This window comes from Cnephaeus nilssonii (assembly GCF_951640355.1).
Source record: "Cnephaeus nilssonii genome assembly, chromosome: 13".
NCBI classification, from domain to species: domain Eukaryota; kingdom Metazoa; phylum Chordata; class Mammalia; order Chiroptera; family Vespertilionidae; genus Cnephaeus; species Cnephaeus nilssonii.
The window spans coordinates 57,379,347-57,523,525 of record NC_137084.1 but is presented as its reverse complement, the minus strand read 5'-3'; the positions used below and the strand labels follow the sequence as shown (position 1 = coordinate 57,523,525).

General features: G+C 39.7%; 4 protein-coding genes across 8 annotated transcripts; 1 reads left to right on the top strand and 3 right to left on the bottom strand.

Annotated features, from left to right (window-relative positions):
* The first annotated feature begins 9,988 nt into the window (after positions 1–9,988).
* CHORDC1 (cysteine and histidine rich domain containing 1) lies at positions 9,989–34,509 on the top strand. The gene is made up of 11 exons (XM_079789242.1): positions 9,989–10,175; positions 14,651–14,700; positions 17,196–17,252; positions 18,373–18,530; positions 20,855–20,955; positions 21,607–21,665; positions 25,703–25,773; positions 27,080–27,185; positions 30,196–30,315; positions 30,766–30,828; positions 31,043–34,509. The coding sequence occupies exons 1-11, from the start codon at positions 10,112–10,114 to the stop codon at positions 31,187–31,189; spliced, it is 996 nt and encodes a 331-aa protein (XP_079645368.1). The 5' UTR covers positions 9,989–10,111; the 3' UTR covers positions 31,190–34,509.
* A 4,918-nt stretch (positions 34,510–39,427) lies between these two features.
* On the bottom strand, positions 39,428–95,550 carry NAALAD2 (N-acetylated alpha-linked acidic dipeptidase 2). Of its 5 annotated transcripts, none has more exons than XM_079789239.1 (20): positions 95,474–95,550; positions 92,671–92,992; positions 91,835–91,946; positions 79,737–79,923; positions 76,959–77,060; positions 76,156–76,281; positions 71,630–71,816; positions 66,874–66,967; positions 65,795–65,893; positions 58,268–58,353; positions 57,895–58,014; positions 57,712–57,794; positions 55,077–55,140; positions 53,913–53,980; positions 51,492–51,583; positions 50,245–50,335; positions 48,315–48,579; positions 45,970–46,051; positions 45,043–45,135; positions 39,428–40,021 (listed from the first exon to the last, which is right to left on the bottom strand). In XM_079789239.1, exons 1-20 carry the CDS (start codon positions 95,510–95,512, stop codon positions 39,832–39,834), a joined length of 2,502 nt encoding a protein of 833 aa, XP_079645365.1. In that variant the 5' UTR covers positions 95,513–95,550; the 3' UTR covers positions 39,428–39,831. The 5 variants fall into 5 exon arrangements, with proteins under 5 accessions (XP_079645365.1, XP_079645364.1, XP_079645366.1 ...); XM_079789238.1 differs by having other exon boundaries at positions 39,429–40,021; positions 58,268–58,359; XM_079789237.1 differs by having other exon boundaries at positions 39,449–40,021; positions 92,667–92,992; positions 95,474–95,524.
* Positions 95,551–111,461: 15,911 nt separating this feature from the next.
* LOC307109974 (NUT family member 2G-like) lies at positions 111,462–115,130 on the bottom strand. Its single transcript, XM_079788974.1, has 4 exons — positions 114,975–115,130; positions 113,212–113,495; positions 112,719–112,838; positions 111,462–112,224 (listed from the first exon to the last, which is right to left on the bottom strand). The coding sequence occupies exons 1-4, from the start codon at positions 114,988–114,990 to the stop codon at positions 111,547–111,549; spliced, it is 1,098 nt and encodes a 365-aa protein (XP_079645100.1). The 5' UTR covers positions 114,991–115,130; the 3' UTR covers positions 111,462–111,546.
* A 6,730-nt stretch (positions 115,131–121,860) lies between these two features.
* LOC307109855 (upstream-binding factor 1-like protein 1) lies at positions 121,861–127,801 on the bottom strand. Its single transcript, XM_079788817.1, has 2 exons — positions 127,693–127,801; positions 121,861–125,235 (listed from the first exon to the last, which is right to left on the bottom strand). The coding sequence occupies exon 2, from the start codon at positions 125,105–125,107 to the stop codon at positions 123,896–123,898; it is 1,212 nt and encodes a 403-aa protein (XP_079644943.1). The 5' UTR covers positions 125,108–125,235; positions 127,693–127,801; the 3' UTR covers positions 121,861–123,895.
* Positions 127,802–144,179: the final 16,378 nt, after the last annotated feature.

The window sequence follows — 144,179 nt, the reverse complement described above, 5'->3', positions numbered from 1 at the left end:
TATCATGTATATAAATTTTAAAATTAAAGAGTCATTAATATACAATTTATATGTATATGCTCTTCAAGTTTTACTTTTATGTTGATAATTCCCAAACTGTTCTCTCAAACCTAAATTTTATTCCTGAATCCCAGACTCGGAAGCTCACAGTTGAACTCCCTTCTCATCCCCATTCTTCTCTTTGCTCCTCCACAGTCCTCAAATCAGACTTTTTCTAAGTAAGTGCTTTGTGCAGCTATATCTTTACATTAACTCCCAAAATGAAAAACTTCATGTGCCTATTTGATTCTACTCCTAGTACATATCACAGTGCCTTATAAATAGAGCATAGTTACTAAATTGGTTGAGTGAATAATATAATTTTTTAAAATTCTGTATTTTATAGAAAATTATTTTAAATTTTTTTAGTGATGGGGTGACATGTTGTAATGTAAGATTAATCTGGAAGTGTACAAAATGCAATAGAAGTAGAGAATTTAAAAGAGAGGAGGCAAGTATAAAGAGTCATAGAAACTCTAGGCACCCATGATAAAACCTTTCTGATGAAGTGGTACGTACCTCCAAGGAATAGTGTATATATATATATACACACACACATATATATGTAATATGTATATGTATATTCCCTACATTCCTTATGCATTATACCTTTTAAAAATGCATTATTTTTGGTATTGACTGAGGGTGTCTAACGACTCAAAAATAAGTCTTTGCTGCCATCTTGTGGTGAAGAACATTTACTGATATATTGCATAACAATGCTTAAGCTTTGCAAGACCGAGTACATAATTATCCATAGTTAAATACTTTGTTTGTTAATCCTCACCCAAGGATATATTTTTCATTGCTTTTTTAGAGAGAGTGGAAGGAAGGGAGGGAAGGGGGGCAGGAGAGAGAGAGAGATGTGAGAGAGCCACAACAATTGGTTGCCTGCTGCACTTACCCCAATAGGGACTAGGATCAAATCTGCAACCAAGGAACATGCCCTTGACTAGGAATCGAACCCAAGACCCTTCCGTGACCAGGCCGATGCTCTAACCACTGGGAGCACTGGCCAGGACAAATACTTTGTTTTTTAAAAAGAAATACATTTCAACTTAACCTTAAACATTTAAAAGTATTCCTTCTTTCTGCCCTAGCCGGTTTGGCTCAGTGGATAGAGCATCGGCCTGCAGACTGAAAGGTCCCAGGTTCGATTCCGGTCAAGGGCACATGCCTAGGTTGCAGGCTCGATCCCCAGTGAGGGGGCATGCAGGAGGCAGCCAATCAATGATGCTCTCTCATCATTGATGTTTCCATCTCTCTCTCTCTCTCTCTCTCTCTCTCTCTCTCTCTCTCTCTCTCTCTCCCTTTCTCTCAGGTATCAATAAAAATGAAAAAAAAATGACAAAAAGTATTCCTTCTTTCTGCTGCTTTCATGCCAAGTTACTTTTCATTATACAGGGACTTTTGATATCTTTCAGGAGTTTAACATTGTTTTATTAATTATAATATATATCTAAATTAATTTCTATATTTAATTTTTTTATTCAGTTTTTCTCCAAATGCTACAGGCTGAAGAAAAACTTGTGATAATTTAACTGTAAATTTTCCACCTTTTAGCTCTTTCCCTATTGAGTACATATAAATTCAGTCATCTACTGTATTCAACAAATATCTATTGAGTGCCTATCTTATGTCAGTCATTATCCTAAGCATTCAGGATATAATATTGAGCCAAGAGACTAAAGCACCCACTTTTAAGGATCTTACATTTTAGTTGGACGTATAAAGTAAGTTTGTATGTCTTGATGGTCTTTAAAAACGTTCTTTGTTATCCACTATTAAAAAACAGCATAAGTTTCTTGTTTGGAAGAACGTATGATATAGAAAAAACTACCAGTAAAATGGGATTTCTTTTTAGAAAAAAAATGTGGTATAGAATAAACCAAAATTAGAACCATGCATATGAAATTTCACAGAAACTGGAAATTTTAGTGATTGTTTCTATATTTACAAAATTATAAAAATGGGCTACAAACAAATGAGTCAGCAGCACATTTCAAAAATTTGCTTTATTCAAATCTACAAACCACGTCACTTAGCCTTCAGATGTACGATGTAAAGATCCTAGCTTAATGAAAACGGAAATTGTTTAGAAAAGCTGGCCTTTTAGACAATAACAGAAATGTAATTTTAAGGAAGTACCAGCAATTATTGCCTAAGGAAATCGTTCTTCCTGATCCACAATAGCTTCAAACTTTCAAACTATAAAGTTGCCCTCCCTTTTTCTATTAATAGAGCATTTAGTCTATAAACTTCTGAAATATGATGAAGTTCATCTTTTGGAGCTTTCATTTTAAAAACAGATATTCAGTAAAAACGCACATATTTCAGTTTGTCTCAGTTTGGGTCCTCTCCAAAAGCAGAGCAGGAGACAAAAGCTGGTAAATAGTTTGCTTTAGGAAATTAATTCCAAAGAAGATTGGGAAACTGGGAAGAGAAAGGAAGAAAATTAAATCCCAGGATATATTATTGAGCAATATTATTACTGCAGTTAAGCTGGGACCCAATTTCCCTAAGAAGCTTTGTAGACTGCACCTCAGAATTGTCCACCTGAGAAAGAATCAGGAGCACATACCACCAGTCCCCACCTGGTCATTGGGCAAGAGTTGCACCAGTAAATGTTTCTTCCTCCTACTTCCAGGTTTGATAAGCACCTGAAAGGCTGACTGGATTCCACCAGGCATTTTACACAATCGCACCAGAGAAGCCTGGGACTGAAGAGGGAAAGGTAGGTGATGCAGATGGAATGAGATGCTTTCCGGTTCATCCACAATGATGGGGTAAAATGGTGGGTTGAGAGAATGTGAGGTGGGGAACAAAATATGTAGTATTCTCACCTCCCTTGTTGTGATGCTATTAAAACAAATATGGCCCTAACCGGTTTGGCTCAGTGGATAGAGCGTCGGCCTGAGGACTGACAGGACCCAGGTTCGATTCCGGTCAAGGGCATGTACCTTGGTTGTGGGCACATCCCCAGCTGGAGGTGTGCAGGAGGCAGCTGTTTGATGTTTCTAACTCTCTATCCCTCTCCCTTCCTCTCTGTAAAAATCAATAAAATATATTTAAAAAAAAAACAAATATATATACCATCTTAAATGGAATTTTTTTAAAGTAAAAACAAATGAGAATTTATTGTAAGAAAATGTCCTTTACAATTCTGATGTGAGAATTTAATAAATTAGTTCTGTAGGGATTGCTGCCAATAATGGATATTTGGTAACGTTATCAAAGTTGAACTCTTCAGATCACTGTGTGTGTGAGCGCTAAAGAGCATAAACATAAATGTATACTTTTTCAATGTACAAACTTATCATCTCTAGTCCTCCTTATTTATTTGTTTTGTTTTCTCCCTGGCGTTGTAGGGATACATTTCAATGTATTCTTGTTTGTAATCTGTTTTTAAAATTGCAATTCACTAAGGACTTCAAAAGCTGGAGAGTTTTAAGCAGTCCATATTTGTGAACTATTTTGGTTAAAGATGTTCAGCTTATTTCAAAAAACAGAGTAACCAAGTTTTGGGAGAATCGCTTAAAATATATGCAGTACTATATGCAAGACATTTATATTGATTTACAGAATAGCAAAATGAGTTCAGGACATTTCTAAAGGTTTGATGGACACAGGGAAGCAAAAAGTAAACATGTGCTTCCAAGAAGAGGTTTTATTTTCTTTTTTTCCACCTAATTTTGTTTTTCATTCAAAATAGGCTCTCCACACAAATTCAGTTCAGTTATTCTATGTAGGAAATATTTGCAAATTTTCACAATTAGGATTCTATTTTAACTAGTATGCCATCGCAGCTTAAGTAAATAAAATTATACGTGTACCACCACCACTAATCCCAAGCATATTTTTACTTAAGTTTCTTAATTTGCTAAGAAACTGTGCCATGATGTTGTGCTCCAACAAAACTAGTGTTCATATTGTTACAATAGAAACAAGTAATTTTATTTTCAATGTAGAACTTTTTAATTGAATTTACAATAGCATTCCACATGTCAGATGTCCAATATTTACAAAGAACAATGCAGAAATCAGGATAATGAAGCAATATTTGTAAAAATGCTTAGAAAACAAGTATGAACAAAGGATTTTATATCTACTTAAGTCCTTTTTTAAGTTTCAGGTCTATAGAAAAAACTATTTTTAACATGTAAGAACTCAGAGAATATTGTTTTCATAAGGTATTCCTGATGATTCTATTGGAAGACCAACTTCATCTGACCACAAGAATGAGGAAACTTCGGCCACAAGACTAATGGTAAGCAGTGAATATATTTTTAATATATTTCTTGTGAGTAAATAAATACATATATTTGATGAATATGCATTTATATGTTAACATATAATGTATATAATAAATATATTTATATAATAAGCTAAGCATCAGAGGGGAAGACTAACATGTAAATGTTACATTTTTTAACAAAGTAGAAAAAAAACATAAATAAAGTGAGAGAGGGAAGGAAAGAAGAAAAGAATACATAAACTATGGTAGCAGTATTCAACCTGTGTACTGAAAGAGGCACACTGGTGTGCCATAAGAATTTTTTTTTTAAATATATTTTATTGATCTTTTACAGAGAGGAAGGGAGAGGCATAGAGAGTTAGAAACATCAATCAGCTGTCTCCTGCACACTCCCTACTGGGGATGTGCCCGCAACCAAGGTACATGCCCTTGACCGGAATCGAACCTGGGACCTTTGAGTCCACAGGCTGACGCTCTATCCACTGAGCCAAACCGATCAGGGCATAAGAATTTTTTTTTTAAATACAATAACTGACTATTTAGACAGGGAAACTGACCTCTTTTCCTTTAGATTGTCAAATAAAAAAAAGATAATAGCCAACACAACAATAGCTGTCCAGTGTGAATGAATCAAATTATACCTATTTTTGTCAGATTGCCAAAAAAGTATATATTTTTTGGTGTGCCACAGAATTTTAGTGATTAGTTTATGTGCCACAAGATGAAAAAGGTTGAAAATCCCTGGTTTATAGGAAGCTAAAAGTCCAAGTCAGTTAAATATGAGTAGGAAAGCCTAAGTAAGAAAAAGAAAAAGGTAATTTTATAAAGGTATTAGTACATAGGAAACCACTAGAACAAAAATACAAACATTCCTAATACCACAATGAAGACAAAATTAAACAAAACAAAACTTGCTGATATAATTTGTCTATTGTAGTACCCTAGTCAAACCTCCTTATAGAAGATATATATATATATATATATATATATATATATATATATATATATATATATATCCTACCTAATAAAATGGTAATATGTAAATTATCATCACTCCGCTACGCCCACGATTGGGCCAGCGGGAGGCGCAGGGGGCGAAACTCGGGGTGGCCAGGGTAGCCGATTGGGCCAGCGGGACACTGAGCAAGCTCAGCCTCTGTGCGAGCTCAGCATCTGCGCGAGTTCAGTGTCTGCGCCATGGCTGTGCTGCGGAACAGAAGGGGCCCCTGGGGCAGCGAGCTCACGTCCCACCGCGGACCATCAAAAGCGGGGGAGCTGGGTGCCTGTCTGCTCCGGCACCAGGCACCCAGCTCCCCCGCGATCGAAAGCGAAAGCGTGTAGGGGACCCTACACGTGCATGATTCAATCATGCACTGGGCCTCTAGTATATATATATATATATATATATATATATATATATATATATATATATATATATATATATACCTTCAATTTTAGTGGGATCTGAGGAGAAAATGGAGGTTCAATATGTCACCTGTAATCAAAATACATAAGATTACTTTTTTTTTTATTGGTTACTCCTCAAGCTAGGATAGTTTTCGCATTGAATTTTTAGAGACAGTGGAAGGGAAGGAGGAGGAGGGGAAAGAGAGAGAGGAGAATAGTGGAGAGAGAGAGAGAGAGAGAGATTGCCTCACGCAAGAGCCCTGACTAGAGCAACCTGAATCCAGGTATGTGCCCTTTATTGGGAATCAAACCCAAGATCCTTCAGTTCTCTGGTGACACTCTATCCTCTGAGCTAAACAGGTTAGGGTAAGATTACTTTTTAAGCTCTGAGATTGGACTTCCTGTTGTAGACAGGGTTAATTAATTTTACATGGGACTTAAGACTTACAATTCATCAGGAAGAAAGGTGAAAGTTGACAAGTTAACTGCTCATGGCTGGCTATTCTATTCCTCTGGTTTGAGATAAAGGTAGATGATGTTATGTTTACTGGTTGTTTTTGTTTTTTCTTAGTTCCCTGGTTGTTTACCTACTTCCATCTAGTTTCCAAAGACCCTTCACTGTAAATAAGTTAGAGTTCAAAGTTATTTTTGTAGTCAACCAATCTGTATCTAATTTGATTACTCAAGCTAGTCTTTTATATGAAAAAATTATGCTATAACATTTAAAAGTTATTTTACCAGTGGAAATTTTATTTTATTTTTTTTAATATATTTTATTGATTTTTTACAGAGAGTGAAGGAGAGGGATAGAGAGCTAGAAACATTGATGAGAGAGAAACATCGATCAGCTGCCTCCTACACACCTCCCACTGGGGATGTGCCTGCAATCAATGTACGTGCCCTTGATCAGAATCAAACCTGGGACCTTTCAGTCCGCAGGCTGACACTCTATCCACTGAGCCAAACCGGTTTTGGCTCCACTGGAAATTTTAAATAAGCATCTAGAACTCAGATTCCTGTACTATGGGAAAAATAAGACAGAAAAGTACATAAAATAAATGCATTACTTTATGAATCATTATAAAGTGAACATGCACCACATAAAGAAATGAAATATGCCAGTACCTCATAGACATCCGCCTTTCCTCTAACCTTCCTAAAAGTAACCATCATCCAGCATTTATGACAATAACTTAGGGCTTTATCATGTTAGTATGCATTCTTAAACACAATGGCTTGTTTATGCCTGCTTTTGAAATTTATGTAAATGTTTACAAAGCACGGTTTTCTTTCTCCCTTTGGGTCTTTTCACTCAACATTATGTTTGCAAAATTCATCCATTTTGTTGAATTTGTAGTTCATTCATTCCCATTTTTGTGTAGTATCTAATTTGTGCATACCTTTTCATACTTCATTAATAGTTGGATTATTTCCAGTTTCTGTCTTTCATTAAATAATGCTACTCTGAACATTTTTGTACATACTTCTTGATGTCTTTGTGATACTATTATTTATAAAAGAAAATATTGGGAAATACTTCAATGGCAACAGAGAATCACCTATTTTTTAAGAAAATACTGGTATTTGCAGCAATAGGACTGAATACCATTAAGTCAGACAATTTCCATAGAAATTTTCAAAGAAAAAATCATTTTCATTTATTGAGCTCCTACCACGAGCAAGCTAATGTACTAAGTGTATTACAAGTTATTTATTTACATGCTTTTAATACTAGCAACAATTGCATAGTCTACACAAAATTATTATTTTTACAGAAGATAACATTGAAGCCCAGAGAGATGTTCTGAAATGATCAGATTTAAGTATTTTAACTCTATGTTATAGAGCTAGGATTTGAATACTGGTCTGACTCCAAAACTCCACTCTTAACTACTCTGTAGCACTGCTTTCAAAACGTGGGAATAATGTCAAGATATGTGTGTTGGGTGGGGGAAGGGATCAGGAATGGGACTCAAAGGCTATGTAAATTATGTATGTTACCACCACAGTTCCTGTATTCCTGGTACCTGGTAATCCAACAAGTGCCTAGGGTTGAAAAAGAAAAAAATAAAATAAAAAAACCAACGGCAACACTTGAAAATGAATTTATCAAAAAGTTATTTTAGTGATTTAGTACTTGTTGCTGGGTGGTGGAATCATTCTGCATTTTGTTCTTAACATATCTCTGCATTTTCAAATTATCTATTATAAGCATTTATAATTTTCTGATTTTTACAAATTATAGTTGAAAAAACTGACAAATATTAAAACCATTTGCTAATAATCCTAATAATGTTACAGGAATGCTAGGATACGCAGACAATGGATTTGGCCACAATCAAAACTTTCTAAGTTTCTCCATTTCTAATTGTGTAAGACCAATTCCTATGGTTTATTCCTTGCATCCATGGCTGGCAAAATTGCAAATTGGTATCATCTTTTGGAAATAATTGGCACTATATACCTTTAAAATGTCTAACTTATTCTAAAAGGCTTATGCCCTTTACTCCAGTACTGTACTCAACAATTATTTTGAGGAGTAATCTAAAATAAGAAAAACAACATACAGTAAGTTGATTATCGAAGCTTATCCTACCTAATAAGATGGTAATATGTAAATTACCATCACTCCGATACGCCCATGATTGGGCCAGAGGGAGGCGCAGGGGGCGGGACTCGGGGTGGCCGGGGTAGCCAATTGGGCCAGCGGGTCGCGAGCTCAGCATCTGCGCTATGGCTGTGCTGCGGAACACATGGGGCCTCTGGGGCAGCGAGCTCACGTCCCACTGCGGACCATCAAAAGCGGGGAGCTGGGTGCCTGTCTGCTCCGGCACCAGGCCTTTCAGAAGCCTCCACCGCGCTTCTGAAAGGCCTAGTGCACCAGCGGACAGGCACCCAGCTCCCCCGCGGTCGAAAGCGAAAGCGTGCACTGGGCCTCTAGTGTTCAATAAAGAAAGTTGGTGAAATTAAAGGAGGAATAGTTATCCAACGGAATATTACTTCATCATTCATAACGAAACAAAATAGAAAAATACTCATATTAGGTTAAGTGAAGAATACAACATTGTATATATCCAGGTTGGAATTACTACATTACTTTTTTTTTAAAGTTTATTTTTTTAAAAAATATATTTTTTTATTGATTTCAGAGAGGGAGAGATAGAAATATTAATGATGACAGAGAATCATTGATCGATCTGACTCCTGCATGCCCCACACTGGGAATGGAGCCCACAACCCGGGCATGTGCCCTTGACCGGAATGGAACCCAGGATCCTTCTACATTACATATAATATTTGTAAATATAAAGAGGGGAGGGGACCATGGAAAAAATGAGAAGTCTTTTTTTATTGTGGGGCGGGGGAGGGGAGGCGGAATTATGAGCTGATCTCTCATTAACACACTTGGGATCACTAAAAACATGGTATAGCTTTGTACTTCTGAAAAACTACTGGTATTCCTATTTTAATATTGTTATCTAAAGGCGTTTGGCAGGTATACAAGTCGGAGCTAGAGTCCCTTGCGCGTGCCTGCTAATGTAGTATTACTAGGCGATGCACCATGCCCTTGATGGAATCTTACTAGAGGTGCCAAGGTTGAAGAATTATGTATTGACCAACTAATTAAATGGAAACTAACACGAAAGAGCAACAGGTACCCGCGTCTCAGAGCAAGAGCGACCACTGCCTGCACTGCATTAGAGCCATTCTTTCCTTTGATACTCTGATCTCTGAGCGCTTTGCATTTTCCCAGCGACTTGACCCCAAGGACCCAGTTAGTAAAAATCGCTCCCACGGCCCACATTTCTTCAGAGCTTCAGACTGAAGGCGAAGGACTCGCACACACAGGCAGCGTCCCCGCCCCTCCTCTCACCCATCCCGCAGCAACCACGCCCTGCCTAGTCGGAGGACTCAGGAAACCCGCACGGTTCTGCAGAGACTCTCAAGCATCCGGTGGGGAGACCATGGACAACGGGGTGTAATTGCAGTCTTGAGCGTGAGAGGGCAGTATCTGCGCGAGTCACCCAGAGCCAACCAGGGGCTGCGAAACGCTGGTCCCTGCCTCGGCCGCCCCAGCTTTCCGCGACCCCGGTTTCTCCGGTACCACCTGGGCCCACCTCCCAGCCTGCAGCCCCCGCCGCCCCCCAGCCAGAGTCTGCCCCGGACCGTGACCCGTTGCAGTCCCGCCCCCGGACGAAGCCCCGCCCCTCCCTCTTCCTCCGCCCACCACCCCCCCTCCCATCTCTGCGCCTGCGCGACCGGAAAATTCGCGAAGGTTCCTGACCTGAAAGCGGCCGTTTCCGGAAGCCGGCTGCCGCCCCGCCGACAGACCGGTGCTGGCGCGGGGAGCTGGACGCGCACCGCCCTGCGGCCCCGGCGCTGCGCCTGCTCGGACCGCTGGGCACGGAGATGGCCCTGCTGTGCTACAACCGCGGCTGCGGCCAGCGCTTCGACGCCGAGAGCAATTCCGACGGTGAGGGAAACGCGCCCGCCTGCGCTCCGCGCTCCCCCGCCTCCCGGGGGGCGCCCGCGGGCCCACGGCGTCCGGGGTCCTCCCGCGAGCCTTCGCCCCGCTGCCCCCGATCGGGTCCCTCCCGGGCCCCCCGGCAGCGCCTCCCCTGCGCGCGGACCCCGCGGCGGGAGCCTGGGTCCGCCGCCCGCACCCCGGGGGCGGCTCTCCCCGCGGCTGCACGTGTTTCCCGGCCGCTCACTCTCTAATTCGCCTGGAATTGAGGACACCTTTCCCTCCAGCCTCGTCTCCTGGAGGAAGCAAGAGGCAGCCAGGCGCTCCTGGTCTCCCTGGGCGGTTGATTCGCAGTGATTGTGTGTGTGTGTGTGCATTGTATGTGTGTGTGTGCATTGTGTGTGTGTGTGTGCATTGTATGTGTGTATATGTATTTGCTATACAGACAGCCGCACAGAGGCTGGAGGACTGGGCGGGGGGCGGGTTGTATTCGTGTAGAAGTTCATTTGTCTGAAAGCCGGCTCGCGGCGTGCATGGCAGACCCCCCGTTATAGACTTACTTTTGTAAGTGCGCTCTTCGGTGAGGAACATTATTCTGAATCTCAGGTGTTGACACACCCGCCCCGGGGGGTGGTACAGCCGTGGTGGTGTTGGGTATTGTTGCTCCGGCCTTTCTATGTTAATCACGTGCCCTCTCGCCCTGGTCGGTGTGGGTCAGTGGCTAGAGCCTCGCCCCGTGCACCGAAGGGACGCGGGTTCGATTCCCGGTCAAGGGGCACGTACCTGCGTGGCAGGTTCCATCCCGGCCCCTGTCGGGGGGTGGGGGTGGGGGTGGGGGGTGCGTGCGGGAGGAAACCAGGGGATGTGTGTCTCCCCCTCCCTCCCTTCTACTCTCTCTAAAAATCAATGGGAAAAATAACCTCCGGTGAAGATTAGCCAAATTAAATTAAATAGCGTGCCACGTTATGGATAGAAGTGATTGAATTAACTCCACAACACCAAGGTGTAGCATTAAGGAGGTAAAGTAAAAGTCACTAGACTAGAGGAAAAATAGGAAGTGATCAATGAACTTGAATTTTGATTGGCGAATGGGATAAAGAAGTGACTTGATTATTTGAATATTGAGGTGACACTTATTCAAATTCCGCTCTAGCACTTAGTGTATGTTTTCTATGTGCTAGACATTAGAGCATTATCTCATTTTAATTTTCACAACAACCCTGTGAAGTAGGTATTATTCAGAGAGGCTGAGTTCAACGTGGTAGCAACATGGTTTCACGTTGTGAAGGAGATTAAATCTCCAGGCTCTGAGATCTCTGACATATTTATCTTGGTGCACAGGTGAGTTGGTGGCATCATTTAAAATAAGAGCATTGGCAAGACTCTTAAGGAAAAGATAAATCTTTGTACAGTACTCAAGCGATTGTCCTTGATGTTTTAATGACATTAATGTTGTTACTCAAGGGGGAAATTGTGAGATTTCAGTGATGACATAATTGAGGAGTGAGGGCTTTTAAAGCCCTTTGCTATCGGTAGCCTATGTGAAAAGTAAACTGCCTTGCCCTAGCCAGGCCTGTTTGCTCAGTGGGCTAGAGCGATGGCCTGCAGACAGAAGGGTCCCAGGTTTGATTCCGGTCAAGGACAGGTACCTCGGTTGCAGGCTCGGCCCTGGCCCTGGCCCTGGTGGGGCTCATGGAGGAGGCAATCAATCGATGTGTTTCTCTCACATCGATATTTCTCTCTTTCCCCCACTCTCTAAAAATCAATGGAAAAATATCCTCCAGTGAGGGGGTGGGGGGGGGAGTGGGAAAGGTAAGCTGCTTTAGTGTCTGCATGTGTTCTACTTTAACTTAATACTAAGTAATGGTGAAAGGCTGATGCTTGGTTGTACCAGACAGTATGTTTATTTATAGGGTGTTAAAATTAAGAGGAGATACACCATTTTTTGGAAGTCAGCTCTATGTGTGTCAAATGGTACAAAAAGAGTTTGGGGGTGGGGTACAGGAACGCCAGAGGCATGGACAGTCTCATCAGCAGTACCAAAATCAGCTGGGAACGCCAATCAAGTTGCCTAAAGTTCTTTGCTTTAGCAAAATGGGGATTATTTAGAGCAGAGGTGGGGAGCATTCAGCAGGTGGTGTAAGGCTCGAAAAATCATTTGGTCTGGCCCTGCCAACGCATTAGGGGTGAGTTAAATAAATGTTTGACCAAATATAGCAGGCTAATTTTTAAGTTGCTAATTTTGTCAAGTCGTGAATGATGTTATAAATATCCAAATGGCCCTTGGCAGAAAAAAGGTTCCCACCCCGATTTAGAGACTTAGAATAAATATTCCAGTAGGTTGATTGATAGAATGGAAAGTTAAGAAAAAGGAGTAGAGATTAGAAGACAAGAGCAAAGGGTGAACTGTGGACTATGTTAGGAGAAAGTTCTGTATAATGGGAGAGGTCTGACATGTATTGACTAAATAACAAGACTCTTCTAAGCTGATAGAACATTTCAGTTTGAAACACAGCTAACTAAATGAGTGTTTAAAGGAAACCTGACTGGTAACTTGCATATGTTAAACAGTTATTGTGGAAAAAGCACCACTTCACAAACAGTATTTTATTTAGTCCACATATATGAGAAAATTGAAACAGCTGCCAAGAGGCAGGCCAGAATTTGAGTCCGGGTCAGTTCCAATGTTAAAAGCCCTTGGCTCTTAACCACTACCATGTTGTAACTTCTTACCCATAAAATATTACTTGGAGAAAAACTGGTAAAAGTGCTACAGAAAGGCTAGAGAGGACATTGTCCATCTATTTGTTGCTTGCTTTTGAAAGCGGTGATTTTCCGATGTTGTTCATACTAGTTGTATGGTTAAGACCTGACTCATTGCTGCTGCTATTCTGCCGAAAACTGACCATTATTATGATAATGCTTCTTACTGTTATGTATTTATGCCCCTGACTCTTGGTAAATTTGGCATTTTAAAAGTCTCTATTCACTACTTTGATTCCCCTCTCAATTTCATATCCCTCTGCACATTCATTTCTACTTTGAACCTCCTTTTTTAGTCCTTAATTCCTTTACTACCCTTAATTAATAGCTTCTTTCTAATCCATGGGTTTATTTACTGTGCCATGAAAATACTTGACACTTTCTTGTTCTGTTTGCTAGCTTAGTATCTAGATAACACCTGGTTACTAAGTTAGGAAACCATATTAGGCTGTTAAGGCAGGAATAGAGAGATTTCTATAAGTACCAGTATTTAATCAACACCAGGAGTCAGAGATTGTAACAGTTGAATTCCAAACGGACATGAAGGTTGAGCAAAACATCTTCTAAAAAAACTAGAGGCCCAATGCACGAAATTCGTCCAAGGGGCTTGGCGCTTGCAGCTGAGGTGGCTTGCCTCGGCCCTCTCAGTCCCGGCTTCCTCCAGAGGTTGTTCAGCTGTCTGGTCTAATTAGCATATTATGCTTTTATTATTATAGATTACACAGGTATGGAACTGAACTGTGTTTTTCCTAGGCTTGATAAGTGTGTCTGTCTATTATGTGGCTTTTTTCAATGTAATTGCCCATACTACAAACTGTATTAAAGCCCATTTTCATGAGTTAGGTAAAAATTGGTGGTGTGATGAAGAAACGTATAAGGAAATATAGAATAACAGTCGGTGAAAATAGACTATAGAACTTCACCTTCTTTTTAATGAGGTTCATTTCTAAGAATTGACACCTGTTTATGAAAGTTAATTAGCAATTAGATAGTACAACAGTTTTTAAACTGTGGAACCTATTCTTCTAAACTATCTTTTTGTTAATTCATTCCTGTCCTAAGATTATCTCTTAGGTAATCTTAAAGTTTGACAGTATTTTTGTAAAAACAGAATTGAAAGATAACAGTCAAAATCTTGGAGCTTCAAGTTTTGGTACTAAAATTTTACTACAAAGATTAGAGGAATACAGAATGTAATTTGTTATACTTGAACAATTCTTCATTTATTTTTATCTATAGCTATCATACTCCTAAATTAGAACTTTATTACTATTTTAATACAATGTTATATTAAGCACTGTGTGCCATGCATCATATTTGAGCATTAGTGAATTTTTAAGGAAAAGTATTACCTGCATTTGGAAAGAAGATAAAATGTTAACACCTGAGCACTAACAGGTTTGGTTCAGTAGATAGAGCATTGGCCTGCAGACTGAAGTGTTGAGGGTTTGATTCTCCTTAAGGGCATGTACTTCATTGCAGGCTCAATCCCCTGCCCCTGAGGCAACCAATCAACTGTGTCTCTCTCCCCCCTCTCTCCCTCCCTCCCTTCTCTTCCCTCCCCTTTTCTCCCTCCTTCCCTTCCACTCTCTAAAAATCAATGAGTAAATGTCCTCCGGTGAGGATTAACAACTACAACAACCAAATGTTAACACCTGAAGGAAATGATGTTATTTCTTTATTATAAAGCAGTATTTTTTTTCTTCTCTGTTTTTGGCCAGATGCTTGCACATACCACCCAGGTGTACCAGTCTTTCATGATGCATTAAAGGTAGGAACTTGATATATTTCAGCCTCTTTGTATTTATAGAGTAAATTTAGAGCTGTAATACTAAATCTGTATTTTCTCATCTTTTGTGATTCTGCTTTCTTAATGACCATTTTGGGATGATTTAAGCAAGTACTCCACTAAATGCAGGGGCAGATCTTTTCCAGTTATAAAATTGTTATTGCTATCCCAACTCATTTTCTATAACCTTCACTTCTTCACTTTCCTAATTTTGAAGGGAAATGAAAGTAGTTTTGAATCTTAATCTCAGTCTGTCAGACAGCTGCTGTCTAATAAGAGCAGCTCTGAGTTTTAGGAAAGATTGTTCATAAACACTTAATGGTGCCAATCTCGGGACAGCATGTACTTCAGAGTGAAAGTGAACAGGAAAGAGATGCCACCTGTTTCCCACCTGTTCTTTGTCTGGAGAAGTAGTGAAATAATAGAATGTTGTTTGTCCAGGTATTTCATGGTGAGTTTATTGGCCTTTTAAAATGTATGATAATATGGTACATTTCCCATTATATATCTTAAAAAGAAAATGTTGCAGCATGGCTACATGGCTTTAGGTGTGGCTGCTTCTTAGGAACATTAGCAATCTCATTGCATGTTTAATTCTGTTGATCCCCTTTGAATTTCTAATATACCTTTCAGAGAGTAGTTGGATCTTTTTTGACAGTTAGCTGTTCCATAGCCAACTATAAACAAAGATGTACAAGCGAATAGCAAGTTTATGTTATTCTAGTTAGTTTTAAGTGAGGGAAACGGAACAAACTTTCAGTAGGGCAACTTGAGACCTGACTCCTTATGGCTTTTTTAGCCTTTTTACAAACTTATAAGGATGGAAACTGTGATTCTGTGGGAATTTTTTTTTTTTTTCCCCAGGAGTGAGGGATGTTTTAGCTTTCCTGGCCTACCATTTATTCTAAGTTTAGTTTTCTTACTGCATGTTTTTCTTTTTTCTTTTCCTTGATGTTTTCTTCCAACTTATTAACCATAGTCATACTTTGCTTCTCAGTCTTCGACTTCCTACTTTCTCTCATTTTGTTAATTCATTCCTCTCCCTCAGATGTTACCTCTATGGCTTCTCCAACATATTTCCATTTCTTTGTGTAATTGGCAACTGCAGAACAGTGGACTCTTATTCCAAAAATAGCCTGCCTCTCAATCTTGCTCCTGCTAGATATCACTAACTTTCCAGTCATTCAGTTCATCACTCTTTTTTACTAAACAACAGTAAAATTAATTAATTCTGATTAATTAATGTTAATGATTTTACTTTGAAGTATTTTTATTTCTCTCTTCTCCAACCCTACTGTTTATTATTGTCTCTATAAACATTTCTTGAAGACTTAGACTTGTTAAGACTACTGGATTTCACAGCTCAGTCGATTTTAGACAAACTTTGTAAGTCAATATAATGTTTACTGTTGCCAGTTTTATACTTGATCAAGTAAGAAGTTAAACATTGCAGTATCAAAAGAAAGAAAATTTTAATATTCAAATTAGAAGAGGTATCTTTAGAGAAAAAGACAATCCTTCTGAAGAAACAACAGGAACCTTATACTCACATACTTAAATTTATCCTTCATTTTTTCTCATTTTACTGAGGACTACCATGCATCCCAGATTGGCATTTGGGAACAACTAGTCTATCTCATCTGTGTAGCCCAGTATCGCCACCATACTTGATAAAATTCTTCATATATAGTTAAGACAATAAAGCCTTTTCTTGCATGGAATAACTTCTCTGATGACTATATTATTAATGCTATTTAAACCCTTTATTTAAGGTTGTAGTAACTTTTCATCTATATCTCAATTCAGAATAAAAAAGAATTACATTTCAAAATAAAGGAAATGTGTGTAAAATTTTTCTTTAAAAAAAACAAACAAAAACAAGCACCTCTTAATGCATATTGTGAAAAAATCACTACCAGATTCTTCAATATATTTGGGGGAAAGGAGGTGGCGTGAGGCCCAGATGGGTATGTGCAAAGCTGGCCCTTAGTCTATATTTCAGGCCTCCAAAGTCTTGCTGCCTTTTTATTTCCTCATTCTCTGTACTACATTGGAATTAAAGTGCAAGTCATTTTTTGATGAGCCAGTTGATATTTCGTTTAGAAGGTACACAGTGGATAACAGTTTCTATATTTTTATGCTTCTGAATGAAAAGGTTATTTAACTTTCAAAGATCTAACAGTGCTTAGGTTACTATGTTAATTAATCTATGTTATTCTGAAGACAGGTAGAACTCGTATTTTGAAGAACAGCTACAATATTTAGAAACTAAATTATTATTTCTGTGATTTACCAGATTTTTTAAATAAAGCACTTCACTTTATTTTTTAAAAAATTATGAAATACATAAATATATAGACAAGTCACTTCAGGATTCAAGAAGATAAGTACAAGTAGAGTATTTTACTGGGTTGTGGTTCTCATGCAAATACAGTTTTCAGCTGTTTTTTTTTTTTTTCCCCTCTCATGTTTCATAGGGTTGGTCTTGCTGTAGGAGAAGAACAACGGATTTTTCTGATTTTTTAAGCATTGTAGTAAGTATTACTCTTTTTCTAGATTATCTCCTGAAGAGTATATATTCTGGGAAGCTCCAGATTTAAGGAATCTGATTTCAGACGAGGCTCTGTTAACTTGCAGATCATACTTTTTAAGGAAACTAAAGCTGTTACTTAATTGACTTGTCATTAATTTTATGATTTCAGAGATGTTAAAATGTATGTATGACTCAGTGGAATATTGAAAAGGTAGCTAGCATTTATTCTATGTTTGCCACCTGCCAGATGTGCCATGTATTCTATCATTTTATTCAGTCCTCTCAAAAAATATCTTACCATTATCTCCTTTACTGGTAAGAAAACTGAGATTTGAGAAGATTAATTGTTCAAAGTCATGTAGCTAAGCTAGTTAGTTGCAGAACTGGGGATCAGAATGAGGTCCTTTTTTATAAGTAATTTATAGAATTATCTTTGTGAGATCTCCAGAATTTGTTTCCTATCAACAAGAATTTTGTGCTGTATGTTTAATAGAGAATTAAGTAGATATTTATAAAATGTTATTCAGAAGCTTTTTAAAAAAATGCATTATTCAATATAATATCTCATCAATATATATAAAAGGCTAAGCAACTGCTGAATGGCCGGTAGCTATGATGCACACTGACCACCAGGAGGCAGACGCTAAATGCAGGAACTGCCCAGTGACAGCAACTTTGCAGAGTGCCCTCTCGCACTCTGGGACCCCTCAGGGGATGTTGGACTGCCGGTTTTGGCCCTATCCCCACAGGCCAGGCTGAGGGTCCCCACCTGCCAAAGCAACCCCGCTCACCTCACAGACGCCCTTTGAGCCTCGGCACCACTCTAGGTGTGGCCAGCTGGGGAGAGATTGTAGGAGGTTGGCTCCAGGGCATGTCAGGCCGGTCTCATCCAGTCCTGCCGGCCACTATCTAATTTCCTTTAATTGCACGAATCTGTGCATCAGGCCTCTAGTTTACAAATAATAGCAAATTTGGAGTCTTACTTTTAGTTTCTTAAAATAAGTCAGTATGATAAAAGTGAAGAAGAGGACTTATTAATAAAGAATTAAAAAATAGTATTTCTATCAAGGCATGTGAAATAGATGAGACGGTAACTCTTAATGAATACCTTTCACTAACAGGGCTGTACAAAAGGTAGGCACAATAGTGAAAAGCCACCTGAGCCAGTCAAACCTGAAGTCAAGACTACTGAGAAGAAAGAACTATCTGAATTGAAACCCAAATTTCAGGAGCACATCATTCAAGCCCCTAAACCAGTAGAAGCAATAAAGAGGCCAAGGTACATGTCTTACAGTTGCATATTTTTGTCACACTTAAATAATAGCATTTGTTCCTAGTATTATGGTTTTGCATAATTGCATTTGTAACAGTTGTTTAGGTCACCATCTTTTTTACCATTTGGTTTTCCTTTAGATATATCTTTTATTTTTATTCCTCCTCAACTTGAGGCCATGTACACAGTAAACTTAATTGCAGACTTGGTCACTGTACCATCATACTTATGGTTGGGGGGGAGCCACACATCCGCCTTGTGCCTTGGCTTGTGTCTTTCTCACTGGCATAGTGAGATTCTGGAAAGGAATTGTCCTTTTCATCAGTTTGAGTTGAAAAATAACTTAGAGGTCTTCCTTCTCATTTTCTCTACTGTTTCTTGAATATCTTTTAGGACATTCTTGACAGGAAAATTTTTAGTTCCCTTTCAAATCTAGTAAAGAAGAATGTCCTTTTATTTCAGAGGGGTCCATTGTTACTAGATCAGTATGTGATTTTCCCTTGTATTGAGCCAAAGTTTCTCTTTTATTTGTCTATTTTGTCACTTAGAAGAAGCCTAGTGCCATCTTCTACTAGTACTTTCAGATGCCTGAAACTATTAATCTCATTATTACTGACTTTGATTTAGATAGCATATCTGCTAAAGTTTTCAATGTATTTGATTTACATAGGATATCTGTTAAAGCACTTTCGCTCAGTAGAATTATATAGATTCTTCATACTCGTCTAGAATCAATTTTATATTCCTACACATGCATATTGGGTGTCACTGTTACACCAGGTCTTCTTCATGTTGCACTTGAGTGCTGAATTGGACTTTGTCCTCAAATATGGCTCCTGTTGATATTTTATTTACTCTATGGACTTAGGGTTTCCCAACTTTTCCTTTATTGATCTTAAATTTATAGCATATTGAATTATATCAGACCAAGATAAGAACCCCAAGAGACATTTTGATTATTTGTTTATTTAAGCAAACTACTTAAATGATTTTTATTCCAACTTCACCTTATTAAAAATCATGAGAGACTTTATCAAATGCCTTGCTTGGCAGTCTAAAAAGTTTGTTTTTTTTTTTAATTATCAGAAAAAGACAAGAATTGTGGCATGACTCCTTAAGTATTACAGTGTACTTATAATACTATAATTGTCAATATGAGTTACTATTTTTTTTTAAATAATGGACTACTACTAATTTTACTTTAGAAGAAGTGAGATAAATATTTTATCCTATATTTGGTGGTATTATAGAGATTTTGAGGATATAGGTTTTTATGTACTTTGGTAATGGCCTCCTACATCAGAGGTTTCATTTCATTAAGGATGTGGAATGAATAGGCTTTATATTTTCATTCCTGAGTTTATTAATAGTCATAATATCTATTGAATGGGCCTTAAACAGATCGTACATACGTCACTTAATCATATGAAATGCTAGGGGATGCTGTTACTGTTTTATTAACTCTACTAAAATTGCCTGGTGATACATCTGAATTTAAAGATATACCAGTGTCCACACAAAGTGAATTATCTCCACCAGTTAGGAATATGATTCACTTAGTACATATTTATTGCTTGTTTATTACATACTCAGCATTTTGCTTAGTCATGAAACATAAAAGTACATCATGGCCCCTTCCTTGGATATACTCATGTTGACAAACTTGGATTGCCACTCTTTATTTTCTTCCCATTAGCCTATTGATTAATAATTCATTCTGTTGGCAATAGCATGATTATTTGAGACTTAATATTTTAATATCAGAACCTTTTCTGTTAAAACTTAGACATGTTGCCCTGACTGGTTTGGCTCGGTGGATAGAGCGTTGGCCTGCGGACTCAAGGGTCCCAAGTTCGATTACGGTCAAGGGCATGTACCGTGGTTGCGGGCACATCCCCAGTAGGGAGTGTGCAAGAGGCAGCTGATTGATGTTTGTCTCTCATTGATGTTTCTAACTTTCTCTCCCTCTCCCTTCCTCTCTGTAAAAAATCAATAAAATATATTTTTAAAAACTTAGACATGTTAATACATTATAGCAGTTATTTGGAAAAACTCCCCTTGGCTGGTGTGGCTCATTTGGTTAGAGCGTCATCCCATACACCAAAAGGAGGCAGGTTCAATCCCTGGTAGGGCCCTGTGAGGAGGCAACCCATCGATGTTTCTCTCTCCCCCTTATTCACTCTAAAAATCAGTTTAAAAATTTATAATGGGAAAATCTTGATTCACACATAATTTGGCTTCTTTCCATAAGCTCTTAAAAATATATATTTTTAGTACAAAGAAATATTTTAGTACATCAATGATGGTAATAAAATTTTAAAATTCTCCAGCCCAGATGAACCAATGACAAATTTGGAATTAAAAGTATCTGCCTCCCTAAAACAAGCACTTGATAAACTTAAACTGTCATCTGGGAATGAAAAAAACAAAGGTAAGATTTTGTTTTGTATGTTGCAATTATTTTTCGTACAATTTCTAAAAGCAAAAGGAGCTGTATAATTTACTGAATATAAATATAAAAAATACATACGTAGCACATTGTAGTAAAGAACTTGTTTTTTAAATGCCAGTAATACCACAGATTGGGTATGTGGTTTATTTAAAATGAGAGCCTGTTAATTAAATTATTTTTCTTCTTCAATTCATTACTATTTTTAAACAGTAAGATAAGTTTCTTTGATAATTATAAATGTTTCCTTGTGCACTCGGTAAAATATATTCCCTGACCTATACGTGATACCCATGGGAGAAAAGTACCCTTTCATGATTTCTCTTTCAAACAAGGTTAAGATATTGGATATAATATTGTATTAAGAATAGAAATGTGTCACATAGCCTTTTAGAGATATCGGTAAAACCTAATCACAATAGTTGGCTTATTAGCTTTTTAAATACATTACCTGAAAGGTCACATAGAAAACTTAGTTACTTAAAATGCTTAATTTTAATATGTTTGTTGTATTTAGATTATTTTTAAAAATATTTGTTTTATTTTTAAAATAAAACAAAGGTTACTTTTTAAGAATGGCACTATAGTAAAGTGTTCTGTTTTAATGTTTCTCATTTGTTTTTTTTGTTTCAGAAGAAGACAGTGATGAAATTAAGATTGGGACCTCATGTAAAAATGGCGGGTGTACAAAGGTATATATTGTAAAATTTGTGTTGAATCATGGAAGTAAAATGTTAATTTTGGAAAAGTGTAATTTTGTAAATCAATTCAACACACATTTGTGTGCCTGTTACATGTTGGGCACTGTGCTATGAGCTATGGCTGTGAACATGGATAAGGGACTGTCTGAGGAGCATATCTGATAGAGTCATGGGATTAAATAATGCTAATATAGTCAGCACTCACTGAGAGCTTACTATGTGCCAGACATTGTTTAAGGTGGGAACATAGTAAATTAAAGCAGAAATCTCTGTCCTTGTGAAGCTGATAGTCTAGTTTAGAGGAAAGAACAACAAATAGGTAATTAAAATGAATTCAGATAGTCACGAAGACAAGGAAAGAGTGAAGGTATTTAAATCAGAATGTCAAGAAAAATCTTTTATAAAGTAGTGACACTAAATCAAAAATCTGAATTATGTATGGATGAGTTAAGTAAATCTTGGAGTAGCCTCGGGAGTAGTATGTATAGAAGCTTTAGAGCTTGTCTATTCAGAGAATTATGAGAAAGGTCAGTGGGGCTTGGGCAAAGGTGTGTAAGTAAGTAGTGGAAAAGAGGTGGGCAACATTATGGAGGTCCTTAAAAGCCACAATGAGGTGTTTGGGCTTTATTCTAAGTAAAATGGGAAGCTGTTATCTGTTTCAAGGAGGGGTTTAAAAAATTTGTCTTTGGCTGCTAAGTGGCAATTATAATGGGGCAAGAGTGAATTTGAAGAAGGAGAAGTAATTAGGATATTATTGTGGAAGACCAGGCAGTGAGACTAGAAATATGTTTTTCAGAAGTGGTTAAATGTGGGATGTAATCAAACATCTCAGTGAGGCCTCCCCCTCTTGCCCTGTTCTATGTAAAATTGCATACCCTCCAACATTTCCACTCCTTTTTTTCTCCATAGTACTTCACACCTTATGACATAATACTTATTTTGCATATTTATTTTGCTAATGTTTCATCTAGCTTTCCATTCCCCTCCTTCCCTTATATAAAGTTTAGAAGGAAATGATTGTATTTGTTTTGCCTCTTTGCTGTATTTTGAGTGCTTAGAGCAGTGCCTGGCACATGGCAAATGCATGTAGAATGAATGATATCTTGAAGTATTATTAGCAGGACTTGCTAATGAACTGGAAGTGAAGGAAGGGGGCTTGTGTCTCTAGCATGTATCAGGGGTCCTCAAACTTTTTAAACAGGGGGCCAGTTCACTGTCCCTCAGACCGTTGGAGGGCCGGACTATAGTTTTAAAAAAAAAACTATGAACAAATTCCTATGCACGCTGCACATATCTTATTTTGAAGTAAAAAAACAAAACAGCAAAAACACCTGCATGTGGCCCGCGGGCCGTAGTTTGAGGACGCCTGATAGGTGATTGGTGGAGCATTGATGAAGAAAGAAGATGAGTTACAAGGAGCAGGTTTGTAGTTTATCCTCATGTTAAGTTTGAGATCACCTTGCTCATTTAGGGATGGAAATATAAACGTCTTCACAAAGGTAGAAGCAGTGGATAAATGATAATTCTTTGGGTAGGAGAGTCAGTGCAAGTGGTAGGGTAGTGGAGAAAGAGACACAGAAAGAAGGTATCCTGGATGAATTTTGAAAAACAATGATAGTTCTGTAAATGGACAGAAAGGAAAAGGATATATTAGTATATCCCAAGCAGAGGTGTGGTAAAAGTAGCATGCAGAAAACAAAAAATAGTTAATAATGGAACAGAATTTGCTCATGCAAAGTTGAGATTAAAAGAGAGAAATAGGGGCCAGATCCTGAAAGGCTTTTATAATGCTCAAAAGTGAGACTAGGTTATGAAGGCTATTACAGAAAATTTTTACTCTTTTTTCATTGGAATATACATTTAAAGACATGCAAATACAAGTTTGATAGCTTGAGGGATTTTCCAAAGCAGAACCCTTCTTATGTCCCCTCTCATTATTCACTCTCCAAAGGTAACCACAGTTTTCTATCAACATAGATGAGTTTTGCCTGTTTTTGAACTTAATGTAAATAGAATCATAGAACAAATATCCTTGTCTCTGTCTTTGCCTAATAAAATATTAGGGTGATCTTTGTTGCATTAGCTGTAGTTTGTTCAGTTTCATTGCTTTGAAATATGCCATTGTTTGAATGTGCCAATCAATTTATCCTTTCTATTGTCCTTTAAATTTTTGGATTAATGATACTGTGAACATTTTTGTGCATGACTTTTGGAACAGATGTACACATTTCTGTTAGAGATATGACTAAATATGGAATTGCTGGATTATAGTGTGCATATGTTCAGCTTTAGCAGATATTTTTGCATAGTTTTTCAAAGTGGTTGTATTTACACTCCTACAGCAGTTTGTTAGACTGGTTTCATTTGTTCTGCACCTTGGTAACACTTTGTAATATCGATCTTTTATATTTTAGCCATTCTGGTGGGTATGTAGTGTTCTGATTGTGGTTTTAATTTAACTTTCTAGGTGATGAGATTGAGTACCTGCCTGTATTTTTATTGGCCATTTGGATATCCTATTTTGTGAAATGTCCAAAGCTTTTACCTATTTTCCTATTAAATTTGCTTTTTCTTACTGATTTTTGAAATTCTTTATATTTTTTTAGATAAAAGTTTTGTTTGTTAGAGACAGTATACATTTTCACTATCTTAACAGCTTTTTATAGAGGCTCTTAAATTTAAAAATAAATCCAATTCATTAATCTTTTCCTTTGTGACCAGTGTTTTCTGTGTCCTGTTTAAGAAATCTGCTTACTTCAAGGCCTTGAGTGAGAATCTGTTATTATAGTCTCACTAGGAGCGCAGCGTGCCATTCGAAATCACGCAGCGCTGCCCACTCTCGAGTCGCCGGTCCGGCCCTGCCTCCCTCTCCGGCCCTTGAAGCAGCCCCGGCCACTGCTGATCAGGCCCTCCCCCAGCCCTCCCCCAGCGCAGGCACAAGGAGGCCCCTGCCGCCCCGCCCCCGACGCTGCGTGCACAACATCCTCCTGCCAGTTGACCCATTGCAGCGTCCCGGTTAATTAGTGTATTTCTCTATTTTATATATATATATAGATTACCTAAAATCTGGTGGTGATCATGAGAAAGGTTGGCAAGTCAAGTTGATATTTTTAAGTCAAATTGACAGTTTTTGATAGACTGCATATGATTGGAGGGAGAGGAAAAATTGAAGAGGACTTACAGAATTTTGCTTTGGGAGATTGAGTTGATATGGTGCCATCAAATAAGGTGGGAAGACAAATAGATTTGGGGGGCAACAGTGATAAGTTCAGAATCTAGCATACTGAGTTTCATGTACTTATGGTATATCTTTAGGAGATACACATACCCAGGACTTTAGATTTACAAAAGAGTAAATGTACAGAATTTTATTTTCTGTACTGTAGGTGGTTACAGTAAATACCAAAATAGAGAGAAAATATATTACTGGCTGCATCTATGTTTTATTAACATAATTTTTTGTGAATTCATCTGTAGAGCCTTCACCTACAGCAGCAATGGGGCCCGGATCTTCCAGACAAATCCTGGATATATATATATAGGTCTGCAGCTCATTTTACCCTTCGTAGGGATAAGAAATCACTCTAGAACTTGCAGAATTGCTTACTAGGTTTTCCATATTAATTCCTAATACCCAAACAGATTTTACTATGCACATAAATCATACTGTAACTGCATTTCTGATGAGATTCCGAATCTCTTGGTTTTATTATTGTTCTGTAAATTTAAATACCTCAATATTCTTGGATGTGACTTCATACTCAAAAGTCTGAAAGCATATTAATACATCCTATTGCCTACTTTTCTATTTGCCTTTTTCATAGGGGACTGAAACTTAAGCATATTCAAACAGTAATCATTTTTCATTTCTTATTGAAATGTCCTGGGTGAATTTGTGACTATTCTAGGTTATGTTATTTCTTGAGCATTTTCATAGTTCATAGAGGTCACCAATACTACAAATATGTGTGAAATGTAACTTTGAGGTATAAAGCTAATATTGTTTCTTTTTTTATTATTTCTTTTAGACATATCAGGGTCTACAGAGTCTAGAAGAAGTCTGTGTATATCATTCTGGTGTACCTATTTTCCATGAAGGGTAATTTACTTATTAAAACTTTATGGTAGAGGTTAGAAAAGTTAATATGCCTTTAAACATTATTTGCCCTGCAGTAAATTAGATATTTTTATTTGTATTGTGTAATCTTTACAATAATCTAGAAATGTGGGTTTTGTCTTTTTATCATGAGAAAATGAAAAAGTATTACAGTTAAGTGGCCATTGTGACTCAAATCTCATGTTTCTCCTTATTTTACATTTTAATAGAGGCCCGATGCACGAAATTTGTGCAAGGGGCTCCGCCCTCGCAGCCCCAGCTGCCTCGTGGCCTCGCGGCCCTGCCCACGGTCATTCCGGAAAGTCGTGCCAGAAGGTCATTCCGCCGTCCTGACTAATTAGGATATTAGCTCTTTATTATATAGGATGTGATACCTATTTGAGCTAAATAGTTTTTTTGTTGTTTGAAGAACCATTTTGCACATTGCAGGACATTTATAATTTTTGACCTTGGGCACTAATGACACCGACATTGTGGTGTCCAAACACCCACACTTGTCTACAGTTTGAGAGCCTCTCAACTGTCCTGTAGTTTATAGAAAAACTGTGTTGAAATCTTCCATTCTGTTTCCACTGTTCTTCAGAAATCAAGCCCAAAGTTTTACTGTAATTTTTGTCTTCTAATGTTAGATTTTTATCAAGTATGTAATAGTGGGTTTCATTATTCACAACCCCAATACTTTGGGATTGACCTTCACAGATATGCAGACGTTAGTTTTTAGTTTGTTTGCATGTTTTCATTTTCCTGGGTTATTAAAATGTGAGGTTATAAAACTGTGGTCATAGCACTTTTTGGTAGCTTCATGAGGACACTGGAGCTGTCGGTGAAAAGCTGATTTGTAATTCTGTGGTGTTTTTAAGCACCATTACTTAGGACCATAGTCGGCAAACTGCGGCTCGCGAGCCACATGCGGCTCTTTGGCCCCTTGAGTGTGGCTCTTCCACAAAATACCACGGCCTGGGCGAGCCTATTTTGAAGAAATGGCGTTAGAAGAAGTTTAAGTTTAAAAAATTTGGCTCTCCAAAGAAATTTCAATCGTCGTACTGTTAATATTTGGCTCTGTTGACGAATGAGTTTGCCGACCACTGACTTAGAAGATCCAAAATTGTTATAATGACATTATGGTTTTAAAATTATTAGTCTTGATAATATTAACTGGTTACTTAGATTTAAGATACTAAAGTTGCACATTTACTGATTTTTTTACATCACACTTGTCACTACGATACTTCTGGACTTAATTGGTTGTGAGATTTTATTTCTGAAATTTTTCTGTGATAATTTAAAGGATGAAATACTGGAGCTGTTGTAGAAGAAAAACTTCTGATTTTAATACTTTCTTAGCCCAAGAGGGCTGTACAAGAGGGAAACACATGTGGACGGCAAAAGATGCTGTAAGTAACCTTTTCGAGATAACATATTAAGGCATATTCATCTGTGTTATTTTTTAAAATTTGAGATTATCCTGTCTTTAGATTAAAAATAAAAGTTGGTCTCTGTCTCACACAGAGTTTTGATGGGCCTAAAAACTAAAAGTAATCTGAGTCAAACTCCCAGAGCATGCCCTTTGACCAGAATAGTCATTGTATATATTGATGCCAGTATATACATTTTTATGAAATACTTAAGCCTGGAAAAATTTTTAGATATTTTTCTGTAATTCTGTGGTTTATTCCCACTTTTTTAATAAAAATCACTTTTCTGCTCCTTTGATGTTATCGATCATTTAGACCTCTGATTGTCTTTTGGCCTCTTAGAAGTTCATTCAGCCATTTACAGATGCACAAACACTTCATCTGGTGGCCAAAGAGGAGTATTGCAGACTTGTTGGAATTGTTTTGAATGCCTTTGCTTGCAGGGAAATTGATCAACAGAAAAAAGAAAGCATCAGTTCCTACTTCCCTAGGCAGCTTTTTAAAAGACTTGGGGCTCTGCAAATAATTCCCCCAAATAAATCCCAGTAAGCTGTAAGAAAGCAAGCAATTTATTGCTAAATAAGTGTTTGAGAGCTATTATTAATGTATTATGTAATGTAGTTAGATTTATGTGCTGCATTGGCACTAATAAATCCAAGGCAAACCTTTTCAGTATATGTCTTTTAACTTAAAAAGTAATTGTAAATTTTCAAATTGCTGTAGGAATTTATTTCTTCTGCATGTGAGTATCCTATATTTTCTGCCTTTTAATAACACATGGTTGGAGATTATAAATACAGGGTGGGACAAAAGTAGGTTTACAGTTGTGATTGTGTGAAACACAGGATTTATTCTTGTATTATTACTTATTAATTATTGTATTATTTTCATATGAACAACTATAAACCTTTTGTCCCACACTGTATATCCGTCAAATTATAATTCGTCTATCACAAAACTTCTAGGTGTGTCTTATTAGCAAAAGAGTGAAGTCTCCTTGTATTTTCTCCTAGGTCCAAAAATTTGAAGATTTCATTTAAAAAAATAAACTGTTGTTTTTTATTATATGCAAAAGTTTTCAGAATAGAACCCTTGATGAGATTTTTTTGTAAATTAAAATAGCTTTATATTTCCTGTTTATAGAAAAGAATAAGCAGAATTATAAAATTGTGTGAAAGAAAAGTTCAGATTGTTTAAAAATTTGCCATTTTAAGTGTAAAATTCAGTAGCCTGAAGTATATTCACAAATGTTTATGCAATCATCACTGCTATCTTTTCCCAAAAGTTTTTGATCCAAACAGAAATGCTATACCATTGAATCAATATCTCCCCATTCCGCTGCCTCCCCAGTTCCTTGGTAACCTCAACCTACTTTTTATTTCTACAAATTTGTATATTCTAGATATATAAGTGGAACCATACAATATTTGTCCTTTTGTGTCTGGCTTATTACACTTGGCATAATATTTCCAAGACTTATCCACACTGTAGCATGTTTTAATACTTCTTTCTTTGTGTGTGTGTGTGTGTGTGTATGTATGTATGTATCTTACACTTTGTTTATCCATTCATCTCTCCCTTTTTTTTTTTTTTAAATACATATGTCATAAATTGATTTCAGAGAGGAAGGGAGGGAGAGAAAGATAGAAACCTTGATGATGAGAGAGAAGCATCAATTGGTTGCCCTTCTGCGTGCCCCTTATTGTGGATCGAGCCTGCAACCTGTGCATGTGCCCTAATTGGGAATCAAACTGTGACAACCTGGTTCATGGATCAATGCTCAATGACTAACCCACTGACCAGGCTCTTCATTCACCTCTTGATGGACACTTGGGTTGTGTTCACTTTTTTGCTGTTGTGAATAATATTACAATGAATATTGGCATGCATGTATCTGTTTGAGTCCCTGTTTTCAGTTATTTTGAGATATATCCAGGGTTTTTCTTATTTTTTAATGCATACATATATCAAGTATAAAATGTCTAAGCCAGTGGTCTAATGGCAACAACAAAAAAGTAATTTAAATTCAGTTAGCATAATTGTACCAAAATGTAAATATTGTTTTTTACAACTATAGTACCTCACAGTTTCCTGCATTATTTGACTAACCCTCATTTATAAAACAAATCACAATTTGTCTTTTTAAAATAGTTGCTAATAATGTACCACTGGCAGATAATAATTTCCATAATTATAATTAATCAAAATACTACTTCCACAAATTCTCATCTTTTTCTATATGTTATTTATGAGAAGAAAATAATTATTCAATAACAAATAGTTGTGCCCTAGCCAGTTTGGCTCAGTGGAGATAGATTATTGATCGGCCTGTGGCCTAAAGGTTTTAGGTTCGATTCTAGTCAGGGGCACATGACTGAGTTGCAGGCTCGATCCCCAGTAGGGGGCCTGCAGGAGCCAGCCAATCAATGATTCTCTCCTCATTGATGCTTCTATTTCTCTCCCTCTCCCTTCCTGTCTGAAATCAATAAAAATATTTAAAACAAACAAACAAAAAAATAGTTGTAAGTAGTCAATTATTTTTTTCCAAATTCCAATTTGTAGAAAATAAATCAAAGATTCCTACGCATGATATTAATATATTGTCTGGTTATAGCATTAAGCAAATGTCTTTTTCACTTCAGTCTTCAAAAATGTTTTTATGGCTGTACTTAATTTTAAAATTGGATACAATTTTGTAGGAGTTCATAAATTGCATTTTTAAATATATGTTAATACTTATGGCTATAAAAGAAAAAAATAGGAGGAATACATGTATTCTCAAATCATAAAACTGTAAAGGTTCTTTGTATCATAATATATTTTACTATTCAAACTTTTTTATGGCAACTTTAGAAGTTTACTCTTATAATAAGCATTAAAGGTGATTACATGATAATTTTTTCTCATGTAGATAGGTCTTTAAAAAATTCCTCTTTTTAAGAAGTTACATGGAGCTTTGTAAATTCATAAAGGTTGTCTTATATTACAGGGGAAAAAAGTTGTTCCATGTAGACATGACTGGCATCAAACTGGGAGTCAAGTCACAATTTCAGTATATGCTAAAAATTCACTTCCAGAACTTAGTCAAGTAGTAGCAAATAGTACATTGGTAAGTACACTAAAGATCTCTGAGCAAAAATTATCTTTATACATTTATTCTTTATATTGATGTAATAATTGTTCTGATTTGAACTGGCTTTAGGGTAAGATCTTTTCATCTTTCCCATTTGAAAAAAATAGTTTGAAATTACTTTTAAAGGAACTATTTTAAATGAAAATTTCTACATAATACAGTTCTGGAGCATTCTGGAGACACTGTAGTAGCTTAGAAAATGTATCAAATAATATGGTACTTCGTTCTCTCAATGGGAAATTTCAGATAATTTTTCTTTTCTGTTAATGGTTTTTTCGAATAAAAAGTACAATATTGGCAGTTTGTTAAAATGGCTTAAATGATTTTTATCAATATATTCTTATTTTTCATAATCATTGTTTTATATCATAAACCTTGAGTTTGGATTTGATCAGTTATTCAGCTTTCTATAAATATCTTTTTCAGTTAAATGTGCACATTGTATTCGAAGGAGAGAAGGAATTTCATCAAAATGTGAAATTATGGGGTGTAAGTATTATGAATCCAGCATAATTTAAAATACCATTTGTATAATAAAAGACAATACTTTAGTAATTATTCTAACCAAAAAGGTGAAATCTAGGTATTTAAATAGCATTAGAGTCTTGGAATTTTTTATAATTAAAATAGGGAAGACCAGTATTTTCCTGTAAGACTAACTATACTACCCAGGTTTACTTTAATTCTCTTTGATATTTTGCAGGTGATTGATGTAAAGCGAAGTTATGTAACTATGACTGCAACAAAGATTGAGATCACCATGAGAAAAGCTGAACCAATGCAATGGGCAAGCCTTGAACTGCCTGCAACCAAAAACCAGGAAAAGCAAAAAGAAGATAAAACAGAATAAATTGAGAGGGAATAAAAAGTTATTGCCTATTTCAGAATTCTTAATATGTGGTGAAGTAGTGGCTTGCTGCTGTAATCTTTTGTTTTGCTGTTATAGTTGAATCTGTCTGGTATTTCAGGGTCAACAGTGTAGATTCTTAAAAGCCAAAGTCAGTTTATCTTTTTATGCCTCCTTTTTTTTCTTTTCTTCTTTTTTTTTTTTTTTTTTTTTTTGTTTGAAGATTGATTATTCATTTCTCCTCACTAATAGAACTATAGTTGTGTCCCAAACTTGAAGTAGCTAGAAAATAGCTCATAAGTAGAGTAGTTCTTAGTATAATATTGTGTTAAACAGATAAATATAAAGTAACATCTCTTTCTATTATTCCATAATTAGTAAAGCAAGATGGAATGTCAAATTTTTAATTATTTTTTTCATGAGTTTGTGTTCCTATAATACTTGAAAAATCTTTCTTTAAAAGTTAAAGCTCTGCAATGTTTTTTTCCACTTGGACGGTTAATTTCTGTAGGAGGATTAATTGTGAGGTAGTGTAGTAACTAATTAAAGAGGAATATATGCATTGATTAATAAATTACAATTTATTTGCAACTAATTGCAAAAAATTTATATCAGTACCTATATTACTTGCAAGGCAGTATCACTTAAGAATACAGGAAAGATAAATAAAAAATATAGAGGTATGAATTTATTTAAAATTCATCATTTTATAAGACTAAGCAATAATGTTAAATATCTCCTGATTATTTATAAGGTCTTGGTATGGTGTGATGGCTAAATTGTATCTGAATCATAGGCCATACCCTCTTAATATTTTTAATTACATATAAAGAGAAACTAAATATATATATCTGGCTTTCCTGTTGGTAAACTATATAAAATTATAGAAATACATTATGGAAATACACTTGTTTCAGAAAACTAAATATTTGAGCTTTGCTTTATGACAGCTATTACATATTAAATAAAAATAGTGTAATTGTTGGTTTTAGGCTTTCATGAACAGTGACAATTCTAGGTGATACAATATTGATTATATATTGTACTTTATTAAATAAGTATCACAGAATTAGATTGTTTATGTTTATTGAACCCATTAAAGGATAGATTACTTTTTGAGGTAGTGCAGAGCTCACAAAGAAAATGAAAAAATGTTATGAAGGCCAAAACTCTGGCAGAATTTTGGGGCATGAATTATGCTTGCATAGATTAAAATGATTATTTCCTAAGCCCTTTGAGTGGTTCTTCCCCCGCCCCTGTCCCCCTCTACCCCCTCCCCTGCGATGAATAGGATTTTTATCATGGAAAATTTGCTGAAATACAATTTTAGTTAAAGGGTATATCTCACTCTATAAATAACTATTAGATGTAGTTATGTAATTGTTAAATGGCTTAGCTCTGTTACAAATAAAGATGTAAAATATGGCAACTAGGCTTTCATGATACTAAAATACTGTGGCAAGAAATTTTTGGCAGTAAAATTGGTATCCAAATAGAGTATATAAGTGAATTGTATTTAAATTTTGTAACCTTAGCTTTCATAACTTAGGACCTGGGTTCAATAGGACACATGCAATCTTCATTGTTTAGGGCAGTGGTTGGCAAACTCATTAGTCAACAGAGCCACAGTTTGCCGACCACTGGTTTAGGAGAAAGGTTGCTATTATTTTGATTTGAGGTAATGAGTTAATATACCTTTTTTTATGTGTCCTTCTTTGAGGCTATTTTCCCCTAAACATTACCTTACTATGTTCTGTGCGATTGAACTATTATTTAGAGCAAGTGGATTATACACCTAAGAGTTAGTTACAAAGTACTGACTTTTGTATTATTTTTGGATGCAGCATACTCTTTAGTCTGGTTTCATTAGTGACCCTTCTGTTCTTCATTTCCACGAACCTCTGAATTTGCTGGCCAGATAAAAATCTAAATGATACTTCTCTTAAACTCATACATACATACATACATACATACATATAGCAACACATTTATAATTAGGTAAAATGTGTTTTTTATCAGTCTTTCAAAAAATTAAAATTCTTAACTTTTATTAAGTTGTTTCTCTAGAAATATACCTTGTCTTTCTTAGCATTGCGAGTAATTACTATAGCAAAGCAGTCAAAGCTAGGTTTATTATATACTTGGTAACTAATTTGACAGCTAAACTAATCATGGGAAAAATTATTTTTCTTGCCTAGCACATTTGCTAGTATAAAGGTCCTAAGAAGTTGAGCTTTTATTTATTTTCACCCTCTTATTTTCAGGTAAGTTTAGATTTGCAGAGGAGTTGTAAAAAAAAAGTACAGAGTTTTTTATATGTTATGTTAATCTTCCTCTTGTTAAAATCTTACATAATCATAAAACATTTACAAAACTCAGAATTAGTCTTGATACAATACTATTAACTAAAGTAGACCATTAATTTTGACCATCCGTTTTTAGAGGAACACTATTAAATGGTAGTTCTTGAGACGTATCCTAAGTTTTGGTAATAATTTAAGCCAGGAATTTATAAACCATTAAAAATATAAATTGAAATCAGTCAACCATAGACAAATGTTTATAGGTCAAAGGTGTAACTTCTTCTTCTAACCATATACTGGCAAAGGACTGTAATCTATTTTATTATAATTTATATTTTATACCATCAATTTTAATTTTTATCATGTATAACTTTTGTTTGGTTTTCTTTAGACAATTCTTCAGCCATCTTACGGTAAAGAGAACCTTAGAGAATTCTTGCAAATACATTAAGTGACTTTGGATTATTGCTCTGCCACCCCTTGGTTTTTTAAAAAATCAGTCATTCTCCAGTTTAAAAATGCTTGTCATGCATACACCCACAATAAACTTTTTAAAAACTCATGTACAAGGCCTGATGTCAGTTTTAGGGCATTTGGGTTTGTACTCATAACTTTTTTTTTAACAGCCAGGTACTTTCAAGTTATCAGAACATTAACAAGTGTTTGTGTTTCATTACAAATTACTTTGATCTAGAACTCATATTTGGTATTTGATTTGATTCTGTTGCTTATATAATTTCTTGTCCTCACTTCTAAAATGGAAAAACTAAGTCCGTCTTGTTTTTAGGTTTTGTTGTTCGTTTTTTGGGGTTGTTTGTGTTTTGTTGTTGTGTCTTTTTCCCCATATATTTTCATTGCTGTTTTGTTGGGTAGTTGGGAAGTTGGTTTTTTACCTGATTGCTTTCTTACTGTTCCAAGTATCTTACAACTTAAACTCATCTGGAATTGCTGCATGGCGTGCCTTGTTAAGTAAGGGTAGGCGCACAGGGTTGTGTATGTGGCATTATCCTTAAAATACTGGGCTTGCAACATTTTCTTATGTGTAGTTATTGTTTGATGTTAAGTTTTTATGTAGTTCTTAGTTGTGTGTAATTCATTCAAGAACAGTTTTTCTGAACAGCATATTTTTATTAAATGCTAATTAATGACTTTTTAGTTTTCCAATTTACAAGGTTATTTAATGTCTATTAAAATGAAATAAAACTTCCAGCCTTAAACATTTTTACGTTACTTAAAGATTGTGTCAAAATAATTTAACTTGCCATTCATTTTTGATTATGCTATTGTCCAGATGGATTATCTTTTTTTTAAGGCTGATAATTTGAGTAAAAGCACTGGTGTTAATCCTGGGAACAGGGAAACCTCTCTCCTCAAAAAATGGGTCTATTAATGCTTTTTTCAATGCTTATCCTTTCCTTCACAATGTTTATTTCAGTTTGCAGTTCCATACTTCATATTTTATTTCTATGATTAATTTGTCAGTGTCTGTATCTTCTCATAAACTGCATATAACTTTGTGTTTGGGCCAATCATTGTATCCTCATTTTTTAATATTTGGCATGTTGATTGGCTTTTGTAAATATCAAGACATGCAGGATTTGTGATGGGCCAGTCACTGTTTAAGGACTTCAGTGAATATGAACTTGATCCTCATTACAACCCTATCAGGTAAGTTCTATTACTATATAACAGGAGAGAAAACTGATTTATGGCACAGGTTAAATAACTTGACCGAAGTCAAAATGAGTGAGTTGTGGAGTAGAGAATTCAAACTCGGGCATCCTGGCTTTGTGTTCTGTGCTCTTCACTATTCTGTGCTGCTTATATTTGTCATTTGAATTAATAGGTTGCATAAAGCATGGGCACATGACAAGGAAAACTAGTAACACTGTGTTCGGTCACCAGGACCACATTTTTTAGTTTCATATATTTTGTTAGCACATAAATTTATAAAATATGTCCTTTTGCATGGATGGTTTTGCTTATAACAATAAACTCATCATTTGTGATTTGGCAACTCTTAGGGTCTCTAGTCAAAATCATCAGTTGAAAAAAAAATGTTTTTCTATTGCCATTTTGATAGTGATATGTATTTTGTATGGAACTCAGATGGGAATTCATATCTACCTGTTAGATAAGATGTAATGAACATCAACTTATCTTTGGTTTTGCCATTAATATGAATTAGAGTGTCTGCAACATAAGAAACATGTAAGACTGTAAACCTAGGGACAGATAGCGAAGGATCATTTGAATTTTTTCCTTTTGTCTTCTAGGCCAGGTCAGTGGTTATCAAAATATCAGTTCTAGACCAGTGGTATCAGCATCTCAGAATCTGTGACAAATGCTAATTTTTTCTTTAATATCAGATCTACTGAATCAGAACCAGTGTGATGTCCCAAAAATTTGCAGTATATTTTGTGTTTCATTGTGACATACAATAGAGTTTGAAAAACACTAGCAGCATGAGTCCAATTAGGCTTTTTTTTTTTTTTACTTTATCAGCTTATATATTTTGTTATTAATCTATCAGATATATGGTATATACAAATATTTTTTCTCCCATTTTGTAGGTTGTCTTTTAAATGTTTCTTTTGTGCAAAAGTTTTAAATTTTAATGTAGTCCCATTTGCTGGTTTTTCCTTATGTTATTTGTACTTTAGTCGTCATATCTAATAAATTCTTGCCAATACCCATGCTAAGAAACTGCTTCTCAACGTTGTCTCCTAGGAGTTTTATAGTATCAGGTCTTATGTTTAAGTCTTTCATTTTGAATTTTGGTGTGTGGTGTAAGATAAGGATCCGATTTCATTGCTCTGCTTGAGTTTATTCTGTTTTCCCAGCACAATTTTCCCAGAGTACTCTTTCCCCATGGGACGCTCTTGGGTTCCTTGTCAAATATTAGTTGACCATATAAGCAGGGATTAATTCTGAACTTTATTACATTTGTCTTGCTAGTACCATACTGTTTTTATTGCTGTAGCTTTGTCACACACAAAGTGTGGTACCTCCAGCTTGTTTCTCAGGATTGGTTTGGCTATTTGGGGGTCTTTTGTGGTTCCATAAAAATTTAACGATTGTGGTGTTGTTTTTTCTGTTCGGTGAAGAATGCCATTGGTATTTTGATGGGGATTCCATCGAATATGTAGATGACTTTGGGTTGTATGACATTATAGAGCATTCTTCCAGTCCATAAGCATGGGATATCTTTGCTTTTTGTGTGTGTGTGTGTGTGTCTTTCATTTCTTTCAGCAAAGTTATGTAGTTTTCATTATATTTTTCACTTTCTTGGTTGAGTTTAGTCCTAAGTATTTTATTGTTTTTTTGATGTTGTGAATAGGATCATTTTCTTTTTCAGATGTTTCATCTTTAGTGTATCGAAATGAAACTGATTTCTGTATGTTGATTTTGTATTTAGTAATAATTTTTACTAAAATTATTTTCAACAGTCTTTTGGTTGTTTGAGATAATTTGTATTTAAAACCTCATCATATGCAAATAATGACAGGTTTACTTCTTCCTTTTCTATTTAGATGCCTTTTATTTCATTGTATTGCCTAACTGCTGTAGCTAATACTTCCAATGCTATATTGAATCAAGGTAGTGGGAGTGGGCATCCTTGTCCTGTTCCTGATCTTAGAGAAAAAGCCTTTTTCTCCATTAAGTGTTATGTTAGCTGTGGGTTTGTCATTTTTGGCCTTTATTATGTTGAGGTGTTTCTTCCATATGCAATTTCCTGAGGGTTTTAATCATTTAAAAAAATGTTATATTTTGTCAAATGCTATTTTTTGCATCAATTCAGATATGTGTTTATCCTTCATTTTATTAATATAATGTGTTACATTTATTGATTTGCATATATAGAACCATGTTGCATTGTGGGGATAAATCCCATTTGGTCATGGTGTATAATCCTATTTATTCATGAATTTGGTTTGCTGATACTTTGTTGAGAATTCTTATATTTCTAGCCATCAGGGATATTGATCTATAGTTTTCTTATGATATTCTCAGTGCTGGCCTCAATAAGTTTCGAAGTAATTCCTCTTGCTCAAATTTTTTGAAGAGTTTGAGAAGGATTGGTATTAATTTTTTGCATGTTTGGTACACTTCACCAGTAAAGCCGTCTCCTGGAGTTTTCTGTGGTGGGAGGTTTTTGATTGCTGATTCAATCTCTTTGCCCATATGTAGGCTATTCAGGTTTTCTATTTTTGGGGATTCAGTATTGCTAGGTTGTGTTTCTAGAATTTTATCCATCTCTTCTAGGTTATCTAATTAGCATGTAATTTTTCATAATAGTCTCTTATGGTCCTACCAGAGGCCCGGTGCACAAAATTCGCGCACTGGGGGGGGTGGGGCGTGTCCCTCAGCCCAACCTACACCCTCTCCAATCTGGGACCCCTTGGGGGATGCCCAGCTGCCTGTGGGATCAGGCCTAAACAGGCAGACATCCCTTTCACAATCCAGGCCTGCCTGCCTGCCTGATTGCCCCTAATCGCTTCTCCCTGACAGCCTGATCACCCCCTAACCACTCCCCTGCCAGCCCGATCGTCCCCAACTGCCCTCCCCTGACAACCCGGTCACCCCCAAATGCCCACCCCTGCATATTCTCTCTTTATTAGATAGGGTTTTTTTTCTTTAACATATTGGACAGCCCTAACTGGTTTGGCTAGGTGGATGGAGCAATGGCCTGCAGACTCAAGGGTCCCAGGTTCGATTCCGGTCAAGGGCATGTACCTTGGTTGGGGGCACATACCCAGTGGGGAGTGTACAGGAGGCAGCTGATTGATGTTTCTCTCTCATAGATGTTTCTAGCTCTCTATCCCTTTCCCTTCCTCTCTGTAAAAAATCAATAAAATACATTTAAACAAAAAAAGAGAAACATTTAAGATTCCTCCATATCTGCCTGGCTGGTGTAACTCAGTGGTTGAGACCCCAGGCTGTCGGAGCTGGCAGGGGATCACGCAGGGTGCGGCGCCCCTCGCAGGCTGAGACCCCAGCCCAGGCTGCCGGCGCTGGCAGGGGATCGGATGTGGGGAGTGAATTTGTTTTTGTTTCTTATCAAGGGTCAGGAGGGTCTCTGGGCAGCATTCGGGCAGACCGCTTACTCTGCAGGCTGTCAGTGGCAGCCCTCCCTGAGACTGGGGGACTCCGGCGGGGCTGAGAGGACTGGGCACCGCCATCTTGTGGCAATGGGCGCCACCATTTTTGTCGTGGAGTGATGGTTAATTTGCATATTACTCTTATTAGATAGGATATATTTCTGTAGAATCAATTGTAGTCTCTTTTTTCATTTCTAATTTTTAGTCTTGCTAGAGACTCATCAGCTTTTATCTTTTCAATGAATCTGCTTTCAGTTTCATTGATCCTTTGTATTTTTCTGATCCCTATTTCATTCATTTCCACTCTGATCTAACTTTGAGGTTAATTTGTTATTTTTTCTAGTTCCTTGAGATACAAAATTAGATTATTGAGATCTGATTTCTTAATAAGTGCATTTATCACTTTTAACTTTGTTTTCAGAACTGCTTTTGCTGAATCCCATTATTTGTTATGTTATTGTGGGAAATCAGTGAGATACCCTCTGCTAATATTGAGATATTCAGGAAATCTTTGGCCCTAAACTAAGTACTCCCACTATTTTATTGTTGTGTTGGTTAGCAAGCAAAGTACCAGGGGAAGTTTCTCTTGCAGTCAAACTTTGAATGGTCACTTCTTATTGTAGTTAGTGTGCCTGCCTATAAGGGCTTTTTAAATTTTTATTTTCAACTCTTTTTGGCTAATTGAACAAGCTTGTTCAAGCTTTAGTCAATTTACCCATAATTCTGGTTCAGTAGTCTCTGCATAAAAGTTTACTGGTGCTGATACAGTTTTTGTGGCAATTATTTTTTTTTTTTACCTATCACATTTATTATTCAGTAGAGGTGAAGCTAAAGTTTATTCACTTTTTCTCTTTAGTAAATACCTAGAAGTAGAATTTTGGAGTCATAAAGTAAGTATATGCTTAACTTTATAAGAAGCTGACAAAACTGTTTTTCCAAAGTGGTTATACCATTTTAAATTTCTACCAGAATGTCTGAGATTTCAAGTTCCTTGCCATATTTTATTTTAGGGAATTTTCAGTTATTTTGTCTCTTTCTGCCACATGAACGGAGTTTTTGGTTTTATTTTGTTAATAACACACATGATGAAGTTATACATTTTTAAAGAACCAGGACACACTTTGCAGATGAACAAGGTGGAAGTCTAAAATCAAACATGATATGAAAAGAAAGATAAACACAGATTTTATCTTCAGACTTCCAGTAATATTTTTAATGGATGGCCACTTGGCTGACCTTACTATACCACTTCTTTCAGTGTTTCTGCTGCTGCTTGAATTGTAAAGGCTGCAATAGAAATGTGTTTCTTTACTTCTGTCCAGGCTGAACGTGGGTCTGCTTTATTTTCAATATCAAACATAGCATCATAGATCCCAGGAAATGATTCTCCAGCATATTTGTTGTGCCTACTTGGAGCAAATATGATGTGCCTATTAGGAAAAACAAAACACATAAGACAGGTTGAGCTGAAAACTATACAAATATACCTTATATGCCTTTTTAAATGTGTTCCCTTTTCATTATTCTTTCTCTCCTGGCATTCACTTTTATTACTCCAAAATAAAGTCATAATTGATTTGAGATACTTATGTAACAGTATACTTTTAAGCAAAGGAGCTAAGATCTGTCTCTTAAGTCATATCATGTTGCCAACCCATACGGTTGGAATGGAACTAGATTCTTTTAAGTTAGGAGCATTAGTTGTCTAACTGTCTAGACTGCCATAGTGATAGAATGTGTCTTTTATGGGTGTGTGTGTGTGTATGTATATGTATATATACATATACATACATATACATGTGGGTATATTTAATGACAGAGAGGAGATTGAAAACAGTAATTTATCTTTGTGTTGCCCATTTTAGAGTTTCAACAAGAATGACAGTTGTTCCCAGTACTCTTCAGCCATTAAAAAGCAATACTGAAGAAGCTTGTTATTCCCCAAAAATATCATAGATGGTAAGGATAATGAAGCCCATTCTACATAGATAAAACAGTTATATATGGGTTGCCCACAAAGATACAGTTAAGTTCTCATATGAAGGAAAGTTTTGCAGTAGATTTCCAACTTCATCTCAGTAGCTCAAGCTACATATTTAATGAAACAGTTTTATCAGAAATTTTGTCCAACACTAAAATTCTACAGTTTCTTTAAACTATATGAGACAATACTGTATGAAAAAATATGGAGGTGTATGAAGTCAATGTTAATGATCAAAGATAAATTTATAAGGTTACTTAGATTTCCAAAAGTACATCAGGTTTTATCACTCTTGGCTTTTAAATCTTGCTATGATTTCAAATGGCTCTTTCTTGCTAAAATGAGTATTAAGTGCTACACTGTAAGCATCGACATGGTGACATATATACAAGTTGAGGTATTAGAGATACAGGTCATAGATATTCCTCAGTACACTTACCCTCTTCTGGAGAATTGTGAAGGGAGAGTGTTATAAAACATCATTCAAACCTTGTTTGAATCATTGACCTGGCATCTAACACCTCTGTGGTCTTTGGCAAATTATCTAAGTTCTCTAAACTTGCCCCATATGTGTAAAAATTTACTCTTAGCCACTTTCAAATATGCAGTACAGTATTGTTAACTATAGTCATCATGCTGTACATTACATTCCCATGACTTAGTTTGTAACTGGGAGTTTGTAACTTTTAACCACCTTCACCCTTATGGCACATCCCCCACCATCTGACAACCACCAGTCTGTTCTCTGTATCTATGAGCTGGTTTGTGTGTGTGTGTGGTTTTGTTTTAATTCAATATATATTAGAGATCATATGGTATTATGTGTCTGGTGTATTTCTGTTTCTGATTTGTGTGTTTTTCTGCCAAAGCCATGCTGTTTTGATTGCTGTATCTGTGTAGTATGGTTTGATATCAGGGTGTGTGACACATCTGTCTTCGTTCTTATTGCTTTGGCTATGCAGGGTCTTTTTTTTTTGTTCCATACAAGTTGAACACTTTCTGTTCTATTTCTGTGAAAAAATGCCATTGGGGTTTTGATAAATATTGCATTCATTTTGTAGATTGCTTTAGGAAATATGGACATTTTAATGATGCCAAATCTCCCCATCCATGAGCATGAACTATTTCTTTGAGTCATCTTTATTTCAATTTTATAGTTTTCATTGTACAGGTCTTTTACCTCCATTCTTAAATTTATTTCTAGTGCATTATTCTTATTGCAGCTATAAATTGGATATTCTTTTCTAATAGTTCATTGTTTATATACTAGTATTTTTATTTTTTTTTACCCTGCAATGTTAATGAATTTTTTAGTCCTAACAGGTTTTGGTAGTCTTCAGGGTTTTCTATAGTATGTTGAATAAAAGTGGTGTGAATGGCCATCTTTGCCTTACTCCTGAAAAGCTTTCAGCTTTTCACCACTCAGTATATGGTAGCAGGCTTGTGTGTGTATACACACACACACACACACATATATATATATTGCCTTTTATTATGTTGAGAGTTTTTATCACAAATGGATGTTGAATTTTGTGAAATGCTTTTTCTGCATCTATTGAGATATGACTTACCCTGTTAATGTGGTGTATCACATTGATTTGCATATAGTAAACCATCCTGGCATTCCTGGAATAAGTACCACTTGATCATGGTGTATAATCCTTTGAACGTATTTTTTAATTTCATTTGCTCATATTTTGATGAGAATTTTTGTACCTATGTTCATCAGGATATTAGCCTCCAATTTTGTTTTTTTCTGATGTCCTTGTCTGGTTTTGGTGTCAGGATAGTCCTGGATTCATAAAATGAGTTTGAGAAGATTGGTATGTATTCTTTGATTTCTAGATTGGCCTATTAATTGTTCTGTAGCATGTTTTTTAATCTCCACCTATTTGTGAACTTTCCAGTTTTGTAATTGATTTCTAGTTTCATACCATTGTGGTTGGGAAATCAGATTTTAAATGTGTTAAACTTGTTTTGTGGCCTAATATATATATATATCATCTATCCTTAAGAAGAATGTGTTTTCTGTTGCTTTTGGATGGAATGTTTTCTATACATCTATATATATCATTTAAGTCTAATTTTGTCTGTTAATCTATCCATCCATGTAAGTATGGTTTTGAAATCCCTGAATATATATATATATAGTTGCTCCTATATTGAGTGCACATATATAGAGAGATGTTATTTATTCTTGATGTATTGACTCTTATCATTATATAATGCCCTTGATGTCTGTCTTGGCTGATATAAGTAGAGCTACTCTGTTTTCTTTTGGTTTCCACATGTATGGGGTATCTTTTTCCATAAGTTTTAGTTTGTGTGTGTCCTTCTCAAGTGAGTCTTTCTAAACTCTTCACCACTTGGTCTTTTGATTGGAAAGTTTACATTTGAAGTAAATATTGGTATGCACTCATTGCTATTGGTTTGCTGGCTATTTATTGGTATGCTTATATTTCTCATTCGTGTATATACTGTAGGTTTTGCTTTGTGGCTGCCATGAGGCTAACATACAATGATTTATACTTATAAAAAATGTATTTACTCTCCTTCTAAACAGATTTTATGGTTTTTGTTTTATCCTCATTCAGGGATATGTTTGATTTTTAGACAAAAACATCGATCAGTTAGTTGCCTCCCATACCTGCCTGACCAGGAATCAAATCCACAACCTTTTGGTGTATGGGACGACGCTCAAAGCAACTGCACCAATATGTTTTTGATGTCATATTTTACTACTATTTTCATTTGTAAAAATGGGGCATGAGACACATAAGAGATTCTGGAGCACGAGAGAAAAGCATAGAGACAGCACGAGCCACTGAGCATGTCTGGTGTGGTTTAGAGTTAACCCTTAGATGTGTGTTTAATTGGAAACCTACCCCTCAGGCTGTAGTTGATAAGCTTATAGGCCTCTTTCACTGGAAGACTGCACTCCTGGGCCTCATGCAGTGAAGGTGGGAGCTGTTTAAGAACTTCTCCATTGGTTACAGTCCTGTGGGACCTGCCAGCATAAGCCCCACTAGCCACCAGAGCCAGGCAAGGTAGAGTTGTCCCTGGCAGTAGCTACACAAATTGGGGTGCCAGACAAAGGGTATACCCTCCTTTCTGGGAGAAATCACTATGCTGGAGTGAGGCAGAAAGAGAACACCTCAATATGCTTTCTCAGGAAGACGGGGGTGTGTAGTAACTTACAGGTGGAGACCTCTAGAACCAAACCTTCCAGGCTGTTCCCTAGGCAGCAGCGATAAATACCAGAACACGAGATACTAGTGCTTTGGAGCTCCACAGAGGGAGAGCATAAACATGGCACCTGCCAGTAAGACGAGAAAAGATGGCAGCGCCAGCTTTATAGCAAAGCAAAGGGAGAGGGGAAAATGATACCTATCATTTAGAATCAGAAAATCCATATTCTAGTTCACTTACACATATGTAAGTGACTTCCAGGATGTTTTCATCTCAAGATGGTGAAAACTATTCTATAAGGCTGTTTGTTGCCTTTCTTAGAAATATTAGGATTAGTATTAACATCTAACTAATAATAAACACAGGATTTTCAAGTCTAGCTCTGCTACATACTAAGTATAACTTGGGCAAATTATTTCTTTAAGCTTCAAGTGCCCCAGAGGTAAATGGAGATTATAGTTGTTTTCACCCCCCATAGGCTTGTAGATTTAAGGTATATAGAAGATTTAGCTCAGAGAGACACTCAGTAAATGGCTGCTATTTTTATAAAATCATAAATAATATGAACATGTTTGTTTGATACCAATAAAATAGCCAATATATCATTTTAATCCTTTGCCTGTTGTTAGTTATAAACAAAAATTCTAGATAGAAAAAAGGCAATTCCTTCAGGGGAAACATGAGAGCCATCTTCAAAAACCTAAAATGTTAAATAAAAATAGATCTAGATTTATTCTATTTGATTTTGGAGAACAGAATCAAAGGGGGGAAATTTATAGGAAAAACTTCCTTAAGAGGTAGTAAGCACCCCATCACTGGAAGATTCAAATAGCGGCTGGATGTCTAGATACAGGCACACCTTGGAGATTTTGCAAGTTCAATTCCAGACCATCACAGTAAAGAGAGCTTCGCAGTCTTTTTTACAAATTGAAGGCAAAACCCTCTACCAGCAAAAGGGCAACATGTGTGAAGCTCAATAAAATGAGGTTTGCCTATATCTGAGATCCTATAGAAAAGATTTATGCAGAATGCTGAACCACATGAGTTATGAGATCCCCTTTAAGATTCTATGACTTTGTTATGAAGAGTTCTTTTTTAACTGTCATAACTTATATCTACAGCAGAGCAATAAACATAAAATTAATTTTTCTGATATTACAAGTTATACTGTTTTGCATAAACTTTTTCATGTTCCTCTCGATACATGTATTTACCTTCCACTCACATGATGACAATAGTTGAAAGCAGTATTTTTTAGTGGAACACCCATTGCTTCCTTACCTGTAGAACTTCCTCCCAGGTAAACCAAGGGGATCGATGAATGCTCTTTCCAGAAGCATCAACTGGTCATTCACAATTCTCACTGCCATGGGACTTTGAGAACAAGAAACAGATCATTACAACTCTTACCATGGAACCATCCTATCTAATAAAGGGGGAATATGCTAATTAACTGCCCCGCCCTCAAAGATGGCAGTGCCCGTAGCCAATAAGGAGGGAATATGCTAATTGATTGCCCCGCCCTCAAAGATGGTGGCGCCCAGTCCCTTTAGCCCCACCAGGGCAGCAGCAAGGCCAGGCCTGCCCCCAGGCGGGCCCAGCCACTCCAAGCACCTGCCTCTGGAGTACCCCAGTCTCCTCAGCCACCCAGGGCCGGCCCGAGGCACAGGCAAGCCTCGGATGGTGGCTGCCCAGGGCCAGCCGAGGCTCAAGTAACCAGGACCGACCGAGGCTTGCACTGCCAGCAGTGGCAGCAGCAGAGGTTTGATGGGGCGTCGCCTTCCCCTCATCGCCAGGTCACCTGCCCCTGAGGGCTCCTGGACTGTGAGAGGGGGCTGGCAGGACTGAGGGACCTCCCTCTCCAGTGCATGAATTTTCATGCGCCGGGCCTCTAGTCTAAATAATAAAAGTGTAATATGCTAATTAGACCGGACACCCTTCTGGATGTCTCTCCATCCTTCAGGACGAAGCCAGGGCTTCAAGGGAAGCCCGGGTCCTGGGTGCCTGCCAGTGGCCAGAGGGAAACCAGTGCCAGCAGCCAGGGGAAGGAAGGCCTACTCTTGAATGAATTTCATGCATCAGGCCTCTAGTATTAAATAAAGATAAGGCTGCCCATAATTTGAGTAGCAGTGATTTAGTGTTGAATGCTTAAGTGTGTGACTAGGTTGCTTTTTAAAACAGCAGGGGAACTTTACATTGGAAACTTACTTATTAAGATCCACTTCTGTAAGTCTTCTGTGGAAATCTGAAGCAGCCTCTGAGAAGTTTTGCACAGCAGAAAATAAGGCATCTTTCCAAAGTAGAAAAGCAGGAGGGAAATGAGTAAGTACAAGCGCTTCCTCTTTCAGAGGTTTGCTTTCCTGCCCTCCCATTCCAGGTTGAGATGATTGAATAATATTGAAGCCATTTTTATACCGATCCTTCTGGCAGAACCATGGAAATTGTTTCAAGTATTGTGACAAAGTGTCAGATAGAAAATGGCTAAATTGGTTCTTAAGAAAATAACTTTCAAGAATCTAGGGCATATATCATTCACACCACTACTAATGACAGTAAGCTCTCAATATCATTGATAGGTTCTGTAACTTTAAACAAGGCAAGGTTCTGTAACTTTAAACAAGGCAACATATAATGAAACCAGTTTTACCATAGGCCAATTGATAAAAACTAGACTGTTTTAATGAAACAACATTATTAGAGGACCTACTATAGTACATTCAATTTAAGTATATTCAGTATTAAAAACCAGGTTTATTTAGCCCTAGATATTCTATAAACTTTAATTTTTGTTGCTGTTTTAAACCATGTATAAATCTAATAATAGATATTATGGGCACTAAGGACGAAGAGGGTTGAAGAAGGAATTTTAAATTTCAAAAGAAGCGTAGAAATCAAGATATATGAAAACTGAAATATGTTCCTGGGATTTAGTTACACAGGTAAATGAAATTTTGGCAAGAGCGATTTCACTACAATAGTAGGAACTTGAAGACAGTGCAGTGGTTTGGTTAATGGGAGGTAAAGAACTGGAGGTGGGGAGTGTAGGTCATCCATCCATCCATCCATCATTCCTTCATTAAAATAGTTGAGGGACTATGTTTTTTTCCTGGCACTAAATGAAAAATTTTGATTGTGAAGTAAGTAGGGCACATCAGGAAAGGAAATGTTTTTAAGATAGGAAAGGTTTTAAGAATTTTTTGAGATGGAAATACGGGGAGCAAGGTATTAATAGATCAGACTAGGTCCTTAAGAAGGTAAACAGGTGAATCAATTGTATAAAGAGTCCTTCCACTCTAACTGTGGTTTCTCTTATCAATTTGACTTATACAAATGGATAAAAGGTAATTTGCCAAGAGGAAATCAGGGCATTTAGGTAGAGAACTGGATGCTGGATAGCCATGGACCTATGGATATTCATCTTGCTGTAGACCCTGCTATGTCTATATTTTGTCTCATGTCTAAACACAGTTTTCTAAATTGTCTTTGCTTCATTTATTTCTAGATCTTAGTACCTGCTGCTCATCATAACTTTCTGAAGAATACTAATTCTTATGTAATAATATTCAAAAGTCATTCCTGACCTTTGTGCTCCTATAGCAGTGCTCTCTGTGTATAATAACTTGTCCCTTGCATTTTGACTTCTTCCCCACATGAGACTTTAAGCTCTGAGCACAATGACTATCTTAAACATCCATATATAGTCCAGGAAATAACAGTACTTGGTACACAATAGGCATTCAGTACAAATTTGATAATTACGTTATATGCTAATATATACTCAGAATAAGAAACCAGTAATAATAGGTAACAATTTATGAGCACTAAGTGTCAGTCACCATTGTTTCTGTGTCAAACAACTGAATCTCCACAGCAATCTTGGAAACATCGTATATTTTTTTACCATTTCACTCATAAGAAAATTGACAACACACAGAGGGCTCAAGTAACTTTCCCAAGGTCTCACAGTGAATATGAACCACACCCAATGCTACTACACTACACTATTTCATCCATGTTTTGTAGAACAGCACCCACAAAATGGCCAAATGGACAAGGAAAGAATGCTTAAAACTGTAAAAAAAAAAAAATCCTCCATGTAGACAAACATTAACCTTTTGCACTCGGATGTTGAGTGTGACTCAACACGGTTAGCATTAAAATAAAGGTATCGAGAAAAAAGCAAGCGAGTGCAAAGGGTTAAAAGACATATGCAATAATAATTATATATGTAGTGGAATTGGTTTTCTCTACTTTCCAATATTTGTGTGATGGTGTACTGCATCTATAGAGTAGTCTTATAACAGTAAATGTATTTTAAAGTCAGAAATACAGGGAAACACCAACATTGTAGCACTAACTTTAGCAAAATGGATTCAGCCTACAAATACCAAATTAAATCACAGTCTTTACTGGATGTTAAATTTGTTTCTAGAAGCCACACTAATAAGTGAGGCAGGGATAAATTCTAGGATGAAATAGCACACATTGATGATACGAAATATCTTAAACCTCTAACTTAAAGATTATGGAATACCTGCTCAGTCATTTCTTACCAAATGATACTCTGTGGTCTTTCAATTGTTGGTCGTGTTTCTTGGATAAATTGTAGATACTTGTTGCATAGTTTTTCAAAGCTTTTGCATAGTCTTGAATATTGAAAGGAATGATTTGAGAGTCTGCAAGCTCATAAACCAGTGCCCCTCGTAATTGAGCCACAGAGAGCTGTTTTTTAAATGTAGGGTCATAAAAATTTTCTACCAATTCAAACGTCTCATAAATTGTATGGTATACCGGGTAGCTGCTGTATTTATCTGTTTTCTAAAGAAAGGGTGGGGGGAGACCAAGTACAAACATTACATATTCAAATTGATTGAAGAAAAAATACAACTATATGACACTCTTGAGTTTCATTGCAATGAAGTAAAAAAAAAAAAAAGTTACCATTATGTAATTCATGTAATCTTCATTCAAAATACTGCGACTTGAAAATTCTACTTACTGTATTTCTGATAAGATTAAGGAGTTAATACTCAAGTTGCAAAGGAGTACACTTGACAATTGGGAATGAAAGGTTCTGGGCAGTTAAGTATCTATGTAGCTGAAGGATGTATTTAAGCTCCTTCCCTGACTCCCCAAATAGTGCATAACCAGATGCCATTTAACCCGTTTAAGTATTAGCATTATAAAAACATGGTGGTATTCTGTGTAAATACATATTTTTTAAATTTCTTAGGTCTTTCTTAAGTTTTTATGTATCTTCATTGCTATCAGGCAGTCATTTTCTCCTCTTTTAGTATGACTAAAAGCAATATCCTTCTGTCTAGTATTCTGTTTTTAATCTGCATTGTTTTAGTAACTAGGTAACATTGTTCAGAATGATAACAGAGTATAAAAATGAAAGGGCAATGAAAGAGGTAAAGCACATCATTTATGTATTAAGTGTGATGAGTATTGATATACAAATGTATGCCTTTATTTTGAGTTATTCTGCTTCATTCTTAGTTGTATTCTATACAAGCAAGACGTTATATTGCAGATATGATTTGAAAATTATTAAAATCTGACAAGTCTACTCTACTCAGCTCCTGCCAATTTGCAAAGCTATACTTTGCTTTGCTTTCTTCACTCTAGGATTCAGTGTGATTTATGATAATTTATAACATAGATAAACCAATATATAACACGTTTGCTTGCCTAAGTACTTGCATATCATCAATGCAGTGGTTGGCAAACTCATTAGTCAACAGAGCCAAATATCAACAGTACAACGATTGAAATTTCTTTTGAGAACCAAATTTTTTAAACTTAAACTTCTTCTAACGCCACTTCTTCAAAATAGACTCGCCTAGGCCATGGTATTTTGTAGAAGAGCCACACTCAAGGGGCCAAAGAGCCGCGTGTGGCTCACGAGCCGCAGTTTGCCGACCACTGCATCAATGTGTTTGGCAATCATGCAAACCAAGAACAAGTTAAAAATGAAAAGAAACTTGTATTGTTGCCTATTCAAGAGCTTGGACGCAGATGACAGGCAGTATGGGAATGTGGAGAGGCCTGTAACAATAAAGAATCTTAGCCGCATTCCTTGTAACAGAAATATTCTCCACCGGAACATTTTCTCCAGGAAAAGCACATCAAAGCCTACCAGACTAGGACCATGAGATTTTCCAACAATGCCTGTGTCAGGAAAAGGATGTGAACTACTACTTAATATTGATCACTAGCTTAATATTGGTCACTAGCTAAGTCCCAGACATTATTTGGTCAACTACTACTGCACTGAATAACTCTGGCAATGAAAATCACAAAATCACCCAAATTACTATCGAATCCATTTGCAAAGGGACATGCAGTCTGTCTCTATCCCTGAAATTCTTTACAGGCCACATGTCCACCGGTGCCTGTACCAAACAGCAAAATGACAGAATTCTTAACAAAAAGGATGTGGATGAGGTCCTATGTACCCAAAATAATAAAATCGCTTACCCTATTCTTAGTGTAGCGGGCTCTGCCTGAAGCAATGCCAAGTCTCTGAAAATAAGCTTCAAAATCGCTTCCAGATCCCAGCTTGTTAATTCTAGATGTAGAATATAAATACACATACAGAGAGAGAATGCATAAATAAATAATATGAAGTTAAATAGATGGGGCAGTGAAACCCATCCCAAGATTAGAAGGAATTTAATGGCACATTTATAGGATTTAGGAAAAGGTATACCACCCCAAGACACTTCGGTGCCATCTGCTGGATATTGGTGTGATAAACATCTGCATTGACCACAACCAGAGCTTGGCAGTGCCACCAAAGACCGCAGTCTAGTGACTGCTGTCTTCCATATTTTCTGCACTTATGGTATTTGTTTAGAGGGGAAAACAAGATATGGTTCCTGCCCTCAGAGAATTATGAACTAATCAGAAAATGACAATGAGGAAGTCTAATTACAGTATATTTCTTTGCATATAATTAAGAAACCACTATACACATATATTACCTATAATAATGTAATCACATGGAAAAATCATAATAGAGCAGAATATAAAATTACATATGCATGCAGAACCTAACTATATACTACTTTTAAATTTTTTTTTCTATTTAAGTATGTGAAACACTTATAATGGAAACACATTTAAACTTTCACAGATGTATTTGGAATATGGAATGAAGCCATAAACCGCTACATCATCTGCTGCTTTTAGAAATAGCATTGAAGTAGAAAATAAATATAAAATGAATTTAGGAAAACTGCTGCATGACTGAGATGAACTAAGAAATACATTAATACTTACAGTCTAAAGTTGGTTAACAGGTATGATTAACAATTTGGTAGTTATTGATAATGCCCATTAAATTGAGAAATAATCCATTTGTTTTTTAACTTCATCATTTGAAGTTATATTGTTAATGTATTCAATACATACCTATATTGTTAATGTATTCAATACATACCTAAGTGAAATTTTGCATAAGAATGCAAAATAATGCCTAATAATATAGCAAAATAATTTTGACTAAAATCTAGTGAAACTAGATCTCTGCTCTAATGTGGGTTAAAAGACTTGGCTGTTTTGGCTGATCAGCACAGCAAAGGCTGCACAGAGGGATCCTGTAGGATTGTCTTGACTCAAATTGTTGATGAGGCACCTGAGCATTGCATGCCTGGGGAACACAAGGGGCAAAGGGGAATTCATAATCTATCCTGTGGTAGAAAATATACAAACAAGTAATTTACCTAGGAAGGTTCGTATTTTCAGATGAAGGGTCCTTTTCCAACCAGCTTTCATAAAGAGATTTACCCTGAAAACCATCATCGGGACTGGAGATCTGGAAAGAAAATACTGGGAATTGGAAGCAGAAGCAACAAAATTTATGCCAACATAAAACCACATGTTAACATCAACTTCTAACTATACGCATGTTGATGTAGAAAAATATGCTTTTGGAAATAGGAAGAAAAATATCCAGCCCAAATTCTTGTTTATGATGCTTGCCTATTGGTAATTTTGCCTAATAACTAGGATAAAGTTTCCTGCTTGTTTTAGTACATTTTTACAGAGATTCATATTTTTAATAAATGTCATTCAGCAATTTCGATTCCTTTTGGTAGGAAGTATTGGGGGAGGGAATTAGATATATTTACTTTAGAGTAAATTGTTTTTGTCTGGGAAGAATTGCAGAGTCCTCAGGCAACAGATTAGGTTAGGAAGCTGAGCTTGAAACTGTCACTATAAACCTTAGTTTATCACCAACCCTGGTGGTGGGTGAGGAGGAATGTTATTTTAGAAAGTCTGATTATATTTGAATAAAGCTGGGATTTGATAGGTTTACAAATCTCAGATTTCTATTTGGGAATATTAAGAGCCTCTGTGTATACATAAACATTTTTATTACCCTCGTTAAAAGAATCCTTACAAACACACTTATACTTTGCTTTTTTTCTTCCACTCTAAGAAAAAGCAGGGGCATGTGTTGGAACAATGTGAACTTGTGGAATCTGACCATCTCTATTTTAGATCCATATTATCACACATATTGGTTGAAGTTTGTTCATTTATAGCTCTGCTTTGTTCAAAAATGGACCCAAGGCAGACCTTACTTATCAGCTCAGACACCTTTGGTGTCTTGCTTTAAACCCTAATTTTCTTACCTATGGAAATGGGTAGAATGGTGCCCATCTCAACTTAAACATCATCTCTGCTGTCTTCTCTGGCCTTTATACAGAGTGGGTTATTCCCTCATCACCACATAGGAGGTCTTCAGCGTACATTCTAGGCACTCCACAGAAGCATCCCAACCTCCCCCCCCCCCCCCCCCCCCCCGCTAGCATGCTGTAGCTGCAGGGATGTTCTGCTCATTTCCAGACATCTGACTGGGATCTACTCAGCTCCTGCCAATTTGCAATAGCTGAAGTCCTGCTCCAATTCCTACAATCTGCTTGGACCAAATTCCCTGCAAAATTCTCTTTATTGTCTAGAATCAGGCCGTCTCAGTCTAGCACTAAACAGAACCCTGTCTGTTTGTCCTGGACACCCTGGGTCAGATTTTTCTGTCTCCGTTATATGTACTGTCATAGTTGCTGTCCCTCCTCCATTGCATGGACACCTTGTCCCATTTCTTGCTTTTATCAGATGGAGGCTCTTCTCTTAAGCTCAGCCCTCCCAGGCTAGCCAATGTTGCTCATTGGTTGAGTATCAACCTATGAGCCAGGAGATCATGGTTCTATTCCTGGTCAAGGCCCAGGTTATGGGCTTGATCCCCAGTGAGGGGCATGCAGAAACATGTTTCTATGTCCCCCTCCCTCTCCGAAATCAATAAATATATATATATATATATATTTTAAACTCAGCCCTCCCTACCACCTCACCTTACAACACACATTAGAGGTTGATAAGCTTGTAATCATCTGCTTACAGGAGAAGAAGAGAGTCCTTTTTCTACTGAGTCTTGGTAGATTTGTCATGCTCCATTTCTCACCATCTTCCCACAACGTAGTTTGTGCTTAGGTCATACTGTGCTACCTCCGGGTCAGGAAGTGTGTTCTTTCATCCTCCACATCTTTTGAGAGATCTATGTCCTCTGCTTACGCCTTCTCCCTCACCTTCACATCCTTCCGTTCTACAGCCTGAGCATTAATTAATCTGTAAACATCCCCTGATGCTTCCCAACTTCCCCATCTACCTTGGGACTTTAGGTTCTCTTCCATAACTGTTCTCCATTGTATAGAGGATCCAATATTCCAGGGAACTGTAATTCCTCATTTATGGGTCTGTATCCTCTCTAGATTACAAAGTATTTGGATTCAGTGACCTTGTCATTTTATCATCGTTGCTGCTATAATTTATTTTATGGGACCTGATAACTAGCATCTACTCAATAAATATTTGTGGAATGAATGAGTAGCCAAGGCAATCTCTGAACCAAGGCTTTTCCATTCCAGCTCAGTGGACACAATACAAACTTATTAGAACAGACACTAGCAATACTATCTTAATTGTAATGTCACATAGTGTATTAGAGATTTTTGTTCTGCTTTGTTACTTATACAAATCAGTAATGTCTGTCACCAGTTTAAAAATAAGTACAGCTAATTAAGAAAAAAGTGTTATTCGCTAGTCCATTCATCAGAAAGCATAAGACAGATCTAATTATATACCTCTTTTGTCAGTTTATACACCAATTGGTAAAGAAGGGGTGTACAGTCAACTCTGAGAGTATAATTTCCTGAAAAATAAAGCACCGAGTATTTTAATACTTTCAAATGAAATTCAAATCTATATTTAAACTTTATTTTCTAATTATAAATATATAACAAATTTCAATGGGATCACTCTCTGGGAATTGAAAATAGGGTGGAGCCCTGGCCAGATACTTTCGTAGAGCATTGTCCTGATATGCCAAGGTTGAGGGTTCAGTCCCCAGTTAGGGCACAAGAATCAACCAATGAATGCATAAATAAGTGGCACAACAGATTCCCCCTCTCTCTCTCTCTCTCTCTCTCTCTCTCTCTCTCGCACGCGCGCGCCCTTCTCTCTAAAAATCAATCAATCAAAAATGTAAATAGGGTGGAAGTAGTTATTCAGGAGCAAGAGAGACTGCAGTGCACTCTTCACAGAAGGTATAAGTGGACTTTGGTGGCTAGGACAGCAGTTACCATATTGTAAGGGTCATTAACACAGTGTCTCTTAGAGGGTGTTCAGCAAATAAATGGTAAGGCTGTGGCATTCATTCAGTTAGTATATAGCAAGACATTATACAGTGGAAGGGAGGGATACAGACAGAGAGGACCATTGATATGAGAGAGACCAGAGCTGGGGATAGAGCCTGCAACAAATGTACATGCCCTTGACCAAGGTCAAACCCAAGACCCTTCAGTCTGTGGGCCAACACTCTAGCCAGAGTCAAACTGGCTAGGGCTAGAAAGTATTTCTATGTGAAATATTCTGTAAACCACTTAAGTATTTTAGTCAAATTCTTTTTAAAAATATATATTTTTATTGATTTAAGAGAGGAAGGGAGAGGGAGAGATAGAAACATCAATGATGAGAGAGAATCATTGATCGGCTGCCTCCTGCACGCCCCCGCTCCGGGGACCGAGCCCGCAACCCAGGCATGTGCCCTTGGCTAGAATCGAACCAGGGACCCTTCAGTCCACAGGCCGACACTCTATCCACTTGAGCCAAACCAGCTAGGGCTAGTCAGATTCTTTTAATACCTCTATAGGAAGGATGTAGTTAATACTGGAGTTTTAAATAGGAATCCAAATGGTAAATATCCTAAAGAAATAAGGCTCGATAGCTTAGTTATAAATTAAATGTACCTTCAATCGATGAATCTGAGTTGACGTAAGCGATGCCTCTCTCCTGGAGTGTTTTTGCATTCTCCTACAGTTGAAGCAAAGTTGTTATTTAATTCATCGTATTTACAGTTGTGGGAATGGAAACAAAATAAACCAATTTAGTATAAAAGTGGTCTGCAAATACTTTTTAAGAATCAAATACCTTTGCCTTCGACCATAATTTCTGAAAAATGCTGATAACTGGTTGGTTGACAACATTAATGAAATTAAAACAAGAAAGAAAAAGATTGTGCTGCTGTAGCTATTTATTGTTTACAGCAATAGAGGCAGCCCAGAGAAAAAATACTTTCAATGTGTGGTTCTGTGATTCCCTAAACCAGACCGAATATGAAGGGGCGAGGCTCCCAGATTCTGGGCCCCACCCCAGACCTACTGACTAAGAACTGCTGAAAGCAAGGCCTGGAAATCAGTATTTGCCAAAAGGTGCCCTGGCAATCCTTATATGCATTGAAGATGTGAGATCCACTGATAATGGATACCCAAATAAATGTATCATTTTAAGTGAAAAATAAGGAAGCACCAAAACATTGAAAAATAGAAAATTTCATTTATTCTTTTAATTAGAAGATGAACAAAAAAACAAACAAAAAAAATGAGAGGAAGACAGAACAAAACTAGAGGGAGAAAAGGAAGGACCTTGGGACAAACACAAGACTGATTCTGACTTTCTCCCTCTCCACACCCCCACAAGAAAGATTAAGCAGAGAAGATGAATGTCACACACAGACGGGAATATGCCGAGAGCGCCCTTCTCTCTCACTTACTACCTTATAAGAACTTACTATAATAAAAAGCATTTAAAGCTGTGAGAGGTTATGGCACAAATGAGGACTGCCACTTCTCTGCACTGCCCACACACGCCACACCATAGTTACCTCTGTTACGGGGAGATACAGGGTCAGAGTTTGTAAGGAAGATTTCTTAGTTACTTAAAGTGTGCTGTTAAATATGCTGAAAAACATGGTAGAAAACTAGAAACTGTTGAAATTGTCTTTTAACCAACAAGAATTTAAATTAATGCAAAGCATATTATTTTATATCTTAGATTTCTTTGATCTTTATTTTAAGCTGCTAAAATTTTAGAGACATGTATTTATGTATACATGTATTCATATGAAATTACATATTTCTAAATGTAAATGACCTTAATAAAATTTGATTCATCTAAATAGTCAACTTCCAAAAAGCATGTTCGTAAAAGCAATCATACCTAATAAAATGGTAATATGCTAATTACCATCACTCCGCTACGCCCACGATTGGGCCAGCGGGAGGCTGGGGGGCGGGACTCCAGGTGGCCGATTGGCTGGCGGTAGGAGCGGGGGGCGGGGACTCGCGAGTCCCCGACCCCCGCTCCTACCGCCGGCTTAAATGGCCGGCACTGCTTAGGCCGGCGCTGCGGAAGACAATGGTGGTGGAACTCGGGGTGGCCGATTGCGTGGCTGCTGGCACCAGTTTTCCGCCAGCAGCAATTTTCCTCTGGCCACCCGCCCGATCGGAGCGCCTCCCGATCAGAGTTCCTCTAGAGGTGGCCGATAGTGCTGGCGGGAGGTGCTCTGGTGGGGGGGGGGGGGGCAGAGGAAAACTGCTGCTGGCGGATAACTGGTGCCGGCAGCCAGGTGAAGGAAAAGTCTATTGCACGAAACTTCGTGCAACGGGCTCCTAGTGTAATAATAAAACTTTGTGATATAAATGGAATCAAGAGGTAAGTGATAGACCGGTAACTGTTTGTGATTTTACCCCCATGCTGATTTGATTCATATTGTTTTAAAGTAAAGTTAAGAGAAAATGAGTCAGGAGGAAAACATTTTAAGAACTAGAGCCAATGCCAAGAAATGTTTGACATGTTCCAACAACCCTCTAAAATCTGGACTTATAAAAATATCTGGACTTACAAAAGATACACAGAGGAAGGTGGAGGGAGAATAAGTGCTTATATAGTGCACATGCCTTTTAAGAATCATGAGCTTACCTTGTACATTTAAGAACTTAGTTACTCGACAGAGAGGCTAAGGGGAAAAGGTGAAAGAAGGTGGCCTAGGAGAGACACTAAAGGATAAAGCATTAAGAGCCAGTCACAAATGAAAATCATATTTGAAGAAAAAAATAAATCTCAGGAATTCTAAAGTAAGGCAGTTAACTAAAGTAATTCTATGTACAAAATTATCATATACTCAACAACCTGGCACTTTTGTGAAGGGTAAAATATACATACGGTTGCAATTTTACATGGAGTCTATACGTGTGAAATTATAATCAAAGTCAAGACATCTTAATAGAACCTCTTGTTTTCTTAGGAGAATTCTGAGGAAACATCAAGAACTTGAAAAGTCACTCTAGGGATCTGTACGAGTTTTTAGATAAGTCAATTCACTTGTCAGAAACAGCTCGCTAGTCTTGACTATTTTCTGAACTTAAGAGATTTTAGGAGGTTATTCTGTTTTGCCAAACTGATGTGAAAGTAAAAACAAACTCTTAAGTTCTCTTGAGACTTGACTTGCTCCAAATTAAAACCGTATTAGGCAGTGAATCTATTTGTGGACAGCCTGAGGCACAGATCTTTGTTTCCGGTTGATCAAGAAAATAACTTACTTACCTCAGCCCACTCTGTGGATCCCAGAAGTCCAAATTCTTCTGCATCCCAGCTGGCGAAAATGATAGTTCTCCGAGGTCTCCATCCTGTAATCATTGTTAACACACAGTTAGTTAGGTACACCTGCCTAAAATAAAGGAGAATCAGTGCGTCACTTTTTGTCCTCACCCACCAAAGAAACATTACCTCTACTCATCAGTTTTCCAAAACTCTGCGCAATTTCTTGTAAAGCAGCTGTGCCAGTGGTTGGGTCAATACCTCCAAACACCCAGGAATCCCGATGGCCTCCCAGAATAACATACCTGTCTGGAAAAGAATGTGTTCAAAAGAACTACAATTTTGAATGCATTATAAATAGTTGTAATTCATGTGCTTTTTAAATTAAATTTCCTCTTGCTTGAGTTTCCTCCATAGAAAAACATTAATGCTACAAGGGAGAGTCTTATTTTAGATTAGTACAAATATTTTTTTCAAATGTAGTTGTTTTATATCAGCCAAAAAATAAAAATAAAAATCAACAGTTTGTAAAAACAAAGTGTTTTTAAAAATTCTCACTCACCAGGTTCCACAGATCCTCTGATAGTTCCAATTACGTTGTAAATCCTTGTAATTTTATTGGTGTTATGAACATGCATTTTAACCTTCCTAGAATTTCAAAAGGAATAAATTACTTCACATAGAGCGTTATGTCTAAAAGCTTTCTTTCAATGTTTAATTATGAAATATATCGGAAGTACAAAAAGCTCTCTAATTATAATAGTTCAGTGAATTCCCACATAGCCGAAACCTAAATTAAATAATTGTTAATATTGTTGAACCATTTTCAAGTAAGTTGCAGACATCATGACATTTTACCTCTAAGTACTTAAGCATGCACCTTACAGTAAGATTTTAAAAACTCAATATTTTATATTCTTTCTCCCTATAACTATATTGATATTTAATTAAAATTCAAAGAAGTCTATTATTCAACATGTCTTGGGTATTCATTTTTAAATGTTAAGTATAGGCTACTTAATTACAAAAATAAGGAATATAGCCATTATGTATTTAAGGGCAAATAAGTCTTTTTTACACGTGGCTTTGTATTTACATTAATTTCTGCTGTTTAATAGTTTTCTTCAAGATTATTGAAGTAGTGTATCAGTTAAAGAGCTGGCTCAGTGCTGCCAGTAAGAAACATGATAAACTCTATGATTAAATGGGGAAACTCTATGATTAAATGGAAACTGGGGAAGCGCCTGTTAATATGTACAAGACAACTATACAATGAAACTCCCAGGCCATCACTGTTGATTCTGATTTGGGGAAATCTTTTAAATATTCATTCATGAATTATAATAAACCTAATTAGAATTCAAGGGAAAATACAATCAATCAAAGACGGGAAAAAATACATTCACATTTCATGAATCCAAAATGACATGGGAAAATGTTGAGTCTTCTTTTCACAAAGGAACAAAATTTACCTATTTACCTATGGAGGGGTTGCCAGCAGGAGGGGAGGGAGGGAGGTGGGGAGTGGAGATCCAGCAGTTTGTAATTTGTGGTTCATTTTTGAATGGAAGAACTAACAAGCTGTCAAAACCTATAAATTGTTAAGTGCAGATTCTGTTTTGTGTGTGTGGTTTTTTTCCCCTTCAAAAGTATATTGCACTTCTGAAGGCATATTTAATTTATGTGCAATATTCAGCTAAAAATGCTTTGGGGGAAAACTTTTCAATGGTTGGTGTTTTGTGTGTTTTTGTGTTGTTTTTTTTTTTTTTCATTTTAAGACATCAAGTAAAGGATTTATTTTTGCTGCTGATAAAAATTGATAACAAAGCCCTAGCTGGTTTGGCTTGGTGGATAGAGTGTCGGCCTGTGGACTGAAGGGTCCCGGGTTCGATTGTGATCAAGGGCACATGCCCTGGTTGCAGATTTGATCCCCAGTAGGGGGTGTGCTGGAGGCAGCCGATCAATGATTCTCATCATTCATGTTTCTATCTCCCCCTCTCCCTTCCTCTCTGAAAACAAAATACAGATTTTTAAAAAATAGCAAAAAAACCCCACAGAAACATGTTTTCATATGTGTTTCTAAACATATGAGCCTAATATCTATTAGAAACCCAAATTCATTGATACTATGTCATTAAATGAAGAAATTTTAAGAAAGTCAACAGTGAGGAATGAGAAAAAAATCTGTTAATTTTTTTCATTAGAAAAATTTATTTTAATGAAAATGAATAGAGGCTATCTGCTCATATTCTCAAGAGTTCATCCACATCTTTATGTCTTTTTAGTGTTTAGTACCACCGACTCCAAATGCCTAAATATCCACATGCTTTTCCTGTTATCACTTCAAACTCATCATGTTCCAAATGAATTGAACTCTAGTAGGCCCCACAGAGCAGGGATTTTTGCCTGTTTTGTTTACTACTGAATTCCCAGTACCCAGAATGGAGCCTGGGGTAGAGAAAATGCTCAATAAATATTTGTGAAATTGCCCGGCCAGCAATGGTTCCCTGTTGAGCATCGACCTATAAACCAGGAGGTCATAGTTTGATTCCTGGTCAGGGAATATGCCTGGGTTGCTGCTTGGTCCTCATGGGGGGCCATGCAGGAGGCAGCCAATCAGTGATATTCTCTCATCATTGATATTTCTATCTCTCCCTCTTCCTTCCTCTTTGATATCAAAAAATATTTTAAAAAGTATTTGTGAAATTAACAAATATACTCCTGCAAGGAAAAATTAAGACCTTAGCTCATCTAATCAGAGTTACCTCTGACTATTATTGTCCTTAGACAATTTTACAGCTCTGTAGAGACAGTAATTAGCTTACAGAAACATGATTGTAATGCAGATAATCCATATCCACTGAAATGCACAATCTCCCTAGTGAACGTTAACTAACTTCCCTTTCCCAATATGAACAAAATGCGTTTGTCTGCTGTTAAGTACACTCATTTCATCATCCTGATGAGCTGATGTTTTGGTATAAACTTTGAATTCTCCTTTGAATCAGTTTTAACTCCTTTCAAGTTCCCTTATTCCATTTTGGACACATGTTCATTTCATATTTGTGGAAGAATTGTGGTTTTACTTTTTCAAAAAGAAATCATCTTTTATCATTTTGGATTCCAATGAGATGCACAATGAATTCACCTCAAAGACCAGGTATGGGCAGCTTCAACCCACACGTCTTTCGCTGGCTCTCAGAAGTAAGTCCAAGTAGCAACAGAGTTCTAACTTTGCTGCCTGACCATACCTATAAATTTTTCTCTACTGATTGTGTTTTGTTTATGTTTCTAGTTTGCTTATGGCAGATAAGTTATTCCCCAGTGGCAGCTGTGGCTAGGAATTTGATTTCATATCCTGTCATTTGGTAATTTCTGTAAATGGATTATTAGATAATCAAGATCTCTTTAGGATAAGATCTGACAGAAAATGCGTTTTTTAGTAATTTTGTGGTTTTGTCCATTTGAGCTCAAATCAATTAAGGCTTCTGTGCCCATGTTGAAGGAGGTCAGCTTTTTGATATGTTGACCAGAGAATTTTTATGTTTTTGAGTTTTCTCTTGAACTGGGACTAAAAGTAGAACTAAAGTTTCATCTTTACTGCTTTCTCTGTGTCTGTTTCTGTTTGTAAATTAAAAGGCCTTTACTTGCCGAAACCGGTTTGGCTCAGTGGATAGAGCGTCGGCTTGCGGACTCAAGGGTCCCAGGTTCGATTCCGGTTAATGGCATGTACCTTGGTTGCGGGCACATCCCCAGTAGGGGGTGTGCAAGAGGCAGCTGATCGATGTTTCTCTCGCATCGATGTTTCTAACTCTCTATCCCTCTCTCTTCCTCTCTGTAAAAAATCAATAAAAAACAAAACAAAACAAAAAAAAAAAGGCCTTTACTTTTCATTGTGTATTTTTCTTACCTCTAGAGGACATTAATACATCCTATATAATAAAAGGGTAATATGTAAATTGACCCTAATGGCAGAACGACCAGGAATGACTGGTCATTATGATGCACACTGACCACCAGGGGGCACTCAATGCAGGAGCTGCCCCCTGGTGGTCAGTGTGCTCCCACAGGGTGAGCTCCGCTCAGCCACAAGCCGGGCTGACAGCTACAAACACAGTGGTTGTGGCAGGAGCCTCTCCTGCCTCCTCTGCAGCACTAAGGATGTCCAGCTGTGGCTTAGGCCCGCTCCCCATGGACCTAAGCTGGCAGGTGGATATCCCCCGAGGGCACCCGGGCTTCCAGAGGGATGTCTGACTGCCAGCTTAGGCCCGATCCTCCAGGAAGTGGGCCTAAGCCAGCAGGCGGACTCCCCAGAGGGGTCCCAGACTACAAGAGGGTGCAGGCCGGGTTAACTTGCACTAAATTTCCCACAAGTGCAGAAATTTTAATGCACCAGGCCTCTAGTTAGATAATAAAATATATCAAAGGAACTCTGTTCTGATTGAGCTATACAGATAAATAAGCATTTATGTAAAAAATTCTAAACTGTCTATAAAATAAGCAAATTGAATTTCTAGTACTTTGAAAGTTCTGAAATAAAAATAATTAGTCCTGGCCTGCTAGCTTACTTGGTTAGAGCATCATCCCAATACACCAAGGTTGTGGGGTCCGTACACATAGAAGCAGCAACCAATTAAGCATAAATAAGTGGAACAACAAATTGATGTTTCTTTTCCCTTCCCATCTTTAAGGTCAATAATCTATATATACTACTAGCCATGTGCACGAATCCGTGCGCCAGTAGCTCTCTGCGGGGCCTGGCCACTCTGCACCTGCTGCCTAGAGGCTCTCTGCGGCCCAGAGGCCAATTCGCAGCCAGGCGTGGAATGCTTGCCTCATTGCCACAGTGATGAAGCAAGCATTCCACCAGGAATGGTGCCCGCTCTCAGCAGCCGCCCCCCCACCCCCCAGGACTGGAATACTCCAGTGAGGCTGAGAGGACTGGGTGCCGCCATCCTGTGGCTATGGGCGCCGCCATCTTTGAGACGGAGTGATGGTTCATTTGCATATTACCCTTTTATTAGATAAACTAGTAGCCCGTTTGCACGAAGATTCGTGCAATAGACCTTCATTCACCTGGCTGCCTGCACCAGTTTTCTGCCGGCACCAGGGACCCAGGCCTTGGCTGTGGCCACCACCTTCTGCCTTTTTCAGGGTCGGGGCTTGGCCCCGGGCGGTGGCCTTGGGCTCCGCGGCACCCAACATCCTTGCTAAGGATCGCAGGAGCCGACCCCCAGTGGTTTCCTGCGATCCGTGCAGGCTGCCCACTGGTGCCCAAGGCTGGGAAAGCCTCCACCCCAGGCTTTCCTGGCCTTGGGCTCGCCGCACCCAGCGTCCCTGCTACCGATCACAGGAGCCGACCCCCAGTGGTTTCCTGCAATCGGTGCAGGCTCCCCGCTGGTGCCCAAGGCCCGGAAAGCCTCGGCCCCTGGGACCCCCGGGAGGGGCGGGAGGGGCCGGGCCACGCTCCCCCAGGTGGCCGATCGACCCCCAGACCCCCGGGAGGGGCGGGAGGGGCAGGACCACGCCCTCCCAGGTGGACGATCAACCCCGGGACCCCCAAGAGGGGCGGGAGGGGCCCGGACATGCCCCCCGGGTGGCCGATCGCCCCCCAGGACCCCCGGGAGGGGTGGGAGGGGCAGGGCCATGCCCTCCCAGGTGGACGATCAACCCCGGGACCCCCGGGAGGGGCGGGAGGGGCGGGAGGGGCCCGAACACGCCCCCCCTAGGTGGCCAATCGCCCCAGGCACCCCCCGGGAGCGGCGGCATGGGCCCAGCCACGCCCCCCCGGGGTGCCGATCGCCCCAGGCACCCCCTGGAGCGGCGGCATGGGCCCGGCCACGCCCCCCGGGGTGCCGATGGGCCTGGCCACGCCCCCCAGGGTGCTGATCGCCCCAGGCACCCCCGGGAGCGGCGGCATGGGTCCGGCCACGCCCCCCGGGGAGCCCATGGGCCCGGCCACGCCCCCCGGGGTGCCGATCGCCCCAGGCACCCCCGGGAGCGGCGGCATGGGCCCGGCCACGCCCACCCCGGGGAGCCGATCGCCCCAGGCACCCCGGGGAGCGGCGGCATAGCTCCGGCCACGCCCCCCGGGGTGCCGATCGCCCCAGGCACCCTGGGGAGCGGCGGCATGGGTCCGGCCACGCCCCCCCGGGGTGCCGATGGGCCCAGGCACCCCAGGGAGCGGCGGCATGGGCCCTGCCACGCCCCCCCGGGTGCTGATGGGCCCGGCCACGCCCCCTGGGGTGCCGATCGCTTCAGGCACCCCGGGGAGCGGCGGCATGGGTCCAGCCACGCCCCCAGGGTGCCGATCGCCCCAGGCACCCCCGGGAGCGGCGGCATGGGCCCGGCCACGCCCCCCCCGGGGTGCCGATCGCCCCAAGGACCCCCGGGAGCGGCGGCATGGGCCCGGCCACTTGGCACCACCATCTTGAACTTCTCAACGGCGAATATGCCACCCGGAGTCCCGCCCCCAGCCTCCTGCCGGCCCAATCGTGGGCATAGCGGAGGTGCGGTCAATTTGCATGTTTCTCTATTATAAGGTAAGATAAAACCCTAATATGCAAATAGACTGAATAGCAGAACTGAACAACTGGTTGCTATTATGTGCGCTGACCACAAGGGGGCACGTGTGGAACACGGCAGGCGTTGGCAGCAGCTGGCAGAGAGCGGAACATGGCAGGCGTCAGCTGTGGCGGGATAGTGGAACAGATGAGCAGGGGCACCAGACCAAGGAGGGGCACCGGTTGCTGTCATTGGGGTGAGCCTCTGGTAGGTTAATGAAAATTCTTTGCTCCCACGCACTGTGGCCCTGCCCAGCGCTTGCACCTGCTGCTGGCACTGGCCTCACTCGCACCCACTGCTGGCACTGGAGCTGCCACTCACACCTGCTGCCAGTGCCCAACGTCAGCCCCGATCGCTTGGCGCCATCAGTGTGTGTGAGTGGCGGCTGCCGGCCCCGATCATCCCTCAGGGCTTCTCTACCTCCCCCTGCTCCTGAGGGGTGATCGGGGCCGGTAGCCGCCTCTTGCACCCACTGCCAGTGATGGTCCCACTTGTACCTGCCGCTGGTGCCAGCCCTAATCACTCTGCGCCGTCAGTGGGTGCAGGTGGGGCCGACGCCATCAGTGTGTGGGAACCACAGTGGCGGGAGTTGGACTGCCAGCAGACAGGGGACAAGGGGCCACTACAAGAGGGGCCGAGACCCACCCCTGTGCCTACCCGCAGCCTTGCGGCTCACAGTTCCTTTCAAGGTGCACAAATTCATGCACTGGGCCCCTAGTCAATAAATAAGAAATTACAAAAACTAAAAAACACTCTAAGAATTCACACTGTTAATGTGAATTCTTAGCAAACACGACTGACTAGTGATCTTGGTTTAATAAAAACAGCTTTATCTTCCCTGATTTATCACTGTGACATTGCCTTTTCTCTTGGCATTTCAGGCAAATCAGACTCCTTCACGTCTGACCATGCCATGCTCTTCTACTACTCTGTTCAAGCTGATCTCTCTCGCTGGCATTTCCTGCCTGCCTTGATCCAGTGGAAAATAAACTCTTTCTGTAAAATTAAGCTCAGTGAACTCGTCCTCTATTATCACTCCTCCTGTACAACAGTGCTGTAATGTGTTAATAATAATTAAAATAAGTGTATTGAGCCCCACAATAGTTAGTGCTTGCCCATTTGATTCACTTAACCCACCCAGTAAGTGATCAGTAATGTTGCCTCCTTTCTCCTTTACTTCCCCTTAAGTCAGCCTAGTGTTTTACACATACTAGTATAACATTTTGAAAGTGATAGGGAAACAGTTTTTAAAACTTAAAGTAAAGAGGGAAGTTAAAATATTGAACCTATAAACTCAAAAGTCTCAATTTTTGAGACTATGAAATAAATTTCTCCCACTAAATGAAGAAATTTGATACATGATTCTGTATGTATTTCTTAAGTGATGTAAAATGATCAGTTATTTATTATTTTAAAAAATGAGAAAAAGATGATAAGCAAAATATACCTGGTAGAACAGTTATCTTGACCTTTTCCCATTAAACACCGAAGGCTTTTCCAGGCTATTAAATCACAGTGAGATTACCTGACAGAATCACGCCCTGTGAAGCCCGGCCCGACATTGTAATCCACATTAAGACTTCCTTTCCAGCTGTCGTCTGGTGAAGCGGTTCCTCCCATGTGGCTGCCAGGAGAAAATGAGAAGACAGAAAAAGGCTGAGCACCACTATTTCTTAGAAAAACATCATGAAGTGTGATAATGAGATATTCATTCATACCCTTAACAGATACTTATTGAGCATTTCTTAAGTGCCAGGTACTGCCCAAACTCCCTTCCCTTGTGGAGCTTACAGTCTAAGGAGAGTCATAACTGAGATACATAAGCAAAACATTTCATGTATTAGTGATAAGAGCTAAGGAAAAATATATAGAGAAGGAAAGCGGTGGCCTCCTTACTTGTGACTTTATTTATGTAGGGATGCCTTAGGTCCAAGAAATCCTAAAAATATAAAATACATGACTGTGCTAAGGAGAAGAAATTAATTTATAGAGAAGCCACTCATTATGTAGTAGGTATTCATAAAGCAATTACTAAATGTTATTTATACAGATGTTTAAAATATATATAAGGAGATTTGAAAAGGAACATCAATTATAGAATACATATAATAGCAGCAAAAATTAATAGAATGTGTACCATATTTTAGATATTTTACATGCATGACCTTTTCTACTTATAATAATCCTATCAGGGTGAAACTATTTCTGTCCTCATTTTACAGATAAAGGAACCGAATCAGAGAAAGATTGAGTAAATGGTCCAAGTTCACATATCCAAGTGGTGGGCATTATAATTTTTAAAATGCAGGTCAAGTACAAATATCAAATGAATATTTAAGAAAATCCAACTACTTCAAAAATCTCAAATCAGTATTTTTATCTTTGGGCATAGTTTTGCTTTGAGACTCATTTGTAGCAAAAATGTTTTCTTAGGCACTAAACTGCATTTATAGGGGTGGGGGGAAAGGTGTGCTCTGTTATTCCTACTTCAGGAGCTATTTTGATCTGATACTTTTAACATAATTAGGTCACATTGATTTTAGAAGATAAATGAACACATTAGTGCAAAATATCTTAATCTCATAACCAACAAGAAAACTGTACCGTAATAATATTTCTGCATCATTAAATCCAATGGGATGTACAGGGATTTGGGGTATTCCCACTCCTTGTTCAACATCAAGTCTAAAGGTGTACTCTGCAAAAATAAATTGCATAAAATGAAAACAGTTGAAGAATCTGAGCCAGGGGTATAAAAATATTTTTTGTTACTATTGCAGATTTGCTATATATTTGACATTATTTTCAAATTAAACGTTCTGCCCAAATCAATGATTGTTTTAACTAATATGATCTATTTAAACCATTTACATTCTAATTTAAAAATCAATTATAGGTATTGTAGCTTCCCAAACTTGTTTTGACATTTCACACAATTCTCCTGAATTTTACAAGCATATTTTATTTTCTCAAGGATATCCTGCATCCTTGGAGAAGCTTCAGTTAACCAGATATCTAGAAAATGGTTCCCATATTCTGAAACTAGAAATAACTATAAAAAATTTAAAGGGAATTCTAGAGATCTTGGGATTAAGTGGTAAACATCTTATTCAAACATAATATTCTCACTAAAGAAAGGTTGTAACATATTATCAGGCTTAAAAACCTTGGGACTTTGTCAACCAAAATAGAATTGTATAACACTGAAACACCTATTTAGAAAAAAGGTTTCAAACAAATGACATCAGATTCTATCTTCAGAAACTAGAAAACAAAGATAAATTAAAAGTCAGCAATAGGATAGAAAGATCAGCGCACAAATATAAGAAATGAGAAACAGAAAAATGATAGAGATTATCAATCAAACTCAAAGATGGTCCTTTGAGAAGATCAATAAAACAAATCTTTAGCAATATGGATCAGAAAAAATAGTACATAAATTGCTCATATCAGGAGTAAAGAAAATATTACTCTAGTACCTGCAAACAAAAAAATAAGAGATTATTATGAACAACTCTATGCCCATAAATTTAATAACTCAGATGAAATGGACAAATATCCTTGAAGACACAAAATATCAAAGCTCACTCAAGAATAAATAGATAACCTAAATAGCCATATATCTATGAAAGAAATTGAATTTGTAGTTAAAAGCATTCCTACTAACAAAACTTCAGGCCTGGTGGATCTACTGAGGAATTCTACCAAACATTCATAGACAAAATCAAATCCATTCTTATAAACTCTTGCATTAAAAAATGAAGAAGATGAGATAGCTGCCAACTCATTTCATGAGGACATTAATGACAACAAAATGAGGACCGAGATATTACAAGAAAACTAAGCTATAATCTGATATCCCTTAGGACTACAGACTAATATTTTAACAAAATTTTAGCACAAATCCAGCAATATACCAATATATAAAAAGATAATGCAATATAACCAACAAGGATGGAAAAGTTGGTTTAACATTGAAAAAAACAATTTAACTTAAAAATAAATAACTTACCATTTGATTTCAATAGATGGAGTAAAAGCATTTGACAAAATCCAGCAAATATTTTTAAATACATGTATTAAGATAAAAACTCTTCTCACATTACCATAGAAGTAAACTTTCTTAATTTGACAAACAATCTGTAAAAAAACATACAGCCCTACCCAGTTTGGCTCAGTGGATAGAGCGTTGGCCTGAGTACTAAAGGGTCTCAGGTTCGATTCCGACCAAGGGCACATGCCCGGGTTGTGGGCTTGATCCCCCGCCCCAGTAGGGGGCATGCAGGAGGCAGCGAATCAATGATTCTTTCTCATCATTGATGTTTCTCTCTCCCTCTCTGAAATCAATGAAAAAAAAAAAAATTAAAAGCAAACAGAGATACAGATGGTATCATACTTAACAAAGACTTCTCCTTAAGGCAGGAACAAGGCAAGGATATCTGTTGTAATAAATTTTTTCAACTAAGTACTGGAGGTACTAGCCAGTGCAATCTGTATATATAGAAGCCTAAGTGAAAGAATGACCAAACTGGTCGAGTTGCTATTACATGCACTTACCACCAGAGGGCAGATGCTCAATGCAGGAGCTGCCAGCCCTGATGGGACCAATCAGTGGGAGGAACTGCAGGCAGGAGGTTGGCCAGTCACAGGAGTTTGGCTGTGGGAGCGCACTGACCATCTGGCCAGCCGGGGGGAGGGACCCACCATGCATGAATTTGGGGCAGGTGCTCTGACCTGTAGGTTACCTTGCTGCTGGGGTCCGGCTGATCAGGACTGAGTGAGATGAGCCAGACATGCCCTGGAGCCCTCCTATGGTCCCTCCCCAGCTGGCCAACCTCCTGCATCCCTCCCCAGCCCTGATTGTGCACCAGTGGGGTCCTTTGGCCTGGGCTGTGCCCTCTTGCAATCCAGGATCCCTCGGGGGATGTCAGAGAGCCGGTTTTGGCTCGATCTCGCAGGCCAGGCCAAGGGACCCTCTAGTAAGGCAATAACAAGAAATAAAAGGCATCCAGGTTGAGGTTGGAAACAAATTGTTTTTATTTGCAAGTGACATGATTATCTATGTAAAAACTCTGATGGAATCTACAAAAACTCTATTAGTGAGTTTAACATGTTTGTAGGATACAATATTAGTGTATTTCTTCTAAAAATACAATAGTATTTCTATGTACCAGCAATACAGTTGGAAACTGAAATTTAAAATGTAACTTAAGGTAACAAAACTATAAAATGCTTATGCATAACTGTGCAAATTAATATATATATATATATATATATATATATATATATGATCTCTAAAGTGAAACTTTAAACACATTGAGAGAAATTAAAGAATACCTAAATAAATGGAGAATTGTACCAGGTTCAGGGATCTCAAAATTCAAATTTTTAAAAAATATCAATTCTCCTCAAACTGATCTATAGATTTAATTCAATGTCTTTCAACCTCCCAGGAGGCTTTTTTGTGAAAATTGGTAAACTGGTTCTAAAATTCAAATGGAACTGACCTGGAATACTCACAAAAACTTTGAAAAAGAAACATAACTTGGAGAACTCACATTTCTATTAGAATATAATGTTAAAAAGATTTATCATACTGCATGTTGATAAGGATGTGGCAACTGGAGCACTCATACACTGCTGCTGGAATATAAAATGGTGCAACCACTTTGGAAAACAATTTCAAGTTTTCTTTAAATGCTAAATATACCTCCATCACATTACCCAGCCCTTCCATTCCTATGTATTTACTCAAGAGAAATGAAAGCATACATACAAAGAGGCTTGTATACAACTCTTTAGAGCAGCTTTATGTATTACTAGAGGCCCAGTGCACGAAATTCATGCATGGGTGGTGTCCCTAGGCCTGGCCGGCTATCAAAGTGCGAGTGTCTGGCATGGAAGGGCAGGTCCCAGCTGACCTCTGGCCCCTGGGCAGCACCTGGGCCCCCGCGCTCTCTCCTCCATCTAAGTCACAGCAACTGAGTCCCCATGTGGAGATGCTGCGAGTGTGGCCAGATGGGGCTCAGCATGGGCCTCAGTGGTGGCCCGCAAGGAAGCTGGGCAGGCAGCGCACTCTCTCCCAGCTGGCCTCACAGACCGGCTCCTGTGCAAACCCACGGGGAAGCCCAACCAGCCCCTGTGGTCCCAGCGGCTGCAGCCCGGCTCACCTGGAAGAGGCCACGCAGGTCCGGAGTGGGCTCCTCATGGGCACCTGGCACCTGAGTGCGAGGGCTTCCCTGGCACGCAAGCCCCAGTCCTGGGGGAGGTTAGCAGGGGGAGTGGGAGCAAGCTTGGCGGACACCCCACATTCTCACCGCACCTCTGTCCCCGTCACCCCCACCCCCAGGTAGCCGGTGAGAGGTTGCAGATGTCGACCATGTTCCACACCACTCCCTGGTGCTCAGCGCATGTCATAGCGAGTGGTCAAACTTCTGGTCAAACTCCCAGTCGAGGGGACAATTTGCATATTAGGCTTTTATTATATAGGATAGCCCAAAACAGCAAACAATCCAAATTTCAATCAACAAGTAAATGAATAAACAAACTAGTATATCTACTTAATGGAATACTACTCAGCAAAAATGGAATGAGTTATTGACACATATCAGTAACAAGGAACTCTAAGTATGCTGACAGGAATCAGATCAGTGTTTATGTAGGGGTTTGCAGGGAGGGGGCAGGAAGGGTTGAGAGGGAGCCATTACAAAGAGATGAGAGGAGCCCAGCCAGTGTTGCTCAGTGGTTAAGCTTTGACCTATGAACCAGGAGGTCAGGGCACATGCCTGGGTTTCGGGCTCGATTCCCCCACTTGGAGCATACAGGAGGCAGTAATCAATGATTCTATCTCTCTCTCCTTCTCCCTTCCTCTCTGAAATCAATAAAAATATATTTATAAAAAAGAGCTGCAAGGAAACTTTTGGGTTATAAATAGATTCGCTAATTTGATTGTGGAGATGGGTACATGCTAGTAGATGTCAAAACTTCATACTTCACATATTAAATAACAAAATGTCTCCTTGGTATTTTTAAAAATAGAAATGTATGATCTAGAGAAGCATAAAATCACTAGGCAATTCAGAAACCCTACATCCGAGTTGGATTTGAGGATCTGTGTTTCTGAACCTCCTCTCTACTAAAGGTAGAGAGAGAATTGAACTGACCTTCCCTTCTCCATGTCCACATCTCATGAACATTTACAACTAAAATAGTACAAGGGAAATGTCTGAATTCCTAGCAAGAGCAATCCAAGTTATGATTACACACAGCTTTAATGTTGTCCTGTAGATGCTTGCTTCTATGCCTTCTAAGGGCAAGTACTATTTTTGCAGAAACGGGCAGACCATGACTCATCCCTTACCTTTAGCTGGGTAGCCTGGAGTGAGCGGATCACCAGCACCGTTCAGATTTAACACGTTCCCTCTCTGGGCTGCAGTTCCAGGAAGGTTCCATCCTTTGGGATACTGCTGTACCTCAGGGGCAGAGTAGTCAGCTGGGTCTGAGTACAAGATGATGCCTATGGCTCCTGCCGACATGGCGTTGTGAACCTGCAGGGGCAATGTGCAGTCCATGACGTACAAATGGCAAATGATGGACTTGTTCATCTAAGCGAAAACCACCTTAATAATGTAAGCAAATTCAGACACTGCTTTTCATCATGCTGTTACTCATTTAGCTCTCTTTGCCTTGAATATAATGTCTCAGTAGACCTAACAACTCTCCTTTATTCTACACAACTCCAAATAAGTTATCACTTCTGGGAAACATTCCTACTCTTCCTAAAACTGGAAAATTAATGTTTCCTGCCCTGGCTGGGTAGCTCAGCAGGTTAGAGCTTTGTTCAATATGCCAAGGACTCGGTTTTGATCCCCAGTCAGGGCACATATAAGAATGAGCCAATAAATGCATAAATAAGTGGGACAACTAATCTCAGTATCTCTCTCCCTCTCTCCCTCTCTCTCTATCTGTCTTTCTCTCTCTCCCCCTCCCCCCTTTCTCTCTCTGTCTCAATCTTTCAATCTTTCTCTCTCTCTAAAAATAAATAAAAAAAGGAAAAGTTAAAATTAATGCCTCCCCTCTTCGTACTTCTATATTTTGTACATATTTCTATTTTAGGATGGATAAAAGTATTTTAAGATCTTTTAAATATCTTTTCTCCCCTGGGTAGGCATTCTAAGAGATTAGTGTTATTATTAGCATTCCCACTCTATATGTAAGAGAATACTGGCACAGAGTATTTTTAAGAACTATCCACCCTCCAAAATCTGGTACATCATAGAGTAACCACTCCACAATATGTGTGGAACTAAACTAATTTAAAATTATGTGCAGAAGAGTCATATTGTTTAAAAATTGGCCACAGTGTTTCTGTAAATGTTTTCCTAATAATCCAAATTGACCACAAATAAGAAAAAATATATATATACATATAAACCCTACTATGCAAATAGACCGAATGGCAGAACAACCGAATAACTAAAAAAACCAGTTGCTATGACATGCGCTGATGACCAGGGGGTGTACGCGGAACACATGGCAGGCATTGGCAGCAGGTGGCAGAGTGCAGAATGCTGCGGGCGTCAGGCATGGCGGGATGGTGGAACAAGTGAGCAGGGGCACCAGACCAAGGCAGGACGCCGGTCGCTGTCATCAGGGTGAGCCTCTGGTGGTTACTAAAAATTATTTGTTCTCTTGCACCGCAGCCCCGTCGGCGCTTGCACCTGTTGCTGGGGCCAGCCCCGCTCGCACTTGCTGCTGGCGTCCAGCACAGGCCCCAATTGCTTGGCGCTGTTAGTGCGTTCAAGTGGCAGCGGCCGACCCCAGTTGCCCCTCAGGGCTTCTCCACCTCCCTCTGCTCCTGAGGGGCAATCAGGGCCAGCAGCCGCTTCTCGCACCTGCTGTTGGCACCAATGCCACTGCTTACACCCACTGCCGGCCCTGGCCTCACTTGCACCCGCAGTTGGCGCCAGAGTTGCTGCTCGCACCCACTGCCGGCACCCAGCACTGCTCTTGATCGCTCAGAGCTGTCAGTGGGTACGAGCAGCGGCTGCCAGCCCTGATTGCCCCTCAGGTCTTCTCCACCTCCCTCTGCTCCTGAGGGGCGATCGGGGCAGCAGCTGCCACTCACACCCACTGATGGCATTGGCCCCACAGAGGATGGGACAAGACCCACCCCTGTGCCCACTGCAGCCTCGTGGTCCACAGTTCCTTTCAAGGTGCACGAATTTGTGCACTGGGCCCCTAATATACCCTATAAGATACTAAATTACTCATTGACAGAAGTATTGTAGCAAAAGATAGATAACGATCAGTTTTGATCAACTATAACATTCAGACACCATTCATATATAATGTTAGTGAGAGAATAACCTGTTACAACTATTTTGAAGGATAATCTGATAGTGTGTATAAAACGTTTTAAACAATATACAATATGAATCAGCCACTCAGCTTCTAGGAATCAATACTACAAAAATATCTTCACACAAATGTTCAAATACACAGACAAAGATGTTCACAATGGAATTATTTGTAATTCTAACAAATTTAAGACAACAAGCATCTGTCAACAGAGAAATAGTTAAATAATTTGCTATCAATTCTGTGAAATATTATGTAGTCATCTAAAGTAATGAGAAATTTGCTTGATAAACAGTTACATAGAAATTACTAAGTATGAGTCACTATCTGAAGTGCTTTCATACACCAAGTCATTTAATCCTAACGAGGATTCTAGGAGTTTGGTATTATTGTTAGCATTTCCATTTTATAGATGAGGAAACACTGGAACAGAAAGGTTAAGCAATTTGCTTACAGTAAAAGACCTAGGTCAGTGGTCAGCAAACTCATTAGTCAACAGAGCCAAATATCAACAGTACAACGATTGAAATTTCTTTTGAGAGCCAAATTTTTCAAACTTCAACTTCTTCTAACACCACTTCTTCAAAATAGACTCGCCCAGGCCGTGGTATTTTGTGGAAGAGCCACACTCAATGGGCCAAAGAGCCGCAAGTGGCTTGCGAGCCACAGTTTGCCGACCACGGACCTAGGGAATAGGAAGTCCAGACTAGAATCCAGGCTAGAGAGATGTAGAGTCCCATACACTTAACTGTGGAGGAATACCCACAAGTTATTGCTGAGGGACAAAATAAAGTTATACAATATATAGTGTCTGGTGCCCTCTTTGTTAAAAAAATTATATATGTAAAAAATCATTATAGAGACATATTTATAGTCATATTTCACAGAATTAGGTCTGGAAAGAGCTGTTAAGATTATTGCTGGGCAATGAAGTTGGGTAATACAGGAGAGCTTTTTGGGCTTTTTTGTTGTTTTCTTAATCCTCACCCAAGGATATTTTTTCCATTGATTTTCAGATAGAGTGGAAAGGCAGGAGGGGGGAGAGAGAGAAACATTGATGTGACAGAGACACATAGATTGGTTGCCTCCTTCATGTGCTTCGACCAGGGTTGGAGAGCAAACCCTCAAGGGAGGTACCTGCCCTTGACTGGGAGTCGAACCCGCGACCCTTCAGTCTGCAAGCTGATGCTCTAAACACTGAGCCAAACTGGCCAGGGCAAGCTTTTTAAAAAAATTCATATAAATGTCCTTCAATTAAATAAAAAAGCAAATATTGCCTGGCCAGTAATTCTCAGTGGTTGTGCATTGACCCATGCACCAACAGGTCTCCAGTTCAATTCCCAGTCTGGGCACACGTCCAAGTTGCAGGCTCAAGTCCCAGGAGGGTGCATGCAGGAGGCAGCCAATCAATGTTGATGCATCAATATTTCTCTCCCTTCCTCTCTAAAAGCAATAAACACATTTTTTAAAAAGAGGGGGAAAAGCAAATATTGCTTTGGTAATAAAATTATTGAAAATAATTTCTCTTTCTAGATATGAGATAACATAAAAACAGGATTTTCTGTGCAACCATGGAAATAGCTATCTCTATCTCTATCTATATCCTATCCTATCTAATAAAAGAATAATATGCAAATTGACCATCACTCCAACACACAAGATAGCTGCCCCCATGTGGTCAAAGATGGCTGCCCCCATGTGAATACAAGATGGCTGCCATAAGATGGCCAGCAGGGGAGGGCAGTTAGGGGGGGACCAGGCCTTCAGAGGAGGGAAGTTAGGGGTGACCAGGCTGGCAGGAGAGCAGTTAGGCATCAATCAGGCTGGCAGGGGAGTGGTTAGGGTGATCAGGCTGGCAGACAGAAGCGGTTATGTGCAATCAGGAAGGCAGGCAGGCAAGCAGTTGGGAGCCAGCAATCCTGGATTGTGAGAGGGATGTCCCATATTGGAGAAGGTGCGGGCTGGGCTGAGGGACACCTCCCCCATGCATGAATTTCGTGCACCAGACCTCTAGTATATAATGAAAGGCTAATATGCAAATCGACCAAACAGCGGAACAACTGGTTGCTCTGGCGTGCACTGACCATGAGGGGGCAGACGCCCAAGGCAGTAGGTGCCCCTGGTGGTCAGTGCACTCCCACGGGGGAGTGCTGCTCACCCAGAAGCCAGGCTCACAGCTGGAGAGCACAGCGGCGGTGGCAGGAGGTAAGGAGCAAGGGGTGCCAGACGGCAAGAGCCCTGGACTACGAGAGGGATCGGGCTTAAGCTGGCAGGCGGACATCCCCTGAGGGATCCTGGACTGCAAGAGGGCACAGGCCAGGCTGAGGGAACCCCTCTTCCCAATGCACGAATTTCATGCACCAGGCCTGCTTTTTATATATATATATATATATATATATATATATATATATATATATATATATATATATAGCAATTTTGGAAACAATATAAGATGTTCATCTATATTTACAGAATATATCTTATCTTCTTCACTCTAGGACTCTAGGAAAACAAATAACACAGTACTTTATTTCCCCTGAAGATCTTCCCATATCTGGCAATAACAATCTTTCCCGTGCAGTTGATGCCCATTTCTCTTTCTAGTTTGAAAAAATCTTCGGTACGAGCATAGTTTACATATACAAGATCTCCCTGCAGGGAAAACAAACAAAAAAAACCAATACATAACACTGCTATAGTTAAAGAGAAAACCGAAGAATAAGTTTGCTCCACAACACTCCATCATCAAATGCTGTCTTTCCTGCTTGGGCTCAATAGATAGGTCCATGCTAATTTTACAGAAGTAGAAAATATTTCAATATGCTCAAAAGTTTAAGAATGACAATATGTAAAACATTTTAAACCACGTGTCCTACTTTGAAGAAACTACCAGTGTACATTGAGTTGTGGGAAGTAGGATAAATAAAAGTCATTTTAAAATCCCAGCTATGTTTAATTTCCAACTATGGAGTTCATCTTAAAATGTCTATAGTCTGATCTATAAAATCACATCTATAATTCTGAAACAAAGTCAGACTATGAACAAAGAAAAAAACTTGTAAAACCATCTATTGCTCTTACTGAATTAAAGGCATGTTTAGCATTTCTTTATTTCAAAAAGTGTCATTTGGTCATTAGGGTCTCATTTTTGTGTATTTATTTTCTTACTTTTTCTGTTGTTCTTTTTTTAGCAAGTGTGTGAATAGCACTGAACCTCAAAGATCAGCATGCATGGTCCTCCTAATCTCTTCGGTTTTAGTCCTCCATATAGGTTTTATATAACAATGAAAGTTTTAAAGAGTTGAATAAGAAGATGTTTTTTATTTTACCTCTGGCGTGCCTTGGGCTGAGAAAGCATTATATGGTGGTACAATATCTGTAACATTCTCATATCCATCTGGTGGCGGCTCAATGTATGATGTTTTAAAAATCTAGCAAGCAATGAAACACATGACATTAGGAAGAAAGTTTCTAGATTGCTATTAAGGAATAATGCATCTTGCCCCAAGTATACACTTAAGATCAAGCATCCTGAAACTAGGTTCTGTAATCAAAAAGATAAATTCCACTGGCAACAAGAAGAAAGAGCCTTATCATCATTATTGTCTTCAAAATCATGGAAACATCTATATATGCATGCAATTTCAGGTAACTAAAAGTTCCCACATGATGCATAAAAACAGGCTTCGAAGGTGGCACTCTCATGATTCTCCTATTCCTTTCTATTTGTGTCTCATCTGCATTTAAATAATGTTTCCCTGTGTTTTATCTGAAGTACAGTGCTAGCTTCATTCCATACTCCCTTCCTGGGAGGTTTCATTGACTTAAAATTTCACCCATACCTGATATGCTTATGATGCCCGACCTTCCAGACATGTATTTAAGGGCCTGATGGACATTTCAGTGTGGCTGTCCAAACTCAACTGCTTTAACTTTGCATTTATCTTCTCTAATCACAGGTCTACTTCTGCATTCCCTACCGCTATTATGAGCATCACTAGCTAGTCACCCACACCAGACGCCTAGGAATCAAACCGAACTCTGTCCTCCCCTCCTTCTTCCAATCACTAGTCAAGTCCTGCCAATACTGCTTCCTAACTATTTCTCAAGTCTATCCCTCTTCCTCGTTCCTGCTAACATCCTAATTCAGGGCTTCATCATCTTTTTTACCTGCATTGTCTTAGACTCCAACCTTAACTCCTTTCCTAGTCCAGGTCTAACCTGCAGATTGCCCAAACTATCTAAATGCCTCTCTAACCACACCCTTCCATTTTCCTAGGACTTGCCAATGGTTTCACTGACTGAGGTTGAATATCTAGTTCCTTAGGACAGTGTATAAGCCCTTCCATGACCTCCCCCAAAACATATACATTTGACCCTTGAACAACACAAGTTTGAACTGCAAGGGACCACTTATAAGCAGAAATTTTTCAATAAATATGTGCAATACAGTAAATGTAATTTCTCTTATGATTTTCTTAATAACTTTTTTCTAGCTTACTTTATTATAAGAATCCTCTCTAATAAAAGGGTAATATGCAAATTGACCCTAACAGCAGAACAATCGGTCGCGATGATGCACACTGACCACCAGGAGGCAGACGCTCAATGCAGGAGCTGCTTCCTGATGGTCAGTGCGCTTTCACAGAGGAGCACCACTCAGCCAGAAGCTGGCTCATGGCTGGCCAGTGCAGCAGCAGTGGTGAGAGCCTCTCCCGCCTCCTCTACAGTGCTAAGGAGGAGGGCTCTGGGGCTGCCAGAGGGATGTCTGACTGCCATCTTAGGCCCGCTCCCCCTGGGGGTCCCCGACTGCAAGAGAGCATAGGCTGGGTTGAGGGACCCCCCTGAGTGCAAGAATTTTTGTGCACTGGGCCTCTAGTATAGTATATAATACACGTAACATACAAAATGTGCATTAATTGACTGCTTATGTTACCAGTAAGGCTTCCTGTCAACAGTAGGTTATTTGTAAAGTTTTGGGGAGTCAAAAGTTATACATGGATTGTAGGTCGGCACTCCTCACCCCATGTTGTTCAGGAGTTAACTGTGTACTGATTTATCTCTGATCATGGCTCACTTTATTTTTTTCATGGCTTGCTTTATATTTTACACTCTTGAAATACAGAAAATCTTTTAATTCCCCAATAATATGAAATTAGTACATCTCCAGTTTTGCCAATATTTTCTCATCCACCTAGAATTCTCTTATCTTGCTTTTTCATATGATTAATTAAACCTTTAGAATCTTCATGACTCACACATCAACTCTTTTGGGAAGGCTTCTCTGACTTACAGGGAGGTATGGACAAAAAAAGGGGTTCTATGGAAAGTAACCTTACAAGATGATCTGATCATAAATTTCTAACTGGGCAGGTCACACCCTAAACATATAACATTTGCTGATTTCTTTTAAAAAGTTTATTATTCCATTTAAGTACAGTGCTCATTTACATATTTCTCCATGATTATCTTTTGTAAAAATGGCATATAACTTTTTAGTAAAAGGTGATCTTTGCCTTAAGCAAGCCTTGTCCATTGTTTCTGTGCATTTAGGTTAACACGCCTTTGAAATAACCACCCTCAAGAGAGCTCATAATCTTGTTAATTATCCTGTAATTCAATCCCCACTTTGTTTTCTCACACCTCCATGTGATCTTATGTTCCCTCCTTAATTTCAAATGCATAAAATGTTGCAACCTGGCATGTGACATCAGTTTGACTCAAATAAACTCTTATAATAATTATCTACAGGTTTGGATGTTCTTACATCAACACTGGGCCACGTGACCCTTTTCATTGTAGATAAAGAACCCAATCATACTCTTCATAGCACTTACCATGTTGATTTGAAATGATATGTTCTAATGTCTGCATCACCTTATTTTAAGCAAAGGAACCATGCCCTCATCTTCATTCTGGTCACAGGGCCTAGCACTGTGCCTGGCACATAGTAAACACCGAATAATTAGTTTGCCAACTTAACTTTTCTAGAAAAAAATGAGTTCCAGTGCACTGTTAACAAATTTATCTTTACTTGACCCTACATTCCAATTCATGTAAAAAGGTGGAGTTGTAAAGTATGAGAAGTACGAACAATTCTACATCACCTCAGTGCCATCTTCATCCACAATTGATACATAATTGGCATTTGTCTCATTAGGGTAAGACAGGAGAACATCATAATGAACCAACTTGGCAGAGTCCAGTCCAAATTTCTTCCACTGCGTTTGGATTTTCTTGGCAAGCAGCAAATTTTGTTCTGTTCCCGCCAGATGAGGGAGCTTTGTAAAAGAGCTGAAATGAAAAGAGAACACAAGGGGGAGTTAACGACTACTCTTTTCAGATGATGTGCCTAAGAACTGTTCTAGATGCATTCCTCATACTTTAGGCATTAACTTATCATTTCTATATTAGAGATAAATAAAAAACCCAGCTAGCATTACCCATTTCTCGATGTGCCAGTGAGGGGGAGCAGAGATGGCCACCTTAAAATGAGCCTTTTGGTGTACTGATTATTTTAAGCTGGTTATTTCCAAGAAATAAACATCTCAGAAAAAAAATGTTTGGCCTTTCCCTCTACTGCCTAAAAGGAATTCAAGCACAGAACCTGCATCATGAAGGGAGATATCATCGCAGGTAACCATAGTTTGCTATGAGCCAAATCTGATAGACAGGAAGGAATCTAGCAAGGTCCATTTGATCAAAGTCCTCTCTGTGTTCCATTGTTTAAAATAGCCCAGAAAATACGTACTTACCAATACAGGTGACTTACCCTCATGCCCTTTGAAGTCCCATGTGATTTGCCTTCCTGCCCTTTGAAGTCCCAAACCACGAATGCCCTTCCCTTTAGCTCCAGGTGGAATGCAAGCCTGAACTGCGGGATCTGTCCTCTGACCCCATATTCTTATGGGACCCCCCATGTAAATATGCAATAAATTTGGTTACTTTCTCCTGTTAATCCATCTTATGTTAGTTTATCAGTCTAGCCAGAAGACCTGGGAGGAAAGGTAGGAGGAAAATTTATTTTTCTGCCCCACTCCAGTTTGTTTCCTTTTAAAATGTGTTTTTATTGATTTCAGAGAGAGGAAGGGAGAGAGAGGGAGAGAGACAGAAACATTAATGACGAGAGAGAATCACTGATCAGCTGCCTCCTGCATGTCTCCTACTGGGGATCAAGCGGAAACCTGGGCATGTGCCCTGACTGGGAATCGAACCATGATCTCCTGGTGGAGCCACACCAGTTGGGCTGCTCCACCCCAGTTTTTAAATGTTTGTGTGTAGCTACAGGTTTCACATCATGCTCCCCTGGAAAAGAACACATTTCATGGTAAACACATACAATCAGTAGAGGCTCAGGTGTGAGAACTCTCCCTAGACAAACATCATGCCTCTATACCAGTGGCATGCCTTCTTGCTGCTCATCAGTAAGCAAGGACATTTTGAAAAAATATGTTTGCCAGAGACCAGTTGGGCAAGTCTATTTAACGTAATATATAGATTTAACATATATATACTGAGTGGCCAGATTATTATGACCACCTGACGTTTGTAGGCAAATTAGCCATACACTGCATCGTATGGGATATGGAAGCCGAAGGCCTGTTCAAACACCTTTGCTGTCTGCAGTTACCAAGATAAAACGTCTCCAATTCACACAGGAACACAAGGATTGGACAGTTTGAGCATTGGAAAAAAGTCATGTGATCTGATGAATACATTTCCAGTTGCATCATGCAGATGGCAGAATGAGAATTTGGCGGAAACAGCATGAAAGCATGCACCCCACATGCATGAGTACAACCCTTCAAGCTGGTGGGGGCAGTGTTATGGTTTGGGGCATGTTTTCCTGGCATGATTTGGGCCTTTTAATTCGTGTGGAACAATGTCTGAATAGCGCAACATACCTAAGTATAGTTGCTGATCAAGTTCATCCTATCATGTTGATGGCGTATCCCAATGGAGATGGCTTCTTCCAACAAGACAACACGCCATGCCATGGTGCTCATATTGTGCAGGACTGGTTTCAAGAACATGAGCGAGACTTTACCTTGCTTAGGTGGCCCCCACAATCACCAGATCTCAATCCAATTGAGCATTTGTGGACAAAGTTAAAAGAGCCATCATGCAGCTGGTTCCACAACCATCAAATCTCACAGAACTGGACAGTGCTATTCATCAGGCATGGTGTCAGATTCCTCGCATCACCTTTCAACATCTCGTGGAATCAATGCCAAGAAGAATCGCCACAGTATTGAAGGCAAAAGGTGGCCCAACGAAGTACTGATGTGGTGGTCATAATAATCTGGCCACTCAGTGTATATATATCTATATATACTGTTGCTTTATCATTTTGTATGAAATTGTTTATCTAAAGAGAAAGTCCCTCCTGCTTAATTCCTGCCTGTGACCTAAGAATTATACAATAGAGGTTTGTTGAATTGAGTTTGGGCAATGTTCTCTTGGTTCTGAGTTTAAATGATTGGGAACATTCACGTGACCTCACAAATGTACTTCTTAACGAGATCTATTTTGCTTGAGGTTAAGTAATATTTTAAAACTATTTCCCAAACCCCTTTCCCCATCAGTAGAATAATAATACTTTCGTAAATTGGCTTTTTAGTCAGCCAGAGGACAACCAAAAAAGGAAAATTAACATTTATTGAAAACTTACTATATGCCAGGAACGATATGCCAGGTACTTTCACATGGATTATCTCATTGAATTCTCATAATCCCTCTTTCATAGTTCCCATTTTGAAAATTAGGAAGCCCTGGCCAGTGTTGCTCAGTGGTTAGATTGTTGACCCTTAGATTGAAGGGTTGAGGGTTTGATTCCTAGTAAAGGGCACATACCTGGGGTGCAGTTTCGATCCCCAGCTTCGGTTGGGGGCACGTGTGGGAGGCAACCAATTGATGTGTCTCTATCATATCAATGATGTTTCACTCACGCTCTCTCTCTTTCTCTCTCCTCCCCCTCCCACCCTCCCTACCACTCACTCTCTAAAAAAGAAAGAGAAGATACTAAAACCTTCCTTTAAGAAATATCAGACACAAAGGAACTGGGATCAAATGGCCCCAAAATCTCAACAGCTATCTTGAAAGCTAGAAAACACTGAAGCCATGAGTTCAAATTTCTGAGAGTAAATGTACCACAGCTTTTTTATCCATTCATTTACTGATGGACACAAACTAGACCATCAACTTACACCTCACACACACAAAAAAAACCCCCTCAAAATGGATTAGACTTAAACGTAGTCATGAAAACATAAAAATCCTAGAAGAAAACATAGGTAGTAAAGTCTCAGACATTTCTTGTAGCAATATTTTTTTTCTGATATATCTCCTCTGGCAAGGGAAACAAAGGAAAAGAAAATAAGCAAATGAGACCACATAAAACTAAAAAGCTTTTGCACCATCGACAAAATGAAAACGACAACTCACTGAATGGGAGAACATATTTACCAATGATACATCAAATAAGGGGTTACTATCCAAAATTTATAAAGAACTTATACAACTCAACACTAGGAAGACATACAATCCAATTTAAAAATGGGCAAAGGACCTGAATAGACACTTCTCCAAAAAGGACATACAGATGGCCAACAGACATAAGAAAAGATGCTCAAGGTCATCACAGAGGCTCAAGGTTATCCAAATTAAAACCACAATGAGATATCACCTCAAGCCTATCAGAATGGCTATCATCAATAAATGAACAAACATGCGTTGGCAAGGATGTGGAAAAAAGAGAACGCTCATGCACTGTTGGTGGGAAAGCAGATTGGTGCAGCCACTGTGGAAATAGTATGAAGTTTCCTAGAAGGTACATTTTAATTGTAAAGAAAATGATAGGTTAAAAGTAAGTGGATGAAAGAAGACATACCATGTAAATATACTATAAGAAGGCTTATGTGGCAGTATTTGTACCAAATAAAATAGATTTAAAGATAGAGATTATTACCAAAGATAAAGAAGGACATTTCATAAAGAAAAAGGGTAGTTCTATCATGAGGACATAACAAATTAATGTGTATATACCTCATAAATGAGTCTCATATAAAATAAAAATTTACAGAATTAGAAAGAACAGATAATTTCACATTCCCAGAGGAGACTGGAAAGTCATTCCTGATAGAATTTGAACCCCTCCCCAAAATCATTAAAGAAATAAAAGAATTGCTAACCAGCTAAAAGAGAAATATCATAAGATCAGATAAATTGATGCAGATAAACCATGTGACAATATTTAATACTTATTCATGATTTAAAAAAAGAAACAAGGAAACTTCTGCCACGGCTGGATAGCTGAATTGATTAGAGAATCATCCCAATATGCCAAGGTTGAGGGTTTGATACCTGGTCAGGGCACATAAAAGAATCAACCAATGAATGCATAAATAAGTTAAACAACAAATCAATGCCTTTCTCTTGCTCTTTCTCCTTCTTTCTCCCTCCTGTCCACCCCCCTCTTTCTCCCCTTCTCAAAAAAAAATGTCAATAAATAAAATTTAAAAAAATTCTTAGCAATGTTGGGATAGAGGTGAGTTTCCTTAACTCAATAAAGAGCATCCACACAAAAATCTATAGATAACATCATAAAACTCTGAATTTAATAGTAAAACTCTGAATGCTTTCCCCCAAGACATAGAAACAGGGGAAGGATATTGGCTGTCATCACTTTTATTCAACACAGTACTGGAATTTTAGTCAGTGCACACACACACACACACACAGACAAAGAAGAAGGAAGAGAAGGAGGAGGAGGAGAAAAAGGCATACAGTTTGGAAAGGGAGAAATAAAATTGTCCCTATGTAAGAATGGCATGATTGTCTACATAGAAAATCCTAATTCATCTACAGAAAACTCATAGAACATGTGAATTTAGACAAGCCACAGGATACAAGAACAACACATAAAAATCAACAGTATTTCTACATATAAACAAAAACAAAACAAAACATGTGGAAACTGAAATTAAACACCATATGACTTACATTTGCTCCAAAGGAAAAAAAACCCCACATCTAATAATTTGCTCCAAAGGAAAAAAAAAACACATCTAAAAAAATCTAATAATACACATGCAGGATCCTGCATCCTGAAAATTATAAAATATTGATAAAAGAAATGAAAGCCTAAATAATTGAAGAGATGTATTATATTCATGGATTAGAAGACTGAACATAGTAAAACTAACAAGTACCACATATAGCTCTATAAGATTAGTGCAATTCTTATCAAAATCTCAGCAAGGACTTTTCTAAACATAAAAGTTTCTTTTGCATTTTATATAAAAAGGCAAAAGAGATAGAATAGCTGTAATAATTGTTTAAAATAATAAAGTGGGAGAAATCATTCTATACATTAAGGTTTATGATACAGCTTCAATAATCAAGACAGTGTGGACAGAGTGATGTCAGCAGCATAGATGGAGCTAGAGAGTGTCATGCTAAGTAAAATATGTTAGATGGAAAAGGACAAGAACCATATGATTTCACTCCCATATGGGATATAAAACAGAAAGCAGCAAATGGACAAACAAAAACTCATAGCCACTCAACAGTATGGTGGTTACCAGAGAGGAAGGGGAGTTGGGGGAGGATGAAGAGGGTAAGAGTGGTTAAATATATTGTGACTGAAGGAAACTAGACTCTGGGTGATGAGTATACAATGCAATACACAAATGGTATATTATAGAATTGTACACTTACCACTTATATAATGTTCTTAACCAATGTAAACCAAATACAATTAACTAAGTAAAGACAGTGTACTAGAGAAAGTAGACACATAGATCAATAGAACAAAATAGAAACACAGAAATAGACTCGCATAAATGTATTCAACTAATTTTTGACAAAGGTGCAAAAGTGATTAAATGGAAGAAGAATAACATTTCAACAAATGGTGCTGGAAACATTGGACATCCATAGGCAGAAGAATAAACCTCATCAAACATTGTACCTTATGTAGAAATTAACTCTAGATGAATTACAATGTGGGGGTGAAGGGGCGGGGAGGGGGGGAAAGGGATCTAGGGCTACTCACATGAACCTAAAAGCATGATCCATAAAAGGAAAAACTGATAAACTGGATAAACTAAACATTAAAATTAAAAGTTTCTGATCTGCAAATGACCCATTAATTATGAAAGGACAAATAACAGACTGGGAAAATATATACATACTAGTGGCCCAGTGCACGAAATTTGTGCACGGAGCGGGGGTTACTTCAGCCCAGCCTGCACCCTCTCCATCCCTTGGGGAGGTGTCCCACCACTCCTGCCTGCCTGCCTGCCTGATCACCCCTAACTGCCTCTGCCTTCCTGCCTTATTGCCGCTAACTCCTCTGCCTGCCTGCCTGGTCACCCCTAATCTCCCTGCCTGCCTGCCTGATCGCCCCTAACTGCCTCTGCCTGCCTGCCTTATCACGCATAACTGCCCTCTCCTGCCAGCCTGATCTTGCTCCCAACTGCTTTCCCCTGCTGGCCTGATCATGCCAACTGCCTCTGCCTGGCTGATCACCCCTAACTGCCCTCCCTTGTTGGCCTGATCTCACCCCCAAATGCCCTCCCTGCCAGCCTGGTTGCCCCAAACTGCCCTCTCCTGCCAGCCTGATCTTGCCCCCAATGGCCCTCCCCTGCCAGCCTGATCTTGTCCTCAACGGCCCTCCCCTGCCATCCTCATTTTGCCCCCAACTTCCCTCCCCTGCTGGCATGGTTGCCCCCAACTGTCCTCCCCTGCTAGCCTGATCTCGCTCCCAACTGCCCTCGCCTGCCAGCCTGATAACCCCTAATGGCCTCTACCTCAGCCCCCACCACCATGGCTTTGTCGGAAGGAAGTCAGATGTCCAGAAGATGGCTGGTTGACCCGGTCTAATTAGCATATTACCCTTTTAGTAGTATAGATAGATTATATAGGATAGGATTGCTTAAATGGGGGGGAGGAGCCTTTTTCATCAGGAGGAGATGCTCTTGGCAGACAAAAATACATAATCCCTATATCTGGACTGATAGCCAGCCATATGCACTATACTGCCAAAGCAGTCATTAAAATATTGAACTGCTTTCTTACATCTTATACCAAACAGCTGTTGCCCTTAAAACCCTTCCTCAACACCCACCTTAGGTTCTGCCTTCGAAGTTCACCCAGATTAAGTTCTGATTGGTTGGTTTCTATGCCATTCAGTGTCAAAAGCTCCGCCTCCTAGGCAGCCATTGGCTCCTCGCACTTCACCCAGATTTGGTTCTGATTGGTCAGTTTCTATGCCAGTCAGCATCTCCGGGCCTATCAACAGGTCTGATCAGAGAGGCGGGGCTGATCAGCAGCCCCAGCAGAGGCCCGAGAGAAAGAGAGGCAGGGCTACTGGCCATGCCTGGAGCAAAAGAGAGAGGCAAGTGCTGATCAACAGCTACTACGGAGGCTATGGACCAGACCCTGTTTCTCTCTCCCTGGGCATCTCTTCAGGCCTCATCCACAGCCCCCTCTGCAGTTAGTGCTGGGTTGGGGAGCTGGCAGCAGTGGCAGTCAGTGCTGGGTCGCCATGGCAACCCAGCACTGACTTCTGGTGGGTGGAGCCTTTGGTCGTTTGGATGTTATAGACCCTGGGATTTTATATATTAGGATATACCACAAAGCTTACAAAAAACTTATTATATGGAAAATATAAGAACTCTCAAAGCTCAAAAGAAAAAACAAACACGAACTTGCTGGAAATAGGCAAAAGACACAAACAGACATTTCAGTGAAGAGTGTATACAGATGGTGAATAAGTACAGGAAAAGATGTTCAATATAATTAATTAGCCACTTGGGGAATGCAAATTAAAACCACAATGAAGTATCACTTTGCACACCTCAGAATGAGGAAAATTTAAAATAGTGACAACACTAATTGAGAATATAAAGTGATAGGCCATGTTCTGCAGGAGTTTGGCACTCTTCTAAAACTAGCAATTTTCACTCTTGTACATTTGTCTCAGAGAAATGATAGCCTATGGTTACATAAAACCTGTGCATAAATGTTAGTACCCCGAAACTGAAAAAAATGGCAGTGTCCCTCAATGAGTGAAAAGTTAAACTGTGGGACAACCCCAAGATAAATGAATGAATAGATTGACTCAGTATTTTTAAAATGTAACTTCTTTTCCAAATTTATCTATAGAGTAAATGCAATTTTAATCAAAATTCCAGTAGGCTTTTTTTTGGTAGAAATTGAGAAGTTGATTTAAAATTTATTTTGAATGCTGTCTGTAAGAGACCCTCCTCAAAACAAAAGATACACACAGGATGAGAGTGAAGGGATGGAAAAGAAAATTTCCATGGAAAAGAAAAAAAAAGCTGGAGTAGCAATACTCATATCCAACAAAACAGATTTTAAAACGAAGGACATCACAAGAGACAACAAAGGTTACTACATAATACTAAAGGGATTGATCCAACAAGAGGATATCACATGATCTCACTCGTTTGTGGAATAAAATGAACAACATAAACTGATGAACAAAAATAGAGCCAGAGGAAAAAAATATTTTAGAATAGAAGTAATCTTGTTACTTGCATATTTTTAATATTTTCTATAATTTTTGTGATATTATACTATGTTAGTACAGTTTTGGCAATATTATATTTTAAATCTTTTTTTCTTGAAATATTAATGTTTACTGCATGTAACATTATAATTAAAATAGTTTTTCTTGAGCTATTAATGTTTACTGCATGTAACTATTTAAAATAATTTTTCTTGAAATGTAATGTTATCTGTAAAACATTAATAGTTCAAGAAAAAGTATTTTAAATACGTTACATGTAATAAACATTAATATTTAAAATTGTTTTTCTTGAACTATTAATGTTTATTGCATGTAACATTTAATATTGTTTTTCTTGAAATATTGAAAATTATAAAATAAATAAATAAATACAATTTATTTGGAAATACAAATGATTTAAAATAGTCAAAGCAATTTTTAAAGAGAAAATTTTATGGGATTAACTCTACCTGACTTTCAGACTTACTATTAAACTACATTAAAGAAGACAGTGTGGTATTGAGATATATAAATTAAGAGGTCATTAGAAGAAAATATAAAATCCAAAAATAGGACATACATTTTATGGTCAAGTGACTTTAGACAAAAATGCCAAGGCAATTTAATGGGGAAAGAAAATTGCTTTCTTTTTAAAAAAATGTTGTTGGAATAGATTAATATTTATATTTTTAAACTCTATTATCTCATACCATACACAAAATTTAAGTTGAAGTGGATAATTGACCTAAATGTGCAAGATAAAATTATAAAACTTCTAAAAAATAAAGATAGAAGAAATTCTTCCCAAATTATCATAGGCAAAGTTCAACAGCACACAGAGTATGAAACAAACATAAAAATTGGCCAAATGGACTTAAAAATCTCTGCCTTTCAAAAACTCCATTAATCTACTAAGTAAATAAAAAAGGCTAACCACAGAACAGAATATTCACAATACATGTCTGACAAAGGAATTATATCCAGAAGAAAGAAATCCTACAATCCAGTAATAAGAAAATAAAACAATTAAAAAACAGGGAAATATTTAAGGAGAGACTTTATAAAAGAAGATATACAAGTGTCTAATTAGCAATGGAGATGATGTTTAACATCAGAAAGTGCAAATTAAAAGCACAATGAGATTTTTATAATGTAAAAATGGGAACAATTGTGAGAGCTTTGTCCATGGAGAACTGAAATCAAAGTGGCAACTAGGTTAAATGCATGAAGTCTGCCAAATGTAAAGCAAACCGTCAGCCAGCTAAGATATTTATGGTGGAACAACCTTGAACCCATAAAGGCATCTCCAGGCCCAGAGTGCAAACGGAGCTGAAACAGGTGAGTCCCAGGTGATGATGATGGCAGTGACAAAGAAATGACAGGACCCCCAGCTCTGTCTGCAGGTCTCCTTGGAAATGACCAAGTCCAGGTATGACCCTGACTACCACATGACCCTGTGGGCAGGTGCAAGTTCTCACAATTACTTCCATTTTCACATTATATAAATCTCAGCCTCATAATGATCTATATATACAGTGACAAGTAGACATGGTGGTCTTAAAATTGTGGATGATAACTACATATACAGCAGATTGCAAAGCTCCATATATGGTCAGACTGCATACTCTACTAGAAAATGATCGCAGGTCAGTTTGCAAGTTCTTTGATGAGCCCAGTGAGTCCTCCCATCCATCAAAACCAAAAGTTTACAAGGCTGTTCAAAATACAAAAGAGGCAGCTGCTAATTCTTCACAGTCTTTGAGAGCATTAATTATTGATTCTTTAGTTGGAAACTGACACCTCTCTTAATGAAGGAAGAAGAAATTTTAGTGAAAAAGTGAAACTCTGAATGAGACGAATCAACAAGCAAAAAAGAAAATGTAAAATATTATGAATGGAAGACTTTGAAGACGATATATTTTCATTTTTCACAATAAAGCCTTTTAATTGTTAAAAAACAAACAACACACACAATGAGATGCCCCTCTACATCCATTAGAATGGTGAAGATTGAAACAACTAACAATACTAACTGCTGGCCAGGATGGGGAGCACTGGTACATTCACACATGATCCAGAGCAATGGAAAGGGGTACAACCCCTTTGGAAGTCTGGCATTTTCTTCTGTTAAACATATGCTTATCATCCAAAAACAGCAATCCAAAAGTGATGAAACATATGTGCACACAAAATCTTGCAAACATTTGCTCATCGCAGCTTTATTCACAATAATAAAAAAACCTAGAAATAACCCAAATGTCTATCATCTACACATTGTGGTATATTCATTCAATGTAATACTACTCAGCAGTAAAAAGCAATAAACTACTGATGCATGCAACAACTTGGATAAACTCCAAAATCACCAGGCTGAGTAAATGAAGATAAACACAAAAGGGCACTTATTGTATGATTCCATCTATATAAAATTCTAGAAAATGCAAAGGAATCCATAGTGACATAAAATTGATCAGTGATCGTCTAGGGCCAGGGGTAAAGGGAGGAGTAAACTGCAAAGGGCATGATGTACACTTTCTGTATTGAGACTGAGGTGGTGGTTTGTTGAGTCTATTATACATCTGTCAATACTCTCAAATTGCAGGCTTTATATGGAAGCAGTTTTTTTTTATGTAAACTATCCTATCTAATAAAGAGGGAATATGCTAATTGACCCTCACACCCTCACAAAGATGGCGGTGCCCACAGCCAATAAGGAGGGAATATGCTAATTGACTGCCATGGCCTCAAAGATGGCGGCTCCCACAGCCACAAGATGGTGGTGCCCAGTCCCCTCAGCCCCACTGGGGTGGCAGGCACATAGCACGAGGCACAGGCAAGCCTCGGATGGTGGCTGCCCGAAGCTCAGGTAACCAGGGCTGGCCGAGGCTTGTGCTGCCGGCAGTGGCAGCAACAGAGTTATGATGGGGGCATTGCCCTCCCCTGATCGCCGGGTCGCCTCCCGTCCTGAGGGCTTCCGGACTGTGAGAGGGGGCAGGCCGGGATGAGGGACCCCCCCCCTCTCCTCAAGTGCATGAATTTTCATGCACCGGGCCTCTAGTACTTCAATAAAGCTGGGGTATTTCTTATGACAATATCGTTTGAAAGAGTCTGAATATAGAAATAAATGTCATGCTGATCACCTTCAAGGAATTCAAAATTGCTCCCTCAAATGTCACTCTTCTTTGTGCCTAGAGACCTGTGGATTTGCACTGATCCTTTTGCTTTCACTTTGTCCGATTTGTATTACTTATACTTGCAACATGGGAGAGAGGTTTAATCTGAAACTTTAACCTCCTTCCCTCTAAATCAGAGTTTACAACAAGCTAAGTCTTCCTGACAAAATATAATGTTTAAATAACATTGCTGATTAAGCCAACAGACTGAGGAACAAAGAAAAGCATTCAGTTGCAGCCCAAAGTTACATGAAGTTGAAACATCTCTTAATAAAGCAATTGGCTAACTTTGTCTGAAGATGAAGTTAGGCAAGAAAGACTCCTGCAACAAATAGACTGTATCCGAATAGTGGTTTAGGGGCATTTTATGAATGCGATATCATGTTAACTTTACACAAAGATTACCATAGGGATACAACCAGTTTCAGTACACTTCTCACTCTGCAATATCTTAAACACTTTATTATTAAGATCAAATATGCAAAAACAAACTTACCGAAGAAATGATTTAATGTTCTCAGCTTTCATCTCAGATATCAGGTTCCACCGCACACTCTGATGATAGCGCAGCGTAGTGGTTGTTTCTTTGAGAGGCTTAATAAACCAGCCTGAGAGGAGAAGACACATAGACACATATACGTACCACACACACACACACACACTTGCTTTACACTTTTATAAAAACTAGAAGCCAAAAATAGCCCTTCCCTAAGTAAGAAATATTCATATTAAAGGCAGGGAACTTTCCAATTCCGCTGTGCAATGCAATTTTGAGTTGGTTAAAAAGAGTGTTTATATCAGGGAAGTTCTTTTCATTTTCCCCACGTTGGACATCAAGGCCTGGGCCTTCGTCTTGTTCTGGAGGGCGGGGGGTGGAGGGATGGGGGGGGGGGTGGATCTAATTCTTAGCACCATGCCAGACACGCAGGGAGCATTCCACAAATTTTTATTTAGCCAATGATGGTGGAAGGGCACTTTTTGCAACGCTGCACATATTAATTACTAGCTTTGACTCATTGATAATGCATGTAACGGAAACCTCCATGTTCGTCCCTGCGGAGACTGAGCGCTCTGAATTCTCTGAACAGCTCTTAGCAGTGCCCTGAACCCAGGGAACATTTAATAGATCTGGATTGCGGTCACACTTTAGTAGGAAGGCCCAATGCATTCTGTTAGGCTTCCAGTTAGCTGACACTCAGGGAGTTCACCATCCCGGGCTGAGGCTGAGCTCAGCAGGCCAGAGGAGGCCAGCACAGCCCAACCCCGTTTTTTTTTTTCCTGCAGAGCAGCAGCTGCGCTGAGCTGGGGGCAGGGGTTTGCACACTTACCCACCATGAATCCTGCCAGGAAAGAGGCCAGCGCGGCAGCCAAGCACATGCAGAGGTACAGCCGGCCCCTGGACTTCGCCATGGCCTCTTCGCGGCTGAGCTTGGAGCGCACGCTGCCGTAGGGAGCCTCGAGGGTGCACAGGAACCAGGAGAGCGCGCGTGGGGACGCGCTGAGCATCCAGGCTCCCGCGGGGCGGGGCCACTGTGGACCTTGGCCCAGGCCCTGCCTCCGCCCCCCAGGTCCCTCCACAGAGGAGCGAAAACCTGCTCCCAACAACTGCTGGCTCCTTCGTCCCCCAGGGGGCCTCCAAGGGAGAGAGAAAGCTCTGCAGGGGAGGGAAACACATTGTTCCAGTTGGCAGGCAACTTCCAGTCTGCTGATTCCAGGCAGCAAAGTCTGCCCTGGGAGCGCTGGGTACCTGAAGAACTCTGCTGACCTGCCTCTGTGCCACCCCCATTCTAGGAATTGCTGAGTTTCAGCTGGAAATGCACTGAAGTCCCACTTGCTTTTCCTTCCCTGTAGATTACCCTGCTGCCCCAGATTCTCTGTCCTAATTTCTAACGGGTCACACTTGGGAAGCATTTTGGGTGCTGGCCCAAAATGCTCCGTCACACACGTGTTCCTTCAGGCATCAACATCACAACTGATAGGTTTGAGTTCTTTTGTTTCCCCCTTAGCTGGACAAGTCTCCAGATTCTCAGTTCCTTCTGGAACTGGAGTGTTTTCCCTACCTCACTGGAGTGCTGTAAGTTCAAGTTAATTAGGTTAACCATTGCAAGTGCTTTGCTCCATAACTGACAGGAGGGTCTCAACAAATGCCACCCTCCCTGTCCTCCCCGACCTACACATTTACAGATGCTTCTCTTTAAAAGTGTTCTGTCTTTATAGTATAGTAAGTTTTCTGAACAACAACAAAAGTGTTTTAGAAAGTTTGCACAATGAAGGTCCCTGTAAATAGCACGCCCGAATCCATCCATTTCACCCTAGAGGCAATATTTAGCAAGTCCCAACTGGATTCCTCATATCCAACAGAAAGCAATTTTGCAGCCAAAGGAAAAATGCCTCTGAGGGGGTTATGAGAGATAGTATATCTGTGGTTTCACTCCTAATCTCCACTGCATTTCTAAGCCCTGATGATCTCAGCTGTGAAAAATATGTCAACAGCCTGCCTGGTGCCTCTTGGTGGCTGAGTGTTGACCCATGAACCAAGAGGTCACTGGTTGGATCCCTGGTCAGGCACATGCCTGGGTTACAGGCTCGATCCCTAGTAGGGGACATGCAGGAGGCAGCAGATCGCAGATCGCTCATGTTTCTCACCGATGTTTCTACGTTTCTATCCTTTTTCCCTTCCTCTCTCTCTAAAAGAAATCAATAAAAACATACTTGAAAAAACTATGTGTAAAGGGAGCCACCTTAAAATGGAACTGGAGTCACCAACCCAGAGGAACTGCCTTCCCCGTCTCACTCCTCCAATTTTGAAATGTTTTAAGTGGGCAGAATATCTGGGACAAAGCAACATGGTATTCCAAACCACTGTTTGCAAAGCAGACATTCCGACGACAGGACCGAAAGTTAAAGACATTCTGTAGAATCGGCAGCACTATGTACAGCTAAGCAATAACTTAGCTTATCTGCCCCTACAGAAATTTCTTCCTTGGCTTATTAGCACCAATAGAAATGCCTTCCTTCTATTAATATGATTATTCTCCTTCCCTTGCTCATAAAAACCCCTTGCCTTCACCCCCTAATCAGAACGCTATCTGGGTTTCTGCCCAAATCAGTGCTTCCTGAATAGATGTTCTTTTGGATCTCAGAGAAATGCTTGTTGCCTATCACTTCGGCCTGTTAGCTTACATTAGCAAAGTTAAGGCATTTTACTTTGCTCCTAAGGAGTTTCCGGAAGAGTACAATTACTTTTTTCTGGCACTGTAATTGTTGATGAATATATCTGATGGTTTTTCTCTTGGCACTTTTGTGAAAGGCCTGATAGTTAGCATTGAACCAAATATTGTTAGTGAATTAACTGATTTCAAAATACTTCAGTTGGGCGACAAGGGTCTCCTCAATGCCACAAACAATATGTCAGTATTCACAAAAATGTGTTACACATATAACTTTGGAGGATTGATTATATAATTTCTTAATTTCTAGGCTCTTGGCCTTTTCTATCTGCTCCCCATGGGATCACTGTTATTTGGCAACATTCCTCTCAAAAAGCAGATCAAAACCATCTCTAGATGAAGGCTTGTTCCAGAAAGAAGAGTTAGAAAGTAGTGATTTAAATGACTGTTATTGGTGAAATTTGTTTTTTCCTACTCCTATCTCAATTTTATAGCTAAAGTTGGGTTAATAGAAGAAATTAGTGTATTAATTAGCAGTTTTCTAAGCTGATTAATTTTTCCAAATTGAAGTTAGGTTATTCTTAAGTCAATATTTAAGAGGCTACAGCCGGCTAGAAGTGAAAAATTCTGAGAATCTGATCTTTGCCTTTAGGAAGCTGATGGTACAATGAGAAAAGAAATATTGAATATGTAATTAAAGGTAAGTGTTCTAGCCCTAACCAGTTTGGCTCAGTGGATAGAATGTTGGCCTGCAGACTCAAGGGTCCCAGGTTCGATTCTGGTCAAGGGCATGTACCTTGGTTGCAGGCACATCCCCAGTAGGAGGTGTGCAGGAGGCAGCTGATCGATGTTTCTCTCTCATCCATGTTTCTAACTCTCTATCCCTCTCCCTTCCTCTCTGTAAAAAATCAATAAAATATATATTTTTAAAAAAAGCTAAGTGTTCTGGGATGGAGCAATATTACCTTAAATGTGAAGGCTGTCGCTGCCTCAGTAGGTGGCATTTACAATCTTTGTCTTGCCAATCCATCGTACAATGTCCACTTAGCCGGTTCAGCACATCTTTGGCCTTGTGTTAATACAGATACAGATACATTATTTTATCTTAATGAACCTTATAACAGAAGGCTGCTTTCACAGTTTCTAATTATTTGTCTTTGGACAATATTTGCTTCCTATTAGCACATTTAACAAAACACCATTGTTGATTTATGCCAACCCCTTTCAATCTTTCCTTTAAAGCCAAAAAGTGTATAAGAACCTTTTGGTATTAGAAAATGCAACTCTCAATAAAACTGCTTAACACACTTGACCTGCTCATTATTCAGTGGGCCTCTCACATGACAGAACTAGTTTCTCTGTTCACAAACATAAATTGCTCTTACATAATCTTTCCCCATTTTCACATCCTGAAAGAGGCCCTCTTGTAACTTTCAAGTTAAAATTCCATCAACTGGGTCACAGGAGATTTGAAAACCAAGTGTGATTCATAGCCTAATAAAGCAATATAGGTGAATTCCTTAATGAACATACCGGTAGTTAAGATTTCATAAAGAAGAAATGATGTTTAACTGTGTCAAGGTTCATATTTTGTTTGAAGATGTTGCCATTTCTTTCATAAGAGAGGGATCACAGAGATGCTCACTGCAGGGATACAGACATGATACAGACATGAATGATGTCACAAGGTGACATGATGATGATCTGTCCATGCAGACATCAGTGTCCCCTTTCTGAAAAAGTGAAAGATTGGTGTTAACATGGCCGAGAGTCATGAGAAGAGATATGTTCCAGTTGAATATTTCTAAACCTTAGGTCACAAGGTTCCAAAATCCATTTGAAATTTGAAGATGTTAGCATGTTAGTACATTGTACAATATACCACAATCTATCAAGCAGGTGAGAAGTAAGACACAAGTATAGATGGTGACTAAAGGGTACAAGACTAATAAAAGTGAGAAGAAATTTCAAAAGAAAAGCACAAAACCATGATTGGGTGTTTTCCTTCTGATGTCACAATTACTCTACTCAACAGTAAGTGTGTAAATTAGTGAAGACCCACCAAGTTAAACTATAAAACAGAGAGAAGACCGCCACCCGTGTCCTCCTGTTGACACGGGACGTGAGTCCCATGATGCTCACATTCCTGGCGGAAACTTGGCAATGGTAAGTTCTACGGGTTGGCCTTTCAACTAAATTTTCTTGCTCAATGTTTTTCATTCCTTATCAGCATGTTGCCCTCAGTCTCTTTTCCATGGTGGCTTTTATCAGATAGAGCTATGGTCAGGGGCCCCTCATGCTTTACCTTCCAGCTCTTTCATCTCTGGCGTCATTTGCATTCTCAGTCCCTGAGGCCTTTCAGTAACATTGGAATTTGAATAAATCTCTAGATTCTTGATCTTGCTTCTAATAGTCCCCTTTCTGTTCCATCTTACCTGGCCCCCACTCTCACTTGATGAGACCAGTTTCCCTAAAACCAGATAAACTTCCACTTCATGGGGGAAGTGGAGGTGAGTTTCACAGGGACTTGTGGGGTCCGGGAGGAAAGATGGAACCTTTCTCTGCCAATAGTCTTTTACTATGTATTTTCTTTTGACGTTCTTCACCTTTGATTATATCATTTGCTTTCTATTCTCATCTTTGCCCCCAGTTGAGCACCAAGCAGCTCTCCCACCTCCTGACATTACTGTAATGCCTGCTTTGTAGATGTGGGGGCACCTCCAGTCCTTCACTCTTTGTTTTCATTCACACCTTGTATCCAACGAACCAGTAAGTTCTATTGGCTCTGCTTGAATCCAGCTGTTTCACCAGGATCCCTCTAATCTCAGGCACAATCATCTCTAATCTAGACTTCTGTAACAGCCTCCCCGCCTCAGTGGTCTCTGGCCCCACTCTTGCTCATATATAGACCACCTCTGATGTAGTAGAGTTTTCTCCCAGATCGGGGTATTATTAAAACCCTTCAAAGCTTTCTCATTAAACTTAAAAACAATGAGACTGAAGACTTCTGGAAGCTGGCAACCAAACCTACTTGATCTAGCTTTTGAATCTTGCCTCCCTTTGAGGGAAGGAAACACATGGCAACCCAATGCACAGAGACCAGGAAACCACCACATCAGCAGCGGTCACCAGCATCACAAAGAACCAGACAATCCCAAAGGGAGGCCTGTGCTACTTACTGTGCTCTCCCAGTGGCAGGGTACTACCTCCACGTGCCTGCAGATGGAGGCGGCATTGGTAAGTGGCAAATGGCCAAGGACGTTCCTGGCCTCCTTCCACAGTGTTGTCCCAGGGTCCCTAACAAAGCAAACAGTAGGGAAACAGTATTCAAATTGTATAATTAGAGGCAGTTATTAGAAAAACTGAAAGTATTTCATGTTTTTACTCTAGTGAGCTGAGATACTTTAACTGCTAGCTCTTCCTGGCCAGCTAGAATGACCAAGGCCAATATAACGCATGACAACAGCAACGTATTTCCTATTCTGCAGGCCATCTCCACAATAAAGATCGGCCCAGTGGTTCCCTAAACTGCACTGCCATTATTTGGAATTCAGTGCTTATTCTCTTCTCTGTAAACCTCAGACCATCCTGAGAAAGTCTGCCAGGTACTTGCCAAGCTCCTATTCCTACCAGCTTTCATGCAGAATGCCTTATTTTTCATTGAGCCAGAAAGCAAGGCTGTTAGTGAGCAAGTGAAAGAGATTTTCAGGTCATCCAAAACCTTCCTGCTCTTGCTTAAAGCGGTGAAGTTATTGTAGATGCTGGTTTGCACGTAGGACGGGATCACGGGAAGAAGAGACAGATTAAGAGAACCATGGCGTGATCCAAAGAATGTGAAATAACTGGTTCTCTGAATACTCTCTGACTTTCACAAAGACCAAAATTTTAAACAACATTCTGTCCTAATTCCTGAAACACAGGTCATCCTTCCACAACGAAACTAAATCTCTCTAACCAACATAGACATTTTGTTTATTCCCCCTGAAGTCTCTTTCCATAAATAAGAATGTCATTAAGATGTTTTATAAAAATCCTTTAAGCTGGAACCAAAATCTAAGTGTAACTTATATACTGAAGAATAGGATAGCCTGGCCAGCATGGCTCAGTGATTGAGCATCTACCCATGAACCAGGAGATCATGGTTTGATTCCCAGTCAGGGCACATGCCTGGGTTGCAGGTTTGATCCCCAGTGTGGGCATGCAGGAAGCATGCACTTTCTGGTGCATGGGCCAATGCTCTAACCACTGAACCACACTGGCAGCAATTAATCATTTTTATATTCAAATCTCTTTAAAAAGTATCTTACTGTTTAAAGAAAGATAATACCAGTGTAGTGTGGAATTTACAATATATGTAAAGTAAGACATACAAAAAATAATTAAAGTTTAACCTATATATACCTATAAGGAGAAATGTACTTTAAATATAAAGATAAGTTGGCTAAAGAGTAAAAGGATAAAAAACAACAACATGTAACTTGATAACACTAAGCCAAAAAATAACGAGTCTGCCTTTTGATGTATCAGAGAAACTATATTTAATAACAAAAAAATTGGCAGAGATAAGTACATTTTACTTTTTAGTATATATATTATATTTTGGGTTATGGCAAAAAATATTAAATTTTTTATTTTATTGTGTTTTCTGCCATATCAGTAAAAGTTTTTTCCAATTCTTTTATTATAGTAAATAGGAATAAAATGGTCAACTCATCAAAAGAACACAATGATTGCAAACATTGATTCACTGAGAGAAGACCTTTAAAATAGATGAGACAAACAATAATAGAACTGCAAGAAGAAATAAAAAATCCATAATTATAATCAAATATTTTGATACATCTCTGTCAATAATTAAGTTAATAAAGATATAGAAGATGGAGCAACTCTATCAACCAACTTGAGTAATTAACAACATACCACCCCATAACAGCAGTTTAAGCATTCTTTTCAATTATGCACATTTAGCAAGATAGCCCATATTTTAGGCCATAAAACTAATTGAAAACAACTTTGACATGATGAAAATTCACACAAAACATATTTTCTGAAAATTAAATTAGAAAGCAATAATGAAGAAATTCCAAATTATTTGGAAACTAAATAATATATTTCTAAATAACCTATGATTCAAAGAAAAAATGTAAAAAGATATAACAAGGTGTTTTAAACTCAATTAAAATGAAACATATCAAAATCTATGGTATGACAGTAAAGCAACATTTAAGGGGGAAATTTATTGCACTAAAATCTCGATATTAGAAAAGAAGGAATGTCTCAAGTCAGTGACTTCAGATTTCACCCCAAGAACCCAGGAGCCAAAAAGAAAGAAAGAAAGAAAGAAAAAGAAAAAAAGAAAGGAAGAAAGAAACTAAACCCAAAGTAAGCCAAAGCTCAGAATTAACAATCTGAGCAGAAATCAGTGATCTAGAAAACAAAAACAATTGAGAAAATCAACAAAACCCAAATCTTTGATTAGATCAATACACTAGTCAGACTAATCAGGAAAAAAGGGGGAGAAGATACAAATGACCAATATAGAAATTAAAAAGGTGACATTAGTATAGATTCTACAGACAGTAAATAAAGAGTAAGAATATATTATAAACAACTTTCTTGCCAATAAATTAGGCAATTTAGAGAAGTAGAAAAAAAACAACCTGGAAAGGCAGTTCAGTCCAAGCTCACCAGGAACACACCTACAATTGGAGTGAGTTTCTGACTTTCTTCAATGAGGAAACACACTTACAATGGGGAACCATGAGATGTCTCAGTAATAGTATATTAGAAAAAGCACACACATAGGATTTGCGCTTTGGTTGAGGAATTTGAGTGAGGGTCTAAGGAAATGGGGATTTGCTCAAACCGGGTGCTGTCAAAAAGCAGAGATAGTTTATGGTTCAGCCATTTCACTCCAAAGTATTACTCAAGAGAAATCAAAGCACATGTCCATTCAAAGATTTGTACATGACTGTTCATTGCAGCTTTATTTGTTATATCCCCAAAGTGAAAAACCACTGAGATTTCCATAAACAGGTAAATGATTAACCAAACTATGGTATATCCATTCAAAGGATATTATTTCTGCAATAAAAATTCAAGTACATAACAACATAGATAAATCTCAAAATCAGTGCCCCCTTGGTTCATCAATCACTTCTTGCCACTCCCCCTTCCCTTGATGTTAAAGAAGTCTGCACTCTGTACTTTCTTAAAATGTATTTGAGGCACCATTAAATCTCCCACCTTCTCAATCAGTAAACCTTCCTTTGCTCCAAACTCTGACATTTTGAGTTTTGGCCTTTCAAAGCATCAGGCACAAGGACTTTGAACCAGTTAACAGGATAGCTTTAGACTTATTTGTTAGACTTGACTTTTTTTTTTTTCTTTTAAATATGGAATACTTCACGAATTTGCATGTCATCCTTGCTTAGGGGCCATGCTAATCTTCTCTATCATTCCAATTTTAGTATATGTGCTGCCAAAGTGAGCACTGTTAGACTTTACTCCTAATATTCTGAGGAAACTGACCTCATGGAATACGGGTCATGTTATATGCAAATGTTTACCAATGTCCTCTGGTGTTGGGTGTTTTTCAGGATTATTTTGGTTTGGTTTCTACCTCTGTCCCAAATTTGAAGTTCATTTTTTTCAAGAGTAGGACAGAGACAGAACTAATCCTTGTCGTTTTTAATTTAAGAGTTGCCAGCTTCTCCCTACACATTGGATCTCTCTGTTTTAGAACATAATGACTGCACTTTAAACATGCCAGTGACTGGAGCCTAATCCCAAGGATTCTAACTTAATTGTTTTGATTCCAGGGACTGGCATAATTAAGAGATCCATAGGTGAATATTTAGCTAGAGCTGCAAACCACTAGCCTATAACCTTGTTACTCAAAGTTTGGTCAAAGGTCAGCAGCATCAGCATTACCTGGGGGCACCCTCAGGCCTCCCTCATTAAGGATCTGTAGTTTGGCGAAGTACCCAGGTGACCTAAATGTACTTCCATTTGCAGAGATTCTGGTCTAGAAAACACACAAACTCCAATGGGACTCAAGTTCTTAAAATACATCGATATCTTGAGTACACATCTGTCAAAATGTGTTCAGGATTAACTGGAATCTTTTTAACACTTTTAGTTGTTTTTTAAAATATATTTTTTTATTGATTTCAGAGACAAAGGGAGAGGGATAGAGACATAGAAACATCAATGATGAGAGAGAATCATCAATCAGCTACCTCCTGCTGGGCATGTGCCCCAACCAGGAATTGAACTGTGACCTCCAGGTTCATACGTCAATGCTCAACCACTGAGCCACGCTGGCTGGGCAACACTTATATTTTTATATAACTTCCCCGCCCTCCCCCCTCCTCCTGGGATAAAACCATTTTATCAAGGGGCAGGGGAGGAAGAGCAGAGTTTGCTACCCCTAAATATGCCTCTTTGGGATATTGATTCTTTTAAGCTGGTTATTTTTAAGAAAAGAAAGACTCAGGCCCTAGCCAGTTTGGCTCAGTGGGGAGAGTGTCGGCCTGCGGACTGAAGAGTCCCGGGTTCGATTCTGGTCAAGGGCACATGCCTGGGTTGCAGGCTCAGTCCCCAGTGTGGGGCAGGAGGGAGGCAGCAGCTCAAGATCAATGATTCTCTCTCATCGTTGATGTTTCTTTCTCTCCTCTCTTCCTCTCTGAAATAAATAACATATTTATATATAAAAAAAAAAGACTCAGGAAAACCCTTTGACCTTCCCCTTTACTGCTCCAGGAGGGAGATATCATCACAGATAGCTACCATTTGAAATGAGCTAGTGTGTGATAGATAGCCAGGAAAAAACCTAGCAAGGCCCTTTTGATTCAATTCCTCTCTGTGCCCTAGTGTTACAATAGCCCAGAAGACATTTACCAAACACTTGCTTTTCTTCCTCCCTATGACTTGCCTTTCTGCCCTTTTAAGTCCCAAACCACAAACCCCCTTCTCCTTGGTTCCAGGTGGAATACAAGCCTCCACTGCCCAATGTGTCCTTGGCCTATTCTCATGGCACTCTCAACTACACATATCAATTAGCTTTGGTCACTTTCTTACGTTAATAGACCTCATTTTAATTTGATCATTAGCCCAGTCAGAAAAGGTTAGAAGGTGGGAGGAATTTTGTGTGTCCCTACAAGGGGCTTATGGGAAGGGTACAAGGGCTAGGAGAACAGTGAGACCCAAAGTCCTCCAGGAGGCCGGGACCTCCTCAGCTTCATAGCTGCCAAAAGCTTTTACATAACTGTTAGAATCCACTTTAATTTTTCAAAGAAAAAAAACACACACAAAACACCCTGCTTCCCTGCTTGGTTTGTAGTTTTAATCAAAAATTATCTGACACAAATTATTTAACAAATTAAACTACTCAAATATATTACCAAAAATATATTTAAATATATTACCACAAACACAATAGTACACTGATACAAATATCTACAACTGTGTTTTAAGAAAGGGAAAACGGGGCTCTCTAAATTTGCATCACATTTGAGGAGTTGAGGAAGCAGAAAACGGCTTTTGCAAGAATGACACACCCTCATTTCTTTTCATAATAACCTGAAATGGACAGTATTTGCACAAGATGGCAGTAGTTTGTCAACTCCAGCCTCACAAACAAACAAACATATTGCTTACTTATGGTTAAAATAGACTTTTCTGAACACATTCAAATGCATAGAATTAAGCAATTTGACTTAACATATTTTTATTACTTATGGTTGGGTAATTTTAGTGGTTTGAGTTGTTTTCATTTTAATATGTTTAAAGGAAATAGTGCCATGCATATTAACCAATTTGACATGTGAAGGTATTTTATTCTAATTTTAGAATTATCCCCTCTAAAAAAATGTTAACATTCCATAATTGGTGAATATTAAGGGTTTGGGTTTTTGTTGTTGTTGTTAAAAAGTAAAGAATACACACAATATACCTTATTTTTAAAAGGATGCATAAGCAATTGAAGGAGACAGGATAGCCAGCTGGGACAATTAGATCCATAGGCAGGAAAATGAGCTTTGACTAAATTCACAGCTAAAACAAAAATTCAAATGGATCAGAGACTGTAAAACTATAAAACTTTTATAAAAAAAACATAGAGCTATCCTTGGACCTGGGTTGAGGTAGTAATTTTTCACAAAGATAAAAACATTTGTAAAATTAGATTTCATCAAAGTAAAAGAATTTGCCCCAAGAAAGACCCATAAAGGATGAAAAGACAACTTTCAGACCTGGGGGGGAGGGAGGGGGGAGGGAGTAATTTGCATACCAGGTACCTTACAAAGAACTTACAGGTAAAATACGGAGAGAATTAACAGTGAAAAGTAACAAGCTATCTAATTAGAAAATAGGCCAAAGACTTGAATAAATAGGCATTTTACTGAGAATGCTAACAGATATTCATAATAACAAGCACAGGAAAATATATTCAATATCATTAGCAAATAGGGAAATGCACATTGAAACCACAATGAGATATAACTATACATCTATCAGAATAGCTAAAACAAAAAACAGTGACAAAACCAGATGCTGGCAAGGAAGAGAATGTGGAAGTTCCTTACAAAACTAAGTATTTGCTAAACACACAGCTCAGCAATTGAACTCTTGGGCATTTATCCTAGAGATATAAAATGGGTTCATGTTCACACAAACACATATATATGAGTGTGTATAGTTTGTATTCATAATATCCCTAACTTGGAAACCACTCAAATGTCCTTCAGTGGGTGAAAGATCAAACAAACCAAACCATGAAACTCTACTCAGCAATAAAAAGGAACAAAGTATAAATACAGGCAAAACTTGGATGGATTCCTAAGGGAACTATGCTGGGTTTTAAAAGTCAATCTCCAAAGGTTTCATACCGCACAATCCTATTTATTAAAAAATTCCTGAAATGCCAAAATCATATAGATACTTATCAGAGCAGTAGTTTCCAGAGGCTAAACACAGAAAGAATGAGAGAGTTGGCTGTGGCTACAAAGGATAAGACAAAGGATCCTTATATGGTAATATTCTGAATCCTGATTGTGTTGGTGGTTCCGTGAGTTCACACACATAATAAAAGCACGCGCGCGCACACGCGCACACACACACACACACACACACACACATACATTATCAAAAAACTAAGTTGAACGAAATGATGTTATTCAAAAAGTATAAATTACTTAATTTAGTGTAGTTATTTCCATGTTAATTTTATTAATTCCCTCATTCTTAACACCTGCGTAGTATTTCAGTTCATAATGAATGGGTGATGGGTTTGTTTTTTGGGTCATTTATGTTGTTCTCATATAATCTCAATTAAAAATCGGGTATTTTTGCAAAGGTAGAAATATAAGGAGGCTGTCTTCCATATTTTTGTCAAATAACTTTGATTAAAAGGACAGGTTCAAACCATACGTACATTAAACATAACATAGGGATTCTATGCAATGTGTTAGTAGCAGCAGCAAAGTTTTAATGTCTCCAAATCTGCCACAAAACCCGACAGAGCAAGTAGGATAACAAGGCAGCACCTATGAGAACACAGAGTGATGTGGTAGCCCGTGAGCCCCACACCCCTGTGAGCCCCCCCCCCCCCCGCCCTGCCCTGTGAGCCCCACACTGAGCAAGTAGAGCTAAACCACAAAGACTCACAGGAATCACCACCTGTCCCAGAGGACACAAGGAAAGGACACGGGGTTCCCAAAGGCTCTGAGAGCTGTGAAACTTAGAAATCCAATTGCTAACAGACACCCTTCCCCCCAATTCAGGGAGTCCTGCTTGGCCGGCCTGGAGAGAGCAGCTGAGGCCAGAGGGCTTTTAGGCTCCCAGCTCCTTAGGAAAGAGGATGGCAAAAGCAGACGGCGTGGTGGTCTGCAGCCCCATGAACTCACCGATTTAACCACTTCCAGAACAAAGCCCTTTCCTGAGGAGTAACTTCAGAAAGTCAGTTATAAAGTTGGACAAGGACCAAGAAAAGAGATGTCCAGATTAAACATGCGGGAGGGTGGGGGGTCGGGGAGGCAGATCTCAGTAAATTCAAGCACAGGTAATTTCCTTACCTTCAAGTTCCAGAAAGACCAGAAGCCCTGAATGTGAAATAAATAATAGAAGCCTTGGCTCAATAAGTTAAATCTTCTAACGCTTGATACTAATCCAATCATTCTCCTTCTCAGACCTGTCCCACGACAGACAGTTGCTCAGCAAAACGTACCTAATATTTTCTCGGGAAAATAGTGCTAAAAAAGCTCCCTCAAACTCCTACCGCTGGGTCGACACTTGGATTTGAAATATCACCAGTGCTTGAGTCTGCTCAGCTTTTTATTGGGGGCAGCACGTCCCTCCTCCTGTAAAAAGCTATTAACTTCACCTGTTGATACTCCACCATCCTTCCTGCTGTGTTAGAGCCAATACTTGGTGCTATCCCTCCCAGTCCAGAACGAACACATTCAAACTCATTCCCTCATTGGCTCTCTCTCGTGCCCCCCTAGTCCATGGGCATATATATTTTTTTATTGTTTTCTCCTGTATTAAAAAACAAAGCAAAACAACTTCCTTCAGTGTGGAGATGGGGAGCCTGGAATATATTTAACTTCAAATCACAGAAGACAACAAGTGCAGGATCCAGCTGAAGGAAAGGAGTGCAATGTCAGGTGGTCTGACAATGAAATGATAGAAGGATGAAAAGTGGGAGAAAAGGAGGAAGAGAAGGCATTCTGTAGAATAAGGTTTCTGACTGGTCCATCTCTAATGCCTGGGAATCAAAGAGTTGTTTGTGCAAGCGCAGGCATATTTACTGCTGCCAAGGGAGACACTTCATGTTGGTATTATATCAAACTGGAGGATGAAGGAGAACATGGGAGGGGAAGAAAGAGAGTCCAAGGAACATTGTCTGGAGACAGTTAACTGCTGTGCAGGCGTCCTCAAACTACAGCCCGCGGGCCACATGCGGGTGTTTTTGCCTTTTTGTTTTTTTTTTTTTTACTTCAAAATAAGATATGTGCAGTGTGCATAGGAATTTGCTCATAGTTTTTTTTTAAACTATAGTCTGGCCCTCCAACGGTCTGAGGGACAGTGAACTGGCCCCCTTTTTAAAAAGTTTGAGGACCCCTGGTCTAAAGGAAGTGACGAGTGTAGGGAAGTATATCAGACAGCCATCAGAACAAAGAGCCAACCTGCCTAAATATTTCAACAGTAAAACAGAAGCAACAAATGCAAATAAGATAGTGCAAGACACATATATGCATGTAACACACAGTGTAAAATACCAGACCCCCAAATAAAAGTCAACAGAATTCACATTAATCGAAGTCAATGCACTTAATTCTCTTATGAAAAGCAAAAGGATATTGTCCAATTAAAACACAAAACTCAATTCTATGCTGAATGTAAGAGATCTACTATTTGAGAAAAGTGAAAAGTAAAAGGGGGGCGGGGGGCAATATATATACCAAAAGGATGTCTCCTCTTTATGCTCATGGAGTCACAGAGCAGTGGGTAAACACACGACACATTTTCTCATGTGTTCACACTTACACAGCTGGAGGTGTTTACAGCACAGCGTGAGTGTATTCAAACATGCAAAGAAGACCTTTTTACATAATCAGACACAGAAATGATAATAGTGAGTGAAAGGAGAAAATAGGAGCATCTGAGAGGAAAGAGCCAACGTTGGGTACTTAGTGATGACATTACCATGAAGCAAGTTATTTCCAGTGACAATGTCCTTGTTCTGCTGCTGAAATCAAGTGTGATCCTGGGAAATTCATGGCTGATTCTCACAGAGCTGCTCACAGAGCTGCTAGCAACTGTGATGTTGCTGTGGCCACAATGGAAAGCATCAGACTTAGCTTTAGCTGTCATATCCTTGATGGTCATATTTTGCTTGTTAGGGAGGCTGTGATACTGCAATTGTATTTTAGATACTTTGTCTGATTCCAGACTAATAATCTCTCCAGAATGTGAGTGAGACATATACCTTGATCCATATGGAATGACCCTTTGGTAGAGATCCGGGGATTGGGTTTCTCTGCAGTGACTGTGGCATCCTGAACAGGCTGGAAAACCTGCCTATTACCTTCTATTCCCCTGGGCTGGGACAGGGGTAGGCTTAATGTGAGGAAGCCTACAATTATTTTTTTAGGTTTAATTTGTTATTATTTTTGTAGGTTTAATCTACTTTGTGGCTCTTTTACTGAACTAAAATCAATACTGCACAACTGTACTAAATACATTTGCAATATTTTCCCCCCACAGGTATATGAGGCTCTTGCTTCATCTCAGATTGTTTTCAGGGCCACAGGTTCTCCTAGTAGTGTTTAGGGACACCTCCCCAAGTTGTTAATGGGGCTGGGTCCATGTAAGGTAGAATCAGGCGATGGAAGCCAGGTGAGAGCATTAGGTTACTCCAGAAACACAACGTAATGTACACCTAGGCTAGGGGAACTGTTCTGAGTATCCATGTTTTAAGCATTGTAAGACTGATTATATACCAAGATTATAATTATGCAATTTTTATAAAATTTGATACAAAAATAGTTGAAATGTGTGTGCATTGCTTTTAACATTGTTTGTTATGCTAATTTAAGTATTAAATAGAAACAGAAGAATATAATGAAATGTTTGTAATGTATGTAGAACCACACAATAAACACCTGAGTCTCCAGCCGCCTAGTAATTTAAGAGCTCCGTTTTCATGACTGGTTTTGAAGTCACCTGTGTGGACTTTGCTGCTTACATCTTCTTTTACCTTCCCAACTGTGAGCATTGAATTCCGTGTGCTTTATTACCATTTTGCTATTTTTGGTTTTTATTTTTTAATATTTTAATACAGTAATTTTGCTCATTTGGCAGGTTTTTAAATGTTATACAAAATAGAATTCATCATGTTTTTTGTAATTTCCTTTTTATTTTTTAATATGTTTGACTGATTTTTAGAGAGAGAGAGGGAGGGAGAGAGAAAGAAACATCCATTGGTTGCCTCCTGCATACTCCTTACTGGGGATCGAGCCTGCAACCTGGGCATGTGCCCTCACCAGGAATCGGACCTGAGGCCTTCTGATGTATGGGTCAACATTCAACTCAGCCACACTGGCCAAGGCGTGATTTCCTTTTTAAAATAAAATTATTTTCCTGAAATTCTTTTGTTGTGTGTACTTTATTCATATTTTCTATGATGTTGCATCTCATAAGCAGCATACATTATACATCAGTGACTTTGATTACCATCTCATTGTTTCAGATTGATCTACACTGGACATTGCTAATACAAAAATTCTGCTGTATTTTTATAGGACACATGCAAGTCTTCCTCTATGGTTGTATTCGTTTTCTTTTTCTGCCATCACAATTTACCACAAACTTAGTGGCTTAAAAGAACACAGATTTATTATCTTAGAGGTTTGGGGGCCAGAAGTCTGGTATGGCTCTTACTGAACTAAAATCAAGGTATTGGTAGGTCGTGTTTCTTTCTGAGGCTCTGGGTGAATCCACCTCCTGCTCATTTGGGGCACTGGCAGTATTCAGTTCCTTGCGGTTTTAAGACTGAAGTCTTTCCTGATTGTAAGCTGATGGTTGTTCCCAGCTTAGAGTCCAGTCACTTCCCCTGGCCTGTGACTCCCACCTTGAACTGGGAAGCCAGCAATGGCAGACCAACTCTTCCTCATGCTGCCGTCTCTCCGATCCTCTGCACCTGGGGTTGGACTGAGCCCACCAAGATAATTCAGGATAACTTCTCCATCTCAAGGTCTTGCATCATAATCCCATTTGCAGAGTCCCTTTCCCCATTTAAGGTAACATGTTCACAGGTTCTGGGAATCAGGGTGGGGACATCTTTTGTCGGGGGGTAGGGGGAGAATCATTCTGCCTAACACAAAGATACACAACTTGCAGATATATACCACTAGTTCATAGGGCCTGAACATAGGGCTCACTTTTACCATATAATGTTTCCCCAGATGAGCATTCCATATTATACTTTTCACCAGTGCCATTTAAGAACAATATTTACTGCACAACTTTGCCAGTACTTGATATCAGAAATTTTCATTTTCTTGCCAGTCTGGGATAATGCGACACTGCATATTATATATTCATTCCTTCATTCAACACATTTTTAACAGGTAGTCCCTATATGCTTGTCACTATTATAGATCCTAAATATATAATCTTAAAAAAAATTAAAAAACAAAATCCTTGCTGTGATGAATCCTCTAGTCTTTGGGCAGACAGACATTAATCCAGATAAATCCTAGAGCAATTGTGGAAAGGAAATCTTTGGACTGGAAGGCTTGGTACCTGACCGCGGGGAAGGATCTGAAGGAGCAAGGACCCAGTTCACCACTTCAGCACACCCAGCGATCCCACGTGGGTACTATGCTTGGCAGGGCTGGGGGAGCAGAGAGGCTTGTGCTGATGCTGGAGGAGACAAAGATTGGAAACGTGTCCCTCTCACAGGGGACGTGTCCCTCTCACAGCTTGGTCCAGACTTGATTTCTTCCTGTTGGCAGAGAGGGGAGTCTGGGAGCACCCCGAGGGGCAAGGGCAGCATGTTCCTAGGGGTTTGGCACTGGGGTCCGGGATGAGAGCCAGGCCACCTTTGGAACTGGACAGAGTTAGCCTCATCCCATCGCTGATGCTGCTGGACCACTGCCCTGGGCACAGCTTTGCATGCGGGGAGGGTGGAGTAGAGACCATGCTCCGGGAGGCTCAGTGGTCCTGACACAACCTGAGCCCAGGAAAGGAATCAGAACTTAAATACGGGGAAGAGGCATTGGCTGGGAAGGAAGCGGGTGAGGGCCAGGTCTGGGACAAGGCAGTTCTGGAGACAGGGTGTCTCCTCGGTTTAGCTCCTGCTCCTTATTGTTTGCTCACCTCGCTCTTACATCTGGGGTTCAGATCCTCTGCTTTGACTGTGGGGTCTGTACTTGTGCCCACAGCAAGGCGACTGAGCCCCCCTCCCTCAGCCTGGATCTGCAGCTCCCACCAGACCTGGAGCCATGTGCAACTCTTCCCCTACCGCCCCTGCTGGTCCTGCTGTGCTTGTGAAACTGTGTCTCAGTTTGTTAGGACTTCCCCCCCCCCCCACGGGAATAGGAATCTATGTTGGCATCTATTCACACATGAGTCCAGCCATGGTTGTAAAAGGAGGAACAGTATTGTGTGGTGGCCTTGAAGACCCGTTGTCCCTGAGCCTAGTCCCCGAGCCACACCAGATGTATCCTCCTCCCTCAGTTGGACAAGAGTCTCCCACACAGAAATCCAGACAGGAATGTGGCATCCTACCTCACCCGCCCCCCCCCCCCCCCCCGCCTCACTGTCATTTCCTGAGTCCACACCTTTAACGGGCTTGTCACCATTACTCTCTTGTCACCCCCTTGTTCGAGCCTCACCCCTCCACCTCCCTCCACATTCGATCATCCCATTGAGACTAAAGGATGCTTCCCTGTAAGGAGGCACAGAGGCAGACAGCCTGTCACCTGGGGCCAAGCCTTTTGGTCTAGGGTCAGGCCACCCACACAGGAAACGCTGGAGGAGCTGAGAATCGCTGGGCCCCATTGTCTGACTGCTTCGGGGAGGCCCCTCGTTCAGTCTGGCCTTGGGAGTAGAAGTGATGACGGGAGGGGTCCCTGGGGATCAGAGAGCTGTGTGCTGTCAGGAGCAGGCAGAAGGAGATCCATCTCAATCTGGAAGCAGGGACTGAGGCTCACCTGTGAATCCATAGCGCCCTGACCTCCCACATTCCCTTCCTCTTGGGTCCCCTCTCCGAGGAGCAGCGCAGACTCGAGTACAGAGACAAAGACAATGGCCTCCGTGCATTTTCAAACACTACTATCTTTATTCATAACTGAAATACAATGTCCCAAAGGTGCTGTTCCTACCCCCACCCCCCCCAAGCCCACCCCCACCCTAACAGCCCCGCCCTCCCTCCCTGCCTCCCACCCTCCCACATCTCTAGAACAGCCAGAATCATCTTTGGGATGAGAAGGAGCCCTGGGCTCCTCTGGGGCACAGCCAGGTCACACATTTAGTGTGGGCCGCCTGACTGGGGGCGGGAGGGGCCCCCGACTGCTCCACGCTGGCTGCTGTACCTCTTCCTCTTCCTCCCCCTCCCTGCGACAGACTGCTCACACTTTCTCTTTGGAGGCTGGGACTGGGCAGCTTTCCGGGTCCCTCGACCTCCAGGGCAGGCAAGGCCCGAGGCCGGGACAGGACTCAGAGAGAGCGCGCTGGGCGACAGGCTCTTAGGAGAGGACAAGACCAGGTCGGGGAGGTTCTCCTCCTTCTCACTGGACTTGTCCACTGGCCTGCGGCCCCCCCTGACAGGAGAGGTCTGCCTGGGAATGGCGGCATCCCCGGGTCCCAGGTCAGAATCAGTGTGCTTGAGATCCTGGGGAGCAGAGGGGGGGGCTAGAGCCCCGAGGGGTGGGCACTCCTGACTTTCTGAAGGGACAGCAAAGGCTTGGGGCCTGGCCAGCTGGGCATCTGCATGACCAGGCCTTTGACCATCCTTGAAGTCATCCGGTGGGCAGGCTTTGGCATTGACCTCCAGCTGGGGGCCGTGGTCATCTCTCTGGGCACCTTGGCTGGCCACAGGCTCAGAAGGACTGGAGTCAGATTGGAGTGCACCATCACTCTGGGGTGCCTGCTCCTCCTCCTCCTCCTCCTCCTCCTCCTCTTCAGCCAGGTGCAGCTTCTCTAACAGCTGGGAGGAAAAGGGGGACAGTGACATACTCTGCACACATGTGTGAGAGGAGGGGGAGTGTGGGTGATGGGACAATGGTGTTGGGGAAGGAGTGAAAGGGGGGACACCGTGATTCAAATCCCAAACAGACATGTGGCTCTCCTCTGTATCCTTCTGCCATATTCCCAGCTTTGTGTCCTTCTCTCCCTTTCTGCCCCACCCCCATCCCCTCCTTCCCATCGTCCTTTTCTCTCTACAATTCTCTCCTCCTTGTCCTCCTGCACTTCACCCACCACAGAGCTGGCTCCTGGGTATGTCATGCCTACAGGCAGCACTGGGGTGGACAGAGTCAGGTGCGCCCCTTTTCTGAGCTGCTCTTTGTCCTGGTTTACCTGGAGTCTCTCCTTCCATGACTCACATAGGGACCCTTCCTCCTCTAACTCACTGGCATCTATCCATCCCTCCCATGGCTCACCTGAAGCTCCCCTCCCATCTTTTAAAGTTCCCTGGCTCACCCAGATAAGAGCGAGTCCTTCCTCCAGCTCCAACAACTCCTTAGCTAGAGCCACGAGATCCAACTGTGTATCCGAGGAAAGTAATTGTGCCACGAATCGGGATTGAATGACCTCCTCCACCTGGAACAGAAGGAAGAAGGTGTAAGCAGGACCTGGAGGAAAAGTAGAAAAGCAAAGACCCACCCTCTCCTCTTGCACAAGGTGAGTGTTTTACTATTCATGGTCATCAGCTCCAAACACACACACACAGAGGAACATATATACATACAAACACAAGGGCACACCCACATATACACACTGAAAGCACACACCACACACACAACATACACACATGCACACAGAGACACACCCACACACCCATCACCCATGCACGCACCCAGCTCAGGAACAAAGAACAGAGCTTAATCCAATCTGACTGGGCAGAACCCAGGTCTGGGTGCTGGAGTGCCACACTCTGGAATCTTGTAGACCTCAGAGCTCAGAGCCAACCCACCTTGTTGACCAAGTCTTCCTGGAAGAACAGCTTGTCGATGTATCTCAGCATATCTGGGTCCAGGTAGAACACATGCTCTTCCTGCTGTGACTCCATTCTGTCCTCTTCCCTTTCTCCACTTGGCTCCCCCATGGCTGGTTGGGCCAGCCCCACCAGCCCATCCTTGTCATCCATGTTCTCTTTCACAGCCTCAGGGGGAATATCCTTGGGTGCCTTGGTCTCCTGGGGCTGCTGGGGGCTGTGGACACTCTGGTCCCTGGGTACAGCCTCCCTGACAATGCACACTGTGGCAGAGGAAAGAGGAGGGAGCTTGAGGGACTCTAGCTTCCACCCCCTGAGCACGTGATAGTGAGGACAGTATTGGGGGGACAGTAACATTGGTGCGACTGGGTCAGAACCTCTGAAGCCATGTTACCATGGGAGGCGAGAGGTCTGAGGGAAGCATCCAAAAGAATCAAATGTGAGGATGTGCAGAGCCCCTGATTCTCCAAGCCCCCCCCCCCCCCCCGCCCACCACTACCCTGTTCAGTCGCTTCTTAGGTATACATCATATGCTCCTAATTAGTCAGGACTGGTGTCCTAAAACATTTACTAATGATACAGATCATCTTCCTGCTTCTGTGCTAATCCCCTTGCCCCCTTTAAAAAGGAATCTGCCTTGACAGATGTTCCGAGAGAAAAACAACCACGTTCCATGTTTGTTCTCGGTCTATGAAGCAGGGATGCGGACTATGAGAAAACCACTCATCTCAAAGATAAAAGGCAGGGGAGCCTGACCTGTGGTGCTCAGTGGTTGAGGATCAACCTAGGAACCAAGAGGTCATGGTTGGACTCGCGGTCAGGGCACATACCCGGGTTGTGGGCTCAATCCCCAATGTGGAGCAGCCCATCAATGATTCTCTCTCATCATTGATATTTCTATCACTCCCTCCCCCTTTCTTCTTCTCTGAAATCAATAAAAATATATTTTAAAAAATAAAAATAAAGACAGGACAGAAGATGTGCCATAAGATACACAACAAGAGGAAGTAGGTCTGAAGAACTGACTTGCCACAGAGGGGGAGCAATCCAGGACAACTCAGGGAACTGAGCCCTATGTTGGTGGGAGTTACCCGGCTGCCCTGCCCCTGTGGAGTCCAGGACAACAAGCAGCTCCCTGGGCTCAGAAGGGAGCTCTGGGCTGGAAGCAGTGGAGGAACCTGGGCTGCAGCAGCGGGAGTACCTTCCAGCCCAGCCCTCAGGGCGGACATTTCATTGTGAACTTTGCCACAGACAGCGCTGGACAACTCTCTGGCTGGGACTACCTCGCCCCAGGAGCTCCGGTATCTTAAATTGAAATCCCTTAGATATTGTGGGAGAGCTCCAGGTGCCTGAAGAACAGGACACAGACCTAGGCTTTCCTGTGACCCTCCCTGTGCCACCACCATGACATAGCCCACTATTCTCTATATACATGTGGAAGTAGCATGTATTCTTTCTAGTCTGCCCTCTGGAAAGAATCCGTGTGCCTGCTGCCTCCACACCCAGGCATTTCCCCTGAGTCATCTGACCCTCCTCTGAGGAGCCCTCTTCTCTAGTCACAGGTTTCCATGGACTCCCAGGCTCCCCTGGTGAAAGGTCCTTGGAGGTCAAGTGCTCTCTCCTTCCCCTACTTCAGTCCGAACAATGTTTCTCCAGTGGAAGTATCACGTTTTAATCCCACATGTTGAGGGACATCATGGTCACTAATCAACCCCAACTCCCACTCCAACCTATAGGCTTACCTCCTTCTGAAGCCATTCCTGAAGGCTGAGGCACTGACCACGGCTGAGAGAGAACGAGAGAATTCAAGTCCAGGTCCAAGAGGTGATCTGCTCCAACAGACACTCAGGATCCAGTGAAGGAACAGGTTGAATTTAAATGTCAGAACGTAGAATTCCAGACATTCTGCATCGGGGGAGGGGCGAAGGGTTAGGTGGCCTGGGTGGGGTTGGCGGGGGGAGGAAGACATTCCATGGAGGGCTCTGGCAGGTAGGCAAGAACCAGCATCTCCTTTCAGATTTTAAGCGATGACACAATTGGTGTGTGCTTCTTTCGGCCATTTATACGTTGGTTTTTTAGATTCACGGCACAAAAGCTTTACTTAATGTTCCCTTTATCTCAGTTCTTGATCCATCAGCCTAGTTTGGGTCCCTCAACCTGCTTCCCAGCTGGCTCTTGGCTTACTTCAACACAGACTACACTTTCTGAACAAAATGCAAACCTAAAGAACTTGGGGCCACACGGAACCCAGTGTGTGAAACTCAGGTTGACTCAGCAGATCCAGCCTGTTGGGGTGCTGTGTGCACATCATTCTTTGGGGAGCAGTCCTGTGCTGGGAGCTCTGCAGAATGCAGCCGGCCCAGCCTTACAAATGATCCCCTTTGCTCCAGTCCATCAGGGGAAGGCCCCGTAGCCTACACGGCTAAGACCAGAAATCACTACTCTTTTTTTCTCAGAGTATTCCATTGTTCAATGTTTACTTTTTGACCTTTTGGATTATTTTAATGTGATATATTAAACAAGCAATGCCTTGCATAGTTTACAGTGTAATTGCACAAAAAGGAAAATATGGTGACGCACCTTGCTCTTGCCTCTTTGCCCTGGCAGCACAGTCTTCTTACCCACAGAATGCCACTGTTATCTGTTTCCTTTCAATCTTTTCAGAGATGTATTATGCAACTAAAAGCAAATGCAAACTATTTTTTAAAAAATGCTCTTGACTTTTTTCTCTGGTTAAAAAGAATATATGTCTCAATATATTTATTTTACATGTAATTTTACTTAGGGTATACCATAATGATTGTCTCTGTACTGGTAACGTGACTCCTCTTTATTTCTGGAGTCTAGATTCTTACAACATGAAATTCTACAGTTCCTTAAAATTCAAAGTACATTTTGAATGATTTTAATGAAAGAATAGGTGGCCCAATCTAGTAAATAATAGACACCCAATGGAATTTGGATTTCAGATACACAATGAATTGGTTTTTAGGGTAATTGGGTCCACACTGTACTTGGAACATAGCTTTACTGTAAATTTGTTTGCTGTTCTCTGAAATTGACATTTCACTGGCATCCTCTGTTTTATCTACCGGACAAGTAACTTATTAGGCTCCTATTAGCTACTCCCTGTATAAGGAGAACTTTAAGTAAAAAAGACTCCGGTGTGCATCTTGGCTCCACCACTAAACACAACTGCACACACACGTGACATATGCACGTTGTTCTTTGGTAGATATGGAATTTGTGAGAGCCATCGTCATACAGTACAGAATGTCTAAGTTCCATGGGGGAAAAGATAGACGTAAGGGCCAGAAAGGCGGAAAATCTCGTGATTCCACGTGTTACAGGGCTTAACATCGCAAGGTCCTGGTTTGCCCCAAGTTGTTAAAATTCCACTACCCATGAGACGAGACCCACGTGCACTCTGAGACAAAGCCAGGTCTCTAGCCACCATGCCCAGCCCTCTTTCTCAGAAACCTGCGTCCACCTACAGCCCAGCTTGCCCGTCAGAGCCTGGAAGCCCTGTTCAGAGGCTTCCAAGATTCCTGCCTGTGACGTACACCTCGCTCTTTGAAAGATCAGCTCATCATTGCCCATGTTCCATCTGCGTGTGACTCATAGTAGCTAGCACCCCTTAACAAACTTGTTTGATACTTATTTTCATATTGTGCATAAATGTCTGGTAATCACCATCAAAATGACATGAAAGAGCAATTGTGTTTTGTGCTGTGAGAGGAGAGGATTGTTAGGAAAGTGGTCAAGGGAGATGAGGGGTGACAACTTCGGAGGATTGCAACCAAATCCCTGGGGAGACAAGCTTCACTCCCTGCTGGAGCAGCAGACTGCCTACGGTCGGTAGGGTAAAGGACCGTGAACATTCACTGAAAAAGACTCCAATATAATACAAATTCTGCACATGATAGAGAAAAAGAAGGGAGGAGAGGGTGAAATTCTTCCCATACTACCTGCTACGTGAACAGAAATTAGTCCAGTCAAGTCTTGATCCATGTTATAACAGCAACCTTACAATAGAAACATCTGCAAACCAACATTTATTGAAAAACCTCTATGCACTAAAGAAATAAACGCAAAAAATATTCTAATACAGTAAATGTGTTTGGAAAAACTTGCGGGATGGAGTCAGGGGAAAGTATCTCGTGTTTCCCAGGTCTACATTTCATGGCCCGAATTGTTTAATGAAACTTTCAGACTTGCTAGGAGAAAGGACGACTGCTTTTAGAAACCACCGAAACGCCCTGCGGACGACACAAAGGCACTTGCCCCAATTTGAGGACATGTGCTCAGGTAGACCTCTCCAAATCCCTTCCTGAGGGAGGGCTGATCCATAGCATGGATTGCGCCGTTAAGATCCTAAGTGCTCATTGCACACGCCCTGGTCTGAACCACGCACAGCCATGGAGGTTCCTGATGAGGAGGCCTTGCTGGAGAAGCTTGGCAGGAAGCCCCCGACCTCCTCCAGTTCTTTCCTCTCCTGTTCCTCAGCCTTTTCCTGTTCTGGTGCAGAAGATGGGGGTGGGGGAAGGGAAAGAGGGGGTGCCTTGCGCCATGATGCACGCACATGTGTTCTGGTGCAGAAGATGGGGGAGGGGCTCCACCCTGCGAGGACTCCCAGCATGGGTTGTGTCTGTTGTAAGGTTGGCTCTGGTGGGCATGCATGCCGTGGAGGAGGGAGGGGCCCAACAGGGTTCCTGGCCTGCACGAGGCTTGGCATAGCTGCCTCTGCCTCAAGAGTGGGTTATGGACACAAGGAAGTGAGGGATGCAGGGACGCTTACCCCTCAGATGTCACCCCTCTTCACTGTTGTTCACGCTGTGGGCTATTTGCGCTCAAGGCCTGCGTTCATTCCCCATAAACACTCACTTCCGGTGGTGTGTACGCCAGGGAATTGGCCACTGGCACTGGCTGACTGGGGGAGAGAGTTCAGTAATGGGCAGGCCTGCAGGGGGGTCTAATAACGCGTGTGAGCTGTTAGATTCTGAGTCATTCTGTGTCCCTTGCATTCTGAACAATGCAGGAGCTGTGGTGCATGAGCCAACGCTAGCACACAGAGGCCAGAGCCCTAAGTATAACTTTTAGGAACATATGAATACATGAAGAATGCCTCCAGCCTGAATACCAGGGTTTTTAGTAGTTTGTAGGGGTTGTGTGTGAGTGAGAACCAGGATGAAGGAATTGTGGAAGTTGTTCTTCAAGACATCATGCCCACCTTCACTCTGAATTTTTGGCCATGATGTTACCTCTATCTGAACGCTACTTCCACTACCTCTCCTCCCCACAAAAACAAACAAACAAACAAACAAACAAAAAAAAACATCCCTGTTTGTTTAAAAACAAATTCAGGAATTATTTTCTTTCAGTAAAATTTTTATATTTCAAAAAGTGTGCTGTACTGCTATCATTTTCCATTGCACCATGGATCTCCTACTATTATTTTATAGAAATCTATCTATATAGCAATGGGACTACTTTTCTAAATTTCTGGAATGATGCTTTGGACAGAGTTGAAACCAAATTCCAGCAAGATTATAGGTTATCATGGCCTGTATATTATAATTTCATTAAATGTATTTTCATGTAAATCATCTTGCTATATAATATGTATTACTTAATGTTTTCTTGTTGGAACTCAGTAAAGGAGAAATTTGGAAGATGGATGAAATCAAGGAATAAAAGAAGCTAAGTACTATGATCTTAACGGTTGTGTGGCCCCAAACTTCATGTATTGAACCATAATACCCGATGTGATGGCATTGGAAGTGGGAGTCTTTGAAAAGTGCATAAGTCATGGGAGTGGAGCCTTCTGAGATGGGATGAGTGCCTTATACAAGCTTCAGAGAGATCCCTTGCCAAGTAAGGATACAAGAAGTCTGCACCTGGAAACAGAGCCATCAGCCAGCCATGTAGGCACCCTGATCTGAGACTTCCAGCCTCTAGAAGAGTGAAAGCTAAATTTATGTTGTTTATAGGCTACCCAGTCTATCATATTTTGCTATAGCAGCCCCAATAGAATCAACCTAACATTTTCTATAAATCTACTGTGAGCCAAGCATTGTATAAACATTAAGCTTAATCTCTACTGTTATCATACCTAACTGTAATTTTGTTACCAGTTTATGAATGTATAGATGGAGAAACAGATGATAAAGAGGTAAGTATGTTAACCAATGTATTCTTTTTATAATAGCAACTTCAGAATTTTAATGTGTATTTGTTCAATTCCAGTGTTTGTGCTTTTTGTGACCAAATAATGCTTCCTCTTACTGATTACATTGGTCAGTCTTTGCTGCTAGACTGTGAGTGTTATGAAGTCAGAAACTATAACGTTCATCTCTGTAACTCATGCAAGGAGACATGGCTTCCAAAACTGGAGGTGCTGAATGAATTAGAAAATGCATGCTTTCAATTCACAAGCAGAGCCCTAATTGACTCTATGAATCTATCTAGCCTAGGTTATAAACTGTACCACCACCTAGTGGCAAAAGACTTCTGCAATCTGCTGATTTGAAGTAGAAAGAAACGTCTTAAAGCTAATTTTGCAAATTTATTGTCAAGAGGGAAGACAAGTGACACATTCTCCTAAAGAATTTTCCAAATAAGCATACCATGCCATTCATAGGAAATTGAAAGATCTCCAGGAACTTTGAGAATAAATGAATGTGTTTACACTTAGCATCCCACTGAAACTGAAAAGAAAGAAATCTACAGACAATAAGAGTATTAGTCTTTCTTTGAATGCCAGATGTCACGTGCATTACTTTTGTTCTTTCAATAAAAATCTCTAAATATGCTTTAATATTTGTTTTCATAAGAGGAAACAAAAATGTTTTTAGGTCTGCTCTATATATATAGATAAGATACAACATTCAAAGTCTTGACGTGCTAAATTAAAAATATTTTCCTACAAAAAATTTTCCTACAGAATAGTGAACATACAATGCTGTATACAGATGATGTGTTGTTGAATTGTGCACTTGAAACCTGTATAATTTTATTAACCAGTATCACCCCAACAAATTGAATAAAAAGAAAAAAATGAAGGGATCAATATGGTGAGTTGGAATAAAAATGTAAGTTACATTGAAAAAAATATTTTTTTAAATATATTTTTATTGATTTCAGAGAGGAAGGGAAAAGAAGAGAGAGATAGAAATATAAATGATGAAAGGGAATCATTGATCAGCTGCCTCCTGCATGCCCCCTACTGGGGACTGAGCCCACAACCAGGGCATATGCCCTTGACTGGAATCAAACCTGGACCCTTGAGTCTGCAGATTGATGCTCTATCCACAGAGCCAAACCGGCCAGGGCGAAGAAAATATTATTTTTCTACACCAATAGTGAAAACTATGGACTTTGGGTGATAATGTTATGTCAATGTGGGTTCATCGGCTGAAACAGACATACATATCATGTTGGTGGGGGATGTTGATAATAGGGGAGGTTATGCATGTGTGGGGAGAGGAGGTATATGGGAAAACTCTGTACTTGCCATTCAATTTGCTATTAACCTACAACTGACCCAAAAAATAAGGTTAATTAAATATATTTTCCTCCTTTCAATTGTCTACAAATTTATAATCATCAACTGTAGAATTACACTTTTTCCTTCACTCTATAACTCATTCTGTGTTTAGCCACAAGCAAAGCCTAAAGAAAATTTAACTAGCCAGGATAATTCAGGAAAATTCTCTGAGAGCTTGGCAGGCCCTATGAAACCCCTCCTGAGACTCACATTTCCATTTCTGCTCGTGTGTGGAGAGGGTGTGTCGCCTTCACTGTGCTTGTGGAGATGAGGAGGGAACATCACTGAAAGTACAATGAAAAGCATTGGGGCAAGTGGTGATGGGTGGGATCAATGCGGAGAGGATGCTCAAGGAAGGAGCAGGTTTTGATTTGGGATGATTTCTGGTTCTGACACTTTGAGAATGCTGTTTCAGAGGAAAATGGTACTGGAGAGGCCCATGAGATCTTTACGTTGTGAACTGAGTTTCTGTGGCGATATAGATGTAAAATGAAGTCTTGCCAGAAAAGTGTGTAGACTAAAATGAGAATATGCAGATCCCAACAGGGAAAGCAATAGAACAGACTGAGAGGCCCATCAGGAAACCAGGAATTAATGGTCCTTGAAGAAAAGGAATGCCTGATGAGTGAGAGCCAATCAATAAGTGGGTAAGTACATGAACCAAATCACTCTGCAACCTCATTTTCCCTCCTGAACTTGCTAGCTCCTTGAGACCCAGTTCAAGCATCACAGGCACAGGAATAGCCACCTTCCTCTGGACTGTCAGACACCATGCACATCATGGCATTCAGATGGTTCCCTGATACTTAACATTCACTTTATGAATGTTAAGCATCAGGGAATATGATTTTATGCAAAGTGAAAGAGACTAGGTGCTAAGGAGCCCAGGCTAGGTATTTGGAACTGTTCTAAGAGATTTCCCTCCCTGGATCCTCTTCCATAAATACATATTTGTGTTTTTTTTCAATTTTTAGGAAAGAAAGAGGGGAAATCCTTCATCTTTATGAACCAGCTTTATTATAATAATGTGTCCTGTTTCCCTCAGCCTGCTGCCCCCAGGCAGCTTTCATTACTGTGGGAACAACAATTCAAACCTAGTTTATGAAAAAGAGTTAGTGAATGTAGTGAATATACCCAGAAGCTTTGTGTAAATGTCACATTCCCAGCATAGGAATGGCTGGAAAATCTGCCTAACCTCTAGTCACCTTTGCAATATGGAATAAAAAAGCAGGTTTATTTCTGGAATATGATGAGTATTTAATATTAGTTCATACAATAACCCAATTCCTGATACAAATGTATGTAAGGATAATATTATTGATCCATGATAGAAGTGATGTGTTAAATAGTAATACACATTATTCAGTGAAAACTATAATATACATACATAGGCATTTTCTGAACAGGTTATATAATTTACTTTAAGTGGAATATTAATCAGCATAATTTCAATAATTGCAAATCCTTTAAACATGAGTTTAAAAGTCAGAAGCAAGACAGGCACATATGACTGCTATTACTTAACATTGTTCTTGAGTATTCCAATGAACACTTTTATAAAGAGAAAGGATTAGAGGTATAAATATGTTAAAGCTGCCGTTATTTTCTAGAATGTATTGTTTATTTATAAAGACACTTAATAATAATTCACTAAGATATGTAATTATCTAAATGCCCAAACCTTAATGGTTTTCATATTAAAATGATACAATTACTTTTATCATGCTTATATTCATGAGAACACAAAATGGAAATAGCCAGGAATATACTAGTACAGGGGGAAAGAACCTAATTTAATCTCGCATTAAATAGATTTTCAAATATATCAGTAAATGAAATAATCAAAGCAATGTGGTACTGCAACAATAATTCACAGGCAGACCAGTAGAATAGAATAGAGTATATTTACATGTCTGTATCTTTCTATGTATCTATCTATATACTTTATTTTTTGCTTTTAATCCTCACCAGAGGATATTTTTTCCCATTGATTTTTAGAGAGAGAGAAACCCATGTGAGAGACAAATCAGTTGTTTGCCTTCCAAACACACCTCCCAAACATCCTGGGGCAGGGATCAAACCTACAACCCAGGTAGGTGCTCTTGATCAGGAATTGAACTCAAGACCCTCTGGAGTGCAGGCCAATGCTCTAATCACAAAGAACAGCAGCCTGGGCTATCCACGTATATTTGTGTATGTATATATGTATGTATGTATGTATGTATGTATGTATGTATGTATGTATCTATCTATCTATCTATCTATCTATCTATCTATCTATCTATCTATCATCTATCTATCCCTTCATTCATAAATCCACTCACACATCCATCAACCCTGAAAACTAAATAGGAGATTCACTTGAACCTGGAGCAACAGGAAAGAATTTAGGCTTTGCCAAGAACAAAGGCAGACACTACTTGGAGCAGCAATGGCCCAAATTATAAAACATTTATTCCATGCAGGCCCTGGTTCAAATGAAAAAGCAAGCTTAGGAAATATAATTCTATTTGAAATTAGTAAGAAACACTCAAAGAAATGTCAGAGTTAAATATCCATGTATAAATATTGCCTGCTACATGATGCTGCCCACTCTCACATTAAGAATGGCCAACTCCATTCTCACACCAGATGTGGTGTAAGAGTCCAGATGTGCAGTTCTTGCAGAGAATGTAGGAGTCACAGGCTCATGGTGGCCCCAGACGACCTCTGGCAGACAGAAAATGAGGAAAGCAAAACTTCTTCCTTCAGAAATATGCATTCTAGTGCAGTGTGCTCCTCACAGCTGCCCAATCACCTCACTGCCTGTGTCAAGATCCTTCCTTGCATGGAGATCCTAGGGGGAGTGGTACTGACGGGGGAACCCAATACAGGTTCACATTTATATTTTTCTCCCAGCAGGAACCTCTCTTCCCAGGTGTGTGGACCTGATATTGAGAGTACTGTCCCAATTCCCTGCTTCCTAACCTGTGCTACTCTGTACTGAGGAGGAGAGGGGAAAGGAAGCGAGAAGCAAAGCAATAAAAAGGGACAGGGAGAAGAGCCCTTCAGTTTACACAGATGCCAAAGACTTCTGTTGGGAAGTTCTCTGTCCCACCATCTAGGAATGAACAAAGCTCAGTTGGAGTCTGAGTCAGAGGTGTCCCCTGAGGAAGATGAGCTGGAGCTGCTGTCATCTTCATCGCTACTGCTGGAGTCTGAGGAGCTGCTGCTTTCTGCCTTTTCCTCGTGCTCCTTCTTTCCTTCAGATCTCCGTGAGGCATGAGAACGGTCCCCATTTGTCTCGGATGATGCCATCCTGGGAGCCTGCAGCCCCTGCTCCTGTGCAAGCCCTTCTTGCCGAGTCCTTGCTGATGGAGACTGCACACGTGTCCTGATGATCTTCGGGTCCAGGCCTCCACGCATGTTCATGATCTTACACTTCCCAGAGGTGCTCTGTCTGTAGGCAGCGTACTCTTCAGGAGACAGACTCTCGAGCCAGTGCTCCAGGTCCACCTTGTACTGTTTCTGCAGCTCCTCAGCCTGCTGCTTATAATGCTCCCTCTGGCTCTTTGAGATGCGCTGCCAGCGTCTACAAATTTCTATCATGCGCTCCCTCAGGGACAGGCCTTTCAGCTCCCTACTGGGCCACAAATCCTGGTGGAACTTCTGGAATTCGTTCATGGGGGGCTTCTTGGGCTCTCCACGGAATTTAAACTTAGGAAAATAGGTTTTTGGGGAAGTCTTCACTTTTTTCCTATTTCTCTGAAATTTCTTGGGGGCTCTGCTTCGGCTCCCTTTGGGGACAACAGATGTCTTGGAGTTCTGCACTAGTTCAGGGTGGTCTTTCCTGAACTGAGCCAGTTTCTCCTGAAACTCCTGTTTCTCCTTCTGGAAATCTTGAATATATTTCAGCTTCCTCTTCTCTGGGAGCTCCTTGTATTTCTCAGACATGACCTTAGTCAGTTCCTGGTTCTTGAGTTTGGGGTGCATTTGGGAATACTCAAGCCGTTTCTCCTTGAAGAAGCGAAGGTAAGGAGTCAGGGGCTGCTTGGGCATGTCTGGATGTTTCTTGAGTTTTTTGCTTTTAGTATTTTTAACATGTTCCTTAGCGTCCAGGACTAATTCTGTCAAAGTCCGATACTTTCTTATCTTCCTAGAAATCTCTGACCACTTGAGTTTGCACATTTCTCCAGAATAACCTTTAAAAGCTACTTTTCCCCAGTCCATATGTGACTGGGTTGTTTTGAATGAGCGTTTGTCATTGGATGGCAGATTATTCTTCAGGAGGTCCAGTAACATCATAATGTCTTCCTTAGGCCATTGGTCTTGGCCGTTAGTCAATGCCATTTCGAGGACTTTGGGCCACTTACAAGGTGTGGGTTATGCAAACACCGCAGCAAAAACTTAAAAGTCTTCACGCTGAAGAGTTAGCAGGTGAGCTATTTTGGAAGTTTTGCAGTGCGTGTTCTATATTTCTGAGGAGAAATAGAAGAATGAATGAGAAAATCATAACTCAGGATATGTCCCTCATACAATTAAATTGCCTTAACAAAATAAACAAAAAAGTGCCTAACTCTGAAGCTAAATTTATGTTTACATTCCATGCTACATTTGCACTTTTCAAAATAGTCACATCACTTTTCATTCTAGCCTGCCTTTTGCCAGATCTCCTCAGGGCCTTTGTTAAATAGAACAACTGGCTCCTCAAGGCTCAGTGTAAGAGAAAAGCCCTGGGAAGAAAAAATATTTAAAATGAAAAGAGAAATGTTCAAAAGGCAGAGGACTGTTGCTCTCTACTGCCTTGAGTGTGGTCACCTTCTAAGTGAAGCTCAGGTGTCTGTGACAGAAGGTACAGGTTTTACATAAAATGAAACAGGCTAAGGAGACTTGCATTCCACTGTGACCTTTTTCTATGAGTGAATCTTGAACCTGGAGTAAATGTCGAATTTGTAGATTATCTGGAGTTCAGGGGAATGAATGATTTCTAATGAATCATATTGGTTCTCTCCTCAAATGTCAAGGAGTGAATAAGAATTATGAAATATTTACAATTTTATACGGTTAACTTTTCTTCATCCTTAAGCATCTGTCACTTTTACTGTTTTACAACAAGGTTTTACAATTAAACTTCAGGTTTCATGCCAATTATAAAAGTACCTGAAATATAGAACTTTTCCTCTAGATATCACAATTTGTATGCACAAGGAACATAACTTAAAAATAATTATGTAAATGTCTAAACAATAACAGATTAGAATTCTCTAGCTCAAGAGTAAACTAAAAGTAATTACATAATTTTCATTATGTAACTACATTTTCTTAATACAGTTTTAGGCCTACTGATTGTTAAATTAACTATATATGTACTTATTTATTTATTCTAATCAAAGAAGTAAGAACTCATTTACTTACAAGCGTGTACAAATCTTACGATTGTATAATTGATTACATCAATGCTTATAGGAACCCCAACTCAGTTGGGTCAGGAGTTTTGTGTTCTCTGGGCTCTTGTATCCAAAGGCAGCCTTAACCTTCTGAGTTTTCAGCCAACTTCAAATGCCTCCAAATACAATGAATCTGGCTTTTGAGACACATTTACTAGTATACAGGGATCTCCGATTCATTTCCTTTGGAATTTCCAGGAATAATCTATTTACCCTTCTTCCCCTTTGTAATTCATCCTTGGCATTGATTTTAAACAACATCCATATAGCAAATATTTTCATATTCTATTTCCATTCCTGCTCCTACATCTGACTTTATTTTGAATGGTCCTGTATTTGAATATAGGTCCTTCCCTTCAGTGCTAATTTAGTCTTTCCCTCTGGTCTAGAACTTGAAATCCTCTCATCTCTGGGATGGCTGTTTAAATTGTCTCAGTCCTGCTCAGGAAGCCAACACGAATAAGATTCAGGACCAAAAGGGCCTAAGAGATTTGGTTTGGGTTTTGCTTGCTGGTTGTTTTGGTTTATTTGTTTGTGTCCCCACTGAGATTATTTCCCCCTTTCCTTTTGAAAAAGAAATGGGCTGGCCAGCATGGCTCAGTGGTTGAGCATTAACCTATGAACCAGGAGGTTAGGGCACATGCCTGGGTTGTGAGCTTGATCCCCAGTGGGGGGCATGCAGGAGACAGCCAACCAAAGTTTCTCTCTCATCATTGATTTTTTTTTTTCTATCTCTCTCTACCCCTCTCTGAAATCAATAAAAATATACTTAAAAATAAAAAATAAAAAAGTGCCTGTTAAGAAAAAAAAAATCAGCCAAAACCGGTTTGGCTCAGTGGATAGAGCATCGGCCTGCGGACTCAAGGGTCCCAGGTTCGATTCCGGTCAAGGGCATGTACCTTGGTTGCGGGCACATCCCCAGTAGGGGGTGTGCAAGAGGCAGCTGATCGATGTTTCTCTCTCATCGATGTTTCTAACTCTCTATCCCTCTCTCTTCCTTTCTGTAAAAAATCAATAAAATATATTTTAAAAAAAAAGAAAAGAAAAAAAATCAGAAACCAGTCACATGAGCCTTAAAAAAAAAAAAAAAAAAGGAAATAGCAAATAGGACCTTTACAAGGGTTTTCTAACTAATTGAACACATTTACTTTTAGGTTAAGATGTATGAAGACACTAACATACATACATTATGTTGAATATTTTAGGTGGTTTATGATTTTCATAACTGCTCAAAAACTAGAGAAATACCTTTTAAAAACTAAAAACCCTAGTGATATGGTACTAAAATAAAATATTATCAGTTAATTTATTATAATATATATCCATATACTACAATTGCTCCAATCACAGATACTGATGTCAATTCAATTAACTAGGAAATCTGCTTGTCTACTTAGAGAAGATGCAAGCACTCCAACAGGTAAATTGAAAATATTTGTAATAAGAGAAAGTAGGCATGAATATATTTACTCTAAATTCCATACTCACCAGTGTGTACTAAGAATGGTCCCACCTCTGGAAGTTCTGTTGCTATCAGTGTCAATAGGAAATCTCTGTGCTAAAAACGGAGCTCCAACTTCAGTCAGTTTACCCTGGGGAAGAAGTCAAGTGGCCTTTGCACAGATGTGCCTTTTATATGATTCCATCCAGGTAAGGCCACACCTACTTGACGAGATTGGATTATGTCTTCAAATGGAAGTAACCAGCCTGAACCTGTATAGATTACAGATAGTAGTAGGATGGCTGATTAGGTTTACAACACATAGAAAACAACATTTGGCTGCTTTCATCCTAACAAAATATAAATGTATTTTGCGGTAAAAAAGGCATAAAACTTTCAAGTACAATATTACTAACTATAGTCACCATCTTATAGATGCTGTAGAAAATTATGTTTAACAGAGGTGCCATGTTACCAGTATTTTGTTGGCACCTATCACAGTTTAACAAATCACTGATTACCCCCACCAGGTAAGTTGTTTCCCTAAACTATAAAATGTTTGGGAATTTAGGTCTGATTTTTATAAATAGATGAAATGAAAATAATCTAACCTTGCTGGAAACTTGAAAAGAGAAAATCTAAATGAAACTCACCTTTTAAAATTTATTGAAAAATGAATGCTAAATCCATCAAAGCCCACATTTCCTAGAAAGAGGTGAAGTACCTGCCCTCTTACTGAATGAATAGGATTGTAAATTAAGGTAAGTGTCATTGACCAGCAATGATCCCAAAATTAATTCTGGGAAAATTATCTCAAACATTTCTCAACATGTTGCAAGTCGTCTATCTACGTAAGCGTATAGAGGAAGAAGTTTCATTTTACAGCAAAAATCAAATAATTCTGTGGGCAGGTTGCCCATGGTCACAGTTGGAATCCTGCTCAGGCCACATACCTGAGATTCTGGCTTGTAGGGGATTTTTATTTTTAGGACACAGCCCATCCATGATTCTCTCTCTTCATTGATGTTTCTATCTCTTTCCCTCTCTTTCTTCCTTTCTGAAATAAATAAAAAATAAATTTATAAAAATATATCATAAGTCAGTAAATAACTAAACCATCATAAATAAGTTTTGCTAGGTACCATAGTAACTTCTTGATTCTCCTTCCTGAAACCCAGTCTTTAATGGTAAGACAAATCCCCTGAAATCTGGGGATTATAGGTTAGTAAAAAAGATGAATATATGCACAGAAAAATAAAAAATATATAACATATCAAATAAGGAAGAGGAATCTGCTGTGTACACCTGAAGAAGGAAACTAAGAGCAGATGACTGAACCTGAGATTCCTTTCTTATTTGAGGTTCTATGTAACTTAGTTACTATATTTATTTACTGATTGATTTTTGTAAATATGTTTTCTTATTGATTTCAGAGAGAGAGAGATAGGCACATCAATGATGAGATAGAATCATTGATCATCGGCTTCTTATAAGCTTTCTACTGGAGGTGGAGCCTGAATGCCAGACATGTGCCCTGACCTTGAATCAAACTTTGACCTCCTGTTTCATGGGTCGATGCTGCACCACTGAGTCACCCCAGCCAGGCTAATTACTATACTTATTATTTAGGTAGTAATGAGATTGCAGGGTTATAGAATTTTAAAATTCTGTGTGACATAATCACAAATCTAGGAAACAGTAGTGCAAGTGATTGTTGGACAAGTCCCTGTAAGGGACAGCACCATGTAACAGCACTACAGGGGTGCAGCCTCTCACGGAATTATTTGATTTTTGCTGAAAAATGAAACTTCTTCCTCTATATACTTCCATAGATGACATGCACCATGTTGATAAATGTTTGAGATAATTTTTCCAGAATTAATTTTGGGATCATTGCTGGTCAATGAACCTTACCTTAATTTACAATCCTATACATTGAGTAAGAGGACAGGTACTTCACCTCTTTCTAGGATATGTGGGCTTTGATGGATATATTATTTGTTTTAAGTAATTTTTAAAAAGTGAGATTGATTTTGCCCTGCCAGCATGACTCAGTGGTTGAGTATCGACCTATGAAGCAGGATGTCAGGGTTCAATTCCTGGTCAGGCACATGCCAGGTTGTGGGCTGGATCCCCAGTGTGGGTCTTGCAGGATGCCACCCATCAATGACTCTCTCATCATTGATGTTTCTATCTCCCTCTCCCTCTCCTGCTCCCTCTCCCTCTCTCTCTCCATTCCTCTCTGAAATCAATAAAAACATATTTTAAAAAATAATGTTCCACAGCATCTATAAGATGGTGATCATAGTTATTAATACTGTATTGCATATTTGAAAGTTTCAAGCATCTTACTGCAAAACACATTCACATTTAGTTAGGGTGTATACACACAGCTTTGTTTTCTTTCTTTCTCTCTCTCTCTCTCTCTCTCTCTCTCTCTCTCTCTCTCTCTCTCTCTTCCTCCCTCCCTCCCTCCCTCCCTCCCTCCCTCCCTCCCTCCCTCCCTCCCTCCCTCCCTTCCTTCCTTCCTTCCTTCCTTCCTTCCTTCCTTCCTTCTTTCCTTCCTTCCTTCTTCCTTCTTTCCTTCATCAATGATAGGAAAGAATCATCTATTAGCTGCCCCCTGCCCCGCCCCCTTACTGGAGATAAAGCTCACAATCCTGGCAGATGCCCTTGAATCTATCTTGGGATACTTCAATCCTATGTTCAATACTCTATCCACTGAGCCAAACCAGCTAGGGCCCCAAATGTTGCTTTCTATACATTGCAAACCTACCCAGACATCCTACTATTATGTGTGTAATCTAATTAGCTGTATCACTTCCTTATTTTATGTATTATTTTATTATTATTATTTTGCTTATTGTTTAAAGTATTACATGTAGTATTACAAATGCTTACTTTTTTCTTCATTGACCTCCCCACAGCCATTCTCCCAACCCCCCTCCACCCCCCCCAACATGTCCTTCGCCCTTAGAGTCTGTGTCCATTGGTTATGCTTATATGCATGCATACAAGTCCTTTGGTTGATCTCTTACCCCCCTCGCCCCCTGACTTCCCACTGAAGTTTGACAGTCTGCTTGATGCTTCTGTGACTCTGTATCTATTTTTGTTCATCAGTTTATGTTGTTCATTATATTCCACAAATGAGTGAGATCATGTGATATTTACCTTTCTCTGACTGGCTTATTTCGCTTAGCATAATGCTTTCCAGGTCCATCCATGCTGTTGGGAATGGTAAGAGTTCTTTCTTTTTTAGAGCAGTATATATTCCATTGTATAGATGTACCACAGTTTATTAATTCACTCATTTGCTGATGGGCACTTAGGTTGTTTCCAAATCTTAGCTATTGTAAATTGTGCTGCTATGAACATAAGGGTGTATATATCCTTTCTGATTGGTATTTCTGGTTTCTTGAGATATATTCCTAGCAATGGGATCACTGGGTCAAATAGAAGTTCCATTTTTAATTTTTTGAGGAAACACCATACTATTTTCCACAGTGGCTGCACCAGTCTGCATTCCCACCAGCAGTGCATGGGGGTTCCTTGTTCACCATATCTTCGCCAGCATTTGTCATTATTTTTAAAAATAATCCTTTATTGTTGAAAGTATTTCATGTCTTCTTTTTCTCCCATTGACCCCTTCTAGTGTGCCCCCACTCCCCTCCTCAGACTCTCAACATCCTATTGTCCATGCCCTTGGGTTATGCAAATATGCAAACAAGTTCTTTAATCTCTTACCACCCACCCACCCTCCCTCCCCTGCCTTCTGAAGACATCCACCAATCTCAGCAAATGGGTGTGGCCCTACCTGGATGGGATCGTATAAAAGCCACATCTCTCCAGAGGCCACTTCTCCAGGGTAGACTGACCACATTTGGAGCTGCCAGAACTTACAGAGGCGAGATCACTCCTAGTAGATTCTGTGGCATATGGATTTAGAGTAAATATCTTCATGCCCACAAATGCTTTGAATTTATCTATTGGCGTGCTTGGATCTTCTCTAAGTATACAAGTTGATTTCCTAGTTAATTGAAATGACATCAGTATTTAAATTAGTTGTGATTAGAGCACTTGTAATATATTGATATTTGTTATAAGATATTTGATTTTTTTAAAAAATTTTAGTACCACATTGCTACTACATTTTTTAGGCCTGAAAAGAGATTCCACTATTTTTTGTTCAATTATAGGGGGCAACCTCTCACAGAATTATTTGTTTTTTTTTCTGAAAAATGAAACTTTTTCTCTATTTGCTTACATTGATATCCCCCATTTTCCTTCCATTGACTCTTCCTAGCCCACCGCCTCACCCTCCTCAGGCTTTCAGCACCCTATATTCTGTGTCCATGGATTATGCATATACGCATACAAGTTCTTTAATCTCTTCCCACCCACCACCCTCCCCGACTTTCTGAAGACATGAAGCCTGTCACATGATTTGTTAAGTTGTGATAGGTTTCAACAAAATACAGGTAGCATGGCAGCTCTGTTAAGAATGATTTTCTACAGCATTTATAAGATGGCAACTGTAATTAATGAAAAGGTGTTGCATATTGGAAAGTTTCATGCATCTTACCACAAAACACATTTACATTCTGTTAGGGTGTCAGCCACCGAGTGTTGGTTTCTATCTTTTATACCTAACTAGCTGTCTTAGTATGATCTGTGTAATTTTCAGGCTGGTCACTTCCTTTTGAAAACTTGAAGCCAATCTCAGCACGTGGGTGTGGCCTTAGGTGAGTGGAATCATATAAAAGGCCCATCTGTGCAGAGACACCAATTTTTATATCCTCAAGAAGGTACACTACAGTGTATGCTCCATTATGTCAGAATGTGAGTATTATGGTTAAATATCTTAGATGAAAAGCTCCAATTTTTATAATGGTTGTGTGACTAACCTTTGGCCTCAAATGCCACTGATGTCAATGTTTACAGGACTGAACTGGTGCAGATGCAAAAGCCTCAGCCAGTGAATCCAGAGCCCACCTCATGGTGCTTTACTGGACTCCTAGACCTGCTGAATAGGTTCAGAGTTGAGAGCCAGACCTTTGGCATCAGGCCTCAATTTCTTTGGTGGTTTTTAGGTTCTTCTTTTATTTTAATTTTATTTTTTTCTGGCATGAATGCAGTCCATGACTTCCCAAATTTAGTATCTCTCCCTCTGTGTAGTCATATCACAATGATCAAGACTGAACTTTGCAACTTATTATTGAAAATACCAAGCTAGATCCCTATTTTTAATCACATTTGGTATACATAGAGGAAGAGAAGGGCAATGAGGTTGACCAGGTGGTCACAAGGAGATAGAATATTTAGTTCTCAACATAGCCATCAATGTTGTATGTTTATTCAGTTACCCCACTCTTGAATGTTTAACTCTGACATCAATGGCTGTAAATCTGTTGTATATTGCAAATGCATTTATCATGCATTGCACTAACAATATTCATTACTTATAAAATCAGGAAGTTCAACAAATGACTGAAAATGTCATCAACAGAATAATTTTAATGCTGTTGGATCAATGTCAAAACCACTGACAAGGGAAGGATCTGTGACCATGGTACAAACATATTAGGCTCATCCTAGGCATCAGGGTTAGTTCCAGAGGGCTGATATGGATGAATTTAGATTGAGTGCAGGGTCTGATCTGATAATGTAAAGCCAAAGCATTAACTTCAGAAACTTCTAGTTTATGTGTAATGTGTATTCCCAGTCAAGATTTTAGTTCCTAAAAATGTAATAGGTCCAGCTTATATTGCAATAACTACCCACATAATAGCAAAGTGCTGTCTATTTGTTAAATAGTACCAAGAACAATCAACACAAGAAGAGATTTCTAAAGGCAAGGAAAGGTTTTAGGTGTGACCTGCAACAAACTACCCGAGGTTATCACTAAATCTCTGCTTCACATGATCACACTGTTCATGATATACATAGAGGTTCTCTTTGCTTTTTCTGTATAATTTGAAGGACTTCTATCCTTTTTCTATTCCTAGGGGGGGGGGGCCAGTCTGAACTGTCTTTGCTGTCTTGATTTTGTATTTCCTTGGAGGGGGGGGGGGTACAAATGAAGAGACTCTGACCCTCAGGCCATGCAAATTCAACTCATTGACCTGATTTTTACCTCTCTGCAGTGGGTAATGTCCTGAGTCAGAAAGCATTCATTCCCTGCCTGAGCCTTTCTGAGGATGTGAGGAGTGTGCTGTTTAAACTGGCCCTCACAGCATGTCCAGGGAGCCCCAGAGAGTGTGGAGTTTTGTGACTTGGGGAACTCAGACCTTCACCTCTGGTAGACATTGCTGGGAGGTGGATGTGCCACGCTCCTCAGTTTGTATTCTGGGAGTCTGTAAAGATTCCCTCATAAGCGATACTGATATCATTATGGATTTTGAAGAGGCATTTCTCCTATTTTCATTGAAGATGAATGACCAGGATTATCTCCCCACTCACCGCCCATCCTTAATTCATTATGTGAAAAGGCCTCTGGGCCAGGTATCATTGGAGTGTTTCTGGATTGTGACAAAGGAACTGTGAGCTTCCATGATGCTGCCAATGGTTCCCTCATATACAGTTTAGTTTCTTCCTGCTTCTCTTCTCCTCTGAAGCCCTTCCTTTGCTTTGAAGCTTCATGAAAAGTTGTTTGGGCCAATTACTTGACGAGCTTCCAGGTCTCTGGAATTTATGAAACATCCTGAATGGCAGCAGGATGATACCTGACTGTCTTTGAGCACATTGTAATGTAAGGGAAGATGATTTTTGTATCTTTATAAAATGGCATAGCCACATTAAATATATACATGTGTTTATAAATTCTCTTTTAATAAATGTTTATAATGGTTCACGTACTTCCTAGAAACAATCAATGGCTTTTGTTTTTATTTATTAACAGTTGTATTAAGGTGAATGTTACATACTATCACAACTTCCTTCTGAATATCAATTCAAAATTGTTGAAATATTTATAATTCATTTCACTTCCAAAACCTGCTCCTTAATTAGCATACTTCTTCTTAGCAATGACCACACTGAATCCTTTCATTCTCCATTCAGTAGCACTCTCCCTTACCTCCTCCTGAAAAGTGAGCCTGATCTCTCCTCTCACCAAACAACTGAAAATGTGAGCTCCTTGAGGAGTGTCATAGGGCCTGCCAAACTTTACTAGGTTTTTAGAAAATAATTTTGGATAATTATACTTTTTTCATGCTTTACCTGACATTAAACTCTTATCAAGCTGAGAAGACAGAAAGTTGCAGAAACCCCAAAGGGGCATTTGAGCACTCTCCCAAGGAGCATATTCTTAGCATCTCCAGTAGCAGAAAAAATAGGAAGAGGTCAGCTCAGGAATCAAGCCTCTAAGTGTGGTCATAGCCTCTTCCAGAAGTCTCCTCAGCTGGGTGACTTCCAAGGACACTATCTGTCCTGGAGAAGATTGAGTTGGGCTCCCTGTTGTCCTTCTATTGAGTCTCTAAAGACCACACCCATTTCTTCTAAGGATTACATTTCAGAGGTGTTTACATAGGATTAATTTCACACCTTAGCTAATCTCCCTAAATATACCTCTATAAGCATGATCTCATCAATAAATTAATGGTTTTATGACAAACCAGCCCTTACATGCTGCCTTTCTAACTAACTTTCTATATATCAGGCTTTATTTTATTACTAGAGTCCCAGTACTTGAAATTTGTGCACAGATAGGGCCCCTAGTGGCTGTCAGCTTCCAGCTGCTGGCTGGGGCCTCCATTCCCTAGCTGCCAGCACCTGGCCAGGGGCATTCCTTCATTCCATGCTGCCCCCTGGTGGTCAGCACACATCATAGCGAGTGATCAAACTCCTGGTCAGTGGAACTCCAGATGGGACACTTTGCGTATTAGGCTTTTATTTATATAGACTGGTTTTGATTTAAATATATTTTTATTGATTTCAGAGAGACTAAGGGAGAGGGAGAGATAGAAACATTGATGAGAGAGAAACATCAAATGTCTGCCTCTTGAATGCCCCAAGGTGGGTAGTGAGTCTGCAACCTGACCTGTGTGCCTTGACCAGTAATGGAACCGCGACCTCCTTGTGAATGGGATGATGTTCAACCACTGAGCAACACCAGCTGGACACGACTTTTATTTTTAACTTACAAAACTAAAGAAAGGATTATTTTGTCCATTATTGATTTTAGCAAATGTCTTTACAAACTTGAAAATATTTTCTGTGAGGTTTGTTTAAATCTAATGTCATGGAGGACTACTTTCTTTGAGAGACTTGTCTTGTTTTGTTGTTAATCCTTACTTGAGGATATTTTTTCCATTGACTTTTAGAGAGAGTGGAAGGTGGGGGAGAGGGAGAGAAGAAGGAAGGGAGGGAATGGGAGAGAGAGAGAGAGAGACAGAGTGAGAGAGACAGTCATGGATTGGTTGTCTCCTGTGCCTTCCCATACTGAACAGACTGGGATTGAACCTGCAACCCAGGTATAGGCCCTTGACCATGAATTGAACCTGAGACCTTTCCGGGGCCCATGTTCTAACCACTGAGACACACAGGCGAGGGCAGCTTTTGTCATTTTGAAGGCAATATTTTAAGACTTATTTGTCCCATCACTCCTGTCACCTGATACAGATTGGTCTTTGAGACTTCTTAACCTTTCAAACTTTGGGGGGCTCTGAAATCTGACCAGCAATGCTTGTGCATTCCCTGTTCTAAAGCGTATCTTAAATTCATCATTTTTATAGTCAAGAAAATCAGGAAATACCTTTAAGACAAGATATGCAGAAAGTCTAGAGTAAGCTGGAGAGGAAAGACATGTGATTATGATGACGAACAGAAATCAGTAACAACTGTTTCCTTCAATCCAGTCTTCAGAAAAAAATTATTCACTCACTTTGTATTTCTTTTTTTCCCCCTTGTTAATCTTCACCTGAGGATATTTTTCTATTGATTTTTAGAGCAAGTAGAAGGGAGAGGGAGAGACAGAGAGACATTCATGTGAGAGAGACACATTTATTGGTTGTCTCCTGCACACACCCCAACCTTGGCTGGGATCCTTTAGTCTGAGACTGATGCTCTATCCACTGAGCCAAACCAGCTAGGGCCACTCTGTTTATCCCCTACCACTTGGAATTCTGTTTCACCTCACCTCATCTCTAAAGAGGTCTGGGAAACACCCACCACTAACACTGAGTGCTTTAGCCTAATCCTCTGAAGAAGGGAAATCACATTTAGGAAAAGGAAGTAGCCTTCAAGAATCAAAAAAGGGCGATGATGAAAATTTTGTAGCCATATGGTTGGATTATTAACACAGTTCCTAGAAAGCTACAGTGGAGAAGGAAACATCGCCTCAGCGGTAAGTACTCTTCCATGACATTAGACCTGAAGAATCTGACAGCCCTTTCTCAATCAATCTGTAATAACATCATTCTTCAAACACCAGGTAGAACAAACTGTAGAAGCTATTATTTTTCTCTAACATCCTCTTTTTTAACAAATTACTTTTATTGAATTCAAAGAGGAATGGTGAGGGAGGGGGAGAGAGATAGAATCATCAAAGATGAGAGAGAATCATTGATTGGCTTCCTCCTGGATGCCCCCTACTGGGGAGCCAGCCTGCAACCCAGGCTTGTGCCCTGACTGAGAATCGAATCTTGACTTCCAGGTTCATAGGTCAAGGCTCAACCACTGAACAACACTGGCTGGGCTCTAACATCCTCTTCAAACACCTTTCTGTAATTCTGTATATATCAAATATGTATTTTTTCCTAGGAAATGAGTGGCAGGACTGATTTGCTGCCCTCCCCTGCAGGCCTGGTCCCCCCCTGTGTTTTTTGTTTATATTATTGCTTATTCAATGCTAGTCTTACATTTTTAAACTGAATTTATTGGGGTGACATTGATTAATAAAATTATGTAGGTTTCAGGTATGCAATTCTATAATACATTGTATGTACTAGTATATTGTACTGTGTGTTCACCCCCCCAAGTCAAGTCTCCTTCCATCACTATGCATCCCCCTTTTACCTTCTTCTACCTCCCCCCACCACTTTACTCTGGCAATTACCATACTTTTGTCTTTGCCCATGAGCCTTTCTTTTCTCCTTTGCTTAATCCTTCACCCTTCTCACTCATCCCCTCTGACAGCTATCAATCTGTTCTCTGTATCCGCGAGTCTGTCTCCACTTTGTTAGTTTATTTTGTTCACTAGAGTCCATATATAAGTGAAATTACATGGTACTTGCTTTTCTTTGACTGGCTTTATTTCCTGCAGAATGATCTTCAGGTCCATCTAGGCTGTTGAAAAAGGTAGGATTTACTTGTTTTACAAGCCTAGTGGTATTCCATTGTATAAATGTAACACAGCTTTTTTATTTTTTTATTATTTTTAAATTGATTTTTAAAGACAGAGGAAGGGAGAGGGAGAGAGACACATGTGAGAGTGACACATGAATCCTATATTCTCCCTACTGGGGATCCAGCTAGAAACCTAGGGATATGCCCTGATGGAAATTGAACCTGCAACCCCTTGGTGCCCAGGACAATGCTTAACCAACTGAGTCACACCCACCAGGGCAGTGCCACTCTTTTTTTTTATCCACTCATCTACTAATGGGCACTTGGTCTGGGCTATAGGTAACTTATACAACTTAATAAAAGGAAAGTAAATAACCCAATAAAAAAATGGGCAACGGACCTAAATAGAATCTTTTCAAAAGAAGACACATGAAAACATGCTCAAAGTCACTAATTATCCAAGAGATGCAAATCAAAACGACAATGTGGTACCATCTCACACCTGTCAGAATGGCTATTATCAACAAATCAACAAACAACAAGTGTTGGCGAGGATGCGGAGAAAAAGGAACACTTGTGCACTGCTGGTGGGAATGCAGACTGGTGCAGCCACTGTGGAGAACAGTATGGACTTTCCTCAAAAAATTAAAAATGAAACTCCCATTTGACCCAGTAATCCCACTCCTAGGAATATATCCTAAGAAACTAGAAACACCAATCAGAAAGGATATATGCACCCCTATGTTCATAGTAGCACAATTTACAATAGCTAAGATTTGGAAACAGCCTAAGTGCCCGTCAGCAGAAGACTGGATCAGAAAACTATGGTACATCTACACAATGGAATACTATGCTGCCATAAAAAAGAAGGAATTCTTACCATTTGCAGCAACCTGGATGGAACTGGAGAACATTATGCTAAGTGAAATAAGCCAGTCAATGAAAGAAAAATTCCACATGATATCACTCATTTGTGGATAATAAAGAACATTATAAACTGATGAACAAAAAGATAGGTACAGAGGCAGTAAAGCATCAAACAGACTGTCAAATTATAGCGGGAAGTTTAGGGAGAGGTGGGGGAGATAAGAGATCAACCGAAGGACTTGTATGCATGCACATAAGCATAACCAATGGATGAAAAACATTGGGGGGTGAGGGCATGTATGGGAGTGGGGTGGGGGGGGGCAATGGTAAGATATGTAGACATATAATACCTTAATAAGAAAATGGAAGAAAATAGATAAATAAAAGAGTAATATGCAAATTGACCGTCACCCCAACACACAAGATGGCTGCTCCCATTTGGACACAAGATATCTGCCACAAGATGGCTGGCAGGGGAGGGCAGTTGTGGGCAATCAGGCCAGCAGGAGAGGGCAGTTGGGAGGAGCCAGGCCTTCAGGGGAGTGCAGTTAGGGGTGACCAGGTTGGCAGGGGAGGACAGTTGGGGGGACCCCGGCCTGCAGGGGAGGACTGTAGGGGGGACCAGGCCTGCAGGGGAGGGCAGTTTGGGGGGACCAGGCCAGCAGGGGAGGGCAGTTGAGGGGGACCAGGCCTGCAGGAGAGGGCAGTTGGGAGTGAGCAGGCCTGCAGGGGAGGGCAGTTGGGGGTGACCAGGCCAGCAGGGGAGGACAGTTAGGGGCAACCAGACCTACAGGGGAGGGGAGTTGAGGGTGACCAGGCCAGCAGGGGAGCAGTTAGGCATCTATCAGGCTGGCAGGGCAGGCATCCTCAAACTATGGCCCACGGGCCACATGCGGGTGTTTTTGCCGTTTTGTTTTTTTACTTCAAAATAAGATATGTGCAGTGTGCATAGGAATTTGTTCATAGTTTTTTTAAACTATAGTCCGGCCCTCCAACGGTCTGAGGGACAGTGAACTAGCCCCCTGTTTAAAAAGTTTGAGGACCCCTGGGTTAGGGTGTGATCAGGCTGGCAGGCAGAAGCGGTTAGGGCCAATCAGGTAGGCAGGCAGGCAGGCAAGTGGTTGGGTGCCAACAGCCCTGGATTGGGAGAGGGATGTCCCAGATTGGAGAGGGTGCAGGCTGGGCTGAGGGACACACCCTCCCCCCGTGCACGAATTTCGTGCACTGGGCCTCTAGTTGTAAATAACGCTTCAATGAACATATGGGTGCATATGTTCTTTCCAATTATGTAGGCCTCTTCAGATATATTCCCAGAAGTGTAATCACTGGGTCATAAGGCATTTTCATTTTTAATTTTTTGAAGTAACTGCATAAGCAAGTTTTCTACTATCTTGTTTATTACCTGATATACTCTAGATTATAAGATTTTAAAAACCAGTTAAATATCTAAATTATTTTAAGGATCTTATCCATCTCTCATTTTTATTTTGTTTCCCTGTAACTAGTGCAGTAGTTTCAACTGGTTGATTATTTCCCCCTTCCCAATGATATCTATTGAGGTCTGGAAACATTTTAGTTGTCATAACTGGAAGTCAGTACTGTACATATTAAGAGGGTGAATTTTATAGTGTGTACATTTTACCTTAGTTAAGCTGGAAAAATGATTATGGGACTTCAAAACATTTTTGTTTACGGGGGTATGTCATGTTATGCCATGTTAGAAAATAAACTGACAATTTAAAAAATATATATTTTAAAAATAATTTGAAATAACATTTATAAAACCACCTAGAAATCCAAAGGGCATATAATATAAAAAATAATTTTGACTTCACAGACCCACAGGGTTCTCAGAACCACACTTTGAGAACCGTTCCAGTGAAGATACATTTTCTGATCACCTACTGGCTGTGGGGACGGCACAGGGAAGGGAAGGGTCCAAAGGAGGGGCTGCCTGGACCCCCAGACACCAGGCCTGTACCCTGTTGCTTGATGTCCTGAGCTCTGAAATCCAAGGGCCCTGCATAGCGGCCATCCTGCTGCCCTCCCAGGACACAGCTGGGTGGGCCAAAGGGCTGCAAAGCTATACTCCCTTCTCCCCACACAGACTGCAGGAAGCTACAGCAGCAAGTCCACGGCCTGGACTTCCATCCTTGTGCTATTGAATGTTGTTTTTTTTTCAATTGTCAAGTCCCGTACAACCTAAAGTATCATCTTTAATGAACACTGAGTTAAATTTGAGATTTTCAAAGTATGGTCCCGGGACCAGCAGCAGCAGCAGCAGCTTATAATTTGCTAGCTATGCCAGCTCTCCAGCCCCAGATGCACTGAGTCAAGAATCTCTGTGGTTGAGGTGCAGCCACGTGTGTTCTAACATGACCTGCAGGTGATTCTGATGCACCTGCTAGGCGATGTCAGTGTGGATGTTAATCTCTGAAAGGATCCCTTCTCAGAAGGGAAACTCAGCACAGATGGGAAGGGCAGCCTCTTTCTTTCTGTCTCCACCCCTTCCTGAATCTGGACCATCTGGGTAGAGAAACAGAGAATCACTTTTGAGTACTGAGGGCCAACAGGATTAGACAATCGAGGTTCCTTGAGGAGAAGCAGCAACTGGATAGGTTACTCTCCAGGTTTAGGTTTACCATGGAGCTTTATGTATGGCCTCATCCACCACCAAATTACTTTATTGTTATTATTCATAAATTCTTTTTTCCCCCAATTTTTTTAATAAGGTATTATATGAGTACATATCTTACCATTGCCCCCCATAAATTCTTTGTTTCTGCATTTAGCTTTTTTCACATTTATGATTATTTATGACTATACCCATTGAAACACATAGAGTCAGCCCATGGTTCCATTCCCAATGAAGGTCATACCATACACCTGGGTTGCAGGATTTATCCCTGGCCCTGGTCTCTCTCCTCCTCCACCCTATGCTCCACTCTCAATAAAAATCTATTGAAAAAATAATAAAATAATAGAATTAAAACAAAATAATAATAGTAAAATTATAGCAACAAATAAAGCATTTTCTACATAACAGGACATAGTTAAAATATTTCCAAATAAACACAATAAAATATTTCCAAGCTTTTGGATATTTACTAAAGTCACTAATTAGTAAAAATAATCCATTCTATCTGTTTGTAAGTTAAAAATAAAAGTTCTTGATGTCCATAAATGTACATATAAAGACAGTGTGCAAGGGTTGGTTTGTTGGGAAATGGGTGACTTGATGAGGTTATGTTAGTAGAGGTATATTTAGGGAGATTAGCAAAGGTGTTGCTAATCTTCCTTCCCCTTAGAAGAGACTAGTTCTATGAAGACCTCTCAAATTCAATCACCTGGAAAAAATGAATGTGGTCTTCAGGGACTCCATATAAGGAGCCAACTCACTCTTTCCAGAACACAGGGAGTGTGCTTGGAGCTTACCTGGTCTGGGAGACTTCTGAGAGCTACTGCCACCATGCTTGGAAGGCTTGATCCCTGAGTTGACCGCTTTGTATTAATACTTCTTGAGCAAGCATTGGTGAGTTTAATTTATCAGCAAACTGAGGTTGCTTCTATAAAAATCACATTGTTTGCCAACAGTAAAAATGATCCCATTACTGTTTTGTTTGGTCTGTGTTTTGGAATTAATATGATGACTTATTTTAGTTCTCTTATTTTATTAATCCTTAGTAGTTCCTAGGACACACGAAGTAGCAGCCAGATATCTTGTAATTTTGTACATGGTTGTAGATTCTAAAAAAAATTTAGGAGTATTTAATTCTATATATAGTACACATTACAGCCTACTCAAAACATGATGAATGCCTATGTACACAAGAGGGATGCTATTCTATAATAAATATTTAGTGAGATAAGCATTCAATGATTTGAAAAAATAGTTACATGTTTCAATATTGCACTTTGAAGTGAAGTAAATATTTCTAAAGAAACACGAGTTTTCTGACTTAAGTTCAAAATTTAGAACAGTCCAGTGGTCTTCACACATACCCTTTAACCCTGCTATATCACCTTTAGTAATCTTTCCAATAGAATTTCCCACAAACAAGAATATGCACAAAGGATGTATTTTGTAATATTTTCAGTAGCTCAACAAGTAAATGAATAGGAAGTAAATTTCTGAAATATTGGTTAACATATTAGTAGTCTGTTATTCAATAGGCAATATACTATTATCACTCATATAGTCTATGTTATCTTGTAAGTTTTTAACTAATGGGTTTTTATTAACATTCTAAAACAAATGCTTTCTTCCACATGCATAGAAAAACCACAGTACAAAATGATATGAAAGAAAAAAAAACTCACTTGATATTAATCAAGATCACAGTGAGTGACCTTGGAGGCTAAAATTTCAATTTATTGCTAATGTAATAAAAATATTAACATTATCAATGCATTGAGTTAGAGAAGATATATCCAGGGCATTTACTCTGTGGATGGTCCGACATGGTAAACCTAGAATGGAACAAGGAGGCCTGTTGTTATATTTCTTAAATTTACGGTCATATCAACTTATGATAGTTTTTTTATGTGCTGACTCAGTTAGGTAGAACTACAAGGATGGAAAAGAGGGAGATTTTTTTTAACACACATACCTCTTGCCTAGTTGTTCAATCAAAGGCTAAACTACTTGGTGCTGTGAAAAGATAGCAGGTGTAACTAAAGTCCCTTATTTTGATTGTGAGCTAAAGAAATTCTCAAGTCCTGACTTCATCAGCTGAAGTCCTTTAAGGAAAGGTGTAGACCAGTGGTTGGCAAACTCATTAGTCAACAGAGCCAAATATCAACATTACAACGATTGAAATTTCTTTTGAGAGCCTAATTTTTTAAACTTAAACTATATAAGTAGGTACATTGTTATTAACTTAATTAGGGTACTCCTAAGCTGGCCTTTGCTAAAAACTCAAGGGGCCAAAGAGCCCCATGTGGCTCGCGAGCCGCAGTTTGCGACCACTGGTGTAGACAATCCTTGAACAACACTGCAAACATCAAATGGGTCTGTATTGCTCCGGAAATGCCTCAGTGACAGTGACAAATGCTTTGTCTCATGACCATTGGGTTCCAGCCTGCTGGTGATTTCTCTTCCCGACTTACTCCACCACAGATCTCACACTTGCTTAACTAGCCCCTATGATCGTGAAGCTATTTCTTTGTAATAAATCTGTACATGGATTTCTTCATATGTGCATCCATATTACTGGTTCTGCTTATGTGGTTGAGCCTTGATAGATCCTTCTTCACTGCTATGACAGTCTCTTGACCGTAAATCTTGTGGTCTATTGGCAGAGAATTCTTATCTGGAAAATATTAGGCCTTGCCCAGTAAGGCTCAGTTGGTTGGGCATCATTCATGCACCAAAAGCTTTCTG

Bases quoted from the DNA above. Each gene is read 5' to 3' on its own strand.
- CHORDC1 (XM_079789242.1), top strand. From the start codon at position 10,112: ATGGCCCTGCTGTGCTACAACCGCGGCTGCGGCCAGCGCTTCGACGCC. The intron at 10,176-14,650 runs GTGAGGGAAACG...GTTTTTGGCCAG, and splicing joins CGCCGAGAGCAATTCCGACG to ATGCTTGCACATACCACCCA. The intron at 14,701-17,195 runs GTAGGAACTTGA...CATGTTTCATAG, and splicing joins TCTTTCATGATGCATTAAAG to GGTTGGTCTTGCTGTAGGAG.
- NAALAD2 (XM_079789238.1), bottom strand. From the start codon at position 95,512: ATGCCACCTACTGAGGCAGCGACAGCCTTCACATTTAAG. The intron at 51,584-53,912 runs GTATATAATTAG...TTTTCTTTCCAG, and splicing joins TGTATAAACTGACAAAAGAG to ATCTCCAGTCCCGATGATGG. The intron at 48,580-50,244 runs GTAAGCGATTTT...CCCTTTCTTTAG, and splicing joins CCCGCTACACTAAGAATAGG to AAAACAGATAAATACAGCAG.
- LOC307109974 (XM_079788974.1), bottom strand. The intron at 112,839-113,211 runs GTGGGTTGGCTC...CTTCTGTTCCAG, and splicing joins AGGAAGACTTGGTCAACAAG to GTGGAGGAGGTCATTCAATC. The intron at 112,225-112,718 runs GTGAGCCAGGGA...TTTTCCTCCCAG, and splicing joins AAGGACTCGCTCTTATCTGG to CTGTTAGAGAAGCTGCACCT.
- LOC307109855 (XM_079788817.1), bottom strand. From the start codon at position 125,107: ATGGCATTGACTAACGGCCAAGACCAATGGCCTAAGGAAGACATTATG.